The 111,026-nt window shown below is 43.4% G+C and overlaps 1 protein-coding gene, 1 long non-coding RNA gene and 1 pseudogene across 2 annotated transcripts; 2 read left to right on the top strand and 1 right to left on the bottom strand.

Moving 5' to 3' along the window:
* Nucleotides 1-10,701: 10,701 nt before the first annotated feature.
* LOC129851533 (cysteinyl leukotriene receptor 2-like) lies at nt 10,702-62,836 on the bottom strand. The gene is made up of 3 exons (XM_055918158.1): nt 62,812-62,836; nt 14,104-14,494; nt 10,702-13,718 (listed from the first exon to the last, which is right to left on the bottom strand). The coding sequence occupies exons 1-3, from the start codon at nt 62,834-62,836 to the stop codon at nt 12,920-12,922; spliced, it is 1,215 nt and encodes a 404-aa protein (XP_055774133.1). The 3' UTR covers nt 10,702-12,919.
* Nucleotides 62,837-66,812: 3,976 nt separating this feature from the next.
* LOC129834572 (uncharacterized) lies at nt 66,813-67,684 on the top strand. The gene is made up of 3 exons (XR_008756281.1): nt 66,813-66,975; nt 67,194-67,295; nt 67,571-67,684. It is a non-coding gene; the product is annotated as an uncharacterized LOC129834572 (long non-coding RNA).
* A 10,579-nt stretch (nt 67,685-78,263) lies between these two features.
* On the top strand, nt 78,264-81,808 carry LOC129844816 (myogenesis-regulating glycosidase-like; annotated as a pseudogene).
* Nucleotides 81,809-111,026: the final 29,218 nt, after the last annotated feature.

Genomic DNA, 111,026 nt, shown 5'->3' with positions numbered 1-111,026 from the left:
TTTTACAGGGTGACTTTTACATGAGTCATTTACTATTAAAAAAATTCAGTCTAAGTAACATAATAAAAAAATCCCTAAATTTAAGCTAGAGATATATTTTTTGTTGTTGATTGGCCTGCATCTCAATCCACTGCATCCGCCCTTCCGTATCATCTGCGTGTCACCAGGGGCACAACTTTCACTGGGGACAGGGGACATGCCCCCCCACATTCTGAAATTGCATTTTTGTCCCCCCAAGTTTTATAATTGGAATGTGATACAAACCTAGGCAACAGTGTGCTTCAGGGCCATGCGGACGGACGCCTCCCGAGCGGTTGGGTAGGCTGTTTGGAGTGTTTATCCGACTGAATTTAAAAAAAAGAATAAAGCCAAAGTTGCGCTCCTGCTTCTCACTTAAACGCCTGTAGCATCCGAACTGTTTGGCCTACACACTCTATAGACAGGGGAGACTCTCACGACCACAATGGTTTTCTCCAATTTGCTCTATGAACCCCACAAGTATCACAAGTTGGTCACACTTGGAGCTACAAACTAATATGGAGGTAGTTTTGTGCCAACAAAAATAAGGGGTAAAATATGTGTAAAAAAACGTAAATATTTCCTGAGCTTTCTTATATCTCCTAGATATAGGACAGACATTCAAAACCTTGTTCCTTATGATTTATTTTTTTGACTGTTGTATGGACAAGAAGTTGAAAGCTTTCCTCAGGGATACTGTCCCATGTTGACTCCAATGCTCCCCACAGTTGTGTCAAGTTGGCTAGATGGCCTTTGGGTGGTGGACCATTCTTGATACATATGGGAAACTGTTGAGTGTGAAAAACCCAGCAGAAATGCTTGTTCTTGACACAACCGGTGTGCCTGGCAGCTACTACCATACCTTGTTCAAAGGTACTTAAATCTTTTTTCTTGCCCATTCACCCTCTGAATGGCACACATACACAATCCATGTCTCAATTGTCTCAAGGCTTAAACATCCTTCTTTATCCCGTCTCCTCCCCTTCATCTACACTGATTGAAGTGGATCAATAAGGGATCATAGCTTTCACCTGAATTCACCTGATAAGTCTATGTCATGGAAAGAGCAGGTGTCCTTAATGTTTTGTATACTCAGTGTATGTTATTATGTCAACTGAGAAATTGCACAAAAATCATTACCAGGCCCATGGCCACTAGTGGTGTCCCTTTAAATAAAAATAATAATTATAAATTGTGTAAATTTCGACCAGCCCACCCTACAAAAAGATGGTCCGACTCCGGCCCATCTGGCATTTGTCAACATTGCCACATTGCCAATCCACCCATACCAGAGAGCATGATTTGGCCACAGGATCAGTAGCTTCTTTAAAAAAATTGGTGTGGATTGTTTTAAACAAGTAATTTGGGCAACTGCACTACCTGAGCCACTTGTGTGGGTTGTAGACTCCGTCTCATGCTACCACTAGAGTGAGAGCACCGCCAGCATTCAAAAGTGACCAAAACATCATCCAGGAAGCATAGGAACTGAGAAGTGGTCTGTGGTCACCACCTGCAGAATCACTCCTTTTTTGGGGGTGTCTTGCTAATTGCCTATGATTTCCACCTTTTGTCTATTCCATTTGCACAACAGCATGTGAAATTTATTGTCAATCAGTGTTGCTTCCTAAGTGGACAGTTTGATTTCATAGAAGTGTGATTGACTTGGAGTTACATTGTGTTGTTTAAGTGTTCCCTTTATTTTTTTGAGCAGTGTATATTCACTGTCTTTATCATTAGATCAGCACCACTGGAAGGCTTTTTGGGGGACAATAATTTCCTCCTTCAGACTAGATGGACGTCATATTTTACAATTTGTGTCTCTCCTTTTTGTAGGCCTGGATTAGATGGTTGCATTCAAGACAAGGTGTTGACATTCATTTTTGTCTTAATTTTTATAATTTTGACCCTACACCAGATACAAACATAACACACACATACGAACAACAATTGAATTTACAGACGCACAGAAACAACTATTACATCTCATCTGCCCAGACCTACATGCTCACACCCTCATCCCTAGTGCCTGCATTATTGTTTGCCACATGGCCTTACATTTCTACCAATTTAATAAATCATTAGATTTTTTTCATTGTGTTAATGATGGTGGATTGATGAGAAGAGAATCATCTAGCATTGGGTATCTCACTACACCCCCATATGTCATGTCTTGAAATATGCAGACAGACAGATTAAAAGTATGTTTACATTGCAATACTTTTGACAGCCAACTTTCTAGCTCCGCCCATAACTTTTGGACTTCATAGCATTTCCAGAAAGTATGGACTATTGAGTCATTGTTAGTTTTACACTTAAGACATGACTCTGCCATTGTGCTGTAGAATTTGTGAATTTTGTCATTTGTATAATAAATTCGACACATTAGTTTATAATGGATTAAGCATACATTTTCGTTAACTGTAATTTCGTAAATTATACTCCAACATTCCCTCCATCTTGTTTCAACATCAGTTATTTTTAGCCTTGGTTCCAATAGTTTATATTTTTTATATTGCCAGTTATATATGCTCTCTGCAAGGTTTTGTATATCTCATCTATCATATGAATATACTTTTCAGACTCAAATAAGATTCCCTCAAGATAACTCTGATGTCCAAAAGATTTCAAATCAAAACTTTGAAGTTGCATGTATTTGAAAATATTGGTCAGTCCAAAATTGCTTTTGAATTCTAATGTATTTCCTGTTACCAAGTCATTTATGTTTTCTATGCCTTTAGTTTTCCACGTGGACCAATTTATCGGTGACTGCTAGCTTGCTAGCTAAGATTTTGAAAGTATGATGTTGACACGATCACTCCAATCAAAGCTACTGTAGATATAACGTGATTTGACGTCCTTTTATCAGTGGCCAATGACCTTGAGCCTTCTTGGATGGGCACTTCTAATGTTACTCTATGGGGATGACATTTTCGAGCTCCAAGGGCAAAAGGTATTTCGGGGCTAGCGTTTGATGACAACGGGATACACTGCCCAGCCTTACATAATTAGAAAGAGGAGATTCTCATGATTAAAATGGTGTCCAATTTTTACAAATCTAAATATACACAATGCGAGATATTTGGCAAAATAGACAGACATACCTATATTTCCTTATAGTAAACAATGGGACAACCTCAGAGTTCCATGAGTATTTTTTTGTCATTCACATTTTAACTATAAATAACGTGAGCAGGTCTCCATTGCCAACTATAGCAAAGCTGCCATTGTGACATAGTACAACAAAATGGGATTAGATGGGATTAAAATGGGATTAAGGTGAGTTGGTGCCACAGTGCACAATATAACTAATATGAGCTGGCAGGGTGAAAAATGCCCTAAAATAAGGCCTGTTTTTTCGTGATCACTTCAAAACTACTGCAGGCAGCTGGGATATATGGTAATATTATGAAACTGGGCTCCACCACGGATGCAATGAACTACTTTATATTAGAAAAAAACATTGTTAAAAATGTCATGTGTGCAGCCTAATAAAGCCTTTTTCCCTGGGGACTTTTTAAGAGCCCCGACGCTTACTCTAAACGTTAACACACATCACTTGCGGTACGGTTTTGGAAACATAAGGAGAGAAAACAATACCTTAAATCTATAAATGTATAATTCTTGTGCAATTTATATCTATAGACTACATTGAAGTTTTTCTTTCATTGTTTTAGGCTATCTGGCATTAGTACGTACGCCTAAGCATTAGGGCCTAACCGTACAAGAGTAAATAGCCTACACGCCAATCACCAAATAAATGCTTTTGGGAAAGGGAAGAAAAAGTTAACGTCGATTCACAGAGGCAAAAATAACAATGTCGGAGTTGAATTCAATAAGAGAAAAGCTGCGAAATGGAGAGTTGATTTTTTTTTAAGTTGATTTATTTCACCTTTATTTAACCAGGTAGGCTAGTTGAGAACAAGTTCTCATTTTCAACTGTGACCTGGCCAAGATAAAGCAAAGCAGTGCAACACAAACAACAACACAGAGTTACACATGGAATAAACAAACATACAGTCAATAATACAGTAGAAAAGGTCTATATATATAGTGTGTGCAAATGAGGTAGGATAATGGAGGTAAGGCAATAAATAGGCCATAGTGGCGAAATAATTACAATATAGCAATTAAACACTGGAGTGATTGATGTGCAGAAGATGAGTGTACAAGTAGAGATACTGGGGTGCAAAGGAGCAAAAATAAATAACATAGCTAACAGTATGGGGATGAGGTAGTTGGATGTGCTATTTACAGATGGGCTATGTACAGGTGCAGTGATCTGTGAGCTTCTCTGACAGCTGGTGCTGAAAGCTAGTGAGGGAGATATAAGTCTCCAGCTTCAGTGATTTTTGCAGTTCGTTCCAGTCATTTGCAGCAGAGAACTGGAGGGAAAGGCGGCCGAAGGAGGAATTGGCTTTAGAGTAATGTAAGTGAATCAGGATCAAACGATATCCCCACATTAAAATAGCTAACTTGTGTGGCATATGTGTGGCATATAAATGCAGCAAGCACCTGTTTAAGGGATGCTGCATCCCACTGCTGTTTTACCTCTGAAGCTAAGCAGAGTCTCTCCTGGTCGGTCCTTGGATGGGATACCAGATGTTGCTGAAAGTGGTGTTGGAGGTCCAGTAGGGGGCACTCTCTTTTGGTCTAAGGAGATCCCAGGGCAGTTAAGGGGACATTGCACTGGCTGTATAAGGTGCTGACTTTTGGATGGGACGTTAAAACTGGTGTCCTGACTCTCTGTGGTCACTAAATATCTCTTCATTCAAAGACTCAATCATGGACACTCTTACTGACAGTTGTGGCTGCTACGCGTGATGTATTGTTGTCTTTACCTTCTTGCCTTTGTACTGTTGTCTGTGCCCAATAATGTTTGTACCATGTTTTGTGCTGCTACTATGTTGTGCTGCTGCCATGTTGTGTTGCTACCATGTTGTTGTCATGTGTTGTTGCTACCATGCTGTGTTGTCATGTGTTGCTGCCATGCTATGGTGTTGACTTAGGTCTCTCTTTATGTAGTGCTGTGGTCTCTCTTGTCATAATGTGTGTTTTGTCCTATATTTTTTATTTTAAATCACAGCCGCCGTCCCCGCAGGAGGTATTTTGTCTTTTGGTAGCCTGTCATTGTAAATAAGAATTTACTCTTAACTGACTTGCCTAGTTAAATAAAGGTTAAATTAAAAACATGAAAAACCCCACTAATTTAAGCACTAATTTTATTGATTTATATTATTCTGGTGAGCAAGGGTTTATTTAGTCTTCTAGGCCTACATATAATGACAGAAGAGAAGCTGCATGTACAGTTGAAGTCGGACGTTTACTTACATCTTAGCCAAATACATTTAAACTCAGTTTTTCACAATTCCTGACTTTTAATCCTAGTAAAAATTCCCTGTCTTAGGTTGGTTATTAGGTCAGTTAGGATCACCACTTTATTTTAAAGAATGTGAAATATCAGAATAATAGCAGAGAAAATGATTTATTTCTGCTTTTAATTCTTTCATTACATTCCCAGTGGGTCAGAAGTTTACATACACTCAATTAGTATTTGGTAGCATTGCCTTTAAATTGTTTAACTTGGGTCAAACGTTTTGGGTAGCCTTCCACAAGCTTCCCACAATAAGGTGGGTGAATTTTGGCCCATTCCTCCTGACAGAGCTGGTGTAACTGAGTCAGGTTTGTAGGCCACCTTGCTCGCACACACTTTTTCAGTTCTGTCCACACATTTTCTATAGGATTGAGGTCAGGGCTTGGCCACTCCAATACCTTGACTTTGTTGTTCTTAAGCCATTTTGCCACAACTTTGGAGGTATACTTAAGTCATTGTCCATTTGGAAGCCCCATTTGCAACCAAGCTTTAACTTCCTGACTGATGTCTTGAGATGTTGCTTCAATATATCCACATCATTTCCCTTTCCTCATGATGCCATCTTCTTTGTGAAGTGCACCAGTCCTTCCTGCAGCAAAGCACCCCCACAACATGATGCTGCCACTGTGCTTCACAGTTGGGATGGTGTTCTTCAGCTTGCAAGCATCCCCCCTTTTCCTCCAAACATAACGATGGTCATTATGGCCAAACAGTTCTATTTTTGTTTCATCAGACCAGAGGACATTTCTCCAAAAAGTACGCTCTTTGTCCCCATGTGCAGTTGCAAACCGTAGTCTGGCTTTTTTATGACGGTTTTGGAGCAGTGGCTTCTTCCTTGCTGAGCTGCCTTTCAGGTTATGTCAATATAGGACTCGTTTTACTGTGGATATAGATACTTTTGTACCTGTTTCCTCCAGCATCTTCACAAGGTCCTTTGCTGTTGTTCTGGGATTGATTTGCACTTTTCGCACCATAGTACATTCATCTCTAGGAGACAGAACGCGTCTCCTTTCTGAGTGGTATGACGGCTGCGTGGTCCCCATGGTGTTTATACTTGCGTACAAAATTTGTACAGATGGTACGTTCAGGCATTTGGAAATTGCTCCCAAGGATGAACCAGACTTGTGGAGGTCTACAATTGTTTTTCTGAGGTCTTGGCTGATTTCTTTTGATTTTCCCATGATGTCAAGCAAAGAGGCACTGAGTTTGAAGGTAGGCCTTGAAATACATCCACAGGTACACCTCCAATTGACTCAAATGATGTCAATCGGAAGCTTCTAAAGCCATGACATAATTTTCTGGAATTTTCCAAGCTGTTTAAAGGCACAGTCAACTTAGTGTATGTAAACATCTGACGCACTGGATTTGTGATACAGTGAATTATAAGTGAAATAATCTGTCTGTAAACAATTGTTGGAAAAATTACTTGTGTCATGCACAAAGTTGATGTCCTAACCAACTTGCCAAAACTATAGTTTGTTTACAATACATTTGTGGAGCGGTTGAAAAACACATTTTAATGACTTCAACCTAAGTGTATGTAAACTTCCGACTTAAACTGTGTCTAATGATAGACAAGTTAACTAACAAATAGCCTACCAAAATGTCCAAAAATTGTGACAGTAGCCTTGAGCAAATTTTTCTAAATTAGCGGGTTAGGGTTGGGTGCAGGCCTCATATTTTCACCTTATCACACACACTCCTGCGGTTGCAGATGGGTTATTAGCAATTGCAGGCGGGTACGGGTGAACAAACGGCTGACCCACACACCACTAGAAGCCACCATGGCTTTTGGGCACTGCATTTCACAACCGGCCGTGATTGGGAGTCCCATAGGGCGGCACACAATTGGCCCAGCGTCGTCCGGGTTTGGCCGGTGTAGGCCGTCATTGTAAATAAGATTTTTTTCTGGCTTGCTTAATTAAATAAAGGTTACATTTTAAATACAAATTGTAAAAATTACTCCATATTGGCACTCCCCCACCATTGTAGAAAATACTAACCAAAATATAAACACACCATGCAAAGTGTTGGTTTCATGAGTTGAAATAATAGATCACAGAAATGTTCAATATGCAACCCAAAAATATTTATCTCAAATTTTGTGCACAAATTTGTTTACATCTCTGTTAGTGAGCATTTCTCCTTTGCCAATATAATCCATCCACCTGACAAGTGTGGCATATCAAGAAGCTGATTAAACAGCATGATCATTACACAGGTACACCTTGTGCTGTGGACAATAAAAGGCCACTCTAAAATGCACAGTTTTGTCACACAACACAATGCCACACATGTCTCAAGTTTTGAGGGAGCGTGTAATTGGCATGCTGAATGCAGGAATGTCCACCAAGGCTGTTGCCATATAATTGAATGTTAATTTCTCTACCATTTCAACATGATTTGGAGCTTGTTTTTGAAAAAGTGATTATTTCTGTATTTCCAACGTCATTTTAGAGAATTTGTCAGTAGTTCCAACCGGCCTCACAACCGCAGACCACGTATGGCGTTGAGCATTTGTATTTATTATGGATCCCCATTAGCTGCTGTCAAAGCAGCAGCTACTCTTCCTGGGGTCCAGCAAAATTAAGGCACTTTATACAATTTTAATAACATTACAATACATTTACAGATTTCACAACACAATGTGTGCCCTCAGGCCCCTACTCCACCACTACCACATATCTACAGTACTAAATCCATGTGTATGTATCGTGCATATGTTATCGTGTGTGTGTGTGTGTATGCATGTGTCTGTGCCAATGTTTGTGTGGGCGAGCAGTTTGCTGATCGATGGCTATTTGAATGCACAGGGCCACCGTGACGAGATCCTGAGGCCCATTGTTGTACCATTCATCCGCCATCATCACCTCATGTTTCAGCATGATAATGCATGGCGCCATGTCGCAAGGATCTATTCACTATTTGTGTTGGTAAAATTAATTATGTGAGAAATTGTGGTGGAAACACCTATATGCGAAACTATTGATCTTATAACCTTCATATCGAAGTAAACTTGGAGTCACGTGATGATATGTAGTGTCGTCCTCCCACTACGACTCTGGAAACCATGCAGTTTATTAGGTTACAGATTAAATAAGTTATGATGATTGATGCTTGGCTGAAGTTTGACAAATGCAAATAATATCTCTTATCCATAATAATCTTATAATGTAGGTAGTCTACCCACACTGTATCTTCGAGGTGTTGGCTAAAGCGTATGTTCCAAGACCAGAGTGGGCACATTTGCAATATAAAGCAACAGTTTCTGTGACCATCAGTATGGCTGAAAATGCAATGGAAACGCATTAACTTCTTATGGCTGCAGGGGCAGTATTGAGTAGCTTGGATGAAAGGTGCACAGAGGTGCCCAGAGTAAACGGTAGTATTGGATAGAAAACACTCTGAAGTTTCTAAAACTGTTTGAATTATGTCCGTGAGTATAACAGAACTCATATGGCAGGCAAAAACCTGAGAAGTTCCACTTCCTGTTTGGATTTTTTCTGAGGCTGCTAGATTTTCAACCAAGCTAACAATTAAATTACAGCGAGATGTGGATGAGCTTTCACTTCCTACGGCTCCCACTAGATGTCAACAGTCAATAGAACTTTGTCTGATTACTCTAATGTGAAGGGGGGCCGAAGGAGACAGGAATGAGTAATCACTGCCATGAGGTGACCCCGCATTGAACACGCGCGTTCACGTGATAGGCAGCTCTGTTCCATCTCTCAACTGAAGTCAATGTAATTCTCCGGTTGGAACGTTATTCAAGATGTATGTTAACAACATTCTTAAGATTGATTCAATACATCGTTTGACATGTTTCTACTGACTGTTACGGAACTTTGGACATTTCGTCACGTTATAGTGGACGCGCTTTGAGACTTTGGAGTTGTTTTCCAAATGCGCTAACCAAAGTAGCTAATTGGACATAAATAACGGACATTATCGAACAAATCAAGCATTTATTGTGGACCTGGGATTCCTAGGACTGCATTCTGATGAAGTTCATCAAAGTTAGGGAAACATTTATCATGTATTTTCTGGTTTCTGTTGACTCCAACATGGCGGCTAATTTGGCTATTGTTCTGAGCGCCGTCTCAGATTATTGCATGGTTTGCTTTTTCCGTAATTTAAAAAAAAATCTGACACAGCGGTTGCATTAAGGAGAGGTATATCTATAATTCCATGTGCATAACTTGTATTATCATTTTCATTTATAATGAGTATTTCTGTTGAAACGATGTGGCTATGCAAAATCACTTGATGTTTTTGGAACTAGTGAATGTAACGCGTCAATGTAAACTCTGATTTTTTTATATAAATATGAACTTTATCAAACAAAACATGCATGTATTGTGTAACATGAAGTCCTATGAGTGTCATCTGATGAAGAGCATCAAAGGTTAGTTATTAATTTTATCTCTATTTCTGCTTTTTGTGACTGCTATATTTCGCTGGAAAAATGGCTGTGCTTATTGTGGTTTGGTGGTGACCTAACATAATCGTTTGTAGTGCTTTCGCTGAAAAGCATATTTGAAATCGGACACTTTGGTGGGATTAACAAGATTACCTTTAAAATGATATAAAACATACGTATGTTTGAGGAATTTTAATTATGAGATTTCTGTTGTTTGAATTTGGCGCCCTGCACTTTCACTGGCTGTTGTCATATCGATCCCGTTAGCGGGATGCAGCCATAATACACTGATTGAAGGGGATTTAACAAGTGACATCAATAAGGGATCATAGTTTCACCTGGATTCCCCTGGTCAGTCTATGTCATGGAAAGAGCAGGTATTTTGTACACTCATTGTATAAGAATATTTGCCAGGGTATATGTTTCATTATAAATCTGGTTATTTCACATGGAGATATGGGAAGCTAAAAGGTTAGCTAGCTTGCAGTGTTTAGCAAACTTGCAAGCAAGGGAGGACAAGAGACCCTTCTTTTGCTTTCACCACAGATGAGAAGATAACAAGAATCCACCCAAAAATGTATTTTGTTTAATAATAAATGTAATAACTAGTGATTACAGGCTATTGTGAAATGGTAGAACTTGCTGTAGTGTCGTGACTTTCCGTTCATTAATCTGACGACTTATTTATTTAATCCACTAACTATGTTTAATTGTTACCCGATTAAATGAATCATGTAACAATTAACACATTAGGATTTGAGACACCACGGAAGAGGTTGTTTAAACAGTTACCAAGTCCACAATTAAACTCTAAGGTATGTATCAGGTACCAAGGTAAGACCCAAGTGCAGACTGTGTGAAGTAACAATGTTTATTGTAGCAGGGGCAGGCAAACGACAGGTCAAGGCAGGCAGGGTTCAATAATCCAGAGTAAAGGCCAAGGTACAGGACGGCAGGCTCAGGGTCAGGGACAGGCAGAGTGGTCAGGTGGGCGGGTACAGGGTCAGGACAGGCAAGGGTCAAAAACCAGGAGGATGAGAAAAAGAGAAACTGGAAAAAGCAGGAGCTGAGACACAAAATGCTGGTAGGTTTGAATAAACAAGACAAACACAGGGTACAATGGGGAAGATGGGCGACACCTGGAGGGGGGTGGAGACAATTACAAAGACAGGTGAAACAGATCAGGGCATCTTATCATATCATAATTCGTAAGCTCATGCATCTTCAAAAACCCCAGCCGTACTCATGATTCAGTACTACACAAATTGGTTTAATTATTAATTTACTAGCTAACTAAATAATAACAGGATAACATTCACACTTAATACATGAGACAAAGGTCCCTAGTGGACTTTTACAATATGGTGGCTTTTTACACAACGACATGGAGAGGGAGAGAGAGGGAGAGAAAAAGACACATATCGTCAATACATTTCAGAATTATTCTTACACTAATCATATAGTTTGCACACGAACCACTGCCCATTTTGAACAAGAAATCATGAATGTATTTACATGTGAGAGCCTTTTTTCGGTCGGAACCAGCCCTCCTTGGGAAGGTTGTTGGCTTTTCATCGGCAAGCTGTATGGCTCTGATTGTCCGAAAGGGATCTCCCCTTTCCCCGTCTTCTACTGTTGTTCACTCTGGAAGATAGTTAGCCAGCCATGTCGACAGTTCCTATTGGTGATGAGCGTAGTAGGATAGTCTCACTTAGTTTTGCTATTCTAGATATTTGACTCAAGATATCTAATCAGCTGTCTCAGGGATTGTCTGAGAGGGGAGTTTGTTTTCCCCCTCGTGTTGGTATTCAGGATTCGCACCACGATGGAAATGAGCTGCAGCTCGCCGTCTCTCTGGTCTAAAGGAAGGTGAGTTTATTTCTTCACCTCGTATTCAGGTTCAAAGTTGCAACCATTTCAAACATGTAGCTCCCGCCTCACATTTCCTGGTCTCTGAGATTCCGTGTTTAAACCACTTTAGATGTGGGCTGCAACTCCCTGTCTTTCCTGGTCTAATGTTAATCTCTGTTGGCAGTCCTTTTATGCCCTTTGGCCAAAGAGGACGGCTCTGTCAGTCTGACATGCTTTCTAACCTCACTTGGGGCCTGTTTACTTACTATGCACAAAGTTATGTAAAACTATTTTCTATTATGGCTCTAAAAATCATGTCCCTATCTTAACAAAAACACTTTCATCTTTTCATATTATATGCACAACGTATTGGATGGAAACTTGACAGATAAAGGGGATATACTTTCCAAGTTACAGTATTTCGTCCATATAATTTTTAACGACATCACAAAATCAAAACCAATATGACATTAGTTTTCTATAACTCCCCACTGACCATTCCCCACATTCTTATGTTAGAATTATTGTTCCAGTATCCACTTTTGACCCTGTTAGAGTTTCGGCAGGAAAAGCCTGTTAACAAAGACATTCCTCTCGTGGATTTTACTGTAGGGGGAGAACGCCCCCCCCCCCCTCTTCACCTGTAATTTACAACAGGGTGTGAACTGTCAAACCGGCCAAGTTCCCTCCTCACCTCTTCTGTGGGTGAGATAAGGTCTGGTTATTGTCAACCATTGCCAAGCTGATCTGACCCTTTGTGATCCTCACAGGACAGTCATGACAGTAGCCAACTAGCTAGCCATGTGACTTTTTCTGATTATATCACATAAAGATGAGAAAGCTAAAAAGGCTAGCTTGCTATGTTTTTAGCCAGGCTAAAGCCAGCTAGCCAGGATGCCAGCTAGGTAATGGCTGGCTACTATCAGCAAGGGAAGGTGACTCTTCCTTGTTGTTTACAAAATTAAAACACACAAATAAAAAAACGTTTCTATCGTCCCCTTGTGAATGGAATTGGCACCGGCGAGGATATCATGTTACCAAAATGTTTCTGCCACTCCAAGAATCCAACTCCACCCAACTGCATGCACGCACGTAGATCAACAGAGTGGCGCTTGTACGGTAGTAACCTTTAGTGTCTTATGTTCCTAGAGGATGTTAGGGTTCAGTCTTTGGTGTGTGTGTGTTTCTGGTTCAGGCCTCAGGGCTCCCTTTTACACATGCAGAAAAGTGTCTCTGATTCTGGAGAGGTTTTGAACCCTTTATGGACTGTCGTTCACAGGGCTGAGTGTGTCTGGTATGGACTCAGGAAGGGTTAGGGGTTGAGCGAGGGGTGTGTCTAGCATTGTGGGTTTTGAAGTCCTTGTTGGAATACTCCTCTTCCTGTGAGAGTACAGCAAGCTGCCCTGAGTGAGGGAGGAGAGGGACCGTTGTCGTGACAAGGCGTTGCGTATGGCCGTTCTGAAGGACTCCCCGGCACAGTAATACAACAGAGGGTTCAGCACGCTGTTGGCCGCCGCCAGACACAGCGTCACCACCAACACCCGCTGCTGTGTTGCAGTAACAACGCAGCCCCACCCGCCCACCACAGAGTGCAGGTGCATCGAGCGAGCCACGTGATAGGGCAGGAAGCACAGCAGAAATGTGCAGATCACCATGGCGACTAGACGCAGAGACTGGCGACGACGTCTCCCCTGGCTACGTTTCAGGCTCCCTGTCTGTAGGTTCTGGCTTATGGCTGTAGCTGTCAGTCGGCGGATGATGCTGCCGTAGCAACCAAGGATGGTGACGAATGGGATCAGGAAGCCGAATGTCACGCCCACGTAGTTGAGAATGAAGATCCTCTTCCAGGAGGCTGAGTTACGGGGCTCGAAGCAGCGTGTTAGTCCCGCCCTCACCCTGGTCCCCGAAAATAGGAAGGGTACCGAAGTTCCACCCACAAACAGCCAGATGCCCAAACAGGCCAATGAAGCTCGGTGGGGCGTGGCCAAGGCTCGATGATGAAGAGGCTTCAGCACGGCCAGCCAACGGAGCACGCTCAGTCCAGTCAGGAAGAGAATGCTATAGGGAATAATAATATAGCTTATTAGTTAGGTGCCTTTCTGGGCAAGCAGGGTCACCTCACATTATAATAACTGTGTGTGTGTGTGTGTGTTTGTGTTTTTTAGTGTACAGCTGTTTTGCAGTGTGTGTGCTTGTAACGGATGTGAAATGGCTAGGTAGTTAGCGGGTACGCGCTAATAGCGTTTCAATCAGTTACGTCACTTGCTCTGAAACCTAGAAGTAGTGGTTTCCCTTGCTCTGCAAGGGCCGCGGCTTTTGTGGAGCGATGGGTAACGACGCTTTGTGGGTGACTGTTGTTGATGTATGCAGAGGGTCCCTGGTTCGCACCCGTGTCGGGGCGAGGGGACGGTCTAAAGTTATACTGTTACATGCACATGCGTACCTGGTGTAGAGGTTGAGGTAGAAGCAGAACACACAGAGTCGACACAGCCAATCAGGGAGTTCCCAGTGAGCGCCCCTGAAGTAGTAGGCCAATCGAAACGGCAGGGTAAGGGAGAAGCATGCGTCTGATAGGGCAAGGTTGGTCATGAGAATGGAAGAGGGAGAGCGTTTGGGCCTCAGTCGCAGGAACACGAACAGCGCTCCGCTGTTGAAAAGCAAAGCTGTAGGGAACACAAGTAGATAGGTGACGGTGTAGGCTCTGTACTTAAAGACCTCATCATCACCGCTACAGGACTGGTTGCTAGTCAATGCCGCCGCCGTGTGGTTGCAAAGGGGAAGGGTCACTGGTGGAAGGGTGGAGTCAAGCCCGTGGGAAGTTTCAAGCCACGGAGCTGGGGAGAAAGAGACACATTATTATTACTATCATAACCAGGGGTCAACTTGTTAATTGTTAAGAAGGGGTATGCTATGTTCAGTATTAGAAAATAGCAAAGCGAACATCTACGATGTTGACCAGAATGGAATGAAAATACAATCACAAGTCAGGTGTATTCAGGATGCTTTGAACGTTGAATGAACATTTAAAACTTGACGAATTGGTTTGAAGTACTAAAAGGACAAAACAAGATACTTAAGGCAAGGGGCATTTCAATATGTTCTTTTCAAATGTTTTATGACTTACAATCAACAATGTCCAGAACATAGCTGATATGAAAATGACTACAAAAATGCATACCGTCATTAAATGTTTTTCAAAGACAACTATTGGCATATCAGACTTCAAATAAGTAGGCCTAGTTGCACCGGCAAAACTGGGAAGAAGTGGAATAAAAGAAGTATGGAAAATAGCAGTAGTGTTCTTCCAGTACACAAACACACTAATTACCCTATATTTAGCCCATTGTAGGGAATATGAATTGTTCCACTGACTGACACTAGATAGTGTGAAAGACCAAATCATTTAAAGATGTGTGTGAAGTCAAGGTTGGACGCAAGAATGCTGACTGGATCCTGTATTTGGGCCTACTTTAATTATTGTAGAAATATGTAGAAATTCTTTGTTGTTTTGAAGAGAATTTCCTGTAATTCAATGTAGTGTAACATGACTCATTACATCTTTTCAAATCCAATTGTATTTGTCACGTGTCAAATACAACCTGACAGTGAAATGCTTACTTACAAGCCCTTATACAACAATGCAGTTTTAAGAAAAACAAGTGTTAAGTTAAAAATAGATAAGTGAAAAAGTTACAAATAATTAAAGAGCAGCAATAAAATAACAGTAGCGAGGCTATATACATGGGGTACCGGTACAGAGTAATGTGCGGAGGCACCGGTTAGTCGAGGTAATAGGTACATAGAGTTATAGATAATAAACAGAGAGTAGCAGCAGCGTAAAAGAGGGGGTGGGGGGGGCAATGCAAATGATCTGGGTAGCCATTTGAAGCTGTTAAGAAGCCATTTTGGACCTAGATTTGGCGCTCCGGTACCGCTTGCCGTGCGGTAGCAGAAAGAACAGTCTATGACTAGAGTGGCTGGAATCTTTGACCATTTTTAGAGCCTTCCTCTGGCCCCGGTGACGTACTACGCTCGTAGTGCCTTGCGGTCGGAGGCCGAGCAGTTGCCATACCAGGCAGTGATGCAACCAGTCATGATGCTCTCGATGGTGCAGCTGTGGAACTTTTTGAGGATCTGAGGACCCACGCCAAATTTTTTCAGTTGGATTAGCAATTTCATGACAATAAGTATGGGGGGGGAAAAGTCTATACTATTTTTTACAAATGTTATTCCACTAACAAATATATTGTAGCATCATTTATTTCAACCCTCAAGTATTAATTTAGTTAAACATCTTTTTCAAAAAGTGATTAGCTCAATTGATGGCGACAGTCACGCATTAGATTACTTCCCAAGCAAAGTCAATTGTTTTGTCTCCTCGACTTTAGAAGGTCATAGCTCAGCCTCAATGTCAATGAACCAAATATATCCATATGTGCATCGGAATCCTGTCTTTCTTGTGAAATGTAAAGCTTGTTTTTCGCCTAAAGTGTTGCGGAGTTACACGTCATTATAGATCGCTTCATAAACTGAACAAAAATATGTAAAGTGTTGGACTGCAGAAGAGTATTAGGGCCAAGTCAAAAAACAAAAAAAGCGAGGGGTGGTGGTACAAAGATTATCATTTTTTGCATGCCAATACTTTCAAAAAGTGGCAATATTTTGAAAATAAAGCTGCAATATTTCGACAATAAGGTCGAAATAATATTTTCTGAATAAAGGTGCAATATTTCCAGAATAAAGTGACAATATTTCAAGAATAAAGTGGCAATATTTCGAGAATAATGACATGCAACCCCTTGACTTTTTCCACATTTGTTACGTTACAGCCTTATTCTAAAACATATTCAATTGTTTTCCCCCTCATCAATCTATACGCAATACTCCATAATGACAAAGCAAAAACAGTTTTTAGAACTTTTGCAAATGTATAAAAAAAAAGTTATAACATTTACATAAGTATTCAGACCCTTTACTCAGTACTTTGTTTAAGCACCTTTTGCAGTGTTTACAGCCTGGAGTCTTCTTTAGTTTGATGTTACCAGCTTGGCATACCTGTATTTGGGGAGTTTCTCCCATTCTTCTTTGCAGATCCTCTCAAGCTCGGTCAGGTTGGATGGGGAGCGTTGCTGCACAACCATTTTCAGGTCTTTCCAGAGATGTTTGATCGGGTTCAAGTCCGGGCTCTGGTTGGGCCACTAAGGGACATTCAGAGACTTGTCCCAAAGCCACTCCTGCGTTGTCTTGGCTATGTGCTTAGAGTCGTTTTCCTGTTGGAAGTGAACCTGCACCCCAGTCTGAGGTCCTGTGCCCTCTGGAGCAGGTTTTCATCAAGGATCTCTCTGTACTTTGCTTCGTTCATCTTTCCCTCGATCCTGGCTGAAAAACATTCCCACATCAGATGCTGCCACCACCATGCTTCACCGTAGGAATGATGCCAGGTTTCCTCCAGACGAGACACTTGGCTTTCAGGCCTAAGAGTTCAATCTTAGTTTCATCAGACCAGAAAATCATGTTTCTGATGGTCTGAGAGTCCTTTAGGTGTCTTTTAGCAAACTCCAAGCGGACTGTCATGTGCCTTTTACTGAAGAGTGGTTTCCGTCTGGCCAATCTACCATAAAGGCCTGATTGGTGGCGTGATGCAGAGATGGTTGTCGTTCTGGAAGTTTCTCCCATCTCCACAAAGGAATTCTGGAGCTCTGTTAGTTTGAATGATGACCTGGTGAAACTATACTTGGGTTCAGTAAGAAGGAAATCGTTGCTCTTTTAGCAAATATTTACCATATTATTCTAAGTATTAGGACCTAGAAAAGGTCCACAGATTCTTTTCAGGAGGATTCGTGGTTACATACATAGGTAGAGATGGGCGGTTTGGGTGTGTATTCATGCAGGAGTGTGTGTGTGAGTTGTAAAAAGTAGGGTCAAAACAAACAAATGGCCATACCCTTACGAAAAGATTGCTGTTTGAGTGCAGTATATAGGAACTGCAGTACACTACAGTATAACTGCAGTTAGAGTGCAGTATAACTGCAGTATGGTGCAAATACTGCATCCAAATGTCACGCCCTGGCCTTTGTATTCTTTGTTTGCTTTATTATTTTAGTTAGGTCAGGGTGTGACATGGGGAATGTTTGTGTTTTGTTGGTTTTGGGTGATTCTATGGTAACGGGGGTGTTGGGTGTAGTATATGGGTTTGTGTTGAGTACATGTGTCTAGCATTGTCTATGTATGTTTAGTTGTCTAGGAGAGTCTATGGTTGCCTGAATGAGTTCCCAATTAGAGACAGCTGATTTCTGTTGTCTCTGATTGGGAGCCATATTTAGGGTAGCCATAGGCTTTCATTTTATGTGAGTAGTTGTCTATGTTAAACGTTTGTAGCCTGTGTGTGCACATCGTTTATTTAGCTTCACGATCGTTTATTGTTTTGATTAGTTCGTAAGTGTGTTTGTTTTGTTTTGCCTTCTTTATCAATAAAAGGAGATGGCATATTTTCCTAATGCTGCGTTTTGGTCCGTCAATCCTCCACACGATTGTGACACCAAAACAACACATTTTTTTTACTGCAGTAATTTTGCAGTGCAACTGCAGTTCGAGTGCATTCTAATTATTCCGCAATTACTGCGTCCAAAATAGCACATTCGACTGCCGTTACTGCACTTTTACTGCAGTTTCAAAACGGCAATCTTTTTTTGTAAGGGTCAGTTTAATTATCTAATACACTCGTTCAAACAGGTATCATGACGTGGCCCTTTTGGGGTGTATATTGTGCCTCCCCCCTCACTCCCTCTCCCACATCAGGTTTTACAACGGTCATAAATTCCTTCTAGAAACTCTCTCTCTTCGCTGCCTTGGAGTATGGAGGGAGAGAGCCTATGGAGAACAAAGACAGTCTTCTTCCCAAAACTCCTAATCAACAAAATTGGAGAATTAAACAATATTTCTATTTTTGAGAATGTGGGAAGGGTCCGTGGACACTTAAGGGACAATCATGTTGAGTGTGTTTCATTTGGTGATCTCATGAAGGACAGGAAACACACATAACTATATATTTTAAAGTGTACATTTTCCAGCTGTCAGGTTTACATCTGAAGGTTGTATAAGATGAATGAATAAGTATAAGAATACCTTTGAAAAGATAACAATGTGATTTAGTCTTCTAAATGAGAATTGATTGTTTTATGGTAACTTATGCACAGTAGCCACACCCAGGTGGGCACAAACATGATGAGATTACCCTTTTCTACCAAAGTATAAAAGCACCCGTGACTCAATTCACACCAGACCAAGCAGTTAATTAAATAAATAAATAAGCCAATTTGTATATTGCTGATTCATAATTTATGCTCGGGTTCGTGCAGATAACCAAGGGTTTGCGACATTCAGCAATGAGAACTGATAAGGCAATAATAATACATTAATACAAGACTGTACTCGATGAGATATGAAAATATCTGAAGAGTCAATTCGGGAAATAAAGACTCTATAAACATTTTCCCATGATGCCCCGACTCCCTAGTTAATTACAGTTTACATGATTAGTTTATTCACGTAATAATAATTACACAGAGAATTGATTTGATAAAATAACAGTCTTCACATTTAATGATACTCAGACACGACATTTTGAATCTAAGATAGAATGAGGCATTTATTTTGATTCAGCCTATATAAAATTGAAAAGCAGATTCCATTATACACCCAGATTATGTGATACAGCATTGGAGCTTTAGACAGGAATTATTGGTTGTGTGTTTGACCATAGAAAATGTCCCGGTGTCGTGTATCTGATGATGTCAGGGTGTTTTAAAGTTAGTGATTACATTTCTGGTACTTGGACAACAATCTAGATAATTATAGAAATTTGAGAAATAGACGCGTTGGGCAAAACGTGCTATTTCTGTCTCCCGCGTTTCAGAACCGGGTAGACTCGGTCATTATTAATTTCTTGAGCGAGGACACAGAGCCAGCCGATTGAAATTTGAGGAGATATTAGCTGACCAAGCGATAATTCTCAGTTCCCCACATTTTCAGTAGCGTGGGTAGGACACAGGCGTATCTTTTTCCTAAAATTACAATGAGTTCCGGTAACTTAGTGCTAGCAAAGAAGAATGCCGAAAATGGTTTGAACGTAAGATGATTACTAGTAAAACTGTTTCCTTGTTTAAGGATGTTATGCTTGAAAGTGTACAAAGTAGAATTAGCTTACACAAGATGCTAAGCTAACAAAGGAAGAGCAACCATTTTGTTTTTCCTGTGTCACGTTGTAATTCCTCCGTCTTGGGCGACGGAAGTCCCGCCCCTTTGTACTTCCGTTTGATTTCAGCTTTCTGTGATCAGTGACCCCTGGGGGTGAAGAATCAGCAGTACCTTTTTTTTTTACATAATTATTTAGGTGACACCCAACGTGTATCACGTTTAACAAGTGGTTACTTATGATATCCAGCCAGTCTCAACTGATTGGATATCGATGTCTCATTCAATTGAACTAATAAGTAAAATTGCCAGACTTACCTTTTTCAAATGGACATTTGAAATATTATCCAAATTGATTGGTTTCTACAAATGACACAATTTAAACTTTTCCACATGAACCTTGATACAGCAACGTTATCAGGTTAATTAAAGTTTAATTCCCAAATAGCCTATACAGGTTTGATTTATCATTAACATTGATGAATCAGTCAAATTTGCTTTTGCAAAGCTTATTCAGTACTACCCAGTACTGAAGGAAGTCCCGCCTTCGCGGGAATCCCATGTGGCTTTATGAATAAGTAACCCTAGTGGTGAATGTACCCTAACGTTTGAACTACGGTTCACACTTATGATAATTCAGCCAATCTCAATTGATTGTATGTAATCTTCTCATTCAATTTAATAAGTTAAATTGTCAAATACCTTTTCAGGTTCTTCCAAGTAAATTAGACATTTTAAACTTTTCCATATTAACCTAGATGAAGCAACGCTTTAAGGTTAATTAAAGTTGAATTCCCAGATAGCCTATCCAGGTATCATTATCATTGATTAATCAATTCAATTTGCTTTTGCAAATTCATTCGTTCAACTCCCACATTACGGATAGAGTAGTGATAGTTCATTAACGTCTATAAAGAGATTAAAATCGTCTTTGCAGTGTAACGATAGTCTATGTCGTCCTCCTCATCGGACGAGGAGAGACGAGAAGGATCGGACCAATATGCAGAGTGGTTAGTTTCCATGGTAATTTAATAACACGAAAACAATATGCGATACAAAATAACAAAATGAAACTACCGTTACAGTCCCGTGTGGCGAAACACTAACAAGGAACAAACACCCACAAAACACACTTGAAACCCCGGCTGCCTAAGTATGATTCTCAATTTTTTAATGTTCTAATAATGTGCAAGCTATCAGAGGGGGTAGTCCCCACTCCCCCGCTAATTAGTGAACCCTCACCCATAAATGGATTGATCTCTGACCTCAGCAGTGATACAAACCCTAATTATGCCATTAGTGGAAAAACAGCAGAAATTGCGAACAACGTTCTCCAAAATCAACCATCAAACGTAGGCTTTGTAACAGTTCTCTCCACTTTAGCCCTTATGTATCGCCATCACAGATTGGCATTGGTCCAGTATTGCAGTGCTCAGCAGAAACACGTGTGTCACGTTCCTGACCTGTTTTCTGTTAATTTTGTATGTGTTTAGTTGGTCAGGGCGTGAGTTGGGGTGGGCATTCTATGTTTTGTGTTTCTATGTTTAGGTCAGGTGTAATTAGCCTTATATGGTTCTCAATCAGGGACAGGTGTTTGACGTTTCCTCTGATTGAGAACCATATAAAGGTAGGCTGTTCACACTGTTTGTTTGTGGGTGATTGTCTCCTGTGTCCGTATATGTTACCACACGGGACTGTATCGTTTGTTTGTAGTCTGTTCCTGTTCGTGAGTTCTTCGTGTATTTATGTAAGTTCCATGTTCAGGTCTGTCTACGTCGTTTTGTTATTTTGTAGTTTGTTGAAGTGTTTTTGGTTTTCGTCTTTTCTTTAATAAACTTCGTTATGTCAAATTATCATGCTGCGCTTTGGTCCAATCCCTACTCCTCTTCTTCTTCCGAAGAGGAGGAGGACAGCCGTTACAGAATCACCCACCAACCATGGATCAAGCAGCGTGAGAGGAACCAACAGCAGCGGCCAAAGAACCAGGACTCGTGGACTTGGGAGGAAATATTGGACGGAAAGGGACCCTGGGCTCAACCAGGAGAATATCGCCGCCCCAAAGCTGAGCTGGAGGCAGCGAAAGCAGAGAGGCGGCGTTTCGAGGAGCTAGCTCGGAAGCAGGAGAAGGATCTGGGTTACACTACGTGGGAGGAGATCGACAGGTGGGGGATCGACCCAGGGTGAGTGCCGGAGCCCGCCTGGGATTCTTTGGCGCAGTGCGAGGAGGGATACCGGCGAATGGAGACAGCACGACGATGCGGTAGGAAGCCTGTGAGTAAACCCCAAAAATTTATTGGGGGGGGCTAAAAGGGAGAGTGGCGAAGTCAGGTAGGAGACCTGCGCCCACTCCCTGTACTTACCGTGGAGAGCGAGAGTACGGGCAGACACCGTGTTACGCAGTAGAGCGCATGGTGTCTCCTGTACGTGTGCATAGCCCGGTGAGGGTTATTCCACCTCCCCGCACTGGCAGGGCTAGAATGAGCATTGAGCCAAGTGCCATGAAGCCGGCTCTACATATCTGGCCACCAGTGCGTCTCCTTGGGCCGGCTTACATGGCACCAGCCTTACGCATGGTGTCCCCGGTTCGCCTACATAGCCCGGTGTGGGTTATTCCACCTCCCCGCACTGGTCGGGCGACGGGGAGCATACAACCAGGTAAGGTTGGGCAGGCTCAGTGCTCAAGGGAGCCAGTACGCCTGCACGGTCCGGTATTTCCGTCGCCACCTCCCCGCTCCAGCCCAGTACCACCTGTGCCTACACCACACACCAGGCTTCCAGTGCGTCTCCAGAGCCCTGTTCCTCCTCCACGCACTAGCCCTATGGTGCGTGTCTCCAGCCCAGTACCACCAGTGCCTACACCACGCACCAAGCCTCCTGCGCGTCTCCAGAGCCCTGTACGCACTGTTCCTTCTCCCCGTACTCGCCCTGATGTGCGTGCCCTCAGCCCGGTAACACCAGTGCCGGTACCACACACCAGGCCTATAGTACGCCTTGAGAGTCCAGTGTGCCCTGTTGTTGTTCCCCGCACTAGCCTGATGGTGCGTGTCCTTAGCCCGGTACCTCCAGTTCCGGTACCACGCACCAGGCCTACAGTGCGTCTCAGCCGGCCAGAGTCTGCCGTCTGCCCAGCGGCGCCTGAACTGCCCGTCTGCCCAGCGGCGCCTCAACTGCCCGTCTGCCCAACGCCGTCTGAACTGTCCGTCTGCCAAGCGTCGCATGCACTGCCCGTCGGTACTGAGCCTTCAAAGCCGCCCGTCTGCCATGAGCCTGCAAAGCCGCCCATCTGCCATGAGCCTACAGAGCCGTCCGCCAGACAGGAGCCGCTAGAGCCTTCCGCCAGACAGGAGCCGCTAGAGCCTTCCGCCAGACAGGAGCAGCCAAAGCCTTCCGCCAGACAGGATCAGCCAGAGCCTTCTGCCAGTCAGGATCAGCCAGAGCCTTCTGCCAGTCAGGATCAGCCAGAGCCTTCCGCCAGACAGGATCAGCCAGAGCCTTCCGTCAGACAGGATCAGCCAGAGCCTTCCGCCAGCCATGACCAGCCAGAGCCGTCATCCAGCCATGACCAGCCAGAGCCGTCATCCAGCCATGACCAGCCAGGGCCGTCATCCAGCCATGACCAGCCAGGGCCGTCATCCAGCCATGACCAGCCAGAGCCGTCATCCAGCCATGACCAGCCAGAGCCGTCATCCAGCCATGACCAGCCAGAGCCGTCATCCAGCCATGACCAGCCAGAGCCGTCATCCAGCCATGACCAGCCAGAGCCGTCATCCAGCCAGGATCCGCCAGAGCCGTCATCCAGCCAGGATCCGCCAGAGCCAGTCAGCCAGGATCCGCCAGAGCCAGCCAGCCAGGATCCACCAGAGCCAGCCAGCCAGGATCCGCCAGAGCCAGCCAGCCAGGATCCGCCAGAGCCAGCCAGCCAGGATCCGCCATACAATCCGGTGTTGCCCCTCATTCCGGTGTTGCCCCTCATTCCGGTATTGCGCCTTAGTCCGGTGCTGCCCCTTAATCCGGTGGGTTTAATTTGGAGGGTGGTCATTGGGAGGAGGCTACAAAAGCGGGGTTTGACTATGGTGGGATGGGGACCATGCCCAGAGCCTTTGCCGCCACCGTGGACAGATGCCCACCCAGACCCTCCCTTAGACTTTTGGTGGTGCGTCCGGAGTTCGCACCTTGAGGGGGGGGTTCTGTCACGTTCCTGACCTGTTTTCTGTTAATTTTGTATGTGTTTAGTTGGTCAGGGCGTGAGTTGGGGTGGGCATTCTATGTTTTGTGTTTCTATGTTTAGGTCAGGTGTAATTAGCCTTACATGGTTCTCAATCAGGGACAGGTGTTTGACGTTTCCTCTGATTGAGAACCATATCAAGGTAGGCTGTTCACACTGTTTGTTTGTGGGTGATTGTCTCCTGTGTCCGTATATGTTACCACACGGGACTGTATCGTTTGTTTGTAGTCTGTTCCTGTTCGTGAGTTCTTCGTGTATTTATGTAAGTTCCATGTTCAGGTCTGTCTACGTCGTTTTGTTATTTTGTAGTTTGTTGAAGTGTTTTTGGTTTTCGTCTTTTCTTTAATAAACTTCGTTATGTCAAATTATCATGCTGCGCTTTGGTCCAATCCCTACTCCTCCTCTTCTTCCGAAGAGGAGGAGGACAGCCGTTACAACGTGCAAGACATGGCTGACATGAAGGGACAGGTGGAGAGAACCGAGCAACTATTGACAAAAGCAGGAAATTAAAACATTCTGCAAGCTGAGGAACTGCGTTTGAAATCGAAACAATTAAAAGTAACTGCAAATACTTATGATGAACGAGCACAAAATCTTCAAAAAAATTGTTTTCTACAGGAATAACTCGATTTAGCCAAAACTAAATACAATGTAGTCCACTCCAAACTAGATAAATCTGTCGAGTTATCTACAACGAAGCACGAAATGTGATAACATGCAGGCAGTTTTGTTGAATGTTACTCAGCCAGCAGCATACCACCCTGCATACCACTGTTGGCTTGTTTCTGAAGCTAAGCAGGGTTGGTCCTGGTCAGTCCCTGGATGGGAGACCAGATGCTGCTGGAAGTGGTGTTGGAGGGCCAGTAGGAGGCACTCTTTCCTCTGGTCTAAAAAAAAAAAAAAAATATCCCAGGGCAGTGATTGGGGACACTGCCCTGTGTAGGTTGCCGTCTTTCGGATGGGACGTTAAACGGGTGTCCTGACTCTCTAAGGTAATTAAAGATCCCATGGCACTTATTGTAAGAGTAGGGGTGTTAACCCTGGTGTCCTGGCTAAATTCCCAATCTGGCCCTCAAACCATCATGGTCACCTAATAATCCCCAATTGGCTCTTTCATCCCCCTCCTCTCCCCTGTAACAATTCCCCAGGTTGTTGCTGCATGTGTTCTCAGTAAATTTACCTGGTAAAATAACAGTAAATAAAATAAAGTAACAATGTTCTACTCCAAATGCTGCAGATCAAAGACAATCAGTTAATGAACACAATAGCTAAGTTGGATGACAAAACAGGACTCATTGAAGTCGGTAACCAAATGAATGAGGAGAGAACTCAAGTCATGAAGATTGAAATAATGATTTCTAAGCAAAGGGAGGAAATCGCATCACTAAATCTCTCGCTCCGTACTCAAGACCTCTATCTGCAACCATGACAGATAGGTATGAGACCGAAAGGAGCAATTGAGACACTCACGTGTCCAAAATTAGTACTCTAATGCAATGCAGCAGAATACCACCCTTAGGTACAATCTGGTGGAATTCCAGAATGGTCACGTGCTGCAGCGTGACTACCCAACCAAGCAACCAGAGCCTGGTAGTCAAAGGAGTGAAGACAATAGAAGGTTTCAGATTTTGCCTCCCTCGTGTCCCTCAGTCTTCTCCTCTTGGCCATTCTGCACTGAGTAATATGGCGCATCTTCGCCAACAAAGCCAAAGCTTGGCTTCTCCTCTTGACCTTTCGGCCCCAATTTCCCCACAGGATAAAGCCAACCTTTCCACCCGCTTGGCGCGGAATGCCTTGACAAACTCGTCAAAAATGTCCCCACCTTTGACCCCGTTCCAGGTCAGCCAAACGATACTGAGAAGTTCCTAGCTGACAGATGAGGCATTGGATGGCTACCTGAACGCTACGGGTTCTGACAGGGTTTACCTGTTGAAGTGAATGTCAAATAGACACGTGATGAGGTTAGTTCGTCTACAACAGCAACACATGCTAAATGACTACGCTAACCTTGCCACAGCATTGACATTAGAATTCAGTGGTTCTGCAACTCGCAAACACGATAGCTCACTGGCTAAGACTGTCAAACAAGCTCGGAATGAACACCCACAAGCTTACTATCATAGGCTTCGTTCAGCTTACTTTGGTCTACTCACTGAAACAGGAATGGAAGAGCTGTTACCATTCAAACGAATGTTTCTGTCGAACATGTATCCTACCTTCATTAATTACTTGGGCCCTACAGCCCACATTGTCTGGCCTATCTTACAACTCGGAGAACTTGCAAGCACAGCTTTTGAGGCATCAAAAGATCAGCCCACTAAGAGCCCTGACATCTCGGTTTAGAAGTTTGACCAGGAGCACTCAACCCAGTTAGAGGGTGCATTATCAGGTATTGGAGCGTTGAGGAATGACGCACAACAATGGTTTCTACCATGAAACCACGACTTCAATAACCACCCCGGTCAAAATAACTGTAAAGTATGAAGCCATCGAAACGACTACCGCTACAATTGACCGGTTCGCTACGTTCCTCCACCCAACCCACACAAAGTGTCAGAGCACAAGGGTAACAAAGGGTTAAAGGACGATCAAAACGTAGACCAATGTTCTCTAGAAGTTCCACTACATGAAGAACTAAAGCGAGAAAATTTGAGAAAAGGGTAAAAGATCAGTCACAAGGACAAGACTGGGTATTGCTGGACACCAGGTCTGCAGGAATTAACACCCTTAGCAAGGAAGTTTAAAATCAAATTTCTCCCGCTCTCACTCGAGACCCTATCCAGGGCCTACTCGATCAAGAAACACGCCCACAGGCTTTATCTATAGACTCTGATACAAAGGTTGCGAAGAAAAAGGTCAAAAGCTTTGCTAAAGCCATCTCCACTCAAAATCCGAAAAGTCAATCTGCTTTCATCTTGAACAGAAATGGCACATCACGTCATTGCGAACAACCACTCCACTTTGTGGGGAATATGTCCACTAAACGTGACTCTAAACGGCAATACCTGGAAATAGTCCTGGAGGAATGCTTAACTTGTAATGTGCTAATTGATTCATTGTTTGATGATCTCAAAAGGGTTTTGAAGCCAACTAAACGTTGGTTAAAAGTGCAATGATCCGACACTACACTTCGAGGTTTCACCCAGACTACCTGGCCTCTCACATTGAGAATCATGCTGAAACTACACTTCCTGGACGTATTGCTCGTTCACCCTGTGTATGTTACCAGTCTCGAATCTGAACCCCTGGAGCAGACTTGATGGATCGGTTACTCCCACTGATGGATTGGAAACCAACTATGTATGGTCACAGGTCACAGTGCCTTCTCCACTGACCACACTGTCTTCTCCTAATGCTAGCTGCAACACAGTCATTCACAAGGGGTATTTGTCAAAGAACCCTTTGAGAAAGAGATGTTTCGAAACATCTGCTGGCGCAGAATCAGATCCAAGGAGATATTACCATATCTCGACACATTTCACCAGCAAACCCGATTGACCATTCTTTTCATGATTTTGAGCCAACAGTCTCTGTGAATAAGCAATTTCCCTCCTCCTTGAAGTTGTGCAACACGGTAGTTGAGATGAACTTCTCTTGTCCTTCGGATACTTCTGCAAGCACTGCGGCCGTCTCAGCAAGAAAAATATTGATGCGCAGAGTGTACTCTGCTTCCGATGATACATCTTCCGCTTTGTGGGGGACTGTCACCCCTTACAATGACACTAATGGCGTCAGTCCAGCAACTGACCCGATGACTCCCACTGGTGAAACACTTGCGATATCACAGACAGATATCCTCGTCTCAGTTTGCAGGTACTGAAGAGGTTGCCACACGCGGACGCTGTGGTGACTGACAGGCCTCGACAGCCACTGAATGTTTTGAGGCACAAACACCAGGAGATTTTGTTAAAAGGTTAGAGCCATCCTCAGAGCAACGCATCCGCTGACAACTCGTACATAGGGTACGATCTTTTTGTTTGTACCTCGGATACGAACACCAACCGCTGGTGGGGGGGGTGGGGGGGGGTGGGGGGGGGGGGGGGTCCCGAGACACAAAGGGGGGGAATACTAGCCCAGACCCACGATGAGCCTCATCGCAGCTGATGGGGGGGTCGAGACTACATGCAACACTGTACGAGGCCGCCAGAGCAGATAACAAATCTAGTTGTAAACTTCCCCAGGAGAACACAGAGGACGGGGATAACCTTAGAACAATATCTAAGATATTACGGAGGTGTACACACTGGTCGTAAAAGAAGTCCAGTGGACGTTCCACCTCCAAAACAAATGGCAAAAATAGGCACGCCTTGCCATGTGTAGATTCAACTACAATACAACTAGTAAAATGCTATAATCATGTGTTCCTGTAGGATAACATTTCAGAATACATCGGTAGGACAACTGGTCCCCTTGAGTACCAATACCAATTCCAGCACAGTCAGTCCAGCCACAATCAGTAAGAAGGTTAGAGACCTCACAAGTCAAATTGCTATTGATAACAGTGACAGAGGAGTTAGTAGTCACTCAGATTGCAACACGTGTAAGGGAATCTCCAGAACACTCTTCTGATGGGCAACACACATGCCACTAATAAATAGAACCCTCCATTCAGGAGGAAAGTTATTAGAAGTCATGAACCATGATCACACCACGAATGACTGGTTCAGTGCTTATAAAGTACTTCCGTTTTGAAGTTAGCTCCTCTGTGGATGACATAGCTATTAAATAAACTCCTTCATACCTAGTTATGCACTTGAAAATGTATCAATTGACCAATTCGGCACATTTGGGCATACTTGATACAAAATATTGTCCAGTATTGAAATGCTTCATTGGATCAATCTGAAACTTTGCACACACACTGCTGTCATCTAGTAGCAAAAAATCTAAATTGTGCCTAAACTGCAATAATACATTATGGCCTTACTCTTGCATTTCAAAGATGAAACATAAATAAAATTCCAAATGCATGTTTTTTTTGTTTGTATTATCTTTTACCAGACTTTATGTGTTATATTCTCCTACATTAATTTCACATTTCCACAAAATTCTAAGAATTTCTTTTCAAATGATATCAAGAACATGTATATCCTTGCTTCAGGTCCTAAGCTACAGGCAATTAGATTTTGGTATTTCATTTAAGGAGAAAATTGAAAAAAAGGGTCCGATCCTTAATTAACCAAACTCCCTACTTTAGTCTTGAAATATAACTGCAACTTTATTCTCAAGATGTTTAGTTCATTCTCAAAATTAAATTTCGACTTTATTTTAGAAATATTGCCACTTCATTTTTGTAATTTAGACTTTATTCTCTAAATATTGCCACTTTATTCTATAAATATTGTCGCGAAATAAAGCCCTTTGGTGGGAAAACTCTCATTCTGATTGGTTGGGCCTGGTTCCCCAGTGGGTGGATCTGGCTCCCAAGATGGTGGGCCTATGCTCTCCCAGGCCCACCCATGGCTGCGCCCCTGCCCAGTCATGTGAAATCCATAGATTAGGGCCTAATGAATTCATTTCAATTGACTGATTTCCTTCTATGAACTGTAACTCTGTAAAATCTTTGAAATAGTTGCATGTTGTGTTCACATTTTTGTTCAGTATATAATAAGGATATATTTTTTCCCCTTCAAAACAAGAGACATGCTTTTCCCCCTTTTTATTATGGCATACCCCCACATACCCCCTTATATTGAGCCCTGATTTTAACCATAATCATCATCATCATTGCCATCATCGTTATTATCACCATCTTCATCACCACCATTGCCCCATTATCATCATCACTATAACCATCATCACAATCTTCATCATTGCTGTCATGACCATTGACCACAATTTGAAATCATCATCATCATTTCTATGATGTTATTTAACTGTTAGAGAAATGTGGAGTTATTACCATAATCCTTACTTCTCTCCAATTCTTGCAGATTTCCACACGTGACCAGGCCACAGTAAAGGTACTGAATGTGTTCTTTTCATGACAGGGTCATAGTCTACCTACCTAAATAAACCAGATTATAGGTACAGTCCAAAATTGCACTAGACAGTTACTTTGGAATAAGGAAGTGCTTCCTCAGGTGAACAGGAGTTATGCTGTTTTGGTCAGGCAGGCGTTCACTTATGCAAATGTTACAAACCACAGGCAAATGAGTGGTTATACCTGCCTGCCTGCCTGAGGCAAATGCTATGTTAACAATAACACACTATATGCAGTACAACAGTCAAACAGCACTCTGTTGAAAACAAATACTACAGCCTATAAAGTGCATTCGGAAAGTATTCAGACCCCTTGACTTTTACCACATTTTGTTTTCCGTTACAGCCTTATTCTAAAATAAATAGTTAATAATTAAATTAATAATTAATAATTAAATAGTTTCCCCCCCGCTCAATCTACACACAATACCCCATAAATTTAAGCAAAAAACCCCCGAAATATCAATTTACATAAGTATTCAGACCCTTTACGCAGTACTTTGTTAAAGCACCTTCAGCAGCGATTTAAAACCTGGAGACTTCTTGGGAATGACGCTACAAGCTTGGCACACCTGTATTTGGGGAGTTTCTCCCATTCCTCTCTGCAGATTTTCTCAAGCTCTGTCAGGTTGGCTGGGGAGCATGGCTGCATAGCTATTTTCATGTATCTCCAAAGATTTCAATCTGGTTCAAGCTGATACTGCCACCACCATGCTTCACCGTAGGGATGGTGCCAGGTTTCCTCCAGATGTGACGCTTGGCTTTCAGGCCAAAGAGTTCAATCTTGGTTTCATCAGACCAGAGAATTGTGTTTCTCCTTGTCTGAGAGTCCTTTAGGTGCCTTTTGGCAAACTCCAAGCAGGCTGTCATGTGCCTTTAACTGAGGAGTGGTTTCCATCTGGCCACTCTACCACAAAGGCCTGATTGGTGGCATGCTGCAGAGATGGTTGTCCTTCTGGAAGGTTCTCCCATCTCCACAGAGGAACTCTGGTGCTCTGTCAGAGTGACCATCGAGTTCTTGGTCACCTCCCTGACGACGCCCTTCTCCTCCGATTGCTCAGTTTGGCCGGGCGGCCAGCTCTAGGAAGAGTATTGGTGGTTCCAAACTTCTTCCATTTAAGAATGGAGGCCACTGTGGTCTTGGGGACCTTCAAGGCTGCAGAAATGTTTTGGTACACTCCCCAGATCTGTGCCTCGATACAATCCTGTCTTGGAGCTCTACGGACAATTCCTTAAAACCTCATGGCTTGTTTTTTGCTCTGACATGCACTGTCAATTGTGGGACCGTATATAGACAGGTGTGTGCCTTTCCAAATCATGTCCAATCAATTGAATTTACCACAGGTGGAGACGGTTTAGTGCCTGTGAGAAGGTCGATGGCGCAGTCATAGGGCTGATGCGGAAGAAGTGAGGTGTTACGGGCCTTGCTGAAAACCTCCTGGAGGTCCTGGTATTCTGCGGGAATGGCAGTGACATCAGAGGCTTTACCCAAGCCCGCAGGAATATTTTTTTATTTTTTTATTTCACCTTTAGTTAACCAGGTAGGCAAGTTGAGAACAAGTTCTCATTTACAATTGCAACCAGGCCAAGATAAAGCAAAGCAGTTCGACACATACAACAACACAGAGTTACACAGGGAGTAAAACAAACATACAGTCAATTCTACAGTAAAAAAATAAGTTTATATACAATGTGAGCAAATGAGGTGAGATAAGGGAGGTGAAGGCAAAAAAAAGGCCATGGTGGCGAAGTAAATACAATATAGCAAGTAAAACACTGGAATGGTTGATTTGCAGTGGAAGAATGTGCAAAGTAGACATATAAATAATGGGGTGCAAAGGAGCAAAATAAATAAATAAATTAATACAGTAGGGAAAGAGGTAGTTGTTTGGGCTAAATTATAGATGGGCTATGTACCGGTGCAGTAATCTGTGAGCTGCTCTGACAGCTGGTGCTTAAAGCTAGTGAGGGAGATAAGTGTGTAAATGACATCACCGATGTCGAGGATTGGTAGGATGGTCAGTTTTAAAAGGGTATGTTTGGCAGCATGAGTGAAGGATGCTTTGTTGCGGAATAGGAAGCCAATTCTAGATTTAACTTTGGATTGGAGATGTTTGATGTGAGTCTGGAAGGAGAGTTTACAGTCTAACCAGACACCTAGGTATTTGTAGTTGTCCACATATTCTAAGTCAGAGCCGTCCACTGTAGTAATGTTGGACAGGCGGGCAGGTGCAGGCAGCGATCGGTTGAAGAGCATGCATTTAGTTTTACTTGTATTTAAGAGCAATTGGAGGCCACGGAAGGATAGTTGTTTGGCATTGAAGCTCGCCTGGAGGGTTGTTAACAGTGTCCAAAGAAGGGCCAGAAGTATACAGAATGGTGTCGTCTGCGTAGAGGTGGATCAGAGACTCCCCAGCAGCAAGAGCGACATCATTGATGTATACAGAGAAGAGAGTCGGTCCAAAAATTGAACCCTGTGGCACCCCCATAGAGACTGCCAGAGGCCCGGATAATAGACCCTCCAATTTGACACACTGAACTCTATCAGAGAAGTAGTTGGTGAACCAGGCTAGGCAATCATTTGAGAAACCAAGGCTGTCGAGTCTGCCGATATGGTGATTGACAGAGTCTATAGCCTTGGCCAGGTCAATGAATACGGCAGCACAGTATTGTTTCTTATCGGTGGCGGTTAAGATATCGTTTAGGACCTTGAGCATGGCTGAGGTGCACCCATGACCAGCTCTGAACCAAATTGCATAGCGGAGAAGGTATGGTGGGATTCGAAATGGTCGGTAATCTGTTTGTTGACTTGGCTTTCGAAAGACCTTAGAAAGGCAGGGTAGGATAGATATAGGTCTGTAGCAGTTTGGGTCAAGAGTGTCCCCCCCTTTGAAGAGGGGGATGACCGCAGCTGCTTTCCAATCTTTAGGAATCTCAGACGACATGAAAGAGAGGTTGAACAGGCTAGTAATAGGGGTGGCAACAATTTCAGCAGATAATTTTAGAAAGAAAGGGTCCAGATGATCTAGCCCGGCTGATTTGTAGGGGTCCAGATTTTGCAGCTCTTTCAGAACATCAGCTGACTGGATTTGGGAGAAGGAAAAATGGGGAAGGCTTGGGCGAGTAGCTGTGGGGGTGCAGTGCTGTTGACCGGGGTAGGGGTAGCCAGGTGGAAAGCATGGCCAGCCGTAGAAAAATACTTATTGAAATTCTCAATTATAGTGGATTTATCAGGGGTGACAGTGTTTCCTATCTTCAGTGCAGTGGGCAGCTGGGAGGAGATGCTCTTATTCTTCATGGACTTTACAGTGTCCCAGAACTTTTTTGAGTTTGTGTTGCAGGAAGCACATTTCTGCTTGAAAAAGCTAGCCTTGGCTTTTCTAACTGCCTGTCTATATTGGTTTCTAGCTTCCCTGAAAAGTTGCATATCACGGGGGCTGTTCGATGCTAATGCTGAACGCCATAGGATGTTTTTGTGTTGGTTAAGAGCAGTCAGGTCTGGAGAGAACGAAGGGCTATATCTGTTCCTGGTTCTAAATTTCTTGAATGGGGCATGCTTATTTAAGATGGTGAGGAAGGCATTTAAAAAAAATAACCAGGCATCCTCTACTGACGGGATGAGATCAATATCCTTCCAGGATACCCCGGCCAGGTTGATTAGAAAGGCCTGCTCGCTGAAGTGTTTCAGGGAGAGTTTGACAGTAATGAGTGGAGGTCGTTTGACCGCTGACCCATTACGGATGCAGGCAATGAGGCAGTGATCGCTGAGATCTTGGTTGAAAACAGGAGAGGTGTATTTAGAAGGCAAATTGGTTAGGATGATATCTATGAGGGTGCCCGTGTTTATGGCTTTGGGGTGGTACCTGGTAGGTTCATTGATCATTTGTGTGAGATTGAGGGCACCAAGCTTAGATTGTAGGATGGCTGGGGTGTTAAGCATGTTCCAGTTTAGGTCGCCTAGCAGCATGAGCTCTGAAGATAGATGGGGGGCAATCAGTTCACATATGGTGTCCAGAGCACAGCTGGGGGCAGAGGGTGGTCTATAGCAGGCGGCAACAGTGAGAGACTTGTTTTTAGAGAGGTGGATTTTTAAAAGTAGAAGTTCAAATTGTTTCGGTACAGACCTGGATAGTAGGACAGAACTCTGCAGGCTATCTTTGCAGTAGATTGCAACACCGCCCCCTTTGGCCGTTCTATCTTGTCTGAAAATGTTGTAGTTAGGGATGAAAATGTCAGAATTTTTGGTGGTCTTCCAAAACCAGAATTCAGACACGGCTAGAACATCCGGGTTGGCAGAGTGTGCTAAAGCAGTGAATAAAACAAACTTAATGAGGAGGCTTCTAATGTTAACATGCATGAAACCAAGGCTTTTACGGTTACAGAAGTCATCAAAAGAGAGCGCCTGGGGAATAGGAGTGGAGCTAGGCACTGCAGGGCCTGGATTCACCTCTACATCACCAGAGGAACAGAGGAGGAGTAGGATAAGGTTACGGCTAAAAGCTATGAGAATTGGTCGTCTAGAACGTATAGAACAGAGAGTAAAAGGAAGTTTCTGGGGGCGATAAAATAGCCTCAAGGAATAATGTACAGACAATGGTATGGTAGGATGTGAATACAGTCGAGGTAAACCTAGGTATTGAGTGATGATGAGAGAGATATTGTCTCTAGAAACATCATTGAAACCAGGTGATGTCATCGCATGTGTGGGTGGTGGAACTGAAAGGTTGGATAAGCTATAGTGAGCAGGGCTAGAGGCTCTACAGTGAAATAAGCCAATAAACACTAACCAGAACAGCAATGGACAAGGCATATTGACATTAAGGAAAGGCATGCTTAGTCGAGTGATCATAAGGGTCCAGTGAGTAGAGGTTGGTTGGGGTCACGGCGATTCAGACAGCTAGCCGGGCCATCGGTAGCAAGCTTGCATAGGATGGAGGTCTGTTTTTAGCCTCGTGCGTTTCCGACGGTAGATTAGTGGGGTTCCGTGTGGTAGAGGGGATCAATCCAATTTGCAAAATAGATATAGTTATAGTGACCGAAGACAAATTGTCCGATAGACTTATTCAGATAGCAGCCAATAAGACAGCTAACGATTAGCGGGCAGCAGATGGGCGTTCAGGTAACGTCGCGACGGAGGTGCCAGTTGGATAACTCCCTCGGGCAGATAACGTCGGTAGTCCAGTCGTGAAGGCCCGGTGGGGCTCCGCATTGGCAGTAAAACGGGTCCGGATAGGTGATTGTAGCCCAGGAGTGGCTGATGAAATTCTTCAGCTGGCTAGCTCTGGAATAATTGATGTTTGCTCCGGGATCGACGTAAGCCAATAGTCACACGGGTGGTAGCTAGCTAGCTGCGAAATCCAGGTGTAAATGTCCAGAGCTTGCGGTTGAAATCCGGGGATATGGAGAAAAATAGGTGCGGTATGTTCTGGTCTGAGTCGCGTTGTACAAAAGTGGCGATAGATTTTCGAGCTAAAGGAATAGCTGAAGACCACAAACCGTGGTTAGCTGAAATACTAACGTTAGCCAGTAAACTGGCTAGCTGTTGGTTAGCTTCTGGCTAGCTTCTGGCTAGCTTCTGGCTAGCTTCTGGTTAGCTTCTGGTTAGCTTCTATTGTGGATTTTCAGATTTGAGGTAAATAATACATTTTTTTTAAATTGGTGAGGCGGGTTGAAGGAAAGTGATTTGAAGTTGAGTTTTTGGAAAATAAAATATATAAAGATATGCGAAGAAAGGTGTAAATATATATATATATCCGGGATACGACAAGACGAGGACAAAGGACGTCTGACTGCTATGCCATCTTGGTAACTTAAGATGTCCTGGGACAGGCTGTGCCGACTTCAGGCAATGCGCGTGGCAGAATGGGCATTGGCTGGGAAGACTCCTGGTGGCAGGGTTGCTGAGAGTCAGGGGAATTACGGTAGTGGCTGGGTTGGGACCCCTGCCATAGGCCAACCTGGCCACATTAAGGATTCGCACCGTTTTTTCTATTTTCGCCTAAAATGACACCATCTTTGAAATGCAACAGAAAGGCCATAATGTATTATTCCAGGCCAGTTGCAATTTAGATTTTGCCCATTAGATAGCAGCAATGTAAGTGCAAAATTTTAGACTGATCCAATGAACCATTGTATTTCCGTTCAAGATTTTGTGTCAAGACTGCCCTAATGCTGTCACACCCTGGCCTTAGTATTCTTTGTTTTCTTTATGTTTTTTAGTTAGGTCAGGGTGTGACATGGAATGTATGTGTTTTGTAGTGTCTAGGGGTGTTGTATGTGTATGGGGCAGAGTAGAGTATAGTTGTCTAGGTATGTCTATGGCTGCCTAGATTGGTTCTCAATCAGAGACAGCTGTCATTCATTGTCTCTGATTGGGAGCCATATTTAAGGCAGCCATAGGCAGTAGGCTTTTGTGGGTAGTTGTCTATGTTGTACGTTTGTAGCTGGTGTTTGCACTTACGTCTTTAGCTTCACGATCGTTGCATGTTTTTTCCTTTTCTCTAAAATAAAAGATGTATTTTGCACACGCTGCGCCTTGGTCCACTCTCTCTCACGAAGACGATCGTGACAAATGCGCCTAATTGGTTTATTAATAACTTTTCAAGTTCAAAACTGTCCACACTCCTCAAACAATAGTATGGTGTTATTTCACTGTAATAGCTACTGTAAATTGGACAGTGCAGTTAGATTAACAATAATTTAATTTTGTCAATATGGGGGCGCTGTTCTCACTTTGTAAAAAATTGTTCCCAAATTAAACTGCCTTGTACTCAATTCTTGCTCGTACAATATGCATATTATTATTACTATTGGATAGAAAACACTCTAGTTTCTAAAACCGTTTGAATTATATCTGTGAGTAAAACAGAACTCATTTTGCAGCAAACTTCCTGTCAGGAACTGAAAAATCTGAAATCGGGGGCTCTGTTCCAGGGCCATCCTATTAATTTGCATGAAATCTATGGGTCTACATGCACTGCATACGCCTTCCACTAGATGTCAATAGGCAGTGAGAGGTGGAATGGGGTGTATAGCTTTATCTGAAGACGAATAAGACCTCTTGGAATGACCTGACCAGTCTTTTCATTGTTCAGCATGGTGCGAGAAGGACCTCTGGATTGCATTCTGAAAAGCTTTCGTTATACACGTTAGATATCTCCGGCTCTGATTTTAGTTGATGTATGTGTTAAAAAACATCATAAAGTAGTTATTTTAAACCGAGTTATATCAGTTTATTGCGATTTTCGGTATTTTCTTTGTTTTGCGTTATGGTGAGTTGGACACTCCTGTGCCACATGGCTAGCTTTGGTTGCTAATTCGACAGATGAAGAGGACATTCTACAACCGAACAACAATTATTCTGGACAAAGGACACCTTGTACAAGATTCTGATGGAAGCTCATCAAATAGTAGGAACCATTTATGATGTTATTTCGTATTTCTGTCAAATGTTTAGACGTATTTTCCGCCCTGATTTTGTGCGCTGTCTCGCTATAACGTAAGCTGTATGTCGTACTAAAGTTATTTTTAAAAATCGAACACAGCGGTTGCATTAAGAACTAGTGTATCTTTCATTTGCTGTCCAACATGTATTTTTTAGTAAAGTTTATTATTAGTTATTTGATTAGATTAGGTGCCTCTCCAAGATTTCTCCGGACAATATTTTTGCATTTTGACTACGTATTCACATTGTAAAACCACGATTTGTGCCGCTAAATATGCACATTTTCGAACAAAACATATATGTATTGTGTAATATGATGTTATAGGACTGTCATCTGATGAAGATTGTGAAGATTAGTGAAAAAATGTATATCTTTTGCTGGTTTATTAGCTATCGCTAACGTTGCGTTGAATGAATGTGGTTGTGTGGTAGGCTATTGTAGTAAGCTAATATAATGCTATATTGTGTTTGCTGTAAAACACTTAAAAAAATCTGAAATATTGGCTGGATTCACAAGATGTTTGTCTTTCATTTGCTGTACACCATGTATTTTTCATAAATGTTTTATGATGAGTATTTAGGTATTTCACGTTGGTCTCTGTAGTTAATCTAGCTCCTTTGGTGAGATTTGTGATGGTGGCTGCAATGTAAAACTATGATTTATACCTGAAATATGCAAATTTTTCTAACAAAACATATGCTATACAATAAATATGTTATAAGACTGTCATCTGATGAAGTTGTTTCTTGGTTAGTGACTATTTCTATCTTTATTTGGTCGAATTTGTGATAGCTACCTATGCGGTAAAAAAATGGTGAAAATATGCGGTTGAGTCTTTTGCTATCGTGGTTAACTAATAGAAATACATATTGTGTTTTCGCTGTAAAACATTTAAAAAATCGGAAATGATGGCTGGATTCACAAGATGTGTATCTTTCATCTGGTGTCTTGGACTTGTGATTTCATGATATTTAGATGCTAGTATTTACTTGTGATGCTAGGCTATGCTAGTCAGCTTTTTTACTGATGAGGGTGCTCCCGGATCCGGGATGGTGACTCGTGAGAAGTTTTAAGCTTGTTTGCGAATATGAGATATGTCTATGTCCTGGGAAATGTTCTTGTTATTTACCACCTCATGCTGATCGCATTAGCCTACGTTAGCTCAACCGTCCCGTGGATGGGGCACCAATCCTGAAGACGTTTTAAACAGATATAAACTTGAGTGTAAATTTGTGTACTTCCGTCTGGTAACGTAATACATCATACAAATTGAAGGGACTCACATTTACGTTCCAAAACGTACAAAGGTTGCATAGGGTTTAACTTTACCCCCAAGCCATAAGACTCCTGAACAGGTAATCAAATGGCTACAAGGACTATTTGCATTGTGTGCCCCCCCAACCCCTCTTTTTACACTGCTGCTACTCTCTGTTTATCATATATGCATAGTCACTTTAACTATACATTCATGTACATACTACCTCAATTGGACCGACCAACCAATGCTCACGCACATTGGCTAACCGGGCTATCTGCATTGTGTCCCGCCACCCACCACCCACCAACCCCTCTTTTACGCTCCTGCTACTCTCTGTTCATCATGTATGCATAGTCACTTTAACCATATCTACATGTACGTACTACCTCAATCAGCCTGACTAACCGGTGTCTGTATGTAGCCTCGCTCCTGTATATAGCCTGTCTTTTTACTGTTGTTTTATTTCTTTACCTACCTATTGTTCACCTAATACCTTGTTTGCACTATTGGTTAGATCCTGTAAGTAAACATTTCACTGTAAGGTGTAAAGTGTTGTATTCGGCGCACGTGACAAATAAACTTTGATTTGACTGACACAGCTCTTGCCGGGAAGCACATTGAACATTTCACAATCAGTCAAAATTACCTAACTGATCCATAATTGGATAAAAATGCACCCAGCTCCCATTGATGCAAAAGCAGGTATGGGCTTGTCAGGTCTGTACCAGCCCCTGATTCCCTGTGGCTACTGTTTTTAAACAGTTCTGTGTGAAGGAGTTTCATTCACTCACCTGTCATTCTGTCAGTATCGCATGCTGCTGGATTCTGCTGTACACCCTCCGCGGGACATCAGAAAAAAGTTATGTTGATCTTTGCTGTGTTATCAGATTTTACAGCACTTGTAGATTAATGTTAGAAGTCCCTTTCCTCTCACTACACACATTTGGAGTCTTCGGAGTCCAGTAGTAGAAATGATGTCACAATTAAAATTCTCTTTCCTCTCCTCTCACTAGACATGTTGGGGGTTGTGTTAGTTTTGGTCTAAATAGTTTGTGCACTGTTCATGCACATTTCAAGTGATTCTTTGTTCTTGCTTGAGTTCCATGGAACCAAACCAGTATAACTACTGGGCTGAGTACCAACTCACCGACCCGCCTCTATCTGTTCAGTCTGCCCTGTTTGTCAAAACATAACAAAGTATGCAGATAAGACATTAGAAACCATCTGTGCTTTGTTTGTCAGATGCAAATATATACAGAGAGAGGGAGAGTGAGGGAGAGGTGGAAAGATACTGACTTAATAACAATTATTGACTGTCATTCATGCCTCTGGCCAGTTGGTGGGAAATGTGTCAGTGTTCTTTGGAAAAGTCAGATGTGTGTTTTGGTGTTTATTTAATGTGATACCTTGGGCTAAGGACTTACTATTGAGCTGAGTCCTGTGCCGTTGTTATTGGGCAGCTGGCAACTAATTAAGGGTAATAACGCCTAGGTGAGATAATGATCAAGATATCATAGGTTATGACTCCAGACTTGTAGGGTCCAGCATGAGATGGGTGCTAGAGTGCAAGAGATCGGGAGTTTGTGAGAAGGATTGTGCAAGCAAGGACATATTATCCATACAAGAGAGGTCAAATTAACCCGGGTGTGTAACTATCTCTCTATGTACAGCACAGTGCATTCAGAAAGTATTCACACCCCTTGACTTATTCCACATTTTGTTGTGTTACAGTCAAAATGGATTAAATAAAATGTTTCTCTCACCCATCTATTCACTTTTATAGATAATGTTGACACCTTCTGGAAACAGAAGATACTCTACAGGAATGACAGGGTGTAACGGCTGACGCTCTCCTCATCCTCGGATGAGGTGAGGAGAGAAGGATCTTCAGACCAATACGCAGCATTTGGGAAATAAGCCATCTTTATTATAAATGCGACGGCAACACGAAACGAAACAAAACACTTTCCAAACTACAAAACAAGAAAACGACGTTGACGAAAACCTGAACATAAACTTACATAACTAAACATAAACTTACGTACAGGAAACAGACGACATCGAAACGAAACAAACAAACGCTACAGTCCCATGTGGTACGAACATACATACATACAGACACAGGAGACAATCACCCACAAACAAACAGTGAGAATGCCCTACCTAAATATGACTCTTGATTAGAGGAAAACGCAAACCACCTGCCTCTAATCAAGAGCCATACCAGGCAAACCAAAACCAACATAGAAACAAATAACATAGACTGCCCCCCCAAAACTAACGCCCTGACCATAAACACATAAAAACAACATAAAACAGGTCAGGACTGTTACACAGGGTCAATCCAAATCATCTTGGCTCCTGGACTCTGTCCACGTATTTCAAGGCTGAGTTGAAACAATGACTGTTCAATGATCAAAGACCAGCGAAGTTAATCCCTACCATTGTGACAATGAGTCGTCATGATGCTGATTCAAATGTACATGATCCTAGGGGCATTGGCAAACACAATGTAAGTAACTTAATTTATGTTCCCCTAATTGCACTGAATACTCCTGCTGATAGTGCTGCACAAAGTGATATTCCTACTAGGGCACACTGCCTCAGTGCTAACAGTGTAACTCTGGCAAACATTATTATATGCAGTAATCATGAGCCTATGAACCAGAGTTACACTTTTAGCACTGAGGCGGTGTGCCCTAGTAGGAAGACCACTTTGTGCAGCTCACCCTGCACTATCAGCTCCAATATAAATAACATGAGTAAGTCTACTTCTGATACGCTTCCCAGTAAAGCATTAAAAACAATCAAGCAACCCAGAAAAGTGCTAAAAATAGCCCATATTAACATATGCAGCCTGAGAAACAAGGTCCATGAAGTCAGTAACTTGCTTGTAACAGATGACATTCATAATTCTGACTATCTCTGAAACTCACTTAGGTAATACCTTTGATGATACAGTGGTGGCAATTTTTTTATTATTATTTTTTATTTCACCTTTATTTAACCAGGTAGGCTAGTTGAGAACAAGTTCTCATTTTCAACTGTGACCTGGCCAAGATAAAGCAAGGCAGTGTGATAAAAACAACAACACAGAGTTACACATAAACACATGTACAGTCAATAACACAGTAGAAAAATATATGTACAGTGTGTGCAAATGTAGAAGAGTAGGGAGGTATGGCAATAAATAGGCCATGGAGGTGAAATAATTACAATTTAGCATTAACACTGGAGTGATAGATAATAATAGCAGATGATATTGCCACTCCTATTTGCCACATCTTCAATTTAAGCCTACTAGAAAGTGTGTTCCCTCAGGCCTGGAGGGAAGCGAAAGTCATTCCGCTACCCAAGAATAGTAAAGCCCCCTTTACGGGCTCAAATAGCTGACTGTCACGCCCTGACCATAGATTGCTTTGTATGTTTCTATGTTTTGTTTGGTCAGGGTGTGATGTGGGTGGGCATTCTATGTTGTATGTCTAGGTTGTCTTTTTCTATGTGTTTGGCCTATTATGGTTCTCAATCAGAGGCAGGTGTCAGTCGTTGTCTCTGATTGGGAGCCATATTTATGTAGTCTGTTTTTCATTGTGTTTTGTGGGTGATTGTATTTTCTGTTATGGTTTTTTGTTTTCACCATACAGGAGTGTTCGTTTGTCGTTGTATTGTTTTTGTTCAGTGTTCATTCTTGCGTATTAAACAATATGGACACTTACCACGATGCGCATTGGTCCTCCTCTTCTCATTCCAACGACAAGCGTTACACTGACCAATCAGCCTTTTACCAACCCTTAGTAAACTTCTGGAAAAATGGTGTTTGACCAGATACAATGCTATTTCACAGTAAACAAATTGACAACAGACTTTCAGCACGCTTATAGGGAAGGACACTCAACAAGCACAGCACTTACACAAATTATTGATGATTGGCCAGGGAGAAATTGATGATAAAATTATTGTGGGGCTGTCTTGTTAAACTTAAGTGCAGCTTTTGACATTATCGATCAAAATCTGCTGCTGGAAAAACGTATGTGTTGTGGCTTTACACCCCCCCTGCTATAATGTGGACAAATAGTTACTTGCCTAACAGAACACAGAGCGTGTTCTTTAATGGAAGCCTCTCAAACATAATCCAGGTAGAAGCAGGAATTCCCCAGGGTAGCTGTTTAGGCCCCTTGCTTTTTTCAATTTGTACCAATGACATGCCACTGGCTTTGAGTAAATCCAGAGTGTCTATGTATGCAGTTGACTCAATATACACGTCAGCTACTGCAGCGACTGAAATGACTGCAACACTTAACAAAGAGTTGCAGTTAGTTTCAGAGTGGGTGGCAAGGAATAATTTAGCCCTAAATATTTCTAAAACTAAAAGCATTGTATTTGGGACAAAACATTCCCTAAACCCTAAACCTCAACTAAATCTTGTAATACATAAAGTGGAAATTGAGCAAGTTGAGATGGCTAAACTGCTTGGAGTAACCCTGGATTATAAACTGTCATGGTCAAAACATATTGATACAATAGTAGCTACGATGAGGAGAATTATGTCCATAATAAAGCGCCACTCTGCATTCTTAACAACACTATCAACAAGGCAGGTCCTTCAGACCCTAATTTTGTGCCACAAAAAAGGAAAATTGCAATTGGCTCAGAACAGGGTAGCACGGCTGGCCCTTGGATGTACACAGAGAGCTAATATTAATAATGTGCATGTCAATCTCTCCTGGCTCAAAGTGAAGTAGAGATTGACTTCATCCCCACTTGTATTTGTGAGAGGTATTGACATGTTGAATGCACCGAGCTGTCTTTCTAAACTACTGGCACACAGCTCGAACACCCATGCATACCCCACAAGACATGCCACCAGAGGTCTCTTCACGGTCCTCAAGTCCAGAACAGACTATGAGAGGCGCACAGTATACATACAGCAATGACCGCATGGAACTCTATTCCACATCAAGTAACTGATGCAAGCAGTGAAATTAGATTAAAAAAACAGATAAAAAACACCTTATTGAACAGCGGGGACTGTGAAGCAACACAAACATAGACACACACACACACACACACACACACACACACTTTTTGTTTTGATATGCCAACATATCAAATCGAATCCAAGATAGCGTAGCAGTGTAGACGTGTTTTGTTTCGTCCTCTCATGTACGTTTATATTTTTCGTATTTCTTGTATATATTTAAAAACATTTTTTTTTTTCTATCTCTTTTCGATTTTTAATTCGATTATACCTTCCGGTAACCTACCTCACCCAATGTGATACGGAATCGCTATTATTTTTTAACTTTGGAGCACATTCAAGAACCCCCAGTAGCTAACCAGCTAATCAGCTACAAGCTATTTAGTCATTTTTAGCCGCTGCTAGCAGCTTATACCTTCTGCACAGACACCAGCCCTGTTATTAGCCTGGATATTACTCACCAATTTACCAGCATCGGACTGTCTCTCGACAACAACGCCGGATTCCTGCCGTAATCCCTGAGCCACTACTTCTGATCCTCACAGCTAGCTTGCAGCTAGCGCAGCTAGCGCCACTGCCACGAAGCTAGCACCAGTTAGCAAACACAATTCTACAATTACAACCTCTCTTTCGCCATCGCCATCCGGCTTGGATTCTCTGTCGACACGACCACGTCTGGTCTGCAGACGAATACCCCATCCGCTGTGCCCTCAACCGGCCTCCGTTTGAGCAGACCCCCTCTGTCTGAGCAGACCACCCCCCGGGCTACTAACTTTAAACTCCGCGTGCTAGCGTAGTGGCGGCTTCCCTGCTCCATCTACGGCTGCCCCCTGGACACTATGATGACTTGGCTACATAGCTGATGTCTGCCGGACTGTCCATTAATTCACGGTACTCCATTCTGTTTATTTGTGCTTTATCTGTCGGCTCTGTGTTTTAACTCAGGCTCTGTGTGTAGTTAATCCGACCCTCTCTGCCTAGTCGTCGCCATTTTTACCTGCTGTTGCTGTGTTAGCTGACTAGCTGCTGTTATCTCACCTGTTGTTTTAGCTAGCTCTCCCAATCAAGACCTGCAATCACTTTATGCCTTACGGTATGTCTCTCTCAAATATCAATATGCCTTGTATACTGTTGTTCAGGCTAGTTATCATTGTTTTGGTTTGCAATGGACCCCGTAGTTCCACTCTCCGTACCTCTGATACCTCCTTTGTCCCACCTCCCACACATGTGGTGACCTCACCCATTGAGTCCAGCATGTCCAGAGATGCAACCTCTCTTACCATCACCCAGTGCCTGGGCTTGCCTCCGCTGTACCCGTGCCCCACCATAGCCCTGGACACCATCTGTGAATTGATCGCTCCCCATCTAGCTTCAGAGTTTGTTCTGTTAGGTGAGCTAAACTGGGATATGCTTAACACCCAGGCAGTCCTACAATCTAAGCTAGATGCCCTCAATCTCACACAAATCATCAAGGAACCCACCAGGTACAACCCTAAATCCGTAAACATGGGCACCCTAATAGACATTATCCTGACCAACTTGCCCTCCAAATACACCTCTGCTGTCTTCAATCAAGATCTCAGCGATCACTGCCTCATTGCCTGTATCCGCTACGGGTCCGCGGTCAAACGACCACCCCTCATCACTGTCAAACGCTCCCTAAAACACTTCTGCGAGCAGGCCTTTCTAATCCACCTGGCCCGGGTACCCTGGAAGGATATTGACCTCATCCCATCAGTTGAGGATGCCTGGTCATTCTTTAAAAGTTAATTCCTCACCATTCAAAAAAAGCAGAACTAAGAACAGATATAGCCCTTGGTTCACTCCAGACCTGACTGCCCTCGACCAGCACAAAAACATCCTGTGGCGAACTGCAATAGCATCGAAGAGCCCCCGCGATATGCATCTGTTCAGGGAAGTCAGGAACCAATACACGCAGTCAGTCAGGAAAGCAAAGGCCAGCTTTTTCAAGCAGAAATTTGCCTCCTGTAGCTCTAACTCCAAAAAGTTCTGGGATACTGTAAAGTCCATGGAGAACAAGAGCACCTCCTTCCAGCTGCCCACTGCACTGAGGCTAGGTAACACGGTCACCACCGATAAATCCGTGATAATCGAAAACTTCAACAAGCATTTCTCAACGGCTGGCCATGCCTTCCTCCTGGCGACTCCAACCTTGGCAAACAAACCCGCCCCCCCTGCTGCTACTCGCCCAAGCCCCCCCAGCTTCTCCGTTACCCAAATCCAGATAGCAGATGTTCTGAAAGAGCTGGAAAACCTGGACCCATACAAATCAGCTGGGCTTGACAATCTGGACCCCCTATTTCTGAAACTGTCCGCCGCCATTGTCGCACCCACGATTACCAGCCTATTCAACCTCTCCTTCGTATCATCTGAAATCCCCAAGGATTGGAAAGCTGCCGCGGTCATCCCTCTCTTCTAAAGGGGAGACACCCTGGACCCAAACTGTTACAGACCTATATCCATCCTGCCCTGCCTATCTAAGGTCTTCGAAAGCCAAGTCAAGAAACAGATCACTGACCATCTCGAATCCCACCGTACCTTCTCCGCTGTGCAATCCGGTTTCCGAGCCGGTCACGGGTGCACCTCAGCCACGCTCAAGGTACTAAACGATATCATAACCGCCATCGATAAAAGACAGTACTGTGCAGCCGTCTTCATCGACCTGGCCAAGGCTTTCGACACTGTCAATCACCATATTCTTATCGGCAGACTCAGTAGCCTCGGTTTTTCTAATGACTGCCTTGCCTGGTTCACCAACTACTTTGCAGACAGAGTTCAGTGTGTCAAATCGGAGGGCATGTTGTCCGGTCCTCTGGCAGTCTCTATGGGGGTACCACAGGGTTCAATTCTCGGGCCGACTCTTTTCTCTGTATATATTAATGATGTTGCTCTTGCTGCGGGCGATTCCCTGATCCACCTCTACGCAGACGACACCATTCTGTATACTTCTGGCCCTTCCTTGGACACTGTGCTATCTAACCTCCAAACGAGCTTCAATGCCATACAACACTCCTTCCGTGGCCTCCAACTGCTCTTAAACGCTAGTAAAACCAAATGCATGCTTTTCAACCGTTCGCTGCCTGCACCCGCACGCCCGACTAGCATCACCACCCTGGACGGTTCCGACCTAGAATATGTGGACATCTATAAGTACCTAGGTGTCTGGCTAGACTGCAAACTCTCCTTCCAGACTCATATCAAACATCTCCAATCCAAAATCAAATCTAGAGTCGGCTTTCTATTTCGCAACAAAGCCTCCTTCACTCACGCCGCCAAACTTACCCTAGTAAAACTGACTATCCTACCGATCCTCGACTTCGGCGATGTCATCTACAAAATAGCTTCCAATACTCTACTAATAGCAAACTGGATGCAGTTTATCACAGTGCCATCCGTTTTGTTACTAAAGCACCTTATACGACCCACCACTGCGACCTGTATGCCCTAGTCGGCTGGCCCTCGCTACATGTTCGTCGTCACTGGCTCCAGGTCATCTACAAGGCTATGCTAGGTAAAGTGCCGCCTTATCTCAGTTCACTGGTCACGATGGCTACACCCACCCGTAGCACGCGCTCCAGCAGGTGTATCTCTGATCATCCCTAAAGCCAAAACCTCATTTGGACGCCTTTCCTTCCAGTTCTCTGCTGCCTGCGACTGGAACGAATTGCAAAAATCTCTGAAGTGGGAGACTTTTATCTCCCTCAACAACTTTAAACATCCGCTATCCGAGCAGCTAACCGATCGCTGCAGCTGTACATAGTCCATCGGTATATAGCCCACCCAATTTACCTACCTCACCCCCCATACTGCTTTTATTTATTTACTTTTCTGCTCTTTTGCACACCAGTATCTCTACTTGCACATGATCATCTGATGATTTATCACTCCAGTGTTAATCTGCTAAATTGTAATTATTCGATTTATTGCCTACCTCATGCCTTTTGCACACATTGTATATAGATTCTCTTTTTTTCTACCATGTTATTGACTTGTTTATTGTTTACTCCATGTGTAACTCTGTGTTGTTGTCTGTTCACACTGCTATGCTTTATCTTGGCCAGGTCGCAGTTGCAAATGAGAACTTGTTCTCAACTAGCCTACCTGGTTAAATAAAGGTGAAAAAAAAAATGTGTCTACTCTAGGACCTTGGTCATTCACAGTGTTTTAAAAGGCTAATAATAGTACTACTGAAATATATAAATGGGCCTGTCAATTGAGCCAGACATTTTAAAAGGCCAACATTGGAATAATAATAAAATCTATTTAGCATAAATGTACAGGTAACTGACAAAATAAAGGAAACACTTGAGTAAATGAGGGATGCAAAATACACTGAACAAAAATATAAATGCAACATGTAAAGTGTCGGTCCCATATTTCATGAAGAAAAACAAATCCCTGATATGTTCCATAGGCACAAAAACCTTATTTCTCTAAAATTGTGTGCAGGTAATGGCGGGCTGAACGTAGTTATGTAGAGTACCTTAAGATAAAAACGTAATATTCAATATCGGCAAGTTAGATTAAATATTAGCACTACACAATCTGGTGATAACCTTCAATCTGGATAATAACACAAAACAAATCTTAAGACTAGAGACATTTATCGACAAATATTACGAAAACAAGCAACACCCAAACATGACGGAGAGTAAGACAGGGGAACTGATTTCAAAACGAAAACGTGACGAAGACGATTTAATATTTTCACCACCGGGAATGGTAAAGGTCGAAACCGATCCGTTAAAATCAATAAATAACAAACTGGGTATACTTGAATTAGTCAGTAAGGATATACAGTGGGCCAAAAAAGTATTTAGTCAGCCACCAATTGTGCAAGTTCTCCCACTTAAAAAGATGAGAGAGGCCTGTAATTTTCATCATAGGTACCACTTCAACCATGACAGACAAAATTAGGAAAAGAAATCCAGAAAATCACATTGTAGGATTTTTAATGAATTTATTTGCAAATTATGGTGGAAAATAAGTATTTGGTCAATAACAAAAGTTTATCTCAATACTTTGTTATATACCCTTTGTTGGCAATGACAGAGGTCAAACGTTTTCTGTAAGTCTTCACAAGGTTTTCACACACTGTTGCTGGTATTTTGGCCCATTCCTCCATCCAGATCTCCTCTAGAGCAGTGATGTTTTGGGGCTGTTGCTGGGCAACACGGACTTTCAACTATATTATATCCTATATTGATGGAACGGTCAATCAATCAATCAATCAAGTTTATTTTATATAGCTCTTCGTACATCAGCTAATGTCTCGAAGTGCTGTACAGAGACCCAGCCTAAAACCCCAAACAGCTAGAATGCAGGTGTAGAAGCACGGTGGCTAGGAAAAACTCCCTAGAAAGGCCAAAACCTAGGAAGAAACCTAGAGAGGAACCAGGCTATGAGGGGTGGCCAGTCCTCTTCTGGCTGTGCCGGGTGGAGATTATAACAGAACTATGCCAAGATGTTCAAAAATGTTCATAAGTGACAAGCATGGTCAAATAATAATCATGAATAGTATTCAGTTGGCTTTTCATAGCCGATCATTAAGAGTTGAAAAACAACAGGTCTGGGACAGGTGGCGGTTCCATAACCGCAGGCAGAACAGCTGAAACCGGAACAGCAGCAAGGCCAGGCGGACTGGGGACAGCAAGGAGCCACCACGCCCGGCAGTCCCGACGTATGGTCCCAGGGCTCATGTCCTCCGAGAGAAAGAAAGAGAGAATGAGAAAATTAGAGAGAGCCAAGATTTTCAAAATGTTCATAAATGACAAGCATGGTCAAATAATAATCAGGAATAAATCTCAGTTGGCTTTTCATAGCCGATCATTAAGAGTTGAAAACAGCAGGTCTGGGACAGGTAGGGGTTCCGTAACCGCAGGCAGAACCGTTGAAACTGGAATAGCAGCAAGGCCAGGCGGACTGGGGGCAGCAGGGAGTCGTCATGCCCGGTAGTCCTGACGTATGGTCCTAGGGCTCAGGTTCTCAGAGAGAGAAAGAAAGAGAGAACGAGAGAATTAGAGAAAGCATACTTAAAATCACACAGGACACTGGATAAGACAGGAGAAGTACTCCAGGTATAACCAACTGACCCTAGCCCCCCGACACAAACTACTGCAGCATAAATACTGGAGGCTGAGACAGGAGCGGTCAGGAGACACTGTGGCCCCATCCGAAGATACCCCCGGACAGGGCCAAATAGGAAGGATATAACCCCACCCACTTTGCCAAAGCACAGCCCCCGCACCACTGGAGGGATATCTTCAACCACCAACTTATAATCCTGAGACAAGGCCGAGTATAGCTAACAAAGATCTCCACCACAGCACAAACCAAGGGGGGGCGCCAACCCAGACAGGAAGATCACGTCAGTAACTCAACCCACTCAAGTGACGCACCCCTCCCAGGGACGGCATGAAAGAGCACCAGTAAGCCAGTGACTCAGCCCCTGTAACAGGGTTAGAGGCAGAGAATCCCAGTGGAGAGAGGGGAACCGGCCAGGCAGAGACAGCAAGGGCGGTTCGTTGCTCCAGAGCCTTTCCGTTCACCTTCACACTCCTGGGCCAGACTACACTCAATCATATGACCTACTGAAGAGATAAGTCTTCAGTAAAGACTTAAAGGTTGAGACCGAGTCTGCGTCTCTCACATGGGTAGGCAGACCGTTCCATAAAAATGGAGATCTATAGGAGAAAGCCCTGCCTCCCGCTGTTTGCTTAGAAATTCTAGGGACAATTAGGAGGCCTGCGTCTTGTGACCATAGCGTACGTATTGGTATGTACGGCAGGACCAACTCGGAAAGATAGGTAGGAGCAAGCCCATGTAACGCTTCATAGGTTAACAGTAAAACCTTGAAATCAGCCCTTGCCTTAACAGGAAGCCAGTGTAGGGAAGCTAGCACTGGAGTAATATGATCAAATTTCTTGGTTCTAGTCAGGATTCTAGCAGCCGTATTTAGCACTAACTGAAGTTTATTTAGTGCTTTATCCGGGTAGCCGGAAAGTAGAGCATTGCAGTAGTCTAACCTAGAAGTAACAAATGCATGGATTAATTTTTCTGCATCATTTTTGGACAGAAAATTTCTGATTTTTGCAATGTTACGTAGATGGAAAAAAGCTGTCCTTGAAACAGTCTTGATGTGTTCGTCAAAAGAGAGATCAGGGTCAAGAGTAACGCCGAGGTCCTTCACAGTTTTATTTGAGATGACTTTACAACCATCAAGATGAATTGTCAGATTTAACAGAAGATCTCTTTGTTTCTTGGGACCTAGAACAAGCATCTCTGTTTTGTCCGAGTTTAAAAGTAGAAAGTTTTCAGCCATCCACTTCCTTAGGTCTGAAACACAGGCTTCTAGCGAGGGCAATTTTGGGGCTTCACCATGTTTCATTGAAATGTACAGCTGTGTGTCATTCGCATAGCAGTGAAAGTTAACATTATGTTTTCGAATAACATCCCCAAGAGGTAAAATATATAGTGAAAACAATAGTGGTCCTAAAACGGAACCTTGAGGAACACCGAAATGCACAGTTGATTTGTCAGAGGACAAACCATTCACAGAGACAAACTGATATCTTTCCGACAGGTAAGATCTAAACCAGGCCAGAACTGGTCCGTGTAGACCAATTTGGGTTTCCAGTCTCTCCAAAAGAATGTGGTAATCGATGGTGTCAAAGGCAGCACTAAGGTCTAGTAGCACGAGGACAGATGCAGAGCCTCGGTCTGACGCCACCAAAAGGTCATTTACCACCTTCACAAGTGCAGTCTCAGTGCTATGATGGGGTCTAAAACCAGACTGAAGCATTTCGTATACATTGTTTGTCTTCAGAAAGGCAGTGAGTTGCTGCGCAACAGCTTTTTCTAAAAATTTTGAGAGGAATGGAAGATTCGATATAGGCCGATAGTTTTTTATATTTTCCGGGTCAAGGTTTGGCTTTTTCAAGCGAGGCTTTATCACTACCACTTTTAGTGAGTTTGGTACACATCCGGTGGATAGAGAGCTGTTTATTATGTTCAACATAGGAGGGCCAAGCACAGGAAGCAGCTCTTTCAGCAGTTTAGTAGGAATAGGATCCAGTATGCAGCCTGAAGGTTTAGAGGCCATGATTATTTTCATCATTGTGTCAAGAGATATAGTACTAAAACACTTAAGTGTCTCTCCCGATCCCAGGCTTTGGCAGAGCTGTGCAGATCCAGGACAGCTAAGCCCTGGAGGAATACGCAGATTCAAAGAGGAGTCCGTAATTTGCTTTCTAATGGTCATGATCTTTTCCTCAAAGAAGTTCATGAATTTATTACTGCTGAATTGAAAGCCATCCTCTCTTGGGGAATGCTGCTTTTTAGTTAGCTTTGCAACAGTATCAAAAATAAATTTTGGATTGTTCTTATTTTCCTCGATTAAGTTGGAAAAGTAGGATGATCGAGCAGCAGTGAGGGCTCTTCGGTACTGCACGGTACTGTCTTTCCAAGCTAGTCGGAAGACTTCCAGTTTGGTGTGGCGCCATTTCCGTTCCAATTTCCTGGAAGCTTGCTTCAAAGCGCGGGTATTTTCTGTATACCAGGGAGCTAGTTTCTTATGACAAATGTTTTTCATTTTAAGGGGTGCAACTGCATCTAGGGTATTGCGCAAGGTTAAATTGAGTTCCTCAGTTAAGTGGTTAACTGATTTTTGTCCTCCGACGTCCTTGGGTAGGCAGAAGGAGTCTGGAAGGGCATCAAGGAATTTTTGTGTTGTCTGAGAATTTATAGCACTTTTGATGCTCCTTGGTTGGGGTCTGAGCAGATTATTTGTTGCGATTGCAAACGTAATAAAATGGTGGTCCGATAGTCCAGGATTATGTGGGAAAACATTAAGATCTACAACATTTATTCCATGGGACAAAACTAGGTCCAGAGTATGACTGTGGCAGTGAGTAGGTCCAGAGACATGTTGGACAAAACCCACCGAGTCGATGATGGCTCCGAAAGACTTTTGGAGTGGGTCTGTGGACTTCTCCATATGAATATTAAAATCACCAAAAATTAGAATATGATCTGCTATGACTACAAGGTCTGATAGGAATTCAGGGAACTCAGAGAGGAACGCTGTATATGGCCCAGGAGGCCTGTAAACAGTAGCTATAAAAAAGTGATTGAGTAGGCTGCATAGATTTCATGACTAGAAGCTCAAAAGACGAAAACGTCATTTTTTTTTTGTAAATTGAAATTTTCTATCATAAATGTTAGCAACACCTCCGCCTTTGCGGGATGCACGGGGGATATGGTCACTAGTGTAACCAGGAGGTGAGGCCTCATTTAACACAGTAAATTCATCAGGCTTAAGCCATGTTTCAGTCAGGCCAATCACATCAAGATTATGATCAGTGATTAGTTCATTGACTATGACTGCCTTTGAAGTGAGAGATCTAACATTAAGTAACCCTATTTTGAGATGTGAGGTATCATGATCTCTTTCAATAATGGCAGGAATGGAGGAGGTCTTTATCCTAATAAGATTGCTAAGGCGAACACCGCCATGTTTAGTTTTGCCCAACCTAGGTCGAGGCACAGACACAGTCTCAATGGGTATGGGTATGGCTGAGCTGACTACACTGACTGTGCTATTGGCAGACTCCACTAAGCTGGCAGGTTGGCTAACAGCCTGCTGCCTGGCCTGCACCCTATTTCATTGTGGGGCTAAAGGAGTTAGAGCCCTATCTATGTTGGTAGATAAGATGAGAGCACCCCTCCAGCTAGGATGGAGTCCGTCACTCCTCAGCAGGTCAGGCTTGGTCCTGTTTGTGGGTGAGTCCCAGAAAGAGGGCCAATTATCTACAAATTCTATCTTTTGGGAGGGGCAGAAAACAGTTTTCAACGGTCCACATCTCTATACCCTAGACACCCACCTGAATGACCCAGATACTAAGGAGAAGTCCCTAACTGTTTTATGGGCCTGCTGTATGAGGTCTGTATGCAGCCAAAATGCGGTCAGAGACCTAGAGTAGCACTGCCCCCTCAAGATTCTGAGCCTGCTTGGCAGGGTTGGTCCTGCAAAGCCAAAGCCCCATAAAGGGAGAGCATAATATACAAGGACATTTTCAAAGCTGCTCCTCCACCCAGGCAGTGGCAGTGCTGGCAACACTAGCTGCAGTAACCCACGGGGAGGGAGTCACACTCAGACATTCAGAGAGGGGGTATATTATTGTTGCCCTGGTGGCACAAAATCAAAAGTCTGACTGCATGGAGATGCTTGGGAATATGGTCAATACAGGGGACTGTGTTGTGGATGTCCTCAGGGAAAAGGTGTACATTTGACCTCCATCATCTAGGACGTGACAATGGTTAATAAAATCTCTCAATTTCTGCCCATTTTTTTGCAATGTCTTGCAGGCCTTCTGATACAGCTGCAACTGTATATGCATTCGTAAATCAAGACCTTTCTTGAGTTGGGCTCTGGGATGGTGCAACTGTTGAGAATGTGAGCCTATCGTTGTGTGGGGGGAAAGGGTTGAGTGTGTATGAGTGTGTGGGTGTATGTGCGTATCCCACAACTGTTGGGAAGGAGTAAAAGATGTTAGGGACAATAGAGGATGATCCACAATGATTGTTAATATAATAATTGCTTGTGATAATGTAATTTTGGTGATGGCGAGACTGGTGAGAGGTAAAATCCTTTGCATAAATTGCCTACATTACTACAAATATTAATAGCTAATTATGGTGTTTCCTTTATTTTGACAGTTACCTGTACATAAATAATTAGTCTACATCTCAAAGTATAACCTAGGTCAGTGGTTCCCAGAACCCTGGGGTGACTTGGCCTATCCATAGGGGGTACATGAGAAGACTCATGAGACCATAGGCCTACTGGTTAAATGCACATAACTGGGTACTTCAGGGGTAGTCCGGGAAGAGCAAAATTCAGTTGGTGGTACATTAACAGAAAAAGGTTGGGAACCACAGGCATAGGTGAAATGTCTACGCCGATGCTGACATGAGGGAGGTGGCAGAATATTTAGCCAAACTTCAATGGGACTTTTAATTACATAAATATAGGCTAAGCACCAGTAATGTTTGACAAATATAATGTCGGAAAATTAACATTAACATCTAAAGGCTTGATTCTGTTAATGTACTTCAACATCTGCATTGCTTGCTGTTTGGGGTTTCAGGCTGGGTTTCTGTAAGCACTTTGTGACGTCGGCTGATGTAAAAAGGGCTTTATAAATACATTTGATTGATTGACTGATACTTGAGACATGGTTCATTCAGATCAAATGGTCACAAGAGCGGAGAGAAAGGTCAGTGTATGTTGCGCACCACACACATCACCCACCTGCAGAGGCATACAGCATTTTGAAACTGTTAAGCCATGAACTTAATTGTTTAAAAACTGGCGGTTTTACTTCATTTTATGATACATATCTTGAGGTGAAAGAAAGACACCTGTTTAGGCGAGGTGCTGTCGTGCGGTGTAGAACGCTTGAAAAAGAAAAGGAGAGCCGCACACTCTAGGAGCTCAGATGCAATAATTTAATAACCAACGTTTCGACAGACAAGCTGTCTTCATCAGGGAATAATCTTACCTTGATTCAAAGTTGGCTAGCCAAAATAAGCATTTCTATCAAGTTCTATTGGTTTTTAAATAAACTTTCTTTAATTGTCTAGCAGCCAAAGACACAATCCTAGTCATATTAGCATCCCATGTTAGTTGTTGCATCTTTCGAGCTCCCGTCTTTCCAAAATTCGAACCAATTTTTTTCATCTCTGTCACATGAAACAGTTCGCATTTGCAATGCGCTTTTTTGAATGGTGTGTTCCGCTAAATGCCTTTTGGAACATTCGCACGTAGCCTACTGCAGTGTGAAGAAATAATAGTCAATCAACATTTTAAGATAAACATTCTGATCTGTTGCATCAGCCTTGCTAAAAAAAAATAATACAAAAAAATGTATAGTGGTTGTATGATTTTTGGATCTATCCTCCCAGAACTGTCCCACAATCTGTTTTGAGCCGTCCCAGACGTTTTTCTTAGCGTCCCCGGGACGATGGGATGCCCTGTCATTACCAGTCTCCCAGTCCCTGCCGCTGAAAAGCCTCCCCATAACATGATACTGCCACCACCATGCATCACGATAGGGATGGTATTAGATGGGTGATGAGCTGTGCCTGGTTTTCTCCAGACATAGCACTTTGCATTCAGGCCAAGGAGTTCAATTTTTGTCTCATCAGACTACAGTATCTTTTGCCTTATGCTCTCAGTCTTTCACGTGGCTATTTGAAAACTCCAGGTGTGCTGTCATGTGCTTTTGTCTCAAGAGTGGCTTCCGTCTGGCCACTCTCCCATAATGGTGGAGTGCTGTTGCTCCAGCACTTCACCCAAATTTGTGAAGTGCTGTTGGTGGACTGTTGTCCTTCAGGCAGGTTCTGCCATCTCAGTCAAGGAACTGTAGTTCTGTCAGGGGTCACTGGGTTCTTGGTCACCTCCCCGGCCAAGGTCCTTTTTTCTTGCCCAGTCGCTCAGTTTGTTCGGACAGAAAGCTATATATATATAGATACACTATATATACAAAAGTAAGTGTACACCCCATCAGAGTAGTGGGTTTGGCTATTTCAGCCACACCCGTTGCTGACCGGTGTATACAATCGAGCACACAGCCATGCAAGCAAAGCACCCCCACAACATGATGCTGCCACCCCTGTGCTTCATGGTTGGGATGGTGTTCTTCGGCTTGCAAGCTTCCTCCTTTTTCCTCCAAACACAATGATGGTCATTATGGCCAAACAGTTCTATTTTTGTTTCATCAGACCAGAGGACATTTCTCCAAAAAGTACGATCTTTGTCCCCATGTGCAGTTGCAAACCGTGGTCTGGCTTTTTTATGGCGGATTTGGAGCAGTGGCTACTTCCTTGCTGAGCGGCCTTTCAGGTTATGTCGATATAGGACTTGTTTTACTGTGGATATATAGACTTCTGTACCTGTTTCCTCCAGCATCTTCACAAGGCCCTTGTCTGTTGTTCTGGGATTGATTTGCACTTTTCGCACCAAAGTACGTTCATTTCTAGGAGACAGAACGCGTCTCCTTCCTGAGCGGTATGACGGCTGTGTGGTCCCATGGTTTTTATACTTGCATACTATTGTTTGTACAGATGAACGTGGTACCTTCAGACGTTTGGAAATTGCTACCAAGGATGAACCAGAGGTATACAATTATTTTTTCTGAGGTCTTGGATGATTTCTTTTGATTTTCCCGTGTTGTCAAGCAAAGAGGCAATGAGTTTGAAGGAAGGCCTTGAAATACATCCACAGGTACACCTCCAATTGACTCAAATTATGTCAATTAGCCTATCAGAAGCTTCTAAAGCCATGACATGAATTTTCCAAGCTGTTTAAAGGCACAGTCAACTTAGTGTATGTACATTTCTGACCCACTGGAATTGTGATACAGTGAATAATAAGTGAAATAATCTGTCTATAAACTGTTGTTTGAAAAATTACTTGTCTCATGCACAAAGTAGATGTCCTAACCGACTTGCCAAAACTATAGTTTGTTAACAAGACATTTGTGGAGTAGTTTAAAAACCTAAGTGTATGTAAACTTCTGACTTCAACTGTATATATTCTCACTTGTGAATTTGTATTTTTTTTAACCTTTATTTAACTAGGCAAGTCAGTTAAGAACAAATTCTTATTTTCAATGACAGGCTAGGAACAGTGGGTTAACTGCCTTGTTCAGGAGGAGAACGACAGATTTTCACCTGGTTAGCTCAGGGATTTGATCTTGCAATTGGTTGCAAGTCCAACGCTCTAACCACTAGGCTACCTGCCGCCCATGATACCCAGCATGATACCCATGAATGATAACCTGCATAAGAAACAATGCCCTTTTCAAGTCATTGTCACACACCTCATGTAGCCTTACCCATAGGCTTATATGTTTTATAAGGTTTTGTCGTGTCTTTGGCTATGCCGGATTAAGTGATATGACATGCTAATCTATAAACTCCTTTCTCTGTAATTAATATTACCTGATTGAGCTAATCATGTAAATGTAGTTAACTAGAAAATTGGGGCACCTGTAACGGTGGTCGTCCTCCTCTTCAACCGAAAAGGAGGAGTAGTGATGGAACCAAGATGCAGCGGATTGTGAAGACATGATTTTAATAAACAAGACGGAAGAACACGAAACGAAATACACTTGACTAATTAACAAAATAACAAAACGGAGTAGACAAACCTGGACATACGAACTTACAATCAAACACGAGAACGCACGAACAGGGAAAATAGCCTACACATAAATTAACGATGAACAAACAAACCGAAACAGTCCCGTATGGTGCGACAAACACTGACACAGGAGACAACCACCCACAACGAACACTGTGAAACAACCTACCTAAATATGACTCTTAATTAGAGGAACGCCAAACACCTGCCTCTAATTAAGAGCCATACCAGGCAACCCATAAACCAACATAGAAACAGAAAACATAGAATGCCCACCCAAACTCACGTCCTGACCAACTAACACATACAACAAACTAACAGAAATAGGTCAGGAACGTGACAGCACCACGAAATAATATTTATAGAGCTGTTATCTTCCGAATAAACTCTTAAAGATCTAGTAATATTTTACATCAATAGCAGTCAATATTAATCGTCACCTGATTTCAGTCTCATCTGAAAGTTGTAAATTCTTGGTTATCTTCACGAACCTTGGCTAACAAGTTGAATCAGCAATACAAAATTGGGTTTAATTATTTATTTACTAAATACCTAACTAATCACACAGAATTACATATACACAGAATTAATTATACCTTGATTACAAATTATGTCATAAAGGAAAACATCCCTAGGGGACGGAACAGATATGACAGCTGGTTACCCAAAGGAAAGGGGGCTGGGTTTGAGTGAAAGAGCGGGAATGTCACGTTCCTGACCTATTTATGTTAGTTGTTAATTGTGTTAGTTGGTCAGGACGTGAGGTTGGGTGGGCATTCTATGTTTTCTGTTTCTGTGTTGGTTTTGGGTTACCTGATATGGCTCTTAATTAGAGGCAGGTGTTTGGCGTTCCTCTAATTAAGAGTCATATTTAGGTAGGCGTTGTCACAGTGTTCGTTGTGGGTGATTGTCTCCTATGTCTGTATGTATGTTCGTACCACATGGGACTGTAGCGTTTGTTTGTTTCGTTTCGTTTCGATGTCGTCCGTTTCCTGTACGTAAGTTTATGTTTAGTTATGTAAGTTTATGTTCAGGTTTCGTTCAACGTCGTTTTCTTATTTTGTAAGTTTTGAAAGTGTTTTGTTTCGTTTCGTGTTGCCATCATATTTTATAATAAAGATGGCTTATTTCCCAAAGCCTGCGTTTTGGTCAGAAGATCCTTCTCTCCTCACCTCGTCCGAGGATGAGGAGAGCGAAAGCCGTTACAGAATCACCCACCACGCTAAGACCAAGCGGCTAGGGAAAACTAAACGGAGTAAGGGACAGGAGAAGAAGGAGAGATGGACATGGGACGATGTTTTGGATGGAAAAGGTGTCTACACATGGGAGGAGATCCTAGCTGGTAGAGATCGCCTCCCATGGGAACAGCTGGAGGCACTGAGGAGAGCGGAGGCTACCGGAGAGAGGAACCGGAGCTATGAGGGAACGCGTCTGGCACGGAAGCCAAAAAAGCCCGTAAGTAATTCCCAAAAATTTCTTGGGGGGGGGCTAGGAGGTAGTGGGCCAAGGGCAGGTAGGAGACTTGCGCCCACTTCCCAGGCTTACCGTGGAGAGCGGGAGTACGGGCAGGCGCCGTGTTACGCAGTAGAGCGCACGGTGTCTCCTGTACGAGTGCATAGCCCAGTGCGGGTTATTCCACCTCCCCGCACTGGTAGGGCTAGATTGAGTATTGAGCCAGGTGTCATGAGGCCGGCTCAACGCGTCTGGTCTCCAGTGCGTCTCCTCGGGCCGGCATACATGGCACCGGCCTTACGCATGGTTTCCCCGGTTCGCCTACATAGGCCGGTGCGGGTTATTCCACCTCCCCGCACTGGTCGGGCGACCGGGAGCATTCAACCAGGTAAGGTTGGGCGGGTTCAATGCTCAAGAGTGCCAGTACGTCTCCACGGTCCGGTATTTCCGGCACCACCTCCCCGCCCCAGCCTAGTACCTACAGTGTATACACTACGCACTAGGCTACCAGTGCGTATCCTGAGCCCTGTTCCTCCTCCACGCACTCTCCCTGTAGTGCGTGTATCTAGCCCGGTACCTCCAGTTCCGGCCTCACGCACTAAGCTACTAGTGCGTCTCCAGAGCCCTGTACAAACTGTATCTTCTCCCCCTACTAATCCTGATGTGCTTGTCCTCAGCCCGGCGTCACCAGTGCCGGTACCACGCATCAGGGATAGAGTAGGCTTTGAGAATACAGTGTGCCCTGTCCCTGCTCCCCGCACTAGTAGGAAGGTGCTTATCCTTAGCCCGGTGCCTCCAGTTCCGGCACCACGCACCAGGTCTACAGTGCACCGTATCCGGCCAGAGCCATCCGTCTCCCCAGCGCCATCTGAGCCATCCGTCTCCCCAGCGCCATCTGAGCCATCCGTCTCCCCAGCGCCATCTGAGCCATCCGTCTCCCCAGCGCCATCTGAGCCATCCGTCTCCCCAGCGCCGTCTGAGCCATCCGTCTGCCAGGAGCCTGCAAAGCCGCCCGTCTGCCATGAGCCTGCAAAGCCGCCCGTCTGCCATGAGCCTACAGAGCCGTCAGCCAGACAGGAGCCGCTAGAGCCGTCAGCCAGACAGGAGCCGCTAGAGCCGTCAGCCAGACAGGATCTGCCAGAGCCGCTAACCAGACAGGATCTGCCAGAGCCGCCAACCAGACAGGATCTGCCAGAGCCGCCAACCAGACAGGATCTGCCAGAGCCGCCAACCAGACAGGATCCGCCAGAGCTGTCAACCAGACAGGATCTGCTAGAGCCGCCAGCGAGCCATGAGCAGCCAGAGCCGTCAGAGAGCCATGAGCAGCCAGAGCCGTCAGAGAGCCATGAGCAGCCAGAGCCGTCAGAGAGCCATGAGCAGCCAGAGCCGTCAGAGCGCCATGAGCAGCCAGAGCCGTCAGAGCGCCATGAGCAGCCAGAGCCGTCAGAGCGCCATGAGCAGCCAGAGCCGTCAGAGCGCCATGAGCAGCGAGAGCCGTCAGCCTGCCATGAGCGTCGAGAGCCGTCAGCCTGCCATGAGCGTCGAGAGCCGTCAGCCTGCCATGAGCGTCGAGAGCCGTCAGCCTGCCATGAGCGTCGAGAGCCGTCAGCCTGCCATGAGCGTCGAGAGCCGTCAGCCAGCCATGAGCGTCGAGATTCGTCAGTCAGCCATGAGCTGCCCTTCAGCCTGAAAAGGCTAAATACCCAGAACTGCCCATCAGTCCAGAGCTGTCTCTCTGTCCGGAGCTGCCTTTCAGTCCGGAGTTGCCCCTCTATCCTGATCTCCCTCTCTATCTTCATCTACCTCTATATTCTTATCTATCCCTCTGTCTTGGTTTATCTCTCTGTCCCGGTGTTGTCCTTATTAGGTATATTATTAAGAGGATTTTGTGGGGGAAAAAAGAGGGTGGACATTCTTGGAGGGAGGCAGCTAGGATGGATTATGGTGGGGTGGGAACCGCGCCCGGAGCCTGAGCCACCACCGTGGTTAGATGCCCACCCAGACCCTCCCCTAGACTTTGTGCTGGTGCGTCCGGAGTTCGCACCTTGTGGGGGGGGTACTGTCACGTTCCTGACCTATTTATGTTAGTTGTTAATTGTGTTAGTTGGTCAGGACGTGAGGTTGGGTGGGCATTCTATGTTTTCTGTTTCTGTGTTGGTTTTGGGTTACCTGATATGGCTCTTAATTAGAGGCAGGTGTTTGGCGTTCCTCTAATTAAGAGTCATATTTAGGTAGGCGTTGTCACAGTGTTCGTTGTGGGTGATTGTCTCCTATGTCTGTATGTATGTTCGTACCACATGGGACTGTAGCGTTTGTTTGTTTCGTTTCGTTTCGATGTCGTCCGTTTCCTGTACGTAAGTTTATGTTTAGTTATGTAAGTTTATGTTCAGGTTTCGTTCAACGTCGTTTTCTTATTTTGTAAGTTTTGAAAGTGTTTTGTTTCGTTTCGTGTTGCCATCATATTTTATAATAAAGATGGCTTATTTCCCAAAGCCTGCGTTTTGGTCAGAAGATCCTTCTCTCCTCACCTCGTCCGAGGATGAGGAGAGCGAAAGCCGTTACAGGGAAGACTGAAGAACAAAGGGAGAAGCGATGTCTCTATCGGGCCGTAGGCAACTACTCTATTGTAAATACAGAATCTTATGCATTCTAAATTACCGGCCATTTGGAAAAGGAAAATGCAATAAATATTTACTCTGGGCTGCGCTTCGGTAGGTTGGTGGTAGATGGAAGGCCGTGTTCCCCAATAGAGTCCCTTGAAGAATGTCTCTGGTGGTAAATTGGATACGTTGTAGTAACGTCGTTGTGTGGTAGACGGGATACTCTGTCTGTTCTTTCCCAGCCCACGTTTGCAGCTGCTGTTGCTAACTCAACGGCTAGGAGGTATCACTTCTGTATTGAATAAGAGTTCAAAGTTCATACCATTCGCAACCAAAACTCACGCTGAGGTTGGCTTTGTTCTGTAGTTATTATCTGAACCCTTCTGACATCGGATCGTGATCCTAATGAACAGAGAGTTATATTGTCATCAGGGCTTTATATAGGAAGGGAGAGGAGGGCGTGTTTCATAGTTTATAACCAATTTCTCTTCACGTGGGCGGGCCACTGAGTCGGGCCTAAATCACTCATGAAAACCCAATTCTCACATTTTAAAAGCTAAAATCACATTTCATCCCATCACGAATAATTTCATATTCAAACATTTAAATTGCACAACAATTCCATGTGAATCTGATAACTATAATGTGTAGACTTTCCACTGTAGAGTTTATGTCATCCTATCATTGATGAGAATGTCTCGGATGACAACCAAACTGACATCATATTCATTAAGTACCAACGCATATGTTCAACTGGTTGGATTACCAAAATATGGTTCATTTCTCCCCACCTTCTGATGTTCCCAGAATCTCCATGTTAACCAAGGGATTTTCAATAGTCACATCAGTAGGGTAGAGAGAGGAAAAAGGGGGGTAGAGGTATTTATGACTGTCATAAACCTACCCCCAGGCCAGCGTCATGACAGTTTGTATCACAACTAAAGTGGCCAAACAACTTCTTAAAATTAAGCACATTAATCAGCATAATTGTTATTTTCAGTCACTTTTGATAATGGTGTTCTCCGCTAATGGAACATTTGCGCTTAAAGCGTACTACCATGTGCGCATTAACACACTTATAATGTGAAGAAATAGCCTAATAGTTTATCAACATTTTAAGCTAAATGTTCTTATCTCTTGCGTCAGCAACTATGCGTAAAACGTTTTTTTTTTTTATGCTAGTGGTTGTATTAATTTGGGATCTATCGCATCCCACAACTGTCCCAGACTATGTTTGGAATATTTATTTCTCGCACAGAATATAATAGGATAGGCTTTTGTACTATGGGAGACCGCAGAGTGAAGGAAAAGCAGCCGACAAGTGCTCAGCATATGTGGGAAATCCTTCAAGACTGTTGGAAAAGCATTCCAGGTGAAGCTGGTTGAGAGAATGCCAAGAGTGTGCGGAGCTGTCATCAAGGCAAAGGGTGGCTACTTTGAAGAATCTCAAATATAAAATAAAGTATTTTGTTATTTCATAGTTTTGATGTCTTCACTATTATTCTACAATGTATAAAATAGTAAAAATTAAGAAAAATCCTTGAATGAGTAGGTGTGTCCAAATGTTTGACTGGTACTGTATATTTATCCATTTTGAATTCAGGCTGTAACACAACAAACTGTGGAATAAGTAAAGGGGTATGAATACTTTCTGAAGTTGCCGTATATCTCTGAAAAATCTTGCTCACTACATTTGAGATATAACCTGAGTGGATCCTCATGCTTTTAGGGTACATTGAGCTGAAATTAGGTTGTAAGGGTCCAACAGATTCATCATGACTGCCTTCCGGGTTCTGGCACCATTGTGCACCTATCTGCTTTGACTGGATTGTAATTGGCTACCCCGATCCTGTCACTCCGGGGAAAATGACCTGGAAAGACCATGTCAGGGGGGTACAGTGGGGAGACAAAGACACCCTGCAGCCGCTGGCTGAATAATAGATGAATGTGAAGAGCGGTGACTGTAGAGAGGTGAACCTTGGTTGAGATCTAAGCAGGGGCCATTGAGTGACAGGCCATTGGGTGAGAGACCATTGGGTGACAGACAAGGCCAGTGAGCTGTGAGAGCTTAGAGCCTGTTGAAGGAAGGCTGCTCAGATTTCAGAGAAAGAGAGAGAGAGAGAGAAAGAAAGAAAGAGAAGTGCTTTGGTTCCTCCTGGCTTGGGTGCTGCTCATCTCACAACTGCCACATACAGTATAAGGGAGGTTGAGGCACCAACTCTACAATGTGCTTGCAGTAGAAAGTTGAAAGGATTCAAAGGATTATAAAAAACTGAATAGCTACCCCAACACATTAGCCTACAGAGGCAGGATCTTAATTTCATCAGTGGTGTAAAGTACTTAAGTAAAACTACTTTCAAGTACTTCTTAAGTCGTTTTTTTGGGGTATCTGTACTTTACTTTACTATTTGATTTTGGACAACTTTTACTTTTACTTCACTACAATCCTGAAGACAATAATGTGATTTTTACTCCATACATTTTCCCTGACACCCAAAAGTAGTCATTACATTTTGAACGCTTAGCAGGACAGGCTAATCGTCCAATTCACACACTTCTCAAGAGAACATCCCTGGTCATCCCTACTGCCTCTGATCTGACGGACTCACTAAACGCAAAGTAATTTTCTATTAAGGTATCTTCACTTCTACTCAAGTATGACAATTGGGTACTTATTCCACCACTGAATTTGATCACCATGTTGCAGGATAACTTTCCTGCAATGCAGGACATTTTAAACTTGTAGTGTATTTGAGGTTTAAAAAATTGCCATTTCCACTGAGATTTCATACTTGATTTTCAACCCCGACAAAAATATCCATGAATTATAATCCACTTAATAATTCACATTTCCTGTTGCTGCAGGATTATTTTCATGATGCAGCAAACTGGCTCAAATTAAGATCCTACATTTGTATTGCTCCTTTCCAACTATTGTCCTGTTGCAAACGATCACATTGAGTGCAGTTAAAAGGATTGTTCATGACAGAGACAGACTACAACAGTATATCTTGAAGATAAATGAGAAGGGGGCGAACTAGAGAGGGAGGTAGAGGGATAGAGGGATACAAATAAAGCAAGGGAGGAGTGAGCAGATGACAGAGAGAGGGAGGATTCAGCTTGGGTTGGAAAGGTTGAGATTCACATAGCTCTTTGTAGGAGAGGTACTGTATATCGGCTGGGGCTCCTGGGGAGATCATGTCTCTCCAGCTCCAAATCAGCACATACACAGAGGAGTTCAGTTCACCTGGACGAGGGAAACCAACTCGACCAAGACCGTCCTCAGCCCACCGCAGAAATAACCCCCACCCCAGACCGGTAAGAACCAGGACATATAGTAATATACTGGTAACAGCCAGGACAAACCACATAGACAGGTTAAGAGTAATGGAGTGTAGTTGAAGTGGATGCTAATTGCAGTACAAGTGATATTACTCTGACATAACAGAAATATCAACTTGCAGTTGTTGACATAAGCATTAAAAGTTGATATACCGGCATATTTCACACTATTTTGTGTAACGTCTTCTACTTATGAATGCATTCTGTTAATATTATGAATGTTGTGTTATGAAGTCCTTGTGCAGGTTCCCTTCAAATACTCTGATACCCATATTTCATAGCAACGGTCTACATTCTACACACATCTGCCTGGTTAACACTCTGAGAATGGCACATACTCGATGTCTGAATTGTATCAGAGGTTTTCTAATTGATTGGATGATGTTTCAGATGACAACAAATCCCCCTGTGGGTTTGCTACTTTTTCCTCTTGCCTCCTTTGTCCCCTATACACTTCCTCTCTTCATTGACCCAGCATGAGGCCTAAATCCTCTTACGCTAATTGGAGGGCCATTGTTTACATACATCTCTACAGGGTGAAAGCTGCATGTCATCTATTATTCAATGCTTCCCTCTCTCCCCTCGTGAGATGGCATGTAAACAGAATCACGAGGAAGCTTTACCTTTCCTACCCATAACATAATGCTTAATGATTGTGTGTATACAGTAACACATAGATATTAGATATAGAACCGGATGTGTTTTTGGCCCGGGACAGTAGAGACACACAGACCATACACAAAAAGCAAATGTAACAATTTTCTGTAATGCATTATTACTTGGTATAGGCATGTATGAGCCTTTAGAATGTCTTATTATAATATGTTATGTTAGGTATGTTATGTAGTAGGACATCTTCAACTGACCCCAAAATGGCTGTTATTTAGCCAGTATCATTATGACAGAGAAAAGCAGGGCATACATGCTTTTGACAAGTCTTACAATGCACTGTAACTACATTATTATGCTTTATACCCGCAGGCTCCAAGTAAAGTGTTACCAAATCCTCTTCTTACACTACTGTCCCCATAATTATCCGGAATGCGTCACCTGAGCCAACCATCCATCTATCTTCAGTGCTCAGAGCCGAGGGACGGGTGTCTTATTTCCTCTCTTTCCCCATCTACCCATACAGGACTTCCTGTTGCCCAGGAAATTGCAGGCGAGCCACAGGGCCTCCCGGTCAGTGTTCCAGGTTGCTACTGCTCCTGTAAACAACGGCCGTCCACTTTTCCCTCCTGTCCGGCACTTGTCTTTTCAGCATCACCCAGGTATGACACTCTGTGCTCCATTCTACCTGTTCAACCAATCATTGCCTTAGCATCATCTCATCTCCCCCTTGTTGTCTGTGTGTATGTGCGTGCGTGCCTGCACGTGTGCACATAGTGGTACATTTGTTTTGCATGATCTTATGTGGCTCTTCTTCCACAAGATGGCAAACGTGCATGCTCTCTCAGTGCTGTGGACACAGAGCCGCCACGCATGCCACCCCTCAGCCCATCCAGAAGAACACAGCACATGCTGCCACTTGCAGGCTGGCTACACAAACCACACAAGACTGACCCCTCCATCAGAGACATGCCAATCCAACCACTCCTAAAAAACATACAAAGGTAAAGTATGAGGTCTTCACTCCTTATGTCTTTTAGTTTTTTTTATCCAAATCAGTCACCCAGTGCATGTATTATTATAATGATGCAGTGTATACTGCCACATGTTGCTCTGATTGAAATTGAAATCAAGATTGTGATCTCTCTGTTCTTTTCTGGGATTTATTCCAATGGTAATTATTATAATACTTGCGATTAATACGACTTGATGTTGATTACAGCCACATGGATTCCTCCAAGTCATTACAACAGAGGCCAGCTTGCTACCTGACTGATGCCCAGTGTTACCGGGGTGACCATCCACACTCATCACAGGGACTGAGGTGAGAGTGACCTTTGAACCCTGACCTCCTGAGGCAAGTTCAAGCTGATTTCAATTTATTACACATGTAAAAAAAGATGGACAAATTATGAATGTCAACGTATGAGCCCCATAGAAAAACCATAGTCTCAATCCATTTTTGACGGATACAAAATATCTGTTTACTTATTACCCATTTGAATACCATACTGTAAACACTTAATTAATTTGAAAGGGTATATCCAATTTATATGCATTAGTTTGTTGGGAAATTCAAACTGTCTTTGTTTCTGACAGGAGAAACTCAGGCATTGAACATCGGAATGGACTTCAAAATGGCATCCTCCCAGGCGTTAGGCACCTCCTACCACAGGCCCACTACCGGAGGTCTCGCTCCAATACTACACTGGATTCATGGTACAGTACATGCTCTTACATCTCAGTACATGTTCTCAGTAACACATTGTTTTGAATAGCCCACTACAGACTATATAAAGTATTGAACTATCCACAGTTTCAAGTGTGAAGTGCAACACACAATACTGTAGCCAAATTTACAGTCGGGCTATATAGTGAATGTAGTTCCATGCCATCAGTGGTGTAAAGTAAAAAATACTTGAAGTACTACTTAAGTAGTTTTTTTTGTTATCTGTACTTCACTTTACTATTTATATTTTTGACAACTTTTACTTTTACTTTATTACATTCCCAATGAAAATAATGTACTTTTCACTCCATACATTTTCTCTGACACCCAAAAGTATTTGTTACATTTCGAAAGCTTAGCAGGACAGGAAAATGGTTAAATTCACGCTCTTATCAAAAGAGCGTGATCTAGCGGAATCACTAAACACACATGCTTAACTTGTGTCCCTGGCTATCCATAAATAAAAAAACAAGAAAATGGTGCCATCTGGCTTGCTTAATATAAGGAATTTGTAATTGTTTAAACTTTTACTTTTGATACTTAAGTATATTTAAAACCTAATACTTTTAGACTTTTACTCAAGTAGTATTTTACTAGGTTCACTTGAGTCATTTTCTATTAAGGTATCATTACTTTTACTCGAGTATGACATTTGGGTGCTTTTTCCACCACCTGTATGCCATTGCAGCTACAGTCGACACATATTATATCAAATGTATAGTTTGTTTTTATGTTACAGTGGTGGATACAGCTGTTTCAACGTGGTGAAACCTTACCAGGCTGGATACTACATCATTCATCCAGAATTTGTGTCTGAATGCCTACGCTGAAAGTTTAACCACATGTTCAATAAACTGTACTGGATTTTTCAGAGATCTTCTGCAGTGTTTTGATCTTGACAGCTGATTAATTTAATGCTTTATTCATAACTCATTTATAATGTAAAGTAACAATGTAAAGTAATATTACCTGAAATTCAAGTTATTAAAATGGAAATAAAGGAAGCATATACCAACACTGTTTGCTTGAAACTTTGTTGCAGCTTAGTCTGATTCTGCTGTGTTGTTCCACCACCAAGTGGTAAACAGATAGTATTGCATGAGTGAGGTCATACCAAGAGAATAGAGACGGGTTTTAGCTATTGTTCTCTTTCTTGTGTCTGGTCTTCACAAGAGAAGGTCACGGTTGTTTTATATGGGTATCTTTCATTTATTTGGCGTGGGCTCCGGCCAAACAGTAGGCTGCGTGGATAAACTGTGAATTCGTAAACTCAAGCCTCTGTGGGAACAATTGTTCCTTTATGATCTAGCCAGGTCATTACATTGGTGTCAGAAGTAAAAACGCTTGAGGTAGACCGCTAGAATGATGGCGGCTGAAGCGGGCATGAGTGCTTCGTCGACTGTGCTTTGCGCGGATTCTGATGAACGGACCGAAGGGGTGACGTAGACGCTGCAGACGAGAAATCTGGGGTTCAGGATGTAAACAAACATGGCGGCGCCCTGTTCCATATTGTGTCCATATCTGCTAAGGCTCCGGTAAGGCGGATTGGGAAGCTTTTCATGCTCAGTTTGAACTGTTAGCTCATTTTGGAGGGTGGTAGAATGAGGATAGGGCACTGCAGTTGGCTTTGTGCCTCACAGATGATGCTTTGTCCTGTTTGATATTGATTAGCCCCAGGGACAGACGTCATTATGGGGCTTTAATGGGAGCACTGAGGTGGTGCTTTGGACAGTGTGTACATCCCGCGCTGCTGCACTCTGAACTGAGTAACAGCCTGGAGAGCCACTATGGGTGCTAGCTAATGACATTGAGAGCCTTTCTCGGTGGGCATATGCTCACATGCCCCCCTCTGTGCAGAGCGATCTAGCGCGGGACCAGTTCATACAGGCGCTTTCTCCTACGGAGCTGCGCATACAGACCCAGCTGGTTCATCCTGAGTCATTGCAGATAGCCTTGGAGATGGCTTTGGAGAGGGAGCTCGTGTGGGCTGAGGCTTCAGCTGGGGCTGCGGTGGGGGTGCAGAGACAGACCCACTGCACAGGCTGGGGGGGGGGGGGGGGGCAGAGCAGCCCAGAGCAGCCCAGAGCCGGAAACGCATGCATGGGTGGCTGAAAGGACTGAACTCATTCGTGCTGATTCGCTAGATGCGGCAGGAAACACACCCCCTGGTCCCAGCCTGGGTCCACAGTGACCCTGGTGAGGCCAGATATTGTGCCAGGTTGGACTCAGTTTGAGCCCACAACTGTGCAGCTCCGCACAGTCACAGGTGAGCTGGCACCCATGAAAGGGAAGGGAATAATGATTCTGACTGTAGGAGGCAGGACTGTGCGTCATCCTGTGTGGGTGGTGGCTGTGCAGGACCCTTGTATCCTGGGGTTGGACTTTCTTAGGAGCACAGGCTGCCAGTTAGACCTAAATAGGGGCACACTGAGCTTCCAGGGAGGGCCGGCTGTCACCATGGCAACCCCTAATGTCACATTCACACAACCCAACAACCCCTTTACTCCAACAGTTAAAGCACCAGAGACTCATGGCTGCCCCTGACTTTTCCCCAGCCCCCTGTCACCTAAGGCTGTGTGTTACATTCCCCCAGCTACCTCCATGACACATCCCTCCGTGAGCCCGGGTCGCCCCGTGAGACTGCGGCTGGCTGATGGCGTGCTACAGCAGGCATGGAAGGAGTCAGCTATGGGAGAGGAGAGGTGGCAGGTGGTGGCCCCCGTCAGGGCTTTTACTGGGGTCGGCACAAGAGGGACGTGGAGGACTTTTTCTGCTGCTGTGACAACTGCACAGCGAGAAATGTCCCTCCAGGCCGCTCTCATGCTCAGCTCCAACAGTTCCCAGTTGAGGCTCCCATGGAGAGGGTGGGAGTGGATGTAGTTGGGCCTTTCCCCACCACAGACAGTGGAAACCGCTGGGTGCTCACAGCCATGGACTATTTCACAAAATGGCTCGAGCCCTATGCTCTGCCTGTCCAGGAGACAAAGATCATCGTCCACGCCCTGGCAGCGGGGATGTTCAGCAGGTTTGGAGCTGAGTCCATCCACAGCGACAAAGGCAGAAACTTTGAGTCCTGTGTGTTTGCCACCATGTGTGAGAGGCTGAGTATGCACCTGCACTACTCCTCTCTATCCTCAAAGTGAAGGCCTTGTGGAGCGCTTCAACAAAATGCTTGGACAGCAGCTGGCCATCATCTCTGCCAAACACTAGCATGACTGGGACAAGCACCTGCCTATGGTCCTCATGGCATGCCGCTCTGCTGTCCAAGACTCCACCTCCTGCACGCCTGCCCTTCTCATGCTGGGGAGAGAGATCTGCAGAGATGGCATTTGGTAGGCCCCTGGATAGCCCTCCTGTTCCCCTGGGGCCGGAGTATTCCCGGAGATTCAGAACCGCCTGGAGACAGCCCACACCTTCACCAGAGAGCAGCTGGTGAATGCACGGTGAGGCAGAAGAGGACCTATGACGTGTACACCCGGGGGAGGCACTTTGTGGCTGGGGAGCTGGTCTGGGTCTACAGCCCTCTGAGAAAGAAAGGCAGATGCCCAAAGTTGGACAGCCACTGGGTGGGGCCCTGCAGCATCCTGGAAAGGGTAAGGGACAGGTTAGCCCCATACAGAGGGGTCTCTTCTCCCCAAACCCCAAGGACCCCCACAATTCCCCTCTCTGGCAATGACATTCCCCAGATGCAGCAGACAAGGCTCCAGACAGCCCACTCCCCCAGTCTCCCTCCCTGTCACTGCATGATTCCCCGGAGCTACAGATTGTATTCCCTGTTCCCTCATCCTTGTCCCCCATGTCCCTGCCTTCATCCCCTGGGCCCCAGAGGGGCAGCCCCCTGCCACATACTAAGCCCCCTGTTTCACATCTGGAAACTCTGCGACCATCATGGCCATGCAGGCAAAGGAGACCTCTGGGTCGGTTCAGAGACTTTGTTTGTTCCCTCGGGGACGAGGGACTTTGTGGTGGGGGGGCAATTACAGTATTGTCTGATTTTAGTAACAGAGGAAGGATAGTTATTTGGATAATCGTAAACAGGTTTCCATCCAACCATTTCATACGCATGAATTACCTAACATGCTGACCAGACTGCTCAGGTGCGCATGTCGATTTTGTCCACCAACACCAGACACGATCAGGGCTGCATTCCAAACACTTAAAAGACACACCCTATCCCATCAGTCCTCAAATGAAGTGGACACTTCTGAGGACATATCATGACGTCTGACAAGTATACACTTGCAGGGCAGCTTCATTAAATAGTACCCGCAAAACACCAGTCTCAACATCAACAGTGAAGAGGCAACTCTGAGATGCTGGCCTTCTAGGCAGAGTTCCTTTGTCCAGTGTCTGTGTTCTTTTGCCCATCTTAATCTTTTATTGGCCAGTCTGAGATATGGCTTTATCTTTGCAACTGTGCTAGAAGGCCAGCATCCCGGAGTCGCCTCTTCACTGTTGACGTTGAGACTGGTGTTTTGTGGGTACTATATAGTGAAGCTGCCAGTTGAGGACTTGAGGCATCTGTTTCTCAAACTAGACACTCTAATGTACTTGTCCTCTTGCTCAGTTGTGAAACCTCTTTCTATTCTGGTTAGGGCCAGTTTGCTCTGTTCTGTGAAGGGAGTAGTACACAGCGTTGTACGAGATCTTCAGTTTCTTGGCAATTTCTTGCATGGAATAGCCTTCATTTCTCAGAACAAGAATAGACTGACGAGTTTCAGAAGAAAATATTTGTTTCTGGCCATTTTGAGCCTGTAATCGAACTGACAAATGCTGTGTATCTGAGAGTGAGCTGAGAGTCGGGAAGCAAGTTCAGGGAGTGAGTGCTTTAATAAATAAAATAAACAATAAATATGAAACACAAACAACGCACCGACATGACATTCCTCAAGTTCCACACAGAAATGGTTCTGTGACAAAATCAATGTTCTGTCTATATATATATATATTATATATATATATATATATATGTCTGTATATCTAGTGAAACATTCAGGTTTCGTGTCAGGACTGCTTTGTTTATTACACGCAGACATTTGCACAAGCCTAGCTGATAGTAAATCAGCTGAAATAACTAATATGCAGAACCTTCACAGGCCATTGACTAAAAAACATGACATCATGCATTTTTTTGTTATAACCTTTGGTATCACATGTAGGCCTAATTGTATGCTAATAATTGTGCTATTTGTGCTATGTTGTGTCTGGGAGCCACAGCCTGTTGATGTAAAATCCACTACTTACCCTTCAAGATTGGTTAGCGTTGCCGTTGAGGGAAAAATCTATAGCAAGGCTGGTTGAACACAGAATTAGACCATTAGATTGCTAATTAACTACAAGCATCCTTCATTATCGACCCTACAGCAGCCAAGGCAGGCTATGAAGGCCCAGAGCAGTTAGGAATAAAAGTCAGCACGCAAGAGGTTTCAGAGAGAGGCAGAGAACAGAAATCCCTGGGACTGGTGCATCTTAAATTGAATTTCTCTCCTGATTTGCCCTGATAACTAACATCAGCCATGTAATTACCCAGAACCACCCTGCTTTGTATTGGCCTAGCTCAGTAGACCCTTGCAGTTTCTAGTGTAAGTGAGTGTGTATAGGTGTGTGTGTCTGTTTGAAGCTTCTGTGTGTTTACAGATGAGTTGGCACATTGCCAAGCTCCCAGTCTCCTGGTTTGATCATTCCTCCCACCATACCCCCATTGCTGATTGGAGTTGTTGCTTTGGTTACACATTTCCCTCAAGTTGCACTAATGTGGGCAAAGGTTCCATGATGGCCATTATATGAATTGACGAATTGACTGCCTCAATTCGTTCTTATGCAGCAAAATTTGAAGTTGTGTTTTTTTACATTGGATAAAAGTAGAGACTCAGAGCTAGAAAACGGTATATCATACACTGCAGTTGAGGAACAATGAGAAAATAAATCTGCTTTGAAAGTTGATAAACTTGGAACCCCACTTTTGAGAAAATGGCCCTTGAATAGTATTGGCAAACCTACTGGAGAGTTCTTCTTTGTCTACGCACATTCAGCATCGTTCACACTCTATTAAGCATTAGCCCCACCCATCTCTTTAAGGACTTAGCGGGACATAGAGTTTTGTATGTGTGCCACTCTTTGGCTTTGTTGAATTTGGAAACAAAACACCCAGAGTAGGCCTGAATTCATACTGCAGCTCTATTGCAAAATCGACCTCAAATCAAATGTATTTGTCACATGCGCCGAATACAACAGGTTACCGTGAAATGAAATCTTACCGTGAAATGCTTACTTACAAGCCCTTAACAAACAATGCAGTTAAGAAAGTATTTACTAAATAAAAAATAACATAACAAAATAACGATAACGAGGCTATACACAGGGAGTACCAGTACCGAGCCAATGTGTGTAATATGTACAGTACATGTAGGTAGGGGTAAAGTGACTATGCATAGACGATAAATAGTGCGTAGCAGCAGTATAAAATAAGGGGGATCAATGCAAATAGTCTGTGTAACCATTTCCTTTCTTGCATAAAAAGCAGGTATGTATGAACAAAACAAACACGTTGGTATTGCTGTAGGTGTCACGACTTCCGCCGAAGTCAGTCCCTCTCCTTGTTCAGGCGGCGTTCGGCGGTCGACGTCACCGGTCTTCTAGCCATCGCCGCTCCACCTTTAATTTTCCATTTGTTTTGTCTTGTTTTCTCGCACACCTGGTTCACATTCCGTCATCAGACTAAATGTATATTACCCTCTGCTTCCCCCATGTCTGTGTGTGGAATTGTTCTTTGTGTAGGGTGTTACGCTACAGGCTGGCTTGCGCTAGGTTTGTTTCAAACCTAGGTTTGTTTGTTTTGTTTAATCCGGTTCATGTTACCGTGGTTGTGCTTTGTGCTGCCTGTGCCTTCGGGCCAGGGTGTATATTAAAGTTCTCCTGTTATCACCCATCTCTGATTTCCTGCGCCTGACTTCCCGGCAACCAGTCACTCACCCCGTTACAGTAGGGCAATCTCCTAAAATGATTGTAGAGATATAGTGATTATATCTTCTCCTCTTGAAGTTTTCTTAGTGATTTCAAACAATAGGTGAGTGGATTTTGGATTATATATAGAGGGACTCAGCAGTAAGTAAACTCTCTTTGTCTCTCTCTCTTTCCTTCCCCCTCTCAGTGATTTTAGATCTGAAGAACTGCTAGGATTGCTGAGCCAACTTTGCCTTGAGACTTTGATCTAAAAGCTAGTTCTTTCTTTTCATTCAGGCAGTTAAACAGATGAAAAGAGTGGGGGCAATGTCTACTGAAAGAAGAACATTTCAAGACAAATTCCCTCGGCAGTCTCCAAGGTCATGCCTCATACATGTCTCTGCATACAGAAGAAATCACTTTGTATCTCAATGCATTGTGAGTGCCAATCAGGGAACTCCGGTTTTACTTTAAGGATACTTTCACAAATTTAAGGGATTCCTGGCAACCCATTTCACTGGCGGACTGTCACTGTACACCTGGAGCCGACAGAGATGGTCGCCTCGCTTTGCGTATTTAGGAAACTATGCAGTATTTTGTTTTTTTATGTATTATTTCTTACACTGTTACCCCAGGAAATCTTAAGTCTTATTACATTCAGCCAGGAAGAACTATTGGATATAAGAGCAGCGTCAACTTACCAACATTACGGCTACGAATACGACTTTCCCGAAGCGGATCCTCTGTTTGGACCACCACCTAGGACAATGGATCGGATCCCAGTAGGCGACCCAAAACAACGGCGCCGCAGAAGGGGCAGACGGAGCGGTCTTCTGGTCAGACTCTGTAGACAGGCACATCGCTCACCGCTCCCGAGTATACTACTCGCCAATGTCCAGTCTCTTGACAACAAGGTAGACAAAATCCGAGCAACGGTTGCCCTCCAGAGAGACATCAGAGATTGTAACATTCTCTGTTTCACGGAAACATGGCTCACTTGGGATACGTTATCAGAGTCGGTACAGCCACCTGGTTTCTTCACGCATCGCGCCGACAGAAACAAACATCTCTCTGGTACGAAGAAGGGCGGGGGTGTATCGTATGAGTCGTGGTGTGATCATAACAACATACAGGAACTCAAGTCCTTTTGTTCACCTGACCTAGAATTCCTTACAATCAAATGCCGACCGCATTATCTACCAAGAGAATTCTCTTCGATTATAATCACAGCCGTGTATATCCCCCGCTTGCAGACACCTCGACGGCCCTGAAAGAATTTCATTGGACTCTATGTAAACTGGAAACCACATATCCTGAGCCTACATTTATTGTAGCTGGTGATTTTAACAAGGCTAATCTGAAAACAAGGCTCCCTAAATTTTATCAGCATATCGAATGCACGACCCGGGCTGGCAAAATTCTGGATCATTGCTACTCTAACTTCCGCAACGCATACAAAGCCCTCCCTCGCCCTCCTTTCGGCAAATCTGTCCACGACTCCATTTTGTTGCTCCCAGCCTATAGACAGAAACTAAAACAGGAAACGCCCATGCTCAGGTCTGTTCAACGCTGGTCCAATCAATCTGATTCCACGCTTCAAGATTGCTTCGATCACGTGAACTGGGATATGTTCCGGATAGCCTCAGACAACAACATTGATGTATACGCTGTTTTGGAGAGCGAGTTAATTAGTAAGTGGATCGGTGATGTTGTACCCATGGTGACTATTAAAACCTTCCCCACCAGAAACAGTGGATTGATGGCAGCATTTGCGCAAAACTGAAAGCGCAAACCACTGCTTTTAATCATGGCAAGGCGACCGGAAATATGACCAAATACAAACAGTGTAGCTATTCCGTCCGCAAGGCAATCAAGCAAGCTAAGCGTCAGTATAGAGACAAAGTAGAGTTGCAATTCAACGGCTCAGACACGAGACATATGTGGCAGGGTCTACAGTCAATCATGGATTACAAAAGCAAACCAGCCCCGTCGCGGACACCGATGTCTTGCTCCCAAGCAAGCTAAACAACTTCTTTGCTCACTTTAAGGACAATACAGTGACACTGAGACGGCCCACTACCAAAACCTGCGGGCTCTCCTTCACCGCAGCCAACGTGAGTAAAACATTTAAATGTGTTAACCCTCACAAGGCTAATGGCCCAGACGGCATCCCTAGCCGCGTCCTCAGAGCATGCACAGACCAGCTGGCAGGTTTGTTTACGGACATTTTCAATCAATCCCTATCCCAGTCTGCTGTTCCCACATGCTTCAAGAGGGCCACCACTGTTCCCCTTCCCAAGAAAGCTAAGGTAACTGAGCTAAATGACTACCCCCCCATAGCACTCACTTCCATCATCATGAAGTGCTTCTAGAGACTAGTCAAGGATCATATCACCTCCACCCTACCTGACACACTAGACCCACTCCAATTAGCTTACCGCCCCAATAGGTCCACACATGACGCAATCACAATCACACTGCACACTGCCCTAACCCATCTGGAGAAGAGGAATACCTATGTAAGAATGCTGTTCATCGATTACAGCTCAGCATTTAACACCATAGTACCCTCCAAACTCGTCATTAAGCTGGAGACCCTCGGTCTCGACCCCTTCCTGTGCAACTGGGTCCTGGACTTTCTGACGGACCGCCACCAGGTGGTGAGGGTAGGAAACAACATCTCCATCCCACTGATCCTCAACACTGGGGCCCCACAAGGGTGTGTTCTCAGCCCTCTCCTGTACTCCCTGTTAACCAATGACTGCGTGGCCATGCACGCCTCCAACTCAATCATCATGTTTGCAGACGACATTACAGTGGTAGGCTTGATTACCAACAACGATGAGACGACCTACAGGGAGGAGGTGAGGGCCCTCGGAGTGTGATGTCAGGAAAATAACCTCACTCTCAACGTCAACAAAACAAAGGAGTTGATCGTGGACTTAAGGAACCAGCAGATGGGGGCACCCCCCTATCCACATCGACGGGACAGTAGTGGAGAAGGTGTAAAGTTTTAAGTTCCTCGGCGTACACACCATGGACAAACTGAAATGGTCCACCCACACAGACAGCGTGGTGAAGAAGGAGCAACAGCGCCTCTTCAACCTCAGGAGGCTGAAGAAATGTGGCTTGTTACCAAAAACACTCACAAACTTTTACAGATGCACAATTAAGAGCATCCTGTAGGACTGTATCACCGCCTGTTACAGCAACTGCTTCGCCCACAACCGTGAGGCTCTCCAGAGGGTAGTGAGGTCTGCACAACACATCACCAGGTGCAAACTACATGCCCTCCAGTACAACTTGTCCATGATGGACAACCACCCGAGCCACTGCCTGTTCAACCCGCTATCATCCAGAAGGCGAGGTCAGTACAGGTGCATCAAAGCTGGGACCTAGAGACTGAAAAACAGCTTCTATCTCAAGGCCATCAGACTGTTAAACAGCCATCACTAACATTGAGTGGCTGGGGCCAACATACTGACTCAAATCTCTAGCCACTTTAATAATACAACATTGGATGTAATAAATGTATCACTAGTCACTTTGAACAATGCCACTTTATATAATGTTTACATACCCTACATTACTCATATATATATATATATATATATATATATATATATATATATATACTGTACTCTACTGCATCTTGCCTATGCCGTTCGGCCATCGCTCATCCATATATTTATATGCACATATTCTTATTAATTCCTTTACACTTGTGTGTATAAGGTAGTTGTTCTGAAATGGTTAGATTACTTGTTAGATATTACTGCACGGTCAGAACTAGAAGCACGAGCATTTCGCTACACTCGCATTAACATCTGCTAACCATGTGGATGTGACCAATAAAATTTGATTTGTTTTGATTTGACAATGACCACAATGTACGGTGCAGGGGAAACAGTTACCAATGCTAAACCCATCAAGCAGAAACTGAAAAGGGACTCTCGGCCCTTAGTTGTAGTAAGTGTCCTAGGCTTGGTGCTGGTGATTTCTGCAGTGACCACATGGTGCTATTGCATTGGTTCTCTGTGCAAGGCTGAACTACTCAAGACAGAACTTCTGGACCTCAACAAGGATGGCTACATCATTCGCAACCAGGCGGGGTCTATTATTTACAATATTTGCCTGATCAAGTAATTTCCCCTACATTTTCCCCCATGTGGGCCAGCCTCCTAGCAAATTGAGTTTAACTAATGAGCTTCAGCCCCTCACCATTTTAGTGACAGTTAGCAAGAGGCATATCATGTACACACAGCAGAGTGCGAGAGGGAGCAATGACGTGGTGCACATATGAAGTAGTACGCAATTTTCGGGGAGCACTTTTGGCTCATGAGCTCATCCAGATCTACTGGCTAAAAAATATTCCAAAGTACCAGAGAATCTCTAATCATTAGTTAACTGCTCTAACATAAATATAGCCTGATACTTGAATGCAAAGAAATGTGATACAGTATGTAATTGATCATTCTTCTTTAAATATTGAATGACAGGTCTGGCACTCTGGACTTAGACTCATGTTCTAAGGAGGGGGAGATACTGACCTGTTACACACCAGTGATAGGAAACTCAAGTTTTCATCCAGATAGTGTTCGGCAATACAGTCCAATACTACCGTGTGCATTGGGAAGAATTTGTTCTCAATCTGCACGTGGAGCACGCCATGACCTACAACGTCTTGCATTGGTATGGTGGAGCCAAGACTGCCATACAGCATTTGCCTATCTCTATCTCCGGGCAGCAGGCACCCAAACCCTTTGTCACCAGTGAAATTGACTCAAACCGAAATGGCTTTGGCAGCATCTTGGAGCGCTACTGGCTCTCGTTTAATTCCCCGGCCATTAAGATCAATGACTCTGTGCCCAGGCGAGGTACCATGACACCCCCTACAAGTCAAACCCTGGTGAGGCACCTTGTGCTGAACTCCGCTACATGGTCTGTGTGGGCTTAGACGTCACATCCATTCACAGTACATGGTGCGCAGGTACTTTCAAAAGCCCAACAAGGTGCCTTCCAAGCCATGTTCCACCATCCCATCTGGTCCACGTGGGCACTAAACAATACTGACATAGACCAATAGAAACTGTTGAAGTATGCGGCCAACATCCGCAAGCATAGGGTTAACCACCTGGAGCTAGACTCTGCCAAGTTTCCCAACGCTATAGCCATGTTTCAGAAGCTCAAAGCAGACGGCTTTCTGGCCTCTCTCTGGACACACCCTTTGGTCAACTATGACTGAGAATTTCCACACCTGTGTGGAAAGAGGGCTGTTCATCCGAGAACCTACAGGTCGTCTTCCGGCTTTGGTAAGCTGATGAAATGGCATCGGGGGCATTCTAGACTTCACCAACCCAGAGGCCCGTGATTGATTCGCCTCCCAGCTATGGTCCTTACGATCCAAGTACGGCGTGTCCTCCTTCAAACTGGACGCGGGCGAGACAAACTACCTGCCCTGGCAGTTCAGCACAAAACACCCCTTTCGCGACCCTAGCATGTTCACCCGTCGCTACACCGAGATGGCTATTCCCTACAACGAGCAGGCCAAGCTGCGCTCCAGCTACCAGTTTCAGAACATCTCCTGCTTCTTCAGGCCCATTGACCAGGTCTCTCTTTGGGGCTATGAGCTAGTTCTCAAGTCCCTTATTCCCACCATGCTTACCATCAGCATTCTTGGCTACCAGTTGTGATTGGACGTGATCGGCGGCAATGCCTGTCTTAACCACACTGAGGGCGAGCGCACTTTACCGTACCGTGAGCTCAACATCCGCTGGCTGGAGTTGTCGGTTTTCATGCCCTCCATGCAGTTCTCCAACCCCCGCTGGGAGTACGATAGCAAGTTGGTGGATATCCATGAGAGCATATTGGGCTCAAGGGTTCTGGAACTGGCTGGGGAAGTGCTGGACACCATCATACGACCCCTGTGGTGGATTTACACCGGCGACGAGACTGCCTATAAATAAGATTGACTCAAAGTTCCTAATACGGGACGACCTCATGGTGGCACCAGTGTTGGTGCCTGGAAAGCAGGAGAGGGACATCTATCTACTAGCTGGACACTGGCAGAGCTACAAGGGAGAACAGTTTGATATAGCCTCTGCACCTTATGGACTAACCGGTAGATCTTGATGAAATTGCTTACTTTGTCAGGGTTTAGTGAAGAGTATGCAAGGCTGAAACGCTTTGGAGCTAGGCCTGCTTGAATTTGTTTATAGTCTTTTCTCTAAAGTCAGGGCTCACACACCGTTTGTGTTCTTGTAAATTTAGAATCACTATTAGTGAAGAACGAGCAAGGAGAAAGCTTTCCTGCATGCTCAAACATGTGCCTTTGCAATAAAGCAAATATGCCTATGCATTACAATTGTGTCATAAGAGACAATAATGTATTCAGCATGACATAACAGATTCTCAACCATTTAACAGAATAGTGAACTGCTGCCTTTTATACCTTTTTTAAGATTTCTATGAATTATTACGTATAATTACTTACATTATGAGTGAAATAGTTTGGAGAAATTAAAAAGTAAAAAGTATGTTAAAAAGCAGCTTTACTATGGAATGGTATAGGCGTACCCCAACTACAGAATGGTGTGGGCATATACCGGTCATTAAATATATTCATGCAAGTAGACCTCTGATTGGCCTGCTCAACATCCTCCGGAGTATGACATCATGCTCTGAGGAAATAGCAAGCATTTTTGAATTAGTATGTTTGAGATGGGTTTTTTCTCTCTCCAATTTGTGCTTTGGCAACATATACAGGTATAGGATGAGTCAACACATTTTTTGGGGGTAAGAGTTAACAGAATATAACAGCTTTTAACTGGACAGTTACTTTAAAGGCTGATATTTGAATGCTTTCATGTTTTATTTATTAATCAACACATACTAGAAAAGGGAAGATTTATACTGTGACGTAAAATTGTGTACTTTGTTTTCAATGTGCCAATGCGTTTAATAATACACTGTGTTATTTTTCAGTCACTGGTTGTTATGTTAAGGTTCTCGACACTCTGTTAACCAAAACAAGCTGCACATTAGACTTTTCACCTGAAGCTTGCAGGAAGTTGGGTGTCGTATTCCTGTGTGTTCACATTTACATGGAAGTGGGTGATTAGGTTTGTATCCCAAATGGCACTATATTCCCCATACAATGCAATACTTTTGACCAGCTCCCTGGTCAAAAGTATATATATATATATATATATATATATATATATATATATATTAGGATGACATTTGGGATGCACCCCTTGACATGGAAGTAGGTTATTAGACACGTATTTTTGAGTGCTTGAAGCTTAATTACTCTACTCAGTCTTGTAAAGTTTCAATTAACAAACTATCCATTTACTTCCGTGTCTCTCTTGTAATATCATACCCCTAACTAAATATGATGTCTTTATATTTCAGTGTCTCTCTTGTAATATCGTACCCCTAACTAAATATGATGTCTTTATATTTCAGTGTCTCTCTTGTAATATCGTACCCCTAACTAAATATGATGTCTTTATATTTCAGTGTCTCTCTTGTAATATCGTACCCCTAACTAAATATGATGTCTTTATATTTCAGTGTCTCTCTTGTAATATCGTACCCCTAACTAAATATGATGTCTTTATATTTCAGGCATCCTAGAAAAAATAGGTATTCATGTTTGAGCAGGAAATAATGAAATAATCCATAATTTAAGATGCTATGAAGTCGCAGTGAACTTAATTGTGACATACAACTATGCCAATATATCCTTCCAGACTGTCCCAAATTCCATTTAAGAAATACTATACTGCCACGTTTATGTTTTTGTATCCTAATAAGCAACACAATTTTCAGCATGTGGTAGAGAAAAACATACAATTTCTGACAGATATTTAAAATCAAACTTTATTTTTCACATGCGCCGAACACACCTTACCGTGAAATGCTTACTTACAAGCCCTTAACACCTTCTTGAACTGCACTGTTGGTTAAGAAAATATTTAGCAAATAAACTAAAGTAAAAAAGTATAAGAAAGTAACACAATAAAATAACAATAACGAGGCTATATACAGGGGGTACTGGTAAGTCAACGTAATTTGTACATGTAGGTAGGGGTGAAGTGACTATGCATAGATAGTAAACAGCGAGTAGCAGCAGTGTAAAAATCAAATGGGGGGGGGGGGTCATTGTAAAAAGTCCTGGTGGCCATTTGATTAAGTGTTCAGCAGTCTTATTGCTTGGGGGTGGAAGCTGTTAAGGTGCCTTTTGGTCCTAGACTTGGTGCTCCGGTACCGCTTGAGGTGCGGTAGCAGAGAGAACAGTCTATGACTTGGGTGACTGGAGTCTTTTACAATTTCTTGGGCTTTCGTCTGACACTGCCTAGTATATATGGCCATACGCAGTACCCTCTGTAACGCCTTACGGTCAGATGCCGAGCAGTTGCCATACCAGACGGTGTTGAAACGGTCAGGATTCTCTCGATGGTGCAGCTGTAGAACTTTTTGAGGATCTGAGGACCCATGTCAAATATTTTCAGTCTCTTTAGGGGGAATAGGTGTTGTCCTGCCCTCTTCACGACTGACTTGATGTGTTTGGACCATGATAGTTTGTTGGTGATGTGGACACCAAGGAACTTGAAACTCTCGACCCGCTCTACTACAGCACTGTCGATGTTAATGGGGGCCTGTTCGGCTCGCCTTTTCCTGTAGTCCATAATCAGCTCCTTTGTCTTGCTCACATTGAGGGAGAGGTTGTTGTCCTGGCACCACACTGTCAGGTCTCTGACCTCCTCCCTATAGGCTGTCTCATCGTTGTCGGTGATCAGGGCTACCGCTGTTGTGTCATCAGCAAACATAGTGATGCCTACCCTTACCACCTGAGGGCGGCCCGTCAGGAAGTCCAGGATCCAGTTGCAGAGGGAGGTGTTCAGTCCCAGGGTCCTGAGCTTAGTGATGAGCTTTGAAGACACTATGGTGTTGAAATCTGAGCTGTAGTTGATGAACAACATTCTCACATACAGTTGAAGTCAGAAGTTTACATACACTTAGGTTGGAGTCATTAAAACTCGTTTTTCAACCACTCCACACATTTCTTGTTAACAAACTATAGTTTGGCAAGTCGGTTAGGACATCTACTTTGTGCATGACACAAGTAATTTTTCCATAAATTATTTACAGACAGATTATTTCACGTGTAATTCACTGTATCACAATTCGAGTGGGTCAGAAGTTTACATACACTAAGTTGACTGTGCCTTTAAACAGATTGGAAAATTCCAGAAAATGATGTCATGGCTTTAGAAGCATCTGATAGGCTAATTGACATCATTTGAGTCAATTGGAGGTGTACCTGTGGATGTATTTTAAGACCTACCTTCAAACTCAGTGCCTCTTTGCTTGACATCATGGGAAAATCAAAATAAATCGGCCAAGCCCTCAGAAAAACAATTGTAGACCTCCAAGTCTGGTTCATCCTTGGGAACAATTTCCAAATGCCTGAAGGTACCACGTTCATCTGTACAAACAATAGTACGCAAGTATGAACAACATGGGAACATGCAGCCGTCATACCGCTCAGGAAGGGGACGCATTCTGTCTCCTAGAGATGAATGTACTTTGGTGCGAAAAGTGCAAATCAATCCCAGAACAACATCAAAGGACCTTGTGAATATGCTGGAGGAAACAGGTACAAAGTATCTATATCCACTGTAAAACGAGTTCTATATCGACATAACCTGAAAGGCCGCTCAGCAAGGAAGAAGCCATTGCTCCAAAACCGCCATAAAAAAGCCAGACTACGGTTTGCAACTGCACATTGGGACAAAGATTGTACTTTTTGGAGAAATGTCCTCTGGTCTGATGTAACACAAATATAACTATTTGGCCATAATGACCATCGTTATGTTTGGAGGAAAAAGGTGGAGCCTTGCAAGCCGAAGAACACCATCCCAACTGTGAAGTACGGGGGTGGCAGCATCATGTTGTGGGGGTGCTTTGCTGCAGGATGGACTGGTGCACTACACAAAATAGATGGCATCATGAGGAGGGAAGTTATGTGGATATATTGAAGCAACGTCTCAAGACATCAGTCAAGAAGGTAAAGCTTGGTCGCAAATGGGTCTTCTAAATGGACAATGACCCCAAGCATACTTCCAAAATTGTGGCAAAATGGTTTAAGGACAACAGAGTCAAGGTATTTGAGTGGCTATCACAAAGCCCTGACCTCAATCCTATAGAAGATTTGTGGGCAGAACTGAAAAAGCATGTGCGAGCAGTTACACCAGCTCTGTCAGGAGGAATGGGCCAAAATTCACCCAACTTATTGTGGGAAGCTTGTGGAAGGCTACCCGAAACGTTTGACTCAAGTTAAACAATTTAAAGGCAATGCTACCAAATACTAATTGAGTGTATGTAAACTTCTGACCCACTGGGAATGTGATGAAATAAATAAACCTGAAATAAATAATTCTCTCTACTATTATTCTGACATTACACATTCTTAAAATAAAGTGGTGATCCTAACTGACCTAAGATAGGGAATTTTTAAATGATTAAATGTCAGGAATTGTGAAAAACAAATTTTAAATGTATTTGGCTAAGGTGTATGTAAACTTCCGTCTTCAACTGTAGGTGTTCCTTTTGTCCAGGTTGGAAAAAGCAGTGTGGAGTGCGATTGAGATTGCGTCATCTGTGGATCTGTTGGGGTGGTATGCAAATTGGAGTGGGTCTAGGGCAGTGGTTCCCAAACTTTTTATAGTCCCGTACCCCTTCGAACATTCAACCCCCTCTAGCACCAGGGTCAGCGCACTCTCAAATGTTTTTTGCCTCATTGTAAGCCTGCCACACACACACACACACACACACACACACACACACACACACACACACACACACACACACACACACACACACACACACACACACACACACACACACACACACACACACTATACGATACATTTATTAAACATAAGAATGAGTGTGAGTTTGTCACTTCCCGTGAGCCGGGTTGTAACAAAGAGCTCTTATAGGGCCAGGGCATAAATAATAATATAATAGTAATCAATCATTTTGCTTTTTATTTAACCATCTTACTTATTAAACCTTATTTGTTAGTCGAAAAATGTGAATAACTCACCACAGGTTAATGAGAAGGGTATGCTTCAAAGGATGCACATAACTGCAATGTTGGGTTGTATTGGAGAGAGTCTCAGTCTTAAATCATTTACAACACAGTCTGTGCCTGTATTTATTTTTTATGCTAGTGAGGGCCGAGAATCCACTCTAACATAGGTACGTGGTTGCAAAGGGCATCAGTGACTTAAAAGCGCGATTTGCAAAGGCAGGACACTCTGAGTGCAGCCCAATCCAGAAATCTGTCTGTGACATCTGATTAAATAAAAATTTCACAGAACCATTTGTTGAAATTTAGATGAGGCTCTCTTGTTCAGATATTGGTAAGTGGACTGGAGGCAGGGCATGAAAGGGATAACGAATCCAGTTGTTTGTGTCATCCGTTTCGGGAAAGTACCTTCGTATGTAAATCTTCCTTCCGTCCCTCTCCTCTCCCCGCTAGGTCTCAGAGCCAGTGAGATCACAGATTGAAACGCTATTTGCGCGCACCTGCTAACTAGCTAGCCATTTCACACCAGTTGCACTCACCCCCTTTTGACCTCCTCCTTTTCCACAGCAACCAGTGATCCGGGTCAACAGCATCAATGAAACAGTATTGCTCCAATCTCTCCTCGTCCCCTACCTGGGCTCAAACCAGGGACCCTCGGCACACACGAAGCATCGGGAACAACTGACACCCACGAAGCATCGTTACCCATCGCTTCACAAAATCCTTGGCCCTTCAGCGCATGGGAAACAACTACTTCAAGGTCTTTACATTTTTTTTTTTTTTTTTTAAATGCACAACGCTAACTAGCTAGCCATTTCACACCAGTTACACATAATTGCGTACCCAACTCAGGTGCTTCGCTATATCACATTTGACATTGTCGGTAAGCTTGAGTTAATTTGCACATACAATGATGGAAAGACCTGTGTGTTGTTCTTGTTAATGCAGACAGAGAAGAGCTCCAACTTCTTAAACATAGCCTCAATTTCGTCACACACATTGAATATAGTTGCGGAAAGTCCCTATAATTCTATGATTCAGATCATTCAGGCAAGAAAAAACATCACCCGGATATGCCAGTCGTGTGAGAAACTCATCATCATGCAAGCGGTCAGACAAGTGAAAATTATGGTCAGTAAAGAAAACTTTAAGCTCGTCTCTCTATTTAAAAAAACTTGTCAATACTTTGACACTTGTTAACCAGTGCACTTCTGTATGTTGTAAAAGCGTTACATAGTCGCTGCCCATATCATTGCATAGTGCAGAAAATACACGAGAGTTCAGGGGCCTTGCTTTAACAAAGTTAAACATTTTCACTGTAGTGTCCAAAACGTCTTTCTAGCTGTCAGGCATTCCCCTTGCAGCAAGAGCATCTAGGTGGATGCTGCAGTGTACCCAAGTGTCGTCGGGAGCAACTGCTTGCACACGCGTTACCTATCCACTATGTTTCCCTATCATGGCTTTTTTGCCATCAGTACAGATACCAACATGAGCATCAGCTACGTTTGGCTACCTATGGACCGTTAGTGGAATTCCCGCAAGAGAGTAACGGTTAATGTGATTGGACGTTAATTATTTGACTAGGCTACCTGTATTTGACATTTGTGTTGTTATTTCGCTGAACACTAGATGGTTTAATTCGATTTTTGGCAGTGAAACGAGGCTACCCAGGCGAGAAAAAAACTCACCCAAATGTATAGCCCCGTTGGAATATATAAATAGACTGTTTGAAAATGTAAAAAAAAAAAATGGTTGATCACATTTATATTTGGCGTACCCCCGACGTCATTGTGCATACCCCAGTTTGGGACTACCTGATCTAGGGTATCTGGGATGATGCTGTTGATGTGAGCCATGACCAGCCTTTCAAAGCACTTCATGGCTACCGACGTGAGTGCTACGGGGCGGTAATCATTTAGGTAGGTTACCTTCACTTCCTTGGGCACAGTTACTATGGTGGACTGCTTGAAACAGACTCAGTCAGGGAGAGGTTGAAAATGTCAGTGAAGACACTTGCCAGTTGGTCCGTGCATGCTTTGAGTACACTTCCTGGTAATCCATCTGGCCCCGCGGCTTGGTGAATGTTAGCCTGTTTAAAGGTCTTGCTCACATTGGCTGTGGAGAGCGTGATCACACAGTCATCCGGAACAGCGGGTGCTCTCATGCATGCTTCAGGGTAGCTCGCCTCGAAGCGAGCATAAAAGGCATTTAACTTGTCTGGTAGGCTCACGTCACTGGGCAGCTCACGGCTGGGTTTTCCTTTGTAGTTCGTAATAGTTTTCAAGCCCTGCCACATCCGGCGGGCATCAGAGCCGGTATAGTAGGATTCAATCTTAATCCTGTATTGACGCTTTGCCTGTTTAATGGTTCGTCTGAGGGTGTAGCGGAATTTCTTATATACGTCCGGGTTAGTGTCCCGCTCCTTGAAAGTGTCAGATCCGTGGCTTCTGGTTGGGATATGTACGTATGGTCACTGTGGCGACGACATCGTCGAAGCAGTTATTGATGAAGCCGATGACGGAGGTTGTATACAGCCATTACCACAAGCCAGTCTTCCACAATTAACGTGCCACCAACCTCCTGTGGTGATTCACCATGTTTAGACAGTCATTGTCTATTTATGTCTAGCACTATTCCCTTACAAGAGTGGCATGTTTTTGGCTCGCATACAAAATCTCCTGTCTGGGTAAAGAAGTGTACTCTGAAATTGAAAGGAAAGGCTCTGTCAGCATCTTGATGTTTTTTGAATGAGTCAACTGCTCTAACACTAAATGCTTTCAGGAGAGCATGCAGTGAAATAGGAATATACGTAGTTTGCAGAAACTGTCATTGCAGATGACACCACTGCTTTGGTTCGTTTGCATATGGAGTGCATGTATGAGATTCTTCTAGTGAATTGCATAATATACACAAGCACATATGCCAGAGGGTGGGAGAGAGTCATGTAGTCTGATTTGCAGTATTTGATTGGATCACATTGTTCTCAGTGAGATCATGTGAACTATGGCAAAGCTAGTTTAATAACAATGAGAAAGGTACTCTAAATAAAGTTTCTATCTAGAACCTAAAAGGGTTCTTCATCTGTCCCCATAGAAGAACCCTTTGTAGAACTATTTTGGGTTCCACGTGGAGCTCTTTCCACAGAGGGTTCTACATGGAGCCCAAAATGGTTCTACCTGGAATCAAAAAGGGATATTCTATGGAGTGTAGATGGTTCTACCTGGAATCAAAAAGGGGTATTCTATGGAGTGTACTGAAAGCTATCAATGTATGATTCATGGCCACCAAGAATGGATTAGGAAAGTTTCTCTACTTTCTTTATGGAATTTATTTTGTTCTTACAGATTTGTGTGACACCCAAATCAGTTTCCTGTAGAAGGATGGATTTGTAGATGCCCTTTTTATATTCTCAGTATATGATGTCAATAAATGTCATAGTTTTTTTCTTAGCCTGAATCATGCTAAACATTTTTCTTTCTACACACAACCTCAAAATGTTACTGTGTAATTAAGTGTGTTTCAGGCCTACTGAACTGTTTTTGCAATTCAAGAAAGCAAAATTCTTGGCTAAGCAGAAACAGACGGGTACTTAGGCTACTATTTTGTGTCCTTTGTTGCAAATTTGTCAAAAGACAAAATGCAAATCAGTAAAGCTACAGAAACATGTGTTTCAGTGTAGGTGAGTTTGTTTCAATGACATAAGGACATCTTTGGACCTAATATTTTGATGTCTATTTGTTTTGAGCATTTTGTCTTTCAGTATCTTGCTGAACTGTTTATGAGTCATGTACACTAAGTATACCAAACATTAGGAACACCTATCAGAACTCAGGATAAGACCTAGATGCAGACAGCTAGACTCACAGATGTTTATTGACCCAAACAGGGGGCAGGCACAAAACCGGTCAAAGGCAGGCAGAGGTCCGTAATCCAGGGCAGAGTCAATAAGGTACAGAACAGCAGGCATGCTCGGGGTCAGGGCAGGCAGAGGTTCGTAAACGGGTCAGAGTCAGGCATGTACAGAACGGCAGGCAGGCTCGGTGTCAGGACAGGCAGAATGGTCAGAACCGGGGAACTAAGAAACAGAACTTGAGAAAGCAGGGAGATGGGAAAACACGCTGGTAAGACAAGACAAACTGGCAACAGATAAACAAAGAACACAGGTATAAATACACTGGGGATAATGAGAAAGATGGGCGACACCTGGAGGGGGGTGGAAACAAAGACAGGTGAAACAGATTAGGGTGTGACACCTTCCTAATATTGAGTTGAACCCTTTTGCCCTCAGAACAGCCTCAATTCATCATGTAATGGACTTTCAAGGTGTCGAAAGCGTTCCACATGGATGCTAGCCCATGTTGACTCCAATGCTTCCCACAGTTGTGTCAAGTTGTCTGGATGTCCTTTGGGTGGCAAATCATTCTACAGACATGAGTGCTAAGGGTCGGTAGTCATTCAGGCAGGTTACCTCAGTGTTCTTGGGCATAGGGACTAGGGTAGCCTTACAGCTTCAGTCAGGGAAGGTTGAAAATGTCAGTGAAGACACTTGCCAGTTGGTCAGCACATGCTCGGAGTACACGTCCAGGGCAAAGCGGGGTTTGTTATAATTTTCCGGCTTAGAGTCCCGCTCTTTGAAATCGGCAGCTCTGCCCTTTAGCTCAGTGCGGATGTTACCTGTAATCCATGGCTTCTGGTTGGGGTATGTACGTACAGTCACTGTGGGCACGACGTCATCAATGCACTTATTGATGAAGCCAGTGACTGATGTGGTGTACTCCTCAATGCGATCGGAAGAATCCCGGAACATATTCCAGTCTGTGCTAACAAAACAGTACTGTAGCTTAGCATCTGCGTCATCTGACCACTTCTTTATTTCCTTTGTCTTCAATGCATAGCCTGGATTGTGTTAATTAATATGATTAAAATGTACAATGGTCATCTTTAATTTGTTAGAATTTTTTTAACTGTGTGTTGGTCATTGTTTTGGTCTTGTTATGTTTACCTGGTGGCACTTTTTCAGGACCCTGTCTTTCAAAGGGAATTCGTAAAAATCCAAATAACTTCACAGATCTTCATTGTAAAGTGTTTAACTGAAGGAGCCACCACTTTTCTTCAATTTTCCACCAAAAATGACATACCCAAATCTAATTTGAAAGGAAACACTTTGAATTTTGTGGAAATGTGAAAGGAATGTAGGAGAATATAACACAATAGATCTGGTAAAAGATAATACAAAGAAAAAACAATCGTTCTTTTGTATTTTGTTGTACCATCATCTTTGAAATGCAAGAGAGGCCATAATGTATTATTCCAGCCCAGGTGCAATTTAGATTTTTTCCACTAGATGGCAGCAGAGTATTTGCAAAGTTTTAGACTAATCCAATGAACCATTGCATTTCTGTTCAAAGTTTTGTATCAAGACTGCCCAAATGTGCCTAATTCGTTTATTAATAACTTTTCATGTTTAAAATTGTGCACTCTCCTCAAACAAAAGCATGGTACTCTTTCACTGTAATAGCTACTGTAAATTGGACAGTGCAGTTAGATTAATAAGAATTTAAGCTTTCTGCCAATATCAGATATGTCTATGTCCTGGGAAATGTTCTTGTTACTTACAACCTCATGCTAATCGCATTAGCCTACGTTAGCTCAACCGTCTCATGGAAGGGACACCGATCCTGAAGACGTTTTTAACAGTGTTTCCCATGCTTGTTCAATGAACCATAAACAATTAATGAACATGCACCTGTGGAACGGTCGTTAAGACACTAACAGTTTACAGATAGTAGGAAATTTTCTCAAATGATTGCCTCGCCTGGTTCACCAACTACTTCTCTGATAGAGTTCAGTGTGTCAAATCGGAGGGCCTGTTCTCCGGGCCTCTGGCAGTCTCTATGGGGGTGCCACAGGGTTCAATTCTTGGGCCGACTCTCTTCTCTGTATACATCAATGATGTTGCTCTTGCTGCTGGTGAGTCTCTGATCCACCTCTACGCAGACGACACCATTCTGTATACTCTGGCCCTTCTTTGGACACTGTTAACAACCCTCCAGACGAGCTTCAATGCCATACAACTCTCCTTCCGTGACCTCCAACTGCTCTTAAATACAAGTAAAACTAAATGTATGCTCTTCAACCGATCGCTGCCTGCACCTGCCCGCCCGTCCAGCATCACTACTCTGAATGGTTCTGACTTTGAATATTTGAACAAATACCTAGGTGTCTGGTTAGACTGTAAACAATCCTTCCAGACTCACATCAAACATCTCCAATCCAAAGTTAAATCTAGAATTGGCTTCCTATTTCGCAACAAAGCATCCTTCACTCATGCTGCCAAACATACCCTCGTAAAACTGACCATCCTACCAATCCTTGACTTTGGCGATGTTATTTACAAAATAGCCTCCAATACCCTACTCAATAAATTGGATGCAGTTTATCACAGTGCCATCCGTTTTGTCACCAAAGCCCCATATACTATCCACCACTGCAACCCTTACGCTGTCGTTGGCTGGCCCTCGCTTCATACTCGTCGCCAAACCCACTGGCTCCAGGTCATCTACAAGACCCTGCTAGGTAAAGTCCCCCCTTATCTCAGTTCGCTGGTCACCATAGCAGCACCCACCTGTAGCACAAGCTCCAGCAGGTATATCTCTCTGGTCACCCCCAAAGCCAATTCCTCCTTTGGCCGCCTCTCCTTACAGTTCTCTGCTGCCAATGACTGGAACGAACTACAAAAATCTCTGAAACTGAAACACTTATCTCCCTCACCAGCTTTAAGCACCAGCTGTCAGAGCAGCTCACAGATTACTGCACCTGTACATAGCCCATCTATAATTTAGCCCACACAACTACCTCTTCCCCTACTGTATTCATCCATTTATTTATTTTGCTCCTTTGCACCCCATTATTTCTATTTCTACTTTGCACGTTCTTCCACTGCAAATCTACCATTCCAGTGTTTTACTTGCTATATTGTATTTACTTCGCCACCATGGCATTTTTTGCCTTTACCTCCCTTATCTCACCTCATTTGCTCACATTGTATATAGACTTATTTTTCTACTGTATAATTGACTGCATGTTTGTTTTACTCCATGTGTAACTCTGTGTTGTTGTATGTGTCGAACTGCTTTGCTTTATCTTGGCCAGGTCGCAATTGTAAATGAGAACGTGTTCTCAATTTGCCTACCTGGTTAAATAAAGGTTAAATAAAAAAATAAAATAAAAATGCTGCAAGGAGGCATGAGAACTACAGATGTGGCCAGGGCAATAAATTACAGGGAGACAGGACGGACAGCTGATTGTCCTCGCAGTGGCAGACCACGTGTAACAACACCTGCACAGGATCGGTACATCCGAACATCACACCTGCTGGACAGGTACAGGATGGCAACAACAACTGCCCGAGTTACACCAGGAACGCACAATCCTTCCATCAGTGCTCAGACTGTCCGCAATAGGCTGAGAGAGGCTGGACTGAGGGCTTGTAGGCCTGTTGTAAGGCAGGTCCTCACCAGACATCACCGGCAACAACGTCGCCTATCGGCACAAACCCACCGTCGCCGGACCAGACAGGACTGGCAAAAAGTGCTCTTCACTGACGAGTCACGATTTTGTCTCACCAGGGTCGATGGTCGGATTCTCGTTATCGTCGAAGGAATGAGCGTTACACCGAGGCCTGCACTCTGGATCGGGATCGATTTGGAGGTGGAGGGTCCATTATGATCTGGGGCGGTGTGTCACAGCATCATCGGGCTGAGCTTGTTGTCATTGCAGACAATCTCAACGCTGTGCGTTACAGGGAAGACATCCTCCTCCCTCATGTGGTACCCTTCCTGCAGGCTCATCCTGACATGACCCTCCAGCATGACAATGCCACCAGCCATACTGCTCGTTCTGTGCATGATTTCCTGCAAGACAGGAATGTCAGTGTTCTGCCATGGCAAGCGAAGAGCATGGATCTCAATCCCATTGAGCACGTCTGGGACCTGTTGGCTCGGAGGGTGAGGGCTAGGGCCATTCCCCCCAGAAATGTTCGGGAACTTGCAGGTTCCTTGGTGGAAGAGTGGGGTAACATCTCACAGCAAGAACTGGCAAATCTGGTGCAGTCCATGAGGAGAAGATGTACTGCAGTACTTAATGCAGCTGGTGGCCACACCAATTACTGACTGTTACTTTTGATTTTGACCCCCCTTTGTTTTGTTCAGGGACACATTATTCCATTTGTTAGTCACATGTCTGTGGAACTTGTTCAGTTTTTATCTCAGTTGTTGAATCTTGTTATGTTCATACAAATATTTACACGTTAAGTTTACTGAAAATGAACGCAGTTGACAGTGAGAGGATGTTTCTTTTTTTGCTGAGTTTACATGCCCACTTTCAAAAGTGTCTGCTGCGTCGCTAACAGTATCATCAAACCTCCAACCTTCTGCAACCTCAGAGGAATTTGCCATTTCAAGAAGCAGATTTGTCCAGGGCTCACTGTTGAATAAGATTTCCTTTGGGAGACACCTTTGCAGCTTTCATCAGCTCATCATGGGCTGATAATGGCAAAGTGATGAAGCAATTCTACAGGTTACATGGAGGCTGCCTCCGATCAATAGATAATCTAGTCGTTTTGGGGCTAGAGGGGTGGGCCACAGAGTGAGGGGAGGGTAAAGGTGGATGGATAGGGTAACAGCAACAAGAGAATCTTACATAAACAGAATGAGATTATACATAAACAGATCTGCTGAATGGCAAATTGTATTAAATTAATATATACTTTTTTTTACCCAGAATTAGGGAAAACGTGATTGTAAGTCTATTGCAAATTTACGTATTGACCATTTATGACAGCATTATGGTCTGGTTTGACGGGGAATTCACAGCAGTCCACACCACTGAACCTGGAGCGACTCCACTTCCTTTGTCAATAACTCCTCCCACTGAAATTGATCTAGACTCATGGCATGCACTGAGGAGACACACACATCAATTTGCTGTCTGTATGTTTCAGGAAATCAATACTGAAGTTTGCTTTTCTGCAATGATTGTTTTGTTTTGTTCATTATAATAGCACAGTAGATAGACAAGCAATTTTACTTTTGGATTTTATTTATTTATTTATTTTATTTTACCAGGTAAGTTGACTGAGAACACGTTCTCATTTGCAGCAACGACCTGGGGAATAGTTACAGGGGAGAGGAGGGGGATGAATGAGCCAATTGTAAACTGGGGATTATTAGGTGACCATGATGGTTAGAGGGCCAGATTGGGAATTTAGCCAGGACACCGGGGTTAACACTCCTACTCTTACGATAAGTGCCGTGGGATCTTTAATGACCTCAGAGAGTCAGGACACCCGTTTAACGTCCCATCTGAAAGACGGCACCCTACACAGGGCAGTGTCCCCAATCACTGCCCTGGGGCATTGGGATATTTTTTAGACCAGAGGAAAGAGTGCCTCCTACTGGCCCTCCAACACCACTTCCAGCAGCATCTGGTCTCCCATCCAGGGACTGACCAGGACCAACCCTGCTTAGCTTCAGAAGCAAGCCAGTAGTGGTATGCAGGGTGGTATGCTGCTGGCGATGAGAGTTGACGGGAGAAGAACGGACGATGCTCTTAAAGAAGGCCTCAAGAGGCCTATGTAAAGGATGGGTGAATATCCATATTTAATGTGAAGGCAAAAACATTGTCCTCTGGAAAGAAACACTTGTTACTACTTAAATGGTGTGGATATACAGAAGGTAACTATTCTATGATTTTTAATATCCCTGTAACTGGACCATACAATTTCTGCTGCTATAAACCAATACATTCTAAGCGATTAACATGGGCAAGTCACACACGCAGCAACCCACGGTTACAACTGTTGTGTTTGCAGCTTTATAGCAAGCAAAATACAAAAAATTCACTTAAAAAAACATTGTATTTGAAACTATTCCAGTGGACAACAAAAGATATGGAGAAAAACCGGTGCATTCAATAATCATGTAGTATGTATATAGTACCTGTATTGTCCACTGGAGTGCAGTGTAGATTCATATTACAGCCTTACAAAGGCACACAGTGGACCACTGTCCAGATGTGACCAAAAGCAAGGTGGAAAAAAATACCCAAATCACTTGGAACACACACATCCATACACAAACAGAGCAGGACGGGGACACAAACCTGGCAAGTGCTCCTACCCTCCCTCCCACCTGTGTGCCCACCTGTGTGCCCACCTGTGTGCCCACCTGTGTGCCCATCTGCGGAGGAGAGGCGCCAGTTGTTCTGAGTATGTGCCAGTGTGTCTCAACTCAAGGACCACCCAACAAAACCCTTGTTTCGGGGTTTGTCTGTCTGACTGTGAATTCCATGGCCCTTGCCCATAGGCCTGGTTTGCTCGTGGTTTCAAGTGAAAAGCCATGGTTTGGATTGGCCCAATCCAAGAAGCCTGTAGCCATAACAACAATATGAAATAATGTGGGTGGTTGAACAGTAGTCGTCTTGAATCCATGGATTTTGCCCTTGTGTGACAGGAACAGCATGTAATTCACCACATTGTGAGACATCATATAGAGCAACAAAATGCAGGTTGATAGACAGTGCCTTCGGAAAGTATTCAGACCCCTTGACTTTTTCCACATTTAGTTTGTTTACATTCTTATTAAAACATGTAATTTATTGTTTTTTATCTCATCAATCTACACACACAAAGCAAAAACAGTTTTTTCTAAGCTTGGCACACCTGTATTTGGGGAGTTTCTCCCATTCTTCTCTGCAGATCCTCTCAAGCTCTGTCAGGTTGGATGGGGAGTGTTGCTGCACAGCTATTTTCAGGTCTCTTCAGAGATTTTCAAATCAGGTTCAAGTCCGGGCTCTGGCTGGGTCACTCAAGGACATTCAGAGACTTGTCCTGAAGCCACTCCTGCGTTGTCTTGGCTGTGCCCTTAGGGTCGTTGTCCTTTTGAAAGGTGAACTTTTTCCCCAGTCTGAGGTCCCGAGCGCTCTGGAGCAGGTTTTCGTCAAGGATCTCTCTGTACGTTGCTTCGTTCATCTTTCCCTCGCTCCTGACTAGTCTCCCCGTACCTGCCGCTGAAAAACATCCCCACCGCATGATGCTGCCAGCACCATGCTTCTCCATTAGGATGGTGCAAGATTTCCTCCAGATGTGACACTTGGCATTCAGGCCAAAGAGTTCAATCCTACTTCAGGCCAAAGAGTTGAATCTTACTTTCATCAGACCAGATAATCTTGTTTCTCAGCGTCTGAGATTCTTTAGGTGCCTTTTGGCAAACTCAAGGCGGGCTGTCAGGTGCCTTTTATTGAGGAGCTGCTTCTGTCTGGCCACTCTACCATTAAGGCCTAATTGGTGGAGTGCTGCAGAGATGGTTGTCCTTCTGGAAGGTTCTCCCATCTTCACAGAGGGACTCTAGAGCTTTGAGGGACTCTAGAGCACCTCCCTGACCGAGGTCCTTCTCCACCGATTGCTCAGTTTGGCCGGGCGGCCAGCTCTAGGAAGAGTCTTGGGGTTTCTAAACTTCTTCCATTTAAGAATGATGGAGGCCACTGTGTTCTTTGGGACGTTCAATGCTGCAGAAATGTTTTGGTACCCTTCCCCAGATCTATGCCTCTACACAATCCTGTCTCTGAGCTCTACGGACAATTCCTTCGACCTCATGGCTTGGTTTTTGCTCTGACATGCACTGTCAACTGTGGGACCTTATATAGACAGGCGTGTGCCTTTCCAAATCATGTCCAATTAATTGAACTTACCACAGGTGGACTCCAATCAAGTTGTTTAAACATCTTAAGGATGATCAATGGAAACAGGATGCACCTGAGCTCAATTTCAAGTCTTATAGCAAAGGGTTTGAATACTTCTGTAAATAAGGTATTTTTGTTTTTGTTTTTAATAAATGTGTAAACATTTCTGAAAACCTATTTTAGCTTTGTCATTATGGGGTATTGCGTAAGGAAATTCCTGAGAAAATTGTTTTATTTAATCCATTTTATAATAAGACTAACGTAACAAAATGTGGAAAAATCAAGGGGTCTGAATACTTTCTGAAGGCACTATATATGGAATGGAAAACCTTTGTAGAATGAAGGTATACAGTAGTCATTCTCACAGTAGGTACTAATGATCAGTTGTTAATGTTTATAATTTTGCTTTACAGTTGGCTAGAACAGATGTTTTACAACTAAAATAGTCTATGAAAAAGGTTGGTTTTAAGACTGTAATCTCTCTAAGCCTCATTGATCAAATTAAACCTTAACAACGAAAGATAGGACCCATTCATAACTTGCAATTACTTTAGATTACCATGCAAAAGTGTGGGATTGATGACTTTTCTGCAAGCGCCCCTAAACTCGGTTAAATCAAAGTCAAGTGAGCCATGCTTTCTAAACCCAGACTAAAGAGCAAGGGCTAATGAGGTGTGCACTCCCATCTTTTTTTGTTGATTAGCTCAATCTTTAGTTTATCTCAATCAAGATCTTAACAGACGGTGTTAAGTGCCCTGAGTGATCGCAGAGAGCCTGAAGCAGTGATGTTGGCTGGCCTGAGTCTTTGGATTGGTGTGGCTAGGCAGAACCATAACTGGTTCTGGCACTCCCAGACAGGCTAAAGCAACTGCTCAAAGTACAGTACCAGTCAAAAGTTTGGACACACCTACTCATTGGACACACCTACTCATTGGACACACCTACTCATTGGACACACTTACTCAAGGGTTTTTCTTTATTTGAACTATTTTCTACATTGTAGAATAATAGCGAAGACATCAAAACTATGAAATGACACATATGAAGTCATGTAGTAACCAAAAAAGTGTTAAACAAATCAAAATATATTTTATATTTGAGATTCTTCAAAGTAGCCACCCTTTGCCTTGATGACAGCTTTGCACACTCTTGGCATTCTCTCAACCAGCTTCCAGTATTGAAGGAGTTCTCACATATGCTGAGCAGTTGTTGACTGCTTTTCCTTCACTCTGGGGTCCAACTCAACCCAAACCATCTCAATTGGGATGAGGTCGGGTGATTGTGGAGGCCAGGTCATCTGATGCAGCACTCCATCACTCTCCTTCTTGGTCAAATAGCCCTTACACAGCCTGGCGGTGTGTTGGGTCATTGTCTTGTTGAAAACAAATGATTATCCCACTAAGCGCAAACCAGATGGAATGGAGTATCACTGCAGAATGCTGTGGTAGCCATGCTGATTAAGTGTGCCTTGAATTCTAAATATATCACTGAGAGTGTCACCAGCAAAGCACCCCCACACCATCAATCCTCCTCCTCCATGCTTCACGGTGGGAACTACACAGGCAGAGATCATCTGTTCACCTACTCTACGTCTCAAAAAGAGACGGCGGTTGGAACCAAAAATCGAATGTCCATTGCTCGTGTTTATTAGCCCAAGCAAGTCTCTTCTTCTTATTGGTGTCCTTTAGTAGTAGTTTCTTTGCAGCAATGCGACCATGAAGGCCTGATTCACACAGTCTCCTTTGAACAGTTGATGTTGAGATGTGTCTGTTACTTGAACTCCGTGAAGCTTTTATTTGTGCTGCAATTTCTGAGGCTGGTAACTCTAATGAACTTATCCTCTGCAGCAGAGGTAACTCTGGGTCTTCCTTCCCTTCCTTTACTCTCCTCATGAGAGCCAGTTTCATCATAGCACTTGACAGATTTTGCGACTGCACTGAAAGAGTTTTTGAGATTTTCTGGATTGCCTGACCTTCATGTTTTAAAGGAGTGATGGACTGTAATTTCTCTTTTTCTTATTTGAGCTGTTCTTGCCATAATATGGACTTGGTCTTTTACCAAATAGGGCTATCTTCTCTATACCACCATACCTTGTTAACAAATGTACTTTTAACATGGCACACCTGTTAATTGAAATGCATTCCTGGTGACTACCTCATTAATCTGGTTGAGAGAATGCCAAGAGTGTGCAAAGCTGTCATCAAGTTGAATGCACCGAGCTGTCTGTTTAAACTACTGGCACACAGCTTGGACACCCATGCATACCCCACAAGACATGCCACAAGAGGTCTCTTCACAGTCCCTAAGTCCAGAACAGACTATGGGAGGCACACAGTACTACGTAGAGCCATGACTACATGGAACTCTATTCCACATCAAGTAAGTGAATCAAGCAGTAAAATTAGATTTAAAAAACAGATAAATAAACACCTTATGAAACAGCGGGGACTGTGAAGTAACACAAACATTGGCACAGACACATGCATACACCCACACGATAACATATGCACTATACATACACATGGATTTAGTACTGTAGATATGTGGTAGTGGTGGAGTTGGTGCCTGAGGACACACAGTGTGTTGTGAAATCTGTGAATGTATTGTAATGTTTTTAAAATTGTATAAAGAGCCTTAATTTTGCTGGACCCAAGGAAGAGTAGCTGCTGCTTTGGCAGCAGCTAATGGGGATCCATAAAAAATACAGTCAAAGGGTGGCGCCTTTGAAGAATCTCAAATATAAAATATATTTTGATGTGTTTAACACTTTTTGTAAGAACCAACGCTGGAGATGAGAAGCAGATACGGAGAGTTGAACATTTAATTTAGCACAGACATGGAACGGCGTCAGAACCGGGTAATACAAAGACATACGACAATCCATGCTGAAGCCAGGAACAGAGCTGGGGAACAGACAGATATAGGGGAGGTAATGACACAGGTGATTGAGTCCAGGTGAGTGCAATGAATCGCTGATGCGTGTGACGAGGGAAGCAGGTGTGCGTAATGATGGTGGCAGGAGTGCTTAGTGCTGGGCAGCCTGGCGCCCTCGAGCGCCAGGGAGGGAGAGCGGAAGCAGGCGTGACACTTTTCTGGTTATTACATGATTCCATATGTGCTATTTAATAGTTTTGATGTCTTCACTATTACTCTACAATGTAAAAAATAGTAAAAATAAAGAAAAACCTTGGAATGAGTAGGTGTGTCCAAACTTTTGACTGGTGCAGTATATGAAAGATTGACAATAGTATTTGAACCCAGGTGTGTTCATAAGTATATAATCATGTCCAAAAGTATTGGCACCCTTGATAAAGATGAGCAAAAAAGACTGTATTAAATAAATAATACAAATGCTGAGATTTTGTTTAACAAGTAATATTTTTTTTTCACCAAAAAGATAGGGGTCAAAATATTGGCTGCCCTGTTATCGATACCTTTCAATGTAAAAAACGGTACTGAGCCTTTTTCAAAAATGTTTTATGAGAACACATTGGGAGGGATCTTAGACCATTCCTCCAAACATGATCTTTCTAGAACCTTGATATCCTTCGTCTACTCTTATGGACGGCCTTCTTCAAGCCAAACCACAGGTTTTCAATGGGGTTCAAGTTCGGAGACTGAGATGGCCATTGCAGAATGTTGATTTTGTGGCCAATTACCATTACAATTAACTATTTGTTAACCATTTTAATGTGTTTGGGGTTATTGTGTTGCGGCCAAGTTTCAGCCTGCTGGCAGAGGCAACCAGGTTTTGGCTAAAGTGTCCTAATACTGGGTCAAGTTCATGATGCTGTTGAGCTAGCAAGGGCCACAGGACCAGTGGAAGAAAAATTGCCCCATAACATAAAATATCCACCACCATTTGATTTACGTGGCCAAAGAGAAACCCACCACCGGTGCACGTGGCAAAAGAGCTCTATGTTTGTGTCATCTGACCATAACACCGGTTTCAATCCAAGTGCCAATGGCGTTTAGGAAACTCCAAGTGTTCACATTTGTTGGATGACATGAAAATAGATCTCTTTGGCCACGCACACCAGTGGTGGGTTTGGCATCGAAATAAGGATGCATAAGCCGAAAAGAACCCCATACCCACTGTAAAATATGGTTGTGGATCTTTGATGTTATGGGGCTAATTTGCTCCCACTGGTCCTGGGGACATTCCCACTGTGCACACCACATCCTTTCAACATGGACATTTGGGTAATATTTGGTTGAGATGTAGATCAAAGAGATTTGAACCTTTATTCACCCACTCAAAAAGACAGCCAGCAGTTTGTTGATTTCCCAATGCGTTATCACTATGCTTTCAATTATCTAAAAGCACAAACAAATTCCAATGGAAAAACTCATTTGAGTAATTTAGCACGATCAGGGTTAACATAAAGCGGGGTGCCTTGCTCAAGTGCACATCGTCAGAGTTTTCACCAAACACCTGGAGGCTGAAACTTGGCTGTAAGACATTAACCCCAAGCACACATCAAAATCCACCTTTTTCTTATTAACCGCAAATCAACATTTTCCAATAGTCATCTTCAAAACCTGTGGTTTGAATTGAAGATAGCAGTCCATAAGCGGAGACTAAGGATATCAAGGATCTGGAAATATTCCGTATGGAGCAATGGTTGGTCTATGATCCCTCCAATATGTTCTCCAATCTCATGAACTTTTTTGGGTAAAAAGTCTCAGTGCTGTCATCCTCGAAAGGTGGGGTATTGAAAGGTATTGAAAACAGGGGTGGCAATAATTTTGGTCCATATCTTTTTGAGAAAATATTTGTTAAACAAAATCTCTTACTGTGAGCAATTGCATTAGTATAAAAATATATAATTTTCCAATTTTCTTGAGCATCCAATATAGCTCAATATTTGTATTACTTCTTTTATCCAGTCTTTAAAAAAAACTTTATCAAGGGTGCCAATCATTTTTGACCTGACTGTATGAGGTTTAACGCAAGATTCATTGATTCAATCTCGTTTGGCTAATCAATTCCAATGGCATTAGCGTGATATTAAAACGTGCCTAATTAACGACATTGATGAATGAGCCGTTCGGTTCACAGGGCCAATTAGTATGGTTGAACGCTCCCTGTAATATTTAAACCAGTTCTGTCCAGTAATGTGGATGTTCATGGAACTAGATATGCATGAGGTATACAACCAGCTGGTTTCATAAAGGGGTTTCTACTAGAGGTCGACCGATTATGATTTTTCAACACCGATACCGATACCGATTATTGGAGGACTCAAAAAAAGCTGATACCGATTAATCGGCCGATTATTTAAATTTATTTGTAATAATGACAATTACAACAATACTGAATGAACACTTATTTTAACTTAATATAATAAATCAATAAAATCAATTTAGCCTCAAATAAGTAATGAAACATGTTCAATTTGGTTTAAATAATGCAAAAACAAAGTGTTGGAGAAGAAAGTAAAAGTGCAATATGTGCCATGTAAGAAAGCTAACGTTTAAGTTCCTTGCTCAGAACATGAGAACATATGAAAGCTGGTGTTTCCTTTTAACATGAGTCTTCAATATTCCCAAGTAAAAAGTTTTAGGTTGTAGTTATTATAGGAATTATAGGACTATTTCGCTCTGTACAATTTGTATTTCATATACCTTTGACTATTGGATGTTCTTATAGGCACTTTAGTATTGCCAGTGTAAGAGTATAGCCTCCGTCCCTCTCCTCGCTCCTACCTGGGCTCGAACGAGGAAAACATCGACAACAGCCACCCTCGAAGCAGCGTTACCCATGCAGAGCAAGGGGAACAACTACTCCAAGTCTCAGAGCGAGTGACGTTTGAAACGCTATTAGCGCGCACCCCGCTAACTAGCTAGCCATTTCACATCGGTTACACCAGCCTAATCTCGGGAGTTGATAGGCTTGAAGTCATAAACAGCAGAGCTGCTGGCAAAAAGCACGAAAGTGCTGTTTGAATGAATGCTTACGAGCGTGCTGCTGCCTACCATCGCTCAGTCAGACTGCTCTATCAAATCATAGACTTAATTATAACATAATAACACACAGAAATACGAGCCTTACGTCATTAATATGGTCAAATCCGGAAACTATCATCTCGAAAACAAAACATTTATTCTTTCAGTGAAATACGGAACTGTTCCGTATTTTATCTAACGGGTGGCATCCATAAGTTTAAAAATTCCTGTTACATTGCACAACCTTCAATGTTATGTCATAATTACGTAAAATTCTGGCAAATTAGTTCGCAACGAGCCAGGCGGCCCAAACTGTTGCATATACCCTGACTCTGCGTGCAATGAACGCAAGAGAAGTGACACAATTTCACCTGGTTAATATTGCCTACTAACCTGGATTTCTTTTAGCTAAATATGCAAGTTTAAAAATATATACTTCTGTGTATTGATTTTAAGAAAGGCATTGATGTTTATGGTTAGGTACAGTCGTGCAACGATTGTGCTTTTTTCGCAAATGCGCTTTTGTTAAATCATCCCCCGTTTGGCGAAGTTGGCTGTCTTTGTTTGGAAGAAATAGTCTTCACACAGTTCGCAACGAACCAGGCGGCCCAAACTGCTGCATATACCCTGACTCTGTTGCAAGAGAAGTGACACAAAGAAATTCATATTAGCAGGCAATATTAACTAAATATGCAGGTTTAAAAATATATACTTGTGTATTGATTTTAAGAAAGGCATTGATGTTTATGGTTAGGTACCTTTTTCGCGAATGCGCACCGCATCAATTATATGCAACGCAGGACACGCTAGATAAACTAGTAATATCATCAACCATGTGTAGTTAACTAGTGATTATGATTGATTGTTTTTTATCAGATAAGTTTAATGCTAGCTAGCAACTTACCTTGGCTTCTTACTGCATTCACGTAACAGGCAGGCTCCTCGTGGAGTGCAATGAGAGGCAGGTGGTTAGAGCGTTGGACTAGTTAAACGTAAGGTTGCAAGATTGAATCCCCGAGCTGACAAGGTAAAAATCTGTCGTTCTGCCCCTGAACAAGGCAGTTAACCCACCATTCCTAGGCCGTCATTGAAAATAAGAATGTGTTCTTAACTTCTTGAGAATACAGGGGGTGCTGTTTCGCATTAGCATAATTGCCTCTACAGATTAAACTGCCTCTTATTCAATTATTGCTGTTACTATATGCATATAACCATATACCATTGGATAGAAAACAAGCTATGGTTTCTAAAACCGTTCCAATTTTGTCTCTGAGTGAAACACAGGTCATTTCACAGCACTTTCCCTGAGCCAGAAGAAGATTGCAAGATGTGTATGCTCGCTTCAACGCTCTGCCTATATATGGTCATGCCACCTATGACCCGAAACACACGTCATTCGTCTTCCTCTGGGTGTCAGGAAGTTGTCAGAGGAGAAATTTTTTGTTTATCTTGTACTGACGTGAAATAAGACCTATTTCTTTAGCGTGACCGACAACTTCCGGTTTTCTGAAACGCGCGTTTTAGAGGTGCCATTGTCTTTTGTTATGCTGACGTTACGGATGAAAACTATCTCCGTCTCGAAGTTTGTTTGATACATGTGACCATATCACCGTAATGTATGTTTTTTCAATATAGTTTAATCAGATTATTAGAATTTTTTCGGGAGTTTTGCCGTGTTCCGTTCTTTGAGTTTTTTAACTTTGGACAGGGACCGTGCCAGTCGACCAGTACCCAGGCTAAATGAAGAGGGGAAGTTGCCATTGTGAATGGATTGAACGACTCATCAGGACTAAGGACACCTTGATCAACATTCTGATGAAAGATCAGCAATAGTAAGACCCAATTTACGATGTTATTTCATATATCTGTCGTGCATGTGAACTGGTCGGGCGCGTCCAGCTGGTTCTGGCTGGCCTGGTTATGCTAATTTAGCGCTACATTTTGTTTTCGCTATAAAACATTTAAAAAATCTGAAACATTGTTTGGATTCACCAGATGTTGGGCTTTCAATGTCTGTACGCTGTGTATTTTTTCTGAAATGTTTTAATACAAGTAATTAGTTATATAACGTTGGTCTCTGTAATTGTTCTAGCTGCATCAGCACTATATCAGATTGCAGCTGCAATGTAGAACTGTGATTTATACCTGAAAAATGCACATTTAAAAAAAAAAAACTATGCTATACCATAAATATGTTATCAGACTGTCATCTTATGAATTTGTTTGTTGGTTAGTGGCTATCAATATCTTAGTTTAGCCGAATTGGTGATAGCACCTGACGGAGTAAGAAACTGTTGGAGTAAGAAAATGGTGTCTTTTGCTAACGTGTTTAGCTAATAGATTTACATATTGTGTCTTCCCTGTAAAACATTTAAAAAATCTGAAATGGTGGTTTTATTCACAAGATCTGTGTCTTTCATTGGGTGTCTTGGACTTGTGATTTAATGATATTTAGATGCTACTATTTAATTGTGACGCTATGCTAGCGATGCTAATCAGTGTGGGGGGGGGGTGGGGGGTGCTCCCGGATCCGGGTTAGGTACTCTGTAGAGGTTTTAACTGACTTGCCTAGTTAAATAAAGGTGTACATTTTTTTTTTTAAATCAGCCAAATCGGTGTCCAAAAATACACATTTCCGATTGTTATGAAAACTTTAAATCGGCCCTAATTAATCGGCCATTCCGATTAATCGGTCGACCTCTAGTTTCTACCCTGGTTGCTGTTGTAGTCCATATTCAAAGCGTATTCATAGTCAGTTTTGCTGTTGATTAATATGACCTGTTCCTTTTGCATCATACCTACAGGTTACATAAAGGTCCAAGAAGCAATGAAGTATGAATTGAATGGAAAAAGACACTTGTTAGTGAAATATGTACAGTATCGTATCTAATGACTGCTCTTGCTGTGTTAAATAATTACTGTACACTGCATTTGAAAACAGAGTCAGCATTACATATTGCAAATTTCATAAAAAAAACGGGAAAGAAACAGTGGAAAAAAAACAAGATAAAGGAGAGGCAGAGAGAAGAGTTCAAAAGAGAAACAGTGCTTGGATAAGACGCTCCACAAGGGAAATAAAAGCCCACAGCCAAGAAAATCCTTATCCCTAACCCAAGGTTTTTATTCTGCCACAGAACTGACTTCCCATCTGGTGTTGCCCTGTCCCTGTCTGAGGGGAATGTCTGTCCTCGCTGGGTAACAAATGAACCTGACACTATGGAGACCATGGGCTCGCATTTATTTATCTCTTCTATCCACCCGCATGCCTGTCTGTTGGTCTCTGACCCACTGCAGCCCCGGCTGGGCCGGCCACTACGGACCTCAAACCGTGCCTTTCGGACTTAGCCATGCGTCATGGTTTGGAAGACTGTCTATTTGCGAGGTTGGTGTGGCTTGTGGGACATTGGGGTAAGGAGGGGAGGATCGTGTTGTAGACTAGACAGGGTGATTGAAGTGGAGAAAACTGGGAAAATAATAAATAAAAAAATATTAGGAATATAAAGAGGTGGGCCGCTTTGATGATAAGAGGGTTGGAGGCTTTCTCCTCTGACTAGGGGGAGTGACGTCCCATCACTCCCCTTGGCCCCCTAGTCAGAGGAGAGATGGGACGTCAGATATCAAGAAGTGGGGAATAATTGAAACATTGTGTAGCGGCGGTGTGGGCTTTGGTGTGATTGATACCGTTTTGGAATACTCCTGTCCTCTCGCGCACAGGGGGTTTACCTGGGGAGGAACGAGGGGGGGAAAAAGGTGCTTAGGTGGCTCATCTGGGTTTGGAGGAAAATTGGTGCCATCCATCAAACACTACATTTAACGACCGCCCAAACCAGGCTGCCCAACAAAGGATTCTTATTTAAGGCAGTGAACCGGGAAACGTGTGAGGGGCAGGGACTGGTGAGGGTCTATCAATCAGCCAGTCAGCTCCTTTATTTAACAAGCCAGGGCACGGACCCTGGGGGCAACACCGTAGCGTATTCCAGCTTGTTGGGCTTGCATCATTCTCCTAGTAGAAAAAAAGAGGTATGGAAAATGGAGAGAGGGAGGAAAAGAAAGAAGGACATGAAGAGGAGATGCGTCAGGGTTTGGCCGTGTCTGTCCCCTGGCGCGCTGGTGCGCTTCATCTTTTCGATGCACGGGCCTGGAACTGGGGCTTGATGGGATTTTCAGCCCTGTGGCCTCCACGCTCCACCAGCAGCCATCTGGAGAGTTGCCGCCTGCTGCCGTGTGGCATGGCACAGCTGAGGGCCAGACATTCAGCCACACGCTCCCACAGACCTGAGACCTGCTGTGCCATGCCACACGCTCCCACAGACCTGAGACCTGCTGTGCCATGCCACACGCTCCCACAGACCTGAGACCTGCTGTGCCATGCTCAGTGGATGGAGATGCATTCCAAATGCCACCATATTCCTTTTATAGAGCCACATGGGCCCTGGTCAAAAGTAGTGCGCTGTAAAGGGAATAGAGTACAATTTCAGACGCACCCTGGGCAAACACTCAGAGCCACCCACCTCTGTTGGGGACACACACTGATCTCACTGGAGGGTCGACACACTCAGCAAGGCAGCTCACAGTCACATCCAATCCCTGACTGCTCTAGAAATCTAAGATGCTGAAGTAGAACAGGGCTTAGCTATTCAGCAACCTTAATGGTGTGGAGAGAGAGAGCAAGAGAGAGAGAGAGAGACCATGAACAACAACATACAACGACCAAGCAACTGAAATCAACATTGCTTAATGGGGGAATTATTTTTGTAGATATTGCCTGGAGTAGAGTTTCTTTGCTTGCCAGCTCACCGTGTTCACCAAGAGTTTTTGACAGACATAAACTCAAAGTAGAATACAATCATGCAATGATTCTGAATGTAAGCAGCCAAGTGTTCCCTCGCGTATGCAAACAGGACGACCTATAACCAAGTATACCCTCATCGTGTCTTTTTCAACCAATCCTTAGGAAACATAATTTACAGTTGTCTTCAGGGCCTACTTTCATTCCCTTTCTTATGCCAATACTAGCCTATTTCTCCTCACAGTGAGACCATTACATTTATTTGTTTCTATTTATTTATTATATGGATTTTTACCATCCTCCACTTCGATAAAACACCGCCCACAAAGAAACAGGAGTAAACATCATTGAGGTGAGCGACTGGAAAGGGGGGAGGGGGAGTGGGGAGGAGGAGAGACGGAGAGGCCAGAGCATGCACAGACACACAAAATCAATGCTGATCAATGTTTTATATCACCAAGACGCTCCTTTTCCCCACCCTGCACCTTCTCCCTAAACATATTTTTTTACAAACCCATACCTATCCCTATCACTACCCCTACCACTACTACCAGGAGTTCAATAAAATAGTTGAATAAAACAATGATATTGTTATTCCATTTGTATTTCTTTAATGATGGGCAATGGGAAATATTGTATATTCATAAAACATTTAAATGAATCAATATTTCTTGACACAATGGTATTACCCATAGGGCTACAGCTAAAAATCGACTTTTTACACCGAAGGCATTATTTAAAATAGCTTTGTTATTTTAGGCTCAAGAGAGTTTTTATTCTCTGTATTGTATACTAAATATGAGACTACTGTATATGGCTGTAAAAAGGATGTTTATCTGAAGTCTGTCTAGAATCTAGAAGGTGATTGAGTGCTTGAGTGGGGAGTGTGTTGAGGGATAGAAGTTAGGAAGACAAAAATACTTAATAGAGAGGGAACTCAAATATATTTTATCCATATTCAATTCCCCTCTCCCTCACAACAAAATACATTTTTTTTTAAATCTCAAACCAACATGGAAGAGGAGACAAGTACATTTAATCCATAATTTATTTTAAAGGTCTGAGTGGATCAATACCTCAATCGCTGGGATGCAATGAGCGTTATTAAAGTGACAACAACAGCGTGAAATAATGATACTCTGGGAAAAAAAGCAACTGTCAGAATACAGAGCCGCCACATCTGCTCTGGTGTCAGCTCAGTCTAATTAATTTGAGTCGAAATGGAGACAAAGTGAGCCAGAGTTTCAGTTTTGATCCTGATACAACTGAGCTAGCAAGTTTCCCTGAGCAAAGTTGAGGATTTCTACCAGAGAGAAAAATCCCTGGATCCCTATCTATCCATAGCTTAATATGCCTTTTAAAGTAATTGGTAAATTTGCTATCAACACTAGTCAGGCCAAAATGTTGGCACCCGAACTGCAGCCACGGCGAATGCATTGCAGATGGCACTTTCGAGATATCAACCTACAGTAGGATGGCTGAGCTACATAGCTGCTAGGCAGGGGGGAAGAATGTTATTTGCCTGATATGCAACCACATCACACTACCATGCCGCTGTGCTCTTTCCTGTGCTGACTGATCGGTAGACGAGATGCTCAGACAGGCTTTAGAACAGGGTGAGTTTGAAACAGGCACAGTTAGTGGTAGACTTAACGATTTTAGGATCCCATTCAAAATGGCAGCGGTGGGCAGCCAGGAGCTTCCAGGCAAAATACAAACATCCCCCACTCCAACTCCCTCTGTGAGGACAGGAGCATTTTATTTGGAAAAAATGAAATACAACACATACAATACTACAAAGAAAAAGGAAAAAATATAGTTAAGAAGTCAAATGTAAAATCAAATATGGGCAAGACTTTAATTCCCCTTTTTATTCCAATACTAGCCTGATGATATTTGGATCTTATCCCCCAAGGATTTTAGACTACCATTCCTAATAGTAGAGAGACCTGACCCACTATAAGGCTATCGGTCAGAGACGTCGTCAGTTTGTCCCATGACAATACTAAATCAGTGGTATTGAGGAATTATACATTTGAGGTTACACAGACACTGTCATTCCCCTGGTGACCCACCAACCCTTAAAGCTGCCCCCTGAGTCCATTTAAGAGGTCTAGACTCTGATTTGTGATTAATGTCTGCAGAGACAATGCTTCTCTCACCCTGGGGATCGATAGCAGAGACAGGGCTGGCCAGGGTCATAGCACTGCATACCGAGCAGTCCCACACCTAGAAATACCCCTGCCAGATAATCCCACACTTAGAAATATACCCTACCAGATACGAACACCAAATCTGTTGTTTGCATGAGATCAGTCATGGTAAAATAACCCAAAGGAACACCCCTCACCCTCTTTTCTATATATATTTCTCTCCTTCCTCCTGTTATTTATACTTCACTTTAGAACCTAGGAGGACCCATGGGGCGAAAAAACCCTGAAAGTTCAGACAAGGATGGTGTTATGTTTCTCTGTTTCTCTGTTTCTCCCAAACAGGCTCAGTCAGGAGCTTAATTAGCATACTTTGTCTCTAGACGCTGCTAAATTTAACGGATGCTGCCCGGTGGCCGGCGCTGTGGGCAGACGGCAGACTGAATAAATAAACAGTGCCAGTCTGAGGGTGGCGCACTGGCTGCCACCTGCCCAACATCCATCAAAACTAAAGCGTTCCACAGGCAGCCCAATCGCCCTTTTATAGGCCTGTGAAACCATCAAACATCTGCTCATTACCTTGCCTCATATAGTTGTATCATACATACATTAACCAATGCAAATAATGATGTCAATGTTCGGCATAGGTTTTT

The sequence above is a fragment of the Salvelinus fontinalis genome, chromosome 3 (assembly GCF_029448725.1).
Source record: "Salvelinus fontinalis isolate EN_2023a chromosome 3, ASM2944872v1, whole genome shotgun sequence".
NCBI classification, from domain to species: Eukaryota; Metazoa; Chordata; class Actinopteri; order Salmoniformes; family Salmonidae; genus Salvelinus; species Salvelinus fontinalis.
Note: the sequence above shows the minus strand (reverse complement) of the source record. Positions and strands in the feature narration are given on the sequence as shown.

Bases quoted from the DNA above. Each gene is read 5' to 3' on its own strand.
- LOC129851533 (XM_055918158.1), bottom strand. From the start codon at position 62,836: ATGGAGATTCTGGGAACATCAGAAG. The intron at 14,495-62,811 runs GTGGGGAGAAAT...CTTTCTCCCCAG, and splicing joins GATTCTGGGAACATCAGAAG to CTCCGTGGCTTGAAACTTCC. The intron at 13,719-14,103 runs GTACGCATGTGC...TATTCCCTATAG, and splicing joins TACCTCAACCTCTACACCAG to CATTCTCTTCCTGACTGGAC.